The 144,179-nt window shown below is 35.8% G+C and overlaps 2 protein-coding genes across 3 annotated transcripts; one reads left to right on the top strand and one right to left on the bottom strand.

The window, feature by feature from the left end:
- The first annotated feature begins 50,715 nt into the window (after window positions 1-50,715).
- Window positions 50,716-58,376, top strand: LOC131874030 (secreted RxLR effector protein 161-like). The gene is made up of 3 exons (XM_059217239.1): window positions 50,716-50,858; window positions 57,748-58,201; window positions 58,302-58,376. The coding sequence occupies exons 1-3, from the start codon at window positions 50,716-50,718 to the stop codon at window positions 58,374-58,376; spliced, it is 672 nt and encodes a 223-aa protein (XP_059073222.1).
- A 391-nt stretch (window positions 58,377-58,767) lies between these two features.
- On the bottom strand, window positions 58,768-109,597 carry LOC131037370 (uncharacterized). 2 transcript variants are annotated; one of them, XM_057969492.1, is made up of 4 exons: window positions 109,117-109,597; window positions 105,959-106,253; window positions 101,687-101,737; window positions 58,768-59,983 (listed from the first exon to the last, which is right to left on the bottom strand). In XM_057969492.1, the coding sequence occupies exons 1-4, from the start codon at window positions 109,476-109,478 to the stop codon at window positions 59,495-59,497; spliced, it is 1,197 nt and encodes a 398-aa protein (XP_057825475.1). In that variant the 5' UTR covers window positions 109,479-109,597; the 3' UTR covers window positions 58,768-59,494. The 2 variants fall into 2 exon arrangements, with proteins under 2 accessions (XP_057825475.1, XP_057825476.1); XM_057969493.1 differs by lacking the exon at window positions 101,687-101,737 and having other exon boundaries at window positions 109,117-109,591.
- Window positions 109,598-144,179: the final 34,582 nt, after the last annotated feature.

Below are 144,179 nucleotides of genomic sequence, written 5' to 3'. Positions count from 1 at the left end.
CTATTATGTGATAATAGGACTTATTATGTCGTAATAGGACCTATTATCACATAATAGGTCCTATTATGTGATAATATGACCTATTATGTGATAATAGGTCTTTCTATGTCGTAATACGACCTATTGTGTGGCAATATGTCCTATTATGTCATAAAAGGACCTATTATCACATAATAGGTCGTATTAGGGGTCTTAAGGTAATAAGGGGTCTTACTTGGGGTCAAAGAGGTCTTAGTGGTATTAAGCCCAATCATAAGGGTCTTAACCTAGGTCATAGTGGTCTTGAGGGTTCAAAGAGGTCTTTGTAGTCTTAAGGGGTCAAACCTGGGTCTTAATATCATAATAGGTCCTATTATGACATAATGGGGCCTATTATGTGATACTAGGACCTATTAGGACATAATAGGTCATATTATGTCATAATAGGACCTATTATGTTGTAATAGGACCTATTATGTGACAATAGGTCCTATTATGTCATAATAGTACCTATTATCATATAATAGGTCCTATTAGGGGTCTTAAGGGGTCTTACTTGGGGTCAAAGAAATCTTAGTGGTCTTAAGCCCAGTAATAGGGCATGTTATGTGATAATAGGTCCTATTATGTCGTAATAGGACCTATTATGTCGTAATAGGACCTATTATGTGACAATAGGTCCCATTATGTCGTAATAGGTCCTATTATGTCATAATAGTACCTATTATCACATAATAGGTCCTATTATGTCATAATAGTACCTATTATCGCATAATAGGTCCTATTAGGGGTCTTAAGGGATCTTACTTGGGGTCAAAGAGGTCTTAGTGGTCTTAGCTCGGTCATAGGGGTCTTAAGGGGTCATAGTGGTCTTGAGGGTTCAAAGAGGTCAAAGTAGTCTTAAAGGGTCAAACATGGGTCTTAATATCATAATAGGTCCTATTACGACATAATAGGGCCTATTATGTGATACTAGGACCTATTACGACATAATAGGGCCTATTATGTGATACTAGGACCTATTACGACATAATAGGGCCTATTATGTGATACTAGGACCTATTACGACATAATAGGGCCTATTATGTGATACTAGGACCTATTACGACACAATAGGGCCTATTATGTGATAATAGGTCCTATTATGTCGTAATACGATCTATTATGTCATAATACGGCCTGTTATGTGATAATAGGTCCCATTAGGGGTCAAAGGGGTAGATTAAGGGGTCTTAATATCATAGTAGGTCCTATTAGGGGTCAAAGGGGTAGATTAAAGGGTTTAAATGCATGTTCTATCCAAGTTATGTTTTGCATAATTCGACCATGGGAAAGTTGTTGCAGAAGTTTTGAATTATTCCTAATATTCAAAAGAAAAATAAATTTTAACTTAAATGATTGTATAGAATAATTTTTTTGACAAAACATGTAAAAGACTTTATATTTTACACATATATATTAAAAACATGAAAAAAACATTAGTGAGAGAATGAGATGGAAACCCATGGATGAGGGTTCCAAGGATGTGTGCTACATGTATGGGGTAGACCCTAGGGAAATGTGATAAGAAAAAGGGGGCTAAGGAGAGATCTAAGTCGAAAGGACAATCTAAAACTCTTAATAAGTGTATACAAAAATGTTGGAACCATGGTAAATAGGGATCATAAACAAGGAATATAAAAACAAGAATAATCATTATGAAGATTATTCAAATGAAAAATATGCTTTAGTTATTTATGCTAACATTTTTAGAATTAACTCATGGCTTGTTCAATTAGGTGCCTTTTATCATATGACTCCTCACAAAGAGTGGTTCTCTTCATACATATCATATGATGGTGGTGAGATGTTATTTAGAGGCAACAATCCACATAAAATTATTGGAAAAGGGAAAGGTAAAACTTGTGTTTAGTGTTGGTAGAGCTAGATCCATAAATATGTTGCACATTCCAAGATTAGCATAGAATTTACTTTTAATTTTTAAAATGGTATTAGAGTACATGCCACATTTGACAAGAGTATTAGCAAGTTTATGAGAGGGAATTTTGTGATAGCTAAAAGATCCCAATGCAAGACTAGAGAAAAATTAAGTAAAGTTTAATTCTAGTAGCACTAGAGAAAAATGATTAATGGAAGCAACTCATAGTATTGCATTTGGTCTTGTGGATATTGCTTCTATTAGAAAATCATGTTTCTATGTTTCCTTCACTGATGAGTACTCACATTTTTTGTTTTATTTTTTGAGACACAAATATGAAGTTTTTAGCAATTTTAAGAATTTTAAAGTTCTTTTTAAAAATAAAATGAATAGAAAAATAATATTAATGTCAACTAATGAAGGGGAATACTGTTCTAGAGAATTTCATGATTTTTGTAAACATCCAAACTATAATGATATTTTTCCTTGAGTTATTTAAATATTTGTGGTGGAAAATAATATGAATAATTTAAACATTTTATAACTTTATTATACTTTAATAAAATATAATTTTATCAAATCATCATTATATCTTGATTAAGAGGCATGGATAAATAAAAATTTAAATTCATATGTATAACTTTCATACACATTTTAAAATAATAGGTTCAATACATATCTAAATTAGATCACTTAGAATGACCAATCTCACCCTAGGAAGATCTCATTGGTCTTTGCCCTCGTAGCTATGATACACTCCAAGAGGAAACAATATAGTTTAGAGCACAACATGTAAAATGTGCACAATGAAGCAACTGCTCAACACAAATAGATGGCAAGATAATCTTAAGATACAAGCAAGTTTAATGATTTTAAAGTTCTTGTTAGAAATTAAATGGATCAAAAAGTAAAAGTATTAATGTCATATATTAGAAGGAAATATTGTTGTAGAGAATTTGATGACTTTTGCTATCATGCAAGTTGTAATGCTAATTTTTTTATATTTATTTAAATATTTGTGGTGGACTTAATATGGTTGATTTGAACATTTTATAATTTTATTATAATATAATCAAGTGTAGTTTTAATAAATCATAATTGTAACTTGATACATACATACATACATACATACATACATACATACATACATACATACATATGCGCATATGTATGTATGTATACATACATATGTATATAGGCATAAAAAAATTGAACATCTTTGGATAACAACATATTCAATACTTATCTAAATTAAATCAATTAGATCAATTGTTAATCTTAGAGGATCCTGTTAAACTGAGAGTGGGGGTGAATCAATATTAACAATAATTTGGAATCAGAAACTCAAACTCATAAAACTTTCACCAAATCAAATATAGATCAACACTAGAGTCATTTACTAGTACTGATATCTATTGATAAACATCTGCTAAACTAATATATCAATTTTGCACATTAAGTGCTCATTAACCATGCATAAACTGAAAGTAAAGCAAACCATCACATCAAAAACATTCACCATATGAACACCATGATTTTCACGTGGAAACCCAAATAGGAAAAAACCACGGTGGGAATTGGTACCCACAAATATTTTGCACTCTTTCAGAATGTGCCATGTTAGGAGCCAAGCCCGGCTAGAAGCTTACAATGATGCCCTATTAGGAGCAGAACCTGTTAGGAGTCACCCGATTAAAGGCTTTACCTCAGCCTTATTAGGAGCTTTGATCTATTAGGATCTACCTCGCAAGAGGATTTAGAACTCATATATTGAGTCATCCTGTTAGGGGATTTTACAATGTGAAGCATGTTAGGACCTACCTGGTTCAGGGATTTTAGTTGTTGTAATTGTTAGAGAACAACAGTGAATGATCTGTGTATAGCAATCAATTGCTTGCTTGATCAGAGCCAATTAAGTTCTAAGTTTGCATCACTCTGACAGATCTTCTCACACACCCTGGTTCGGCTTCACACACTTCTCAAAATCATTGACACTTCAAAACATCAATCTTACTGACATAAATAACCTTTACAACTAGGTCAGCATCAAAACTCTAAGACTTACTACATAGATAATCACATATCTTTACAACTCATTACAGATCATCATATGGATCATTACAATCAATTATAAATCAATATCAATTGTTGAATGATCATAAATCGTCACAACAAGTCGATATGGTACAAAGTCAAACTCTTAGCTCATTCCGCTAAGCACTTTGCACATTCTCAAGAAATTCGATCTCCAAATGCACCAAAACATCTTTCAAACACATCACGCAGTTTGTGTCACGTTATCATCAACATGTGAACTTGATGTAGATCACCACCAAACTAAAAATCATTATTGGTCAAGAGAATTTTTTACTGGTCCTTAAACCCTTCCTAAACCTTGGCAAAAACTCAACAAAAAATATAAACATAACTTATGGTTGTCACAACATGATGTGGTTCCAGTCAAATACATGTTACAATGATATAAACTTACATTCAAAACCACAAAGCCTCAATCATTACCAATCGCCATATACAATCAAAATATTTCCCTGTTTACCAGTTAAGGTCCTAATTCTCAATTTCTTGATTCTTTATCGGTAAGCCCTCTCTGGTAGATCAAAAGATTTAGATGACACAATACAACATAAGTAAACATCAGTAGACACGAATAAACATTAGTTGCCATCAATGACAACATAAATAACTGATCAAAGTCATCCATCATGCAATCTCAATCTCTTCATCACAATGTCATCTCAAACAGCCTTGTACCGGTTCAGTCATCATTCTCCATCTGTATCAGTTATGCCAAACATGCCAACAACAACCACTCTCACCCCTAGAATATCTCAATGACCGTGTCCCTCATAGCTATGATGCACTCTAAAAATATATAGTTTTGTAGTCATATAAATCTGTCCATTTTGATTAAATGAATATTTTGTATTTATTTGATTAAAAACCCACTAGCCAACAATTAATTAAATTAATATTTAATTAATTCATCTTCAAACATTCTCCTATTAATTAAATAAATTATTCAATTTATTTTAATTAATTCATTAAACCAAATTCACAATCAATTAAATGAATAAATCATATTTATTTCATTTAATCCCCTATTCCTCTTTTAAATAAATTAAATCAAACATTTATTTAAATCATTTATCCCCCCCACTTGCATTTTCCTACAAATGCAACTTGCACACATTTATTGAAAAAAATTAATTTATTTTAAATAAAAATCCTATTTTCCCTCACCCACCAAACCCACTTGCAAATCTAATCCCCTTCTAGATTCTTCTAACCCCTTCCTAATTAGCCTAATCCATTCCCTAATTATTGTCACATTCCTAAGCAACTTGGAGTCACTTCTCAAAGACTTCAAAGTCTTTGAAAAGTATTTAATGCTTTGTGTGTTCAACAATTTAACCTTCAAAGTCTTCCAAAACCACTAATGGCTCTTACATGACCATTAATGGCTCTTACATAACCATTTATGGTTATTTCAACTTGCACTCATGTGTCTCCTCGAGCATTTATTGCTTTGACCATGGTTATCCCTTTTGCCTTTGCACAAGAGTTTATCCATTGGATAAAAGCTTTATTCTTTGAAAAAAGAATTTATCCATTCAACTAACCTTGACATTAACTTCCAAGTTAACCTTCAGGTCATGTCAAGCATTTAATGCTTATTCCATCTCCTCTCAACCTATCTCACATTGACACTTGTCATCCTGGGATTGGGTTGAAAGCCCTCACATGGATCTCAAATCATTCAATCCTGACCCTTGTTGAGATTACTCAATCTCAACCATCCATTGCTCCATTTTTTCTATAAATAGAGCCCATTTCTTCATAAGCCAGATCTTGAAAACTTGTATGCATTTAACCTATAGTGAAATCTAAAGAGCATTTAGCATAAATAACTCATATATTGTCATCTTGGACTAAAATAAATCTTAGTTCTTTTTCATAATATGTTTTATTAGTTTTATTTACACTTGCATAACATAAGCTTGAGATCATTTACAATCTTCAATCTCCATAAGCATCCATAGTGCAAAAAGCTGCTGAGAGCTACACTATTTTGGAACTTGGAGAGGAGAGGAACAAGGAAGGAGAAACTACCAGCATGGTAGAGAGCATTTGGAGGAGGTTAGTTGCTTTTTGTAGATTCCTTAAGCTTTCTTTTTGCTTAGTAGTGTCTTTCTTGATATGCTTGCTTAGGATAGTTTTTAATTTATGATTTTCTAACATCTAACAATCGACTCTTGTTGTTTCTTGTTCAAGTGTTTGTTTATCCTAACCTTGTCCTTTTTGCAGAGCATCATTTGGTGAACCCGAAGTGAATCACAAACACTTAAAAACCTTTTTAAAAAAAACCAACTAACATGTTTGAATGTTGAAATTGTCACACAGGTCGCACTTTAGCGCTTTTGCTCGCGTTGTAGCGCTATTGCAACTTGCTATTCTAGTGCTATTGCTTTTACATTAGCACTATTGTCTCAAGTTTGGCACTATTGTGTGTGTTTTAGTGCTTTTATGCTTATTTCAGCGCTTTTGAGTTTGTTATAGCGCTTTTGTATTCACTGTCAAAGTCTAGTTTTAGCGCTTTTGTTTCAGTAAAAACGTGTTTTTGGTTAACTAGCGCTTCTGTTTTCACACAGACTAGCGCTATTTTAATAGAATATTGTATGGAAGGCCTTGTAACTAAAAAATTCATTTATTTTAGGCTTGTGGAAGCCCCCCTTAGGTGTGGATTTTACTAATTGTTTGCTTTTTGTGTAGGTCTAAAACTCACTTCCTTAAAATCAAAATTTTACATTTTGGTGCTCTAAAAATTGAACAATTTTTTTTTTTTTATTGCAAGTTAGGATCATTTGCATTTGGTGTTCTAAGAATTGAACAAAACAAATTTAATTCCTTGCAAGTTAGGGTCATTTTATTTTGGTGCTTAAAACAAACAAGACAAATTTCTTTCTTGCATCAAACTAAAATTTACAATCCACACTTCAAATTTTGGTGCAAGTAAAATTCACAATCAACTTGTTTCAATTTTGCAAGCGATTTACTTCAAGCAAAACGTGCTTTTGATTAAGTTGACCAGGATTTCATTTTCCTAGTTACTTAAACATATTGCCTTTGAATTTAAAAATAACATCATGGTTGTTGGAGCACCATCTCCAATTAGATAGAAAATCATTGCAATGACAAGTTAAAAAGAACAAGTGCTTTTTGTGATTGGCACACTTGTGCAAAAGAGTTGGTTGAGTGGTCCTACTTCTAACACACACTATCCTCTCCCTTGGCTTTCATCGTCCTAGGTGCAAGAGAAAAGTGTTAGTAACACTCAAATTTTTATCTTTTTAAGAGGGGCCTGCCAAGAGACACATCACTCTTGGGAACGACCTCGCGCGGTAAATCCTTCGAGCCGCTATAGAAATCAGGTGAGAGCGAAATTTGTAGCCTTGGGTGTAGTTGTTCCTACAGTGTAACTTGCCGAAAGGATAAATGGGCCCCACCACAAGTTACAAGGCTCTTAAGTGAGTCACTGCAGAATGAACTTATGTCCAAAGACATCAAAAATTACTAAACACCTTTAAGTAGTAGCCCACCCGTTCTATTGATTGAGGATATTTGTGATATAATTTAGTGCAAGAGAATAGATGGGTTTGCTCCCAAGATACTCACCATACATATTTCCTTGAGTAACAACATAGCTTTTTGAAAAGTCACTTGTGGCTTGATGAAAGTGGTGACTCCCCCATCATAGGGATCATCTATTTGTTATGCTTGTGCAAGACTTAGTATATCACATCCTTACCTGCCACAACGGGATTCATAAGGTATGTAGTACCAAAGTCGAAGAAATATCAAGATGTGGGCTGAATTTATCGCAACTGGCCATTTGACCTTAGGGATACAAAGTGTTTGAAGTGTTTTCATTTTAGTCAAAGACCAAGTGCAAATTGAGACGACTTCAGGCTTTGGAAAGAAAAACACCTAAAATACACTTAAAGGAAAGGGCCATAAAAAGTCCAAGGATTGGGTTGATCTAGACCCATACTCATTTGTGCCTTTAAGGAAACATTCTTGTGTTTGTGTGCTTGCTTTGATTTCTTGTCAAAGAAACATCATAAAATCCAAAAATCAAAACAAGTATTCATCCAACCAAACATTTTTCAAAACAACCAAAAGATCAAAAACAAAGAAAAGTATCAAACTTTATGACCATTCTTCACATCTTGAGAAAGAAGAATCTTCATCAAAACATCAACTTGAAAAGAAGACCATTGAGCTCAAAAGCTTTGATCAAAAGGAGGAAATTCTTCTATCTAAATAGACAAATCTTTGTCTCTCATAGATTTTTTCTACGTCACATGTGTCTCTACCTTCAAGGCAAATCAAACAAATTTGATTCAGAATCATTAAACCACAGAGCTTTTATGCAATATAGAGCTTTGAGTTATCACAAAAACCAAGGAGACAAGATTAATCCCAACTTCTTCCCAAACATTTGTATCACATACAACATAGCTCGAGAAATGCCACCAACACCCGAAAGGGAAGAGGTAGAATTTGTTCCATTTGTGACAAAAAGCTTTTATTGAAGTTAAAACATTTCATCCATTATCTCATTCACACATCATCACTTCATTATCAATCCATTTCAACTCTCAAAACATTATGAGGTTCTTGTCTTAAGTTCTCTTTTGGATATTGCTTGAATCAAACACATCACAACACTTTTAGATTGTTTCTACATCTAGGATAAGCTCATCCTAAGAGACATATCTACGCAGGTTAAAACTAGTTTATGAGTGAATCCTCTCATTACTAGGTAGTTAAGTCTGTAACACATCTCAGATTTATCTGCACCTTATCACATCAAATCTTATCAAAAACAACAAGCAATTCAAAGAAAGAATTTTGGTAACATCTACCTTTAAGTGCTAGAGATCCACATGCAACACAATTCACCAAACATCAATCTTTCATTTCATCAACAACTCATCATCATTTTCACCCAACTTCAACAAAAACTCATAAACAAAATGGCTCAAACCTGATCACAGTCAAGGCAACGAGAAATAGAAATTGAAGAAGAAGAGGAGGAAAATATCAATGAATTTCAAGAAGCACTTGGAGGAAATGAGAATGACGAAAACCCAAGTACTCCTACTCCTGCAACAATAGAAAGGGCTCAACACAACCCTCTCTTTAACAAACTTTTTGATGAAATACTCAGGAGCAATGCGGATGCTCACTTTTTAAAACTTGCTCAAGAAGGAGCCAAGCTCCCCTCTGACTTTGATCTTGCACAACTAAGACAAGCATCAGAACGACAAAGTCGCCATGAAGAAGAAAGAGGTAGAGATCCCATTAGATATAATATTCCTCGAGGTAACCCACCACCTCCTCCTCCAAATTAAATAGAGATGTTGCGGCAACAAGTTGAAAATCTCGCCCAACAACTTCATAGTGGTGTGAAAACTAATAAATTTTCACTCAATGACATCTGTCCCTATCCCTTTGATAGGAATCTTTATATGCCACCTTTTCCATGAGGATTCAAAACACCCAAATTCGAAAAGTATAGAGGAAAGGGAGATCCTCGCAATCATGTCAGAGAATTCCATTCAGCTTGCCTCGAAGTGGCATACGCAGACACATACCTAATGCGACTTTTTCTCCAAAGCTTGGGAGGAACAACCACATCATGGTTTTCCCGACTACCAGGTGTCATTAGGACCTTTGAAGAGCTAGTTCAGAAGTTCTTGGCACATTACTCTCATAACATTGAACATGATATCACCATGGCTGATCTATGTAACACTAAACAAAAACCAGGTGAACTATTCTCAGTATTCCTGCAACGATGGCATCAAATGTCTAGCAAACGTTCTCTTCAATTACCTGAACAAGAACTAGTGGAAATATTTATTTCCAACTTAAATGAAGAAATGGAATTTCACCTGGATGTCAAAGACATAGACTCTTTCAATGACATGATCACCAAAGGCTTAAAATGTGAGCGAGCTCTCATCAAGAAAGAACTTATCAAAATCTATAATGAACCAAAGGATGGTCCTCACCCATGCTTCAATAGTGACAAACCAAGCTTCTGGAACAAAAACAAAAATGTTGTCAATGACGGGGTTGTGGACGCCAGAACTATCAAAAGTGCACAACCTGTACCTCGATTTGCAGGACATAATCCCCCACCTCATGCTAACACAGTTGCTCCTCTAAATCAAGGCCGCATTACATCTCATGATGAACCTAGACCTCGTCAACAAAAACAAAAGCGAACATACACTCCCTTAGGGGAACCCATTGCAACAATGTTACGACAACTGGTTTCTTAAAATCTGGTAACCCTACCTAAAACATCAAACTACGAACCACAAGTCAAACCTGCATGGTGGAGGGATACTAAACATTGTGATTTGCATCAAGGGAGAGGACACAAGACAAGCAATTGTCATAGATTAAAAGATCTTATTTAGGATCTTATTGACCGAGGTGCAATCGAAATTGAAGGACATGACCCAAAAACAACAAACAATGATCATCTAATGTTCAAAAATCCACTTCCATCACAAGATCAAAGGGGTCCTTCCACTTCCAGGAGAGGCACTGATACCACTGATTATACGCAGGCCGTGTATAATTATACTGTAAATCACCTATACGATACCAGTGAACAAATTGCAACTATAACCATAAAAAATCCCAGCTCCACTTGCAATGTTGTTACACATCGCAACAAGATTACTATAAAAGCAGCTCCACAAGGCACCCCATCTATCCCAAAGCAGTATAACCTTGTGGAACAGTTAGACAAAACACCTACACTAATATCTATCTTAGAGCTATTGCGCCTATCTCTGTCTCATAAAACCATTTTGGATCAAGCTCTTCAAGAGGCGTCAGTCCCTGCAAACCTAAATACAGATCAATTCCAAGCCATGGTTGGAAGTCTCAAGTCATCACCTTGTCTCACTTTTTCTGAAAGTGACAACTCTTCATTCCAGCAACCTCATAACGCTTCCCTACACATTGAAGGATTTATCAACCAGCATAGGATCAAGTGAGTCTTGATTGATAATGGAGCAGGCCTAAATATTTGTACACTGCAGTTGGTCACAACTTTGGGATATGCAATAGAATCAGTGGATCCTCTCAAGAAGATCACAATCAAAGCTTATGATGATGCAGAGCGTTCGTCCAAAGGAGTTGTGGTACTACCAATCCGAGTGGGCCCTGTGGTGAAACACATCATCTGCCAAGTTTTGGACCTTCCTCTGCCATACAATTTATTATTAGGAAGACCTTGGATACACGCCATGCAAGCCGTTCCATCCACTTACCATCAGTGTATCAAATTCCCACATAACGGTTTAGAGATTACAATCCTGGGTGATGCAAATCCCTTTGCATATTGTCATAATATCAGTCATCAATCAGAGATTACCGTTCCTAACAATAGAGAAGCCATTTCCTCCTTATCATATATAAGTCTAGCCTCTCTTGCCAGTTCGAACACCACTATACCCAAGCAAGAAAAGCTTAAGATGAAAATAGCAGAGGAAGGTCCTAGGGAATACAATTTGAGTCAACTCTTTTGTGTGGGACAAATGCCCACTTCTCCTAGAACACATGGTAAACTGCAACAGTTACTTCAGCAACCACTGATCACACTGGCATGTGCTTTGACGCCTTTCATCCTTGGGAAGAGTCAAGAAGAAGAAACCAAAGATGTGGACTTAGTGGAATGGATCTATAAAGATCCCATCACCACTGATATGCCACAAGCTACACTTCCCACAGATCGATATGGCAAAGGCCTCCTCATTATGCAAAGAATGGGTTATGATGGTCAGAGTGCTTTGAGACCTTGCAAACAAGGAAGACATGAACCACTGCTACCGGAATTAAAGCCCAAGGATAATACAGGCCTAGGCTTTGAAAAGGAGATCATTCCTAAACTCAGATTCAAAGGAAAACCCAACAAACCATTATATCAGCCTATTGCAAAGAGGACACCTTTTATTATCAAAGCAACATCAAACACCATCGCAACTGCCCCACCGAGGCTCAAAATCCCAACACAACCATCTACAATGCTAATCATCCCACCAATCAAACCAGTGATCCCATCAGCAGCAACAATAAAAGCACCGTTAGCAGTAACAACTATATCAAAACCCATAGCAGTATCTATGACACCAATGGTTCTAGTAGAAGCAGCAGAGTCAACACTACCGATACTCCCCGTATCAGATTCATTGATCCCCATAATCCTTCCTACAACACCGATCATTTCATCTACAAAAGTACATCAACCGATCACACCGGCAGTGTTTAACACAAAGGACATCCCAGTATGGTATAGTAATCGGATGCTAGAAAGTGATTCGGAGACTGACTCACATGAATGGGAATTTGATTCCGTCTAGCTTAATACTTCAGATGAGGAAGACACATCACTACCTCCACCTCGCAAAGACATCCCTGTTTACGGAGAAGCACAGATAATGACCTCTTGGGTTCCTGAGCTAGAAACATCTTCCACAGACCCTACGTCACATCCTACGCCTGATTCTAATAGGGAGAGTACCATCAACGACCTTCACCATAATGTCTTAACCCTCACTGGCACATCTAATGAACTTAACCTAATCGATGAAGTAATGCCCATTATCCATCCTGAACTCATCGAATGGAACCAACCTAATCCCCCATGTCTTGACCTTTTCCAAAATGATGAGGCGATCATTGACTTTTTGGAATTACGGGATAACATACCAAGCGGGGATCACAAAGCTGGATTCGCCATTGAACTTAATAGCGTAGCATACTTCGGGGCGGATGCCAAACCTTTTAGCTACAAAAATATAACAATAAAACATGGATCTTCTAGTGAAAACCACACCTTGGAGCGTATCCAACGGTGAAAACCTCTCTGAGGCGCCTGAAGATGAAAGGTTTGACATTCTTCCCTGTAGCACACAACAGGAACGATCAACAATCCTCATCGAGGAAACAAAAGAATACAATGTGGGGACTCCTGAAACTCCTCACCACATACATTTGGCATCTCTTCTAACTCTAGAGGAACAACCTAAATTTGTAGAGTTCTTTCAACAACATCAAATCAATTTTGCATGGTCATATGCAGACATGCCTGGGCTTGATCCTGATTTAGTCATGCATCACCTCACCATAGTAGAAGGAGCCAAACCTGTCAAGCAGAATCTTCATAAGATGCATCCTCAAATTGCAGTATTAGTCAAAGCAGAACTCAAGAAACTCCTAGATGTTGGTTTCATTAGACCCATTGATTATGCAGAGTGGATATCCAATATTGTGCCTGTCGGCAAACCAAATGGGGGCATCCGTATTTGTACTGACTTTAGAGATCTGAATAAAGCATGTCCTAAGGATGACTTCCCCCTACCAAACATTGACATCATAGTGGACCTAACAGCAAGACATGTCATGCTTTCGCTCATGGATGGCTTTTCAGGATACAATCAGATAAAGATCACACCAGAGGATCAACATAAGACAACCTTCATATGTCCATGGGGAACATACTGTTGGAATATAATGCCTTTCGGTCTAAAGAATGCAGGAGTGACCTATCAACGAGCAATGACCACCATCTTCCATGACATGATGCATACTATGATGGAAGATTATGTTGATGACTTACTAGCAAAATCACTCACTAGAAAAGGTCATCTCGACATATTAGATAAAATCTTTGATAGACTGGAACAATATCATGTTCGACTCAACCCAAAGAAATGTGTCTTTGGAGTAACCTCCGAGAAGCTTCTAGGATACATTGTCTCTAGCAAAGGTATTGAGGTCGACCTAGCAAAGGTCAAAGCAATCATGGACATGCCACCTCCAAAGAACATCAGTCAGCTAAGGACATTACAAGGATGGCTACAATCCATCCGAAGATTCATTACACAACTGGCAGATAAGTGTCACCCCTTTATACATCTGCTACACAAAAACATCCACTTTCAATGGGATGCTAGATGCTAGCAAGCATTCCAGATGCTTAAAAACTATCTCATGAATACACCGTTGCTGATCCCACCAAATCCAAGCAAACCATTACTACTCTATATCTCAGCAACAAGTACAACATTGGGTGTACTATTGGCACAACATAATGCAAAAGGGAAAGAGTGTGTTATTTACTACATCTCTCGCACACTAGTTGGCTATGAACTCAATTACACCCCTATTGAGCGAGCTTGCCTAGCAGTAATCTTGGTAGCCACTAAATTGAGGCACTATTTGTTAACACACAAAGTACATCTCATTGCAAAGATTGATCCACTCAAGTATTTACTCAGCAAAGCAGCATTGACAGGCCGCTTGGCCAAATGTGTGATGATTCTAAGTGAATTTGACATCAAGTATGTAGACCGTAAGGCTATCAAAGGATAATTCATTGCAGCTCAGTTGGCCAATGCACCACTCATAGGCGATCATCCTCTCATTTCCAATTTTCCAGATGAAGAGATATTCATGATCACTACAACACAACCATGGAAACTATACTTTGATGGTTCGTATACTAGGCATGGCTCGGGGGTAGGCATTTTGTTTATCACACCTCAAGGTGATAGCATCCCAAAGTCTTACAGGCTCACATTTCCATGCACCAACAACATAGCAGAGTATGAGGCCTTGATCATAGGACTCAGGCTAGCCGTACAATGGAAATTACAAGAACTACAAGTATATGGTGACTCCCAACTGGTCATTCGACAAGCAATTGATGAATATCAGACCAAGGATAAACTCATGCCATACAAGCAAATGGTGGACAAATTAAAGGCATCATTTACTACTATCACCTTTGAGCAGATACCAAGAGATAAGAATCGAGTTGCTGACGCTATGGCTACCATCACATCTCTCCTAGATCTTCCACAGAATTCAACACGCTATGAGTTCATGGTAGAACAGCTTTGGATCCCTGCTTATGATATCCCTGAATCCGAGATGATATGTTGCCTAATTAGTTCTGAATCCCCATGGTACGGTGAGTTCTACACCTATCTCTGTGATCACATCCTTCCTCCTAACCAATCGAATAACCAACGTAAAACCTTCATTCGCCAAATTGCTCAATATACCATTATTGTTGAAACCCTATACCAACACAGTCTTGATGGTACTCTCCTTCGATGTCTGGAACAAAATGAGATAACAAAGGCCTTGGAAGAGGTACACGAAGGAATTTGTGGAACGCATGCAAGCGGTCCGTCACTAGCCAAGAAACTCCTACACACTGGATACTATTGGCCATCTATGAAAAAAGACTCCTACTACTTTGTCAGAAAGTACAAGAAATGCCAAGTTCATGGAGACTTGATACATGCACCGGCACAAGAATTGCAACCAATCACAACACCATGGCCTTTTTGTCAATGGGGTCTTGACCTTGTGGGTAAAATTCATCCATCTTCATCCAACGACCACAAATTCATTATTACCGCTACCGAATATTTCACAAAGTGGATCAAAGCTATTCCACTTACCCAAGTTACTGGCAAGTAGATCACCTCATTCATCCTCAATTACATCATCTACCGGTATGGTGTACCCATGTCCATCATCACAGATAACGGTCTTCCTTTCAAGAATCAGGATGTCCGTGAACTCTCTGAGAAATTTCACATCCAACACCGCTTTTCCACTCCCTATTACCCACAAAGCAATGGTCAGGCCGAAGCATCAAACAAGAACATATTGAGGATCCTAAAGAAGACAGTCAATGATGTCGGTCGTGATTGGCAGGTTCAATTGAATCCAGCACTATGGGCATATCGAACTAGCATTCAAACCCCTACAGGCACAACTCCCTACTCATTGGTCTATGGTGTAGAAGCTATTTTACCTGTTGAGGTTGAGATACCATCACTACGTGTTTCCTTGCATAATCTCATCGATGATGAAGCATACAAAGTATCCCGTCTCCAAGACTTAGAGCTACTTGATGAAAAATGACAAGCTGCATACAATCACCTCAAGGCCTATCAGCAGTGCATGAGCATAAGTTATAATCATCGAGTTAAGCCTTATACATTCGAGGTAGGTGATCTTGTTCTTCGATAAAATCCTCATAACCAACCCAACCGAGAACATCAAGGAAAGTTTAAATCAAATTGGCTGGGTCCATATGTTGTCACTACTGTATTTAGGTTCGGGGCATATCAGTTGGCTATGTCAGAAGGAGAACCGCTAGCAGATCCGATCAACAACATGCACCTCAAACGGTTTTATACCTAAAGTTGTACAGAGCATCAGGCTCCCATATATACTGGCAAAAATACCAAAAACATCCAGATAAATGACCTGAAGAAAATACAAAAACATCAAAAGAGTAAAGAAAAATCATGCATACAAACGGTGAACAACCACTCCGGTGGCACCTTCCGTAAGTACGATGGTGAAAACCTGGCAAACAGGCGCCACTTGTAAAGGCTATGGCTCCATTGTCTTTTAGACTTGTTGCGATCACATTCACTACATCCATTCATCCATCTGTCCAAACCATGGCTTGTTATTAATCTACAATCAAGAAAGTACTTCATGCGTCTTGCATCCCACTTTGTCATAGTCATGTCTAAACTGGGGGCAATGCCCTTAACCTATTGATGGAAGTGGATTCTACATTGGTTTGTGATCCATTAAGTTCTTCATTCAAAACTATCTCACAAAATACCAAAAAACATTCAAAACAATCATCAAAATACCAAAAAACATTGGAAAAATGTCTCACAAAATCCAAAAACATAAAAAAACATCAAAAATCAAACAAAAACATGGCAACACATTGTACATACTCATCCAAGCAGATGCCAAACAAACATTGAAAAATTCTCGCGTGATGATCACTTCTCCAAATTAACCAAACAATCAACATCAACACTCAAAAACTGTCTTCAACAAGGATGCATCCTTCCTTACCAAAACAAAGACAAAATGACCTTTTCTTTGACAAGAAAATTATGTGTTAAGCTATCAAATACTTGGTTGGTTTATGAGTAATTCATTCGTTTATATGTATCAGGTTCCTACAGCATTGTTTGTGTATCTTCTGCAGATTATTCTGATGAAGTTCTGGGGCATGTACTAATGGTGTCTACGTGGGAAGTTCACTAAGCTACATGATCTTATGCAAAATGCAGTCATAGATCACTACGGCTTGTTGACTATAGCGTATACCTCAACCATATGAGAATGAACCATTACCAAGGATCCATATTCTTTATTCTTTATGTACATACTGTTTGCTTTCAAGAACAATGCTCCTTCTTTGGTTCCTCATCCAATTTGGATAAAGGTTTTTGTCTCTTATTAAGGTATGCACTTGTCTCAAGATATGATCAGCCCAAGATCAAGGAGGACGATCCAAGTCATGCATGAATGAAGATGATCCTTGTCTGTTCCACAAGCAATACTCTGGTCAACTTAACCCATTATATCAAGTTGTTTGTATTAACTTGCTATATCAAATCCATGTAAGAAATACTCTGGTCATCTTGAATCATTATGTCAAGATGCTTGTATTTTCTTACAACATTTTAAAAGCTCAATGATGAAAATAGAGCACTATGGATCGTCATTTCATCCCATCTGTATATATATTGCATTTCATTGCATATCGCCCATCCATTCACTCATTCATATGTAGGATTTGTATGCAAATGTGAACAAAGTTAAAATGAGCAGCTCTGTGCAAATTAAGTTGGCCTTGGATACAATCGCGACCAAGTACTCTAATACATCATCAATGCATCATGCAAAGTCTAAAAACACCTTGCATTCATCCATCATGATCATATCATCATCATTACATTTAGTTGCATTTACATCAAGTACATTTCATATCATTTTAGTTGTTTAAAAATGCATATAGTTCATTATCATTTATTAAAAATTTATATCATCTCATCATTGCATAATCGAGATATTTAGATTCATTCATATAAATCAATTGTACCTAATTGTATTAACCATTTATATACATTCATTTAGTGTCAGTTATCCATTATCATATTATCATCCTTTATTATCCTTTATCATGTATCGATGCATACATTCATTTAGTGTCAGTTAAAAAGTGCATTCATTCATCCATTATTAAGTGTCTTATTATGTTCATTTTAGGTTTCATTTACATTGCATTCATTATCCTTTTTAATTGCATTAAGGTGCAATTATTAAAACATAAGTTGCATTATTATCACATTATCTTTTTTACTTAATCATATTTAGGCATTTAGAATCATAAAAACCATTTGTCTCAAACATTGGTTCATACCATTTTATATATCCATTATACGTATGCATTCATTTAGACATCATCATATAAACATTTGTACTTTACATTTGTTTATCCATATTTCATTCATCTAAAAACATCTAGATACATTTACATACATATAATCATTATTCAAAATATTGCATTCATCATTGCATATCATTATCTCATAAATATATCAAACATGAAGCACAAAATCATGTTCATAAATCATCATAAGCATACATCATCATCATGGCATTACATACATAAAGCATTACATCAAACAAAACATACACACATGTATAAACCTGCATTCATATGTCAGTATCCAACATCATAAATCATCATAAAAACATGCATATAAGAATCATCTCATAAATGCATACATATACACGCATCCATCTAAGCATAAACTCATAAAATCACCATCCTGCATAACATCCATACATATCAAATGCATATCATCAAAATATGGGATCTCCTCATATATATCATCTCATATATCAGAGTACAATGAAGTCTACAAAATCGGCTACCAAGAGCCATCCAAGACATAGTCCAAAATAACAATATAGATACATATATGCAAAATGCTCTCTCAGATGCCACTCTAACCAGATGCTGCACCCCCATCGCCACCTGCTCCACCACTACTCCCCGCACCATTCGATCTATCTCTCCGTGGAGGCCCCATCAAACCCCCACTAGCTCCTGCACCCCCTGACCTATCTCTCCATAGAGGACCCATCACACCCCCACTGCTCTGCATCCTCTGGGATCGCTCTGATCTGGCCTGTCGCATTTGTGAATAGCTCAGTGCTCGTTGACTAGATGGCACCACCTGCTCATATAAACCCCACCAATAATCAACCTCTCCACCTTCTCTCCGTACGTCCCTCGCCAATGCCTCCACAGATGGCCCCTGTCCCTGTACTCCCTCCAAAACCCTCACTCTCTCCTGCAACTGGACCACCCTGTCAACAGCCTGATCTCTCTCCTGCAGCACTATAGTCAACTCCGACTCTCGTGCAAATAGTTGCACATCTCTCGCTGCAACCTCTGCCTCCAGATCCTCCACCCATGTCTCAGATGTTGTCAGTCGAGTATGCAAATGTGCTAGCATATGCTCCCGAGGATCACCACCCCTTGTCGCTCCCTCCCCTGTCTCCATAGGTGCCTCTCCAGTAGCTCCCTCCCCCTATCCATTAGGATCTCCCTCTCCATACCTCGGCCACCTAATCTGACTCTGCCTAGAACCAACGGTCCCTGTGATATCCGCAGTGGCAATCCGCCTCTCCCTCTCTGCTGGACCCGACCACCTAAGCCACCTAATCCGCCACCTCCACCACCTCCACCATCTCCTCCATCTCCTCCTCCTCCTCCTCCTCCACCCCCACCATCTCCACCACCTCCACCATCTCCTCCTCCTCCATCACCACCATCCCCCCTCCCTCGTCCACCTATCATCAGTCCTCAACCTCCTCCTCTCCTCCGTCTCTATCCCCTTGCATCCTCAAAAACAGGAATCGACTCTGCTGGATCGGATATCCACAGAAACGGATGAGCTGCCATATACTGTGTATACTCATCTGACACCCCAACATCCACCACCCTTGGCCGTATATCCCATGGCCTTGCCTGAAGCATCTGAAACTCTGCCAATGCCTGATCATATGGAAGTACTGGCCCCCATGCATATCTCTCTCGCACCACTCTGGCGTACTCTCCTGATCCCCTCGACAGTCCCTGCTGCCGTCCAAACTGCCTCAGAACCCTGCCTGGTACCTGTCTCTCTACATCTTAGGATGTCTGCCCAATGAGGAATCGGGTCATGAATACATACGGCAAGGCCTCCGCATCATCCTCCCAAGGCTCACACTCCAGATAAGGTCTCCAAATCACCGCATCAAGATCATCTAGCGCCCGCCGCTACCACTCTAACTTCCCCAGGTGGGGTTGACTCATCATGTCGCTGTACATGAACATATAAGGTTGATCAACAGCCCGAAATCTAAGACTCACTGGTCAAGTCACTGGTAAGTGCTCCCATGCCAAAATGTGCAGCAGCGTCACTCCCACTGCCAAAGAGCCTCTCCCACGGTACGCTACCTCATGCAGCTCCTGATACATGTGCGCTAACATGCACGGTCCCCAAGCAAATCGGGTCCCCTTCGTCATCATTTGCTCTATAACCTGTCCCCATCCAACGGCCAGACCATGCGAGTGCCTATCAGGACATAATAGCCCTCCCACGATCCTAGACAAAACTGCTGGCAATGGCTCGTACAATGCCACGATGTCCTCCCAGGCTATGGAGCTGTCATCAATAAACACATCCTCATCGAAGAATCATTGCACTGATAGTGTCCCCCATGATCTGTCATATGTGACTAGCTCACCCCGAATGGGAATATGAAGGATATGCCACACATCCTCCAAAGTCACTGTCATCTCCCCCTGTGCTAGGTGAAACGTGCACGTCTCACTATGCCAACGCTTTGCCAAAGCTGTAATCAAACCGTGATTCATCTGAATCACGGGCATATGCATCACATCGTACAACTCAGTTGTTGCAATGCAATCAATCTCGGCCTCTGTCAGTCGATCCCGTAACCCCTATGTCGCTGGATGTCTCTCACGTAACTGTAACACGCGTAGATCCTCCTGCACATGGGCATCAATCAATCATCATCAGTTGTTTTGTTTTCAAACTTTCTTAAGTTTAAACCTAGACTATCAACAGATACTTTGATCAAGTATCTTCGGGTCTCAACAGGTAAGCAATCATGGCACACCTAGACTTTAACAGACATTTATTCTAATGACCTATGTCTCATCAGGGCTGCTATGGTTCAAAACAACTCTCACTTTCCATCCCTTTTTCATCCATCATTGGCATCGGGAGATTTTTGTTCACACAAACTGGGGCATCTATTTTCCTAAACAAAAGCGCTAAACCCCTAACAATAGCGCTAAACCCCTCACAATAGCGCTAAACCCCTCACAAAAGCTCTTAATCAACCCTACAAAAGCACTAAAATGGCAAAAGCGCTACAAGACCTATGCAATAGCGTTGTTTAAAGACAAAAGCGCTCAATTGACCCCTCAATAGTGCTCAACAAACAATAGTGCTTAAACATGCACACACTAGCACTAATATTTTCAATAGCGCTCAAACAACAACATAATAGTGCCATTGCGGCACAAAAGCGCTAGTTAATTGGACAAAAGCGCCAAAACATAGTTTCAGCGCTATTGTCCTGACTCAATTTGGACTCAGCAAAAAACATGACAAAAATGCGTAAAATTCAAAATTTCAAATTTGCGTACCGTTGGTCCGTAGTCGTCTAGCCGATGGAATCGACAGACTCACTCGAAACGGTGCTCTGCAATAGGTACCGGCATCCTGACTGCTGCTCGTTCCTCTAAAACGTCACTATCAGAGCTCTGGTTTCACACTAGTCACAGTAACAAATGATCCTATTTTCACCCCTTTCTCCCCATTTAAACCCTTCGCCGTCACCGTAACTTCCCTCGCTCACCGTCGTGGTCCCCGTGAACTTCCCGAGCCTCCCATTTCTCCATTTTATCTCCGATTTCTTCTATTTTTCACCAACGTTGCTAACTTCTTCTCTTCTATCACCCTGCCAATTTTCATTCTATTTCGAGATATTGCCCGATTTTTCAAAATTTTTCGGCCCATCTCTCGATGGGGCATACCACTCATTAAATCAACATTTTATGGGGCATTTCTTCACATCTATTTTTCATTCTTTGAAACAACGCGATAAACCACACCGTCTCAAAGAGTGGCAAATGTAGTCACATAAATCTATCCATTTTGATTAAATGAATATTTTGTATTTATTTGATTAAAAACCCACTAGCCAACAATTAATTAAATTAATATTTAATTAATTCATCTTCAAACATTCTCCTATTAATTAAATAAATTATTCAATTTATTTTAATTAATTCATTAAACCAAATTCACAATCAATTAAATGAATAAATCATATTTATTTCATTTAATCCCCTATTCCTCTTTTAAATAAATTAAATCAAACATTTATTTAAATAATTTATCCCTCCCACTTGCATTTTCCTACAAATGCAACTTGCACACATTTATTGAAATAAAATTAATTTATTTTAAATAAAAATCCTATTTTCCCTCACCCACCAAACCCACTTGCAAATCTAATCCCCTTCTAGATTCTTCTAACCCCTTCCTAATTAGCCTAATTCATTCCCTAATTATTGTCACATTCCTAAGCAACTTGGGTCACTTCTCAAAGACTTCAAAGTCTTTGAAAAGCATTTAATGCTTTGTGTGTTCAACAATTTAACCTTCAAAGTCTTCCAAAACCACTAATGGCTCTTACATGACCATTAATGGCTCTTACATAACCATTTATGGTTATTTCAACTTGCACTCATGTGTCTCCTCGAGCATTTATTGCTTTGACCATGGTTATCCCTTTTGCCTTAGCACAAGAGTTTATCCATTGGATAAAAGCTTTATTCTTTGAAAAAAGAATTTATCCATTCAACTAACCTTGACCTTAACTTCCAAGTTAACCTTCAGGTCATGTCAAGCATTTAATGTTTATTCCATCTCCTCTCAACCTATCTCACATTGACACTGGTCATCCTGGGATTGGGTTGAAAGCCCTCACATGGATCTCAAATCATTCAATCCTGACCCTTGTTGAGATTACTCAATCTCAACCATCCATTGCTCCATTTTTTCTATAAATAGAGCCCATTTCTTCATAATCCAGATCCTAAAAACTTGTATGCATTTAACCTATAGTGAATTCTAGAGAGCATTTAGCATAAATAACTCATATATTGTCATCTTGGACTAAAATAAATCTTAGTTCTTTTTCATAATATGTTTTATTAGTTTTATTTACACTTGCATAGCATAAGCTTGAGATCATTTACAATCTTGAATCTCCATAAGCATCCATAGTGCAAAAAGCTGCTGAGAGCTACACTATTTTGGAACTTGGAGAGGAGAGGAACAAGGAAGGAGAAACTACCAGCATGGTAGAGAGCATTTGGAGCAGCTTAGTTGCTTTTTGTAGATTCCTTAAGCTTTCTTTTTGTGTAGTAGTGTCTTTCTTGATACGCTTGCTTAGGATAGTTTTTAATTTATGATTTTTTAACATCTAACAATCGACTCTTGTTGTTTCTTGTTCAGGTGTTTGTTTATCCTAACCTTGTCCTTTTTGCAGAGTATCAAGTTCAATTTAGAACAAATGTAAAACATGCACTATAGAGCAACAATTCAACATAAAATCTTATCCGCAATAATCTCAAGTGCACCTTATACCCCAAGTTGTACATACCCTATATGCCCCTTCTTCAATTCCCATAGCCCACTATTTCACCTTCTTCCATGGGTGATCTCCATGCCTTTTCCAAGTCTCTTATAAATTCTTTATATAATCTTATAAAAGTTATTTTCCAAACCATCACACCTTTTGAGAATAGTTTTCTTTAATAATTTTTTAATAATACAATTATTCCTCCTTTTGAATTATGTTTTTCCACACATCTTTTATTAATTCCCATTTTAATTTCAGAAGGGTCATAATAACCTTTATTGTTTTAATCTCTCTTTTATCTCATATAAAAACTTTCTTTTCAATTTGGGAATAAAGTCCCACAACACATGTTGTAAGCTAGAAAATGACTATGTACATAACATGAAAAAATAGCATCACATAAAGGATGAATACAACATTAATGGACAAAGATAGAAGTTTGTTAAGTAGTTCTTAGTTGGATTAGTGTTTCTCAACCAAGATTGTAAAAAATGCTTGTTATTTGATTAGTAAATCACCTTGTTTAGATTTGGTTGATAAATCATTATATGAAGTGTGGACAAGAAGGAAATCCTTTATTTCACACATTAGAGTATTTTTCTATGAGGCTTGTCTTCACATGCCTAAAGGAAAATGGTTTATGTTATATTTCAAAGCTAAAAAATATATTCTCATTAGTAATCATGGTAATGTTAATAGTTATAATCCTTAGAACCCTCTAATATTGAAAATGATATACTATAGAAATGTAATTTTAGGAACCTTAAAGTTAATTATGAATATGTAGAACCAAAAGAAAAATAAAAGAATGAGATGCACTTTGAAATCAAAATTGATAAGTAAGAAGATGCATGTGTGGAATAAAAAGTTGGATAAGAGGATGTAGGAGAAGCACATGATTTTGTTTTAAAAAATTTGGAGAAAGAATAGGAAAATAACTCTTACTAGTCTCCCTTGCATAGGTCCACAAGGTACCAAAAGATAGTTGCCAAGAATTTCCCACCATATTTTCAGTGTGTAATATTTATTTTATTTTGTATTGAAGATGAACTTGACCCATTAGAGGAATCTATTTCTCCATAGAGTGTGAGTCTTGGATAGAGGCCATACAAGATGAGATAATGGCCTTAGGTAGATAAGAGATTTCAAAAATAGTTGAGTTACCTAAGGGAAGAAAACCCATGGTTACAAGTTGGTGTTTAAGAAGAAATTTGGAGTAGATGGATGGTTGGAAGAGTATAAGTGTCTAATTTGTTGTAAAAGGATAAACCTGGGTGGAGGGAGGAGTTGGTGAATTTTTCTCTCCTTTTACAAAACTATCTTGCATTGCATTTGTACTTTCTAGTCCTACTACTTATAAGTAGAGAAAATGGATGTTAAAAATATTTTCTTGCATGGCAATTTTGAGGAAGATATTTTTATAAAATATGATAATGGTTTTGTGGTAAATGGAAGGAGAAATTTATTTGTATGTTGAAATAATCCTTGTATGGTCTCATGGATGTGGTATTGAAAATTCAATGCCTTGTATTGGACCTTGGTTCTATTAGAAGTGAATGAGAGCATTTTGTTTATTTAAATTACTTGATGATTAGTCACTAATCATTGTCATGTATGTTGATGACATGTTCATTATAAATAGTAAGGAAATGATTAAAGAGCACAAAACTTAGTTTTTTGGTGTCTTTGAAATAAATGATTTAGGGGTTGCAAAGTACTGTCATTTTATTAAGAACAATACGTATTAGGTTGGTATAGTTATTTGGATAAATCAAAGTAAGAATGTTCAAATTATTTTGTAAAGGTACATAATGCATGCTATAAGCATGTTTTTGATTAAAAAAGATGCGTTAAATAGGGCACTGACCCTATACAAAGCCAAACACTATCAAAAATAAAAAGACCTAGCAGGGGAGCAAATCCCAAAAGAACAAAGTCGGACAGGCCAAACTGACCTGTCAAACCATCAACAACCCAACCCAAATCAAGAGGGGGGAGAAAAACTTGGAACTTGACCAGGGTGGCTTGGGAAAGGGGGTTAGATTTTCCTTTCCGCCTACGAAAAAAAACCGTCTAGGAAACACTATCATTGGGAACTTTCAAAGATGAATCAAGCGGGGAAGACCCTGCAGGGTCACTGCCAGACTGCTGATGCAGAGCGGCAACAGGCTGTTGCAGCAAAGCAGCAGCAATAGAACAAACACCAGGAGCAGAGTGAAGGTGAGGAGCAGGAGCAACAGGTGCAGGAACCAAGGGGGAAGGGTCTGCCACAACAGTAACATCAACTAAGCCTTCATCAACAAGCTATAAGCATGTTAACATACCTTTACCTATTGATACTAAGGTATCACTAGATCAATGTGCTAAATAATTTGGAGAATGAGATTAATGTTTCTTATTCTATTTTATAGGAAGTGTAATATATTCTATGGTTTTTATAAAACCGAACATTTCTCAATTAGTGGGATTTCTTATTAGGTTTATGCATATACCTATTAGAGAGCATAAAAAATGTGTCAAAAGGGCTTTTTATGATATTTGTGGGGAACTTTTGATTATTATATTTTTTATCATGGGATTGAGGGTGTGGGTAAGGTTCTTGATATATAGGGACTTGTTAATTGAAATCTCTATGGTAATTTGGATAGCAAGAGGTTCACTCGTAGTTGTGTTCAATCTATTCAGAGGATTTTTTAGTTTGGATGAGTACAAGAAAGCCTACAATAATGTTGTTCACTACAAAATTAGAGTACATGGTTGTAAAACATGCCTATAAAGAGGCAGTGTGGTTAAAAAGGTTATGTTCAAGTACTAGTTTTGAGTGTAAATGAGCTAGATTAGATATGATAGTTAGAGTTCTATTTATTTATAGAAGTTCTAACTTAATGTACGATGCTCATACATAGAATTTAATGTTTAGTATCACTTTGTCTATGAGATGATTGGGGGTGGAAAATTCATGATACTTTGGTTAATGTTGTAGATTCTCTCATGAGGCCAATAACCACAAAGAGGTTCAATTGGTGCATAGAGGCTATCAACCTTGCCTCTTTCAGAGCTTGATTTTGTCTTGAATTTTCTAATGTGTATTGCAATAGAAATATCAAGTGGGACGATGTTATGAATTTGTGTGTCATTCATCTTGAAAGTCTTAAGACTTGTAATTGTAATTAATTATGTAGATGATAAATAATGTTTAGTCTTGAAACATGGAATAGGGCCAAGTTGGACACCCTTGTGAGGGAGAGGATTTATTTAATCTATGAGATATCTGGTATATTATTTTAAAAGACATTTAATACAAAGGGTACAAATAATAGGTTGAGGTTGAAAATTTTATAAAACGTTTTTTTTCTTATATTCAATGATCCCCTTGTAGAGTGTTTGATTGTTATTACCAAATTTATTACATCTATGACATGTAAGGTGTGTAGAGGTGTAAGAAGAGTTACATACTATTCTAAGATTATTGACCATGACCAAAGGGGTGTTGAAGCTTCGACATGGTTAGAGGCTTAAATACCACTTCATAATTATTATTTTTTCTATATATTGGAGGAATGAGATAATGGTTGTATGGTTCTTTGTAGATGTCTACTATCAAAGGAATATTTGGATTGTATTATTATACTTCATCTTTTGAGAATAATACTAGCTTCTGTCTCTTTGAGGTGGTTTTTTTTTCCCACAAAGGTTTTGCTATATATATCTAAAGTAATGGTTTGTATTTTATTAAAGGAATCTTGGATAATCATGTTGATTGTTGGGCTTCATCTTGGAAAGGCTATTATATTTCCATATATTGGATGTGGCTATTTATTTATGAAGAGTTCAATTGTTCCTCTTAAATTAGTTTACAGACAAGTCCATTTCTTTGGAAAGCATGGAGGAAGGCATAGAGAAAAATATTAGTTATGGAGGAGGAAGGTTCAAATTCTACTTCCCCAAACCATGTTTGAGATTAAAGGATGAGTAGGAAGTGTTGTGGAAAGAGCTAATGATCTTTTGTTCCTTTTGTAGTAATGTTATTAGAATCTTAATTAGTCTTCATGTACATAATGTTTTGGGAATAATTGAAGTGGGTAGCAACTAAACAGTTTTGCATTTCTTTGATTTATCATTGCATTGGTCTAGAATGACAAGGGAGATATGTTATAGTGTTAATTTCTTATTTTTGGCTAGAAAAAAGCAAATTAGGTTTGCAAATGTTGGTAAGCCTGGTTGAGGATATAGTGGATAGAAGGTGTTTCTCGTTGGTGTCTTGTGAGCACTAGAGGGTGGTATGATGTTTGTTGGGAGATGGATGTTGATTTTCTATATTGTTTGGTCTCTAATCTAGTTAATAGTATTTTTTATGGTCTTGTGATAGGTTTAGTATGGCATTACTAGTTAGGGTAACTTTAAGACTAGTATAATTTACTTAGTATTCAAAACTCATTGCTAAAAAGTATTGAATTTTATAGTAATATTTTATTTATGTTACTGCATTGAAATATATATTTAATTGTAGTTCAATAATTTTGTTTATAGACGAAGGTCCTTATATAAAAACCCATCTAATATATTTTAAAAGAAATTTGATTAAATCAATTACTAAGTACTAATTTTTTGAACTTGTATTATAAATTTAACTAAAACAATCAACATTTATTTAAAAAAATTAATTACTTATTACCAATTATAATTTCAAAAACTAATCACGAATCTTATTACATCTAAATATTTATAGTAAAATTATTTTATTTTTGAAAACATATTTGTTTTATATATTAAGAGAGAGAAATTGAACATTATACACCAACAAATGTGTTGTCTCAACTAAAGATGAATAATGTGATATGGTGCATTTAATATTCACAAAGAAATAAACTCAAAGTACATGTAATTTCTCTAGTGGAAAACCCACTTTCTTACAAAGTGGGAAGAAAGTGGGAACTTTACTCCCATAAAAGCTTTTAGAGGATAATTAAAAATTACATCCTTTACTCCCATAAATGCTTTAGTGTTTTACCATGATTGGGGTGTCGGTTGGAAATATATGTAAATCACCAATTGTGCTTTAATTATTTAAGGAAAAATAATCATAATCTTTATGAAAATTATGTGTGGACTTGAAATGCACCACTTTATGAGTTTAACAAATTTATAATTAGAATTAGTTTTGTGTAAATGAATGATGTATTTTTATGTAATAACAAGTGGTTTTATTTATTTTATTTTAAATTTGTTTTATAATATTATTTTATCTTATTTTTATCATTGTTTATTTTGAGAAATGGATTTCAAATTTTAGGTTAATCATTTATTTATTGGAAATAATATTTCATAGGTTTAGAATTTATTAAATATATTGTTATGATCATAAATCTAGATTTCAAAAAGTTTAATTCAAATTTAAAATTTACTAATCTTTTTAGTAGTTGTTATGAGTTAATAATATATTTGTTTTGATTTGTGTGTTATATTATATATAAGTATATTCATTATTTTAAAAAATAAAAAATAAATATAGGAGATAGATGAGAATTAAAGAACATTCACATGAGAATGTCATAGTAAAATTATAGAAAATCACTAGCTTGCATCTCCATCCAAGTCATATTAAATGTTTGTCCTTTTTCTTTGACCTTGGTTCATATCCATAAAATTGGTTTGCCTAGGAACTTTATTAAGGAGAATATGACTCTATTTTAACATGTTTCCAAATGTTTTTTGTAGACACATCCTATTATAGACACACGTATAGTGAAGAATTTTTTTTTTCTAAACACTTACTAGATTCTTTTGGCTCTCTCCAGAGTCTTCGGACTTTGATTCCAAACTGAAGGCAAAGAAGACAAATAAGAAGGAAGGTAAATTTGTATTCATTGATTACAATTCCTCTATTTATAGAGGTCTTAGAGCTATCTAGAATATATTACTATAAAAAACACATGCATAGAAAATAGATCGAAGGAGGATAGGAGAAGTTTCTACTTTAAATGTTGAGCTTAAGCAGTCGAGAGAAACTTCTATATTAAATACTCAATTTGACAAAGAAGGGAGAAATTAATGCTCTCCAACAGCCAATGTGGGTTCTAAGTTGTCTGAATTCCTAGGGTGCCACAACATAGAGTAGAAGTGGACATGGTTTTCAAATTGAAGTTTCTTTCCTAGAATTTGAAATTAATTAAACTTGCATGAGGTGACATGGAGTGATTAACAACCATTCAAGGATTCAATTAGATATTTAAGCATGTGTTTAATCTTATTGTCACGACTTGTAGTATAGGATTTAGTTCATGACTTTATTGTTATGTGCCATTTAATTCCTTATCTTTGTATATTGCTTATTTAATTTAAATATAAACTTATGATAAGAAAATAAATACATATAAAGGAATAATAAGTTTATGTAAAGTAATAATAATAACAATAGGAGGTAACGATATTCACAATTTATCGAAAATAGATTGACAATTTGACAAAGAATAAGTTTAAGGAACATATTGAGAAAAATAGAAAACAACTTACAAAAAAGTTGTGTTTGAGGAAAGAAAAACCAAAGGAATAGAGCACCTATACTTTGCAGAGGTCAGCAAGGCCACAAGTAGGTGCTTCCTCACCTACATCTACTCAATCTAGAGGAAGCAAAGAAAGACACGAGAGAAAATTGACTGCCACATATCCTTAAAAAGAGTCATAGCTGGAGGAAGCATTAGAAGAAGAATTCCAAATGAGTGTGGATGTAATAACCCACCATAAATGAATCAACAAAATTGAGTATTCTTTTTTTTTTTTTCTTTAATGTAATCATTATGTTTTATTCAATTGCATACTCTGGGCATCCATCCATTTAGGATTAGGCATTCATCCATCTGGGATGAGCATCTAACCATACGGGTTAGGTGGTTGTCCATACGGGACATAAGATTCCATCTATCCAATACGGGATAGGCATCTACCCATACGGGGTAGGTATCTATCCAAACGGGATAGGCATCTACCCATACGGGGTAGGCATCTATCCAAACGGGATAGGAGATGCTCTACCAGAGACTTAGACTCATCGGGACCATTCGGGTCCTGAGCCACTCACTAAGTACTACACTCTTCTAACAAAAGTGCATCGAGGTCGTCGTCCTTAGGAGTAATTAAAATAATAAAAGCTTGAATTCCGCCTCGAAATTTGGCTTAAAGCCTCGGGAAGTCAAGCGAATCCATACGGGATTCCTTCCGAGTATGCATTGAATTTCTTTTTCAATTTAATTATCTCGTCTTTCAATTAGGATTCTTACTCAACCAAGCCTAGACCCCACCCATGAATCCCTGAGTACGAGGGACAACTCCGTCCCAAGACTACCTACATACCCGCTTCGGCACGGGATCAAGGCGTAAAGTATGTAGTTCTATTTTCTATTCTATGGTTTGATGTAAACTGATTTGTGGGTATGCAACCCTTTCTAGGGTTAATTTCCCAGACAGTTTCTCTGCGGGTGCTACCCACGATGGTAGCGCTTAAGCGAAGGCTCAAGATGGCCTATTGCTTGTGGCCTAAAAATAACTAGATCCTAATTCTTATCATGAGCATCACCCAATTGCAAATCACCAATATCCCTTCAAGATAAAAAGAAATCAATTTCATGAGAGCATTTAACTTGACCATCCCTAAAAGGGGTTTACTATGGTTTATCTCAACGGATGTGAAAATCATTTAAAAGTTATCTTATTAAATTATCGATCCAAGGGGGATTACCCGCCCCTTGGATTTTAACTTCCAAGTGTCCCTTATTACTCCCCGATGATTTATAGGGACGATGCCACAGACGTCATTAATGTAGCTTTATTAGGCGTTAAGTGCAGTAGTTCAACACGACGGCATTACCCGTAAGCGTGACCCAAAGGCACCGTATATACCGAACGCTGGTAGTTTTGGCTTTCCAACTTCCTTTGTTTAGTTTTCTAACTACGAAAACATCATGCTTGAAAATAATCACGAAATGGAAGCGTAAAAATTTTAATTAATTGAAATAACTACTTGGAGTATAATTTGCATAATAAAGACCATCACGAAACTGGCATAATAGTAATTACATGTGTACTTGCATGAAAAATGTAATTAATCCATAAATAATTCGCATGCTATGAACCGTCAATGAAAGTAATTAATCTATGAGAAATTTGCATGCCATAAGAAGATTTAGCGAATCCAAAATATCGATTAAATTTAAGCATTTGGTTCAAATCATATTAATGTAAATTAATCTCTAAAGGTCAATTAAGTGTCCCAATGATTCTTAATGGATTGAATAACTCGATTTAAGAGAATATAATCTACAATTATAAAGTTTACTAAGGATAATTTAATTACGAACTTGCTACACATTAATCCCAATTTTTTCTTTTCTAAGCCGAAATTCAATATCTTAAAATTTACACTAAGGAAATAAAAAATTAAAAAAAAACATTATTTCCTAAATGTCATCATTAACAACTTAAAATTTAAACTAAGAATTTAATACTAATTATCTTAGGTTATTATCTTTTTTTTTTTTTTTAAAACCAAATTAAAACTTCAAATTGCTTAATAAATAAAGCCATCTATAAATGGGTGAACCCCTTTTGAAAAGTTAAAAGGGCGCGGGGTGGGGACCACGGGTCCCATCACCCCTACGGTCCTGCATGCGCAGGCCCGCAGGGTTGAGGGGACACCGCGGGCCCCTCCATCCCCCCTACGATTACCATAACGGCTGCCTACATACCATTGCCAGCCGTCCAAAATAATTTTCGGGTGTCGTGCATTATAATGATTAGAAAATTTTAAAGTTTGAAATAAATATATATATATATATATATATATATATATATCTGTGTGTGTGTGTGTGTGTGTGTGTGTGTGTGTGTGTGTGTGTGTGTGTGTGTGTGTGTGTGTGTGTGTGTGTGTGTGTGTGTGTGTGTGTGTGTGTGTGTGTGTGTGTGCATTTTTTATATGCAAGAGAATTGCATTTCCAGATTATTGAAATCACACAGAGAAGAGTAGATAACAGGTATGTAAAAAAAAAAATATTAATATTAGAGAGAATACAGATTAAGTTCCAGGGACAAAATACAATAGAGAAGTAACCAGAGAGGGATTATTTATTCCTTTGTTCTTTACACAGGGAGATTTATTCACAAAGCAGAGAGATAAATTTATTTGTACACATAGAGAAATTATTTCACAGAGAAGAAATGTTAATTATATTTTTACAGAGGATTTAGATAACCAGAAAATGAGAAATCACAGAGAGAATGATCACAGCGAGATCTCTTCAAATATGCGTTTCAGATTTTAAATCAATAACCAGAGAAATGATTCTTAGAGAAATGAGATAAAGATGGTTCTGATTTAGTTCTTCAGCAAGAATCAATCTAAAACTTAATAAGAAATTTTAAACGATTTAATCTAATTCCTATCAAGAATTTGAAATATGTAGATCTAACTTCTTAAACAATGGATCTAATTCTTATCAAAATTTGAAACTAATGGATCTAATTCTTATCAAGAATCTGAAAATAAATGAATCTAATTCTCATCAAAAAATGATTCTAATTTCTTAAACAATTTAATCTACTTCTAATTCTTATCAAGAATCTGAAAATAAATGAATCTATTTCTCATCAAAATTTGAAAACAAATGATTATAATTTCTTAAACAATTTAATCTACTTCTAATTCTTATCAAGAATCTAAAAATAAATGAATCTATTTCTCATCAAAATTTGAAAACAAATGATTCTAATTTCTTAAACAATTTAATCTACTTCTAATTCTTATCAAGAATCTGAAAATAAATGAATCTATTTCTCATCAAAATTTGAAACAAACAATTTAATCTACTCTAATTTGCAGCAAGAATAAGACGCATGAAAAGAAACTAAATTTGAAAGAACCCGGGTGCTTGAAAATGGTGTAGAATCCTCTATGGATCTCCCTTGATCCTTCAAACTTGAAGAGAAGTCCTCCAAAGAAAAAATCTTAGCTGAAGAATGAAAATATGACTACAAGAGAAATTTTTTTGAAGAATTTCTTTATGGAATTACCAACTCCTTTTTTTTGAAAACTTGTACATCTTTTATAAGAAAAAACTCCAAATTCCACTACCTAATTTTTTAATTAAAAAAATAGAGATTCCCTCCCAATTTGGCCTTCATGCAAATTGATTAGACTTAGTGGGAGGAGTTACATACAAGGTGGTGGAGAAGCCTCTAGAAGCTTCTTATTCTTCCTACAACATGTGCCATAATTTGGGTGAGGAAATTTAAATAAACAATTAAGAAAAAAGGTATATTTTCCATGTGTGTGTGTGATTTATTATTTTTATTCCTTTATAATATTCATTCAATAGTTTAGCCAAAAGAAATATAATAGAGTTTGTATTTTAATCCAAAGGTGATAAAGGAGGGTTGTGACATCCTCCCCACCTTAATTTGTGCATCGTCCCGATGCACTTATTAAATGCATTCAAAAGAGTTTATAGTTCATGTTTAAAACAAAAAAGGAAACAACTACTGCATCTCCTTAGTATCTTCCCACGTGGCATTCTTTTCATCATACTGGTCCCATTGCACTTTGCACTGATCAACCTCTCTATTGCGCAACTGGCACTGACGCCTCTCCAAGATTCTGAATGGCTCTATCATTATTCCTCCCATTTCTTGGACCTGTAAAGCATCCCAATTCAAAATGTGTTTCTCATCAGGTACATACTTTTTAAGAAGAAATACATGGAAGACATCATGGATTCGGCTCAATTGGGGAGGTAAGGCCAACTGGTATGCAACTGGATTAATCCTTCCCAATATTTCAAAAGGTCCGACATAACGAGGTGCAAGCTAAGTCTTTTTCCCAAATGTTATGGAACTCTTGTGTGGCCTAACCCTTAGGAAGACTTTCTCTCCTACCTCAAACTCCCTTGGTGTCCTGTTTTTGTCTGCATAACTTTTCTGCCTATCTGAGGCTTCCTTCAATCTTTGCCTAATTTCCTTAGTTTTCCTTTCCATTTCTTTCAACATATCTGGCCCAATAATCACTCTATCTTCAAGACTATCCCAACTCAAAGGTGTTCGACATGGTCTACCATACAAAGCTTCAAAAGGTGTCATTCCCAAAGATGTTTGATATGTATTATTGTAAGCGAACTCTACCAAAGGTAGGTACTCTTCCCATTTCCTCTGTTGGTCCATGCAGTACATGTGAAGAAGGTCTTCCATAATTTGATTTGTCCTTTCTGTCTGACCGTCGGTTTCAGGATGGTATGCAGTGCTAAAATTTAGTTGAGTTCCTAGAGCTGATTGAAGAGTGGTCCAATTCCTTGAAGTGAATCTAGCATCTCTATCTGATATGATTTTCTCTAGTATTCCATGCAACCTAAATATTTCCTTAACAAAGCATCTAGCCAAGGTAGGTGCATCATCCGTCAGATTTCCTGGTATAAAGTGTGCCACCTTAGTGAGTTTGTCAATTACCACCATTATTGCATCATGCCTAGAAGGTGACATGGGTAACCCTTGCACAAAATCCATGCTAATAACTTGCCACTTGTGTTGAGGTACATCGTGCAATTGCAACAATCCGACTGGGTGTCTATGTTCTGCCTTTACTCTTTGACACTCCAAACATTTGGCTACATACTTGACAATATCATTCTTCAACCCTTGCCAAAAGTATAACTTCTTTAGATCTGCATAAAGTTTGTTAACTCCTGGGTGCCCTGAGTAAGGGGCATTGTGAGCTTCCGACAAGACTACTTCCCTTAAGTTCCCTGAATTAGGAATATAGATTCTATTATTGTATCTGAGCAACCCATCTTCGTCTAATGTATACCCTTCGACCTTAGGATCGGTTGGGTTGTGTTCTAAAGTCAATTTGACTTGCTCATACCATGGGTCACGTCCTTGTTCATCCATTACTTGCCTTTTGAAAGAGGTTTTGAATGTTGCTATAGTCATCAAGTGTCTCCTCCTACTTAAGGCATCTGCCACCCTATTTTCTTTCCCCTTAATATATTCAATTTCAAAATCATATTCACTTAGAAACTCTAAGCACCTTCTTTGTTTGGCATTTAAGTGAGGTTGGGTAAAGATGTATTTTAGTCCTTGGTTATCTGACTTAAGCTCAAAGGGCTTCCCTAGTAAGAAGTGTCTCCATTTTTGTAGGGCATGCACAATTGCTGCCAACTCTAAGTCGTGGGGTGCATAATTGACTTCATAAGTCTTTAGCTTTCTGGATTTGTAAGCTACTACCCCTTCATCTTGGACAAGTACTCCTCCTAACCCTTCAATAGAAACATCAGTTACGATTGTGAAGTGTCCATTCGGATCCGGTACCTTTAGAATGGGTGCTAAAGTTAGTTTTCCCTTCAAGATCTGAAATGCCTTATCACTTTGCTCGGTCCACACAAACCTTTTGCCCTTCCTTTGTAACGAGATGATGGGATTTGCTATCTTAGAGAATCCTTCCACAAACCTCCTATAGTAACCTGCTAGCCCCATAAAGCTTCTTACCTCTGAAACATTCTTAGGGATTGGCTATTCTACTATTGCCTTTATTTTATCTGGGTCGATTGATATTCCTTCCTTTGATATTATATGCCCAAGGTAGTGAATCTTTTCCTCAAAGAAGACACATTTGGACAATTTCCCATATAACTTATGTTCTCTCAACCTTTGCAAAACAATTTGTAGGTGCACTAAATGTTCCTCTTCATTTCTAGAGTAAATCAATATGTCATCCAGAAATACCAAAACAAATTTATCCAAGTAGTCATGGAGTACACTGTTCATTAGGTTCATAAATGCAGTTGGGGCGTTAGTGACACCAAAAGGATCTACTGTGAATTCATAATGTCCATATCTAGTCCTGAAGGTTGTTTTCGGAATGTCTTCCTCCTTAATTCTGAGTTGATGGTACCCTGACCGAAGATCTATCTTTGAGAAAATTGTCGCTCCTTTCATTTGGTCAAAAAGATCCTCTATGTGAGGTAAGGGATACCTATTCTTTATTGTGACTTTGTTCAACATCCTATAGTCGATGCATAGGCTTAAGGTTCCATCCTTCTTCTTAACAAATAAAACTGGCGCTCCCCATGGTGATACACTTGGCCTTATTAATCCTTTAGCTAAGAGTTCCTCTAACTGCATTTTGAGCTCTTGTAATTCGGTTGTGTTCATCCGGTAAGGTGCCCTTGATACTGGTTCAGCTCCTAGGAGTACTTCGATAGAAAAGTCAAACTTCCTCTTCAGGGGTAAACCGAGTAATTCTTCTGGAAGAACATCCTTAAATTCCTTTAAGGAAGGGGTATTTTCAAATGTTGGTGTATTTTCCTCCTTTCCTTCATCAATTTCAACCATATAGATTTGACCTCCTCTTCTCCTTTCCTTCTTTAATTGCATTGCTGAGATGGTTTCTATATTAATGGATTTAAACTTTCCTTGGATTTTGACCCTTTTCCCCCCATCATCCAAACATTCAACAACTTTGTTATAGCAATCTGCATTAGCTTGATGGTTTGTTAACCAACTCATTCCAATAATTATATCATATAATCCTAAGGGTGCCACATAGAGATCTACCCTTGTTTCAAATTTAGGAAATTGTACCCTTGCCCTCGGTAAACACTTAGTTACTTCCCTAGTTGCCTTATCCCCATATTGAACCGTCCATGATGACTCCATTTGATTAACCTTTAATGCATATTTGTTTACTAATTCAGGTGAGATGAAACATTCAGATGATCCAGTGTCAATTAGAATTGATATTGGTTGTTCAAATAGTGTACCTGTAGTTTCCACAGGAACATTCTGGTATCTTCCTCTTCGGTTCCTAACCGCTGCATGAATCCTTTGTTGGGGCCCTTGTTGGGGTTGATTGTCCCTAATTTGTCCTTGCATCCTGGGGCACTCTCTAGCAAAATGGTTTCCCCCACACATGAAGCATCCACCTGGAGGACCCCTCCTACCTTGATTTCTAGGGGGTTCATTCCTTGTTTCATTGGCCCTGGGTGGATAAGTTATCCTGTTCTGCTGGTCATTCCTGTTATAGTTGCCTCTGTTATTATTGCCCCTGTTATTATCATTATTTCCATTTCTCTAATATTGATTAGGAGGTGGTCTTCTTTCGGAAGAATTATTCCTCTGACCCTTGTTGAAATTAGTGTTTCCATTGAATTCTTGCTTCCTTTTAAATGAGTGGTTCCCATTATAGTTCCGCCCTGCTAGTGTTTGAATCTTCCTCTCTTGCCTTAGGGACTTTTTGAATACTTCATTCATGTTTCTGGGTCCATGCATGTCAACCTCTGCCCCTATGTTGGTATTTAACCCCAAAATGAACTTCCTTGCTTGGCCTTCTTCATCCTTTTGGTACATAGGCACATATTTAAGCAACTTGGCGAACTTATCCCAATATTGTTGAGCGGATAGGGATCCTTGACGTAGATTATGGAATTCTGTCACTTTCTCATCAAAGAACAATTGAGGGAGCCACCTATCTCGGAAGTGGTGAACAAATTGATCCCATGTGACCATATCCCTGCTATACCCATTTTGTTCCTTGGTGTTGGTCCACCAACTGGCTGCCTCCCCTGTGAGTTGATAGGAACCCCATAAAGCCTTGGTTGTTTCACTAAAATCTCTTAGCTCAAAATATTTTTCCATTTCATTTAGCCAATTCTCAGCCCCTTCACCAATCTGCCTCCCATCGAACTTAGGAGGGGTGATTTTCTTTAAGTCCTTGGAGAGTTCCAACATGTTATTTTCCTTTCTATTACCCACCATATTCCCTTGATTGCTACCAGGGTTTTCGTTTTCAATACCACTTCTATTTTCAAAGTCGTTCTGCCTTTCCCTAAGGTCCTGCAGTGATTGTTCCAAGAAGTTGATTTTATCTCTTTGTTCGGTTAGAAGGTCGATTATAGCTTGGACCCCATCTCTGTTATTTCTTGGATTGTGTCGATCCTCTTCATGGTCTTCCTCATGGTTTTCTTTATGGTTTTCCTCATGGTTTTCCTCATGGTTTTCTTCCCTTTGACTCCTAGTACATCTTCCATTACCCCTTCCTCTTCCTCTTCCTCTTGCCATTCTAGGTTTTACCTGAAAGTTAAATTATGTAGTTAGTTTTTTTTTTTTTGATTTAGGATTTTTTTTTTTAAATTAATTTCTACTATTGTAAAACATTCCCTTAGTTGAATAAATTGAAGTGATCACAAGGCCTAGATTTGAACCTTTGCTCTGATACCACATGTAATAACCCACCATAAATGAATCAACAAAATTGAGTATTCTTTTTTTTTTGTTTTGTTTAATGTAATCATTATGTTTTATTCAATTGCATACTCTGGGCATCCATCCATTTAGGATTAGGCATTCATCCATCCGGGATGAGCATCTAACCATACAGGTTAGGTGGTTGTCCATACGGGACATAAGATTCCATCTATCCAATACGAGATAGGCATCTACCCATATGGGGTAGGCATCTATCCAAATGAGATAGGAGATGCTCTGGCCAGAGACTTAGACTCATCGGGACCATTCAGGTCCTGAGCCACTCACTAAGTACTACACTCTTCTAACAAAAGTGCACCGAGGTCGCCGTCCTTAGGAGTAATTAAAATAATACAAGCTTGAATTCTGCCTCGGAATTTGGCTTAAAGCCTCGGGAAGTCAAGCGAATCCATACGGGATTCCTTCCGAGTATGCATTGAATTTCTTTTTCAATTTAATTATCTCATCTTTCAATTAGGATTTTTACTCAACCAAGCCTAGACCCCACCCACGAACGCCTGAGTACGAGGGACAACTCATCCCAAGACTGCCTACATACCCGCTTCAGCACGGGATCAAGGCGTAAAGTATGTAGTTCTATTTTCTATTCTATGGTTTGATGTAAACTGATTTGTGGGTATGCAACCCTTTCTAGGGTCAGTGTCCCTGACAGTTTCTCTGCGGTTGCTACCCACAATGGTAGCGCTTAAGCGAAGGCTCAAGATGGCCTATTGCTTGTGGCCTAAAAATAACTAGATCCTAATTCTTATCATGAGCATCACCCAATTGCAAATCACCAATATCCCTTCAAGATAAAAAGAAATCAATTTCATGAGAGCATTTAACTTGACCATCCCTAAAAGGGGTTTACTATGGTTTATCTCAACGGATGTGAAAATCATTTAAAAGTTATCTTATTAAATTATCGATCCAAGGGGGATTACCCGCCCCTTGGATTTTAACTTCCAAGTGTCCCTTATTACTCCCCGACGATTTATAGGGACGATGTCACAGACGTCGTTAATGCAACTTTATTAGGCGTTAAGTGCAGTAGTTCAACACGACGGCATTACCCGTAAGCGTGACCCAGAGGCACCGTATATACCGAACGCTAGTAGTTTTGGTTTCCAACTTCCTTTGTTTAGTTTTCTAACTACAAAAACATCATGCTTGAAAATAATCACAAAATGGAAGGGTAAAAATTTTAATTAATTGAAATAACTACTTGGAGTATAATTTGCATAATAAAGACCATCACGAAACTTGCATAATAGTAATTACATGTGTACTTGCATGAAAAATGTAATTAATCCATAAATAATTTGCATGATATGAACCGTCAATGAAAGTAATTAATCTATGAGAAATTTGCATGCCATAAGAAGATTTAGCGAATCCAAAATATCGATTAAATTTAAGCATTTGGTTCAAATCATATTAATGTAAATTAATCTCTAAAGGTCAATTAAGTATCCCAATGATTCTTAATGGATTGAATAACTCGATTTAAGAGAATATAATCTACAATTATAAAGTTTACTAAGGATAATTTAATTACGAACTTGCTACACATTAATCCCATTTTTTTCTTTTCTAAGCCGAAATTCAATATCTTAAAATTTACACTAAGGAAAATAAAAATAAAAAAAAATCATTATTTCCTAAATGTCATCATTAACAACTTAAAATTTAAACTAAGAATTTAATAGTAATTATCTTAGGTTATTATCTTTTTTTTTAAAAAAAAAACCAAATTAAAACTTCAAATTGCTTAATAAATAAAGCCATCTATAAATGGGCAAACCCCTTTTGAAAAGTTAAAAGGGCGCGGGGTGGGGACCATGGGTCCCATCACCCCTACGGTCCTGCATGCACAGGCCCGCAGAGTTGAGGGGACACCGCAAGCCCCTCCATCCCCCCTGCAGTTACCATAACGGCTGCCTGCGTACCATTGCCAACCATCCGAAATAATTTTCGGGTGTCGTGCATTATAATGATTAGAAAATTTTTAAGTTTATATATATATATATATATATATATATATATATATATATCTGTGTGTGTGTGTGTGTGCATTTTTTATATGCAAGAGAATTGCATTTCCAGATTATTGAAATCACACAGAGAAGAGTAGATAACAGGTATGTAAAAAAAATATTAATATTAGAGAGAATACAGATTAAGTACCAGGGACAAAATACAATAGAGAAGTAACCAGAGAGGGATTATTTATTCCTTTGTTCTTTACACAGGGAGATTTATTCACAGAGTAGAGAGATAAATTTATTTGTACACACAGAGAAATTCTTTCACAGAGAAGAAATGTTAATTATATTTTTACAGAGGATTTAGATAACCAGAAAATGAGAAATCACAGAGAGAATGATCACAGCGAGATCTCTTCAAATATACATTTCAGATTTTAAATCAATAACCAGAGAAATGATTCTTAGAGAAAGGAGATAAAGATGGTTCTGATTTAGTTCTTCAGCAAGAATCAATCTAAAACTTAATAAGAAATTTTAAACTATTTAATCTAATTCCTATCAAGAATTTGAAATATGTAGATCTAACTTCTTAAATAATGGATCTAATTCTTATTAAAATTTGAAACTAATGGATCTAATTCTTATCAAGAATCTGAAAATAAATGAATCTAATTCTCATCAAAAAATGATTCTAAATTCTTAAACAATTTAATCTACTTCTAATTCTTATCAAGAATCTGAAAATAAATGAATCTATTTCTCATCAAAATTTGAAAACAAATGATTCTAATTTCTTAAACAATTTAATCTACTTCTAATTCTTATCAAGAATCTGAAAATAAATGAATCTATTTCTCATCAAAATTTGAAAACAAATTATTCTAATTTCTTAAACAATTTAATCTACTTCTAATTCTTATCAAGAATCTGAAAATAAATGAATCTATTTCTCATCAAAATTTGAAACAAACAATTTAATCTACTCTAATTTGCAGCAAGAATAAGACGCATGAAAAGAAACTAAATTTGAAAGAACCTGGGTGCTTGAAAATGGTGTAGAATCCTCTATGGATCTCCCTTGATCCTTCAAACTTGAAGAGAAGTCCTCCAAAGCAAAAATCTTAGCTGAAGAATGAAAGTGTGACTACAAGAGAAAAAAATTTGAAGAATTTCTTTATGGAATTACCAACTCCTTTTTTTTGAAAACTTGTACATCTTTTATAAGAAAAAACTCCAAATTCCACTACCTAATTTTTTAATTAAAAAAATAGAGATTCCCTCCCAATTTGGCCTTCATGCAAATTGATTAGACTTAGTGGGAGGAGTTACATGCAAGGTGGTGGAGAAGCCTCTAGAAGCTTCTTATTCTTCCTACAACATGTGCCATAATTTGGGTGAGGAAATTTAAATAAACAATTAAGAAAAAAGGTATATTTTCCATGTGTGTGTGTGATTTATTATTTTTATTCCTTTATAATATTCATTCAATAGTTTAGCCAAAAGAAATATAATAGAGTTTGTATTTTAATCCAAAGGTGATAAAGGAGGGTTGTGACAGTGGAGAGGAAGAAAAAGAGAGAGAGAAGAAAAATCCACATGAAGAGACTTCCCCCTTTATGGAAAAGCAAAAAGAAGATGAAAAACATGAAAGAATAATTGAAGATCTTGATAAATAGATACTTCATATAGCATCATGTTCACATGAGTCCTAGATCAAGCATTGATAGTATATGAAGAAATGGGAGCACCAAATAGAGCTTTTATCGAGTCATTTATCATGTAGTACATGGTTTCCTCTTGGAAAATACTGGAGAGATTGATTTATAACTTCTTATGAACATTATCTATTTCCTTGTAGCAGAAAAAAGAGAAAGTAGCACAAAAAGAGGAACGACTAAAAGTTGTAGAGGTTGAGGATGAGAAAGAGGAGAGTGCAACAATAGATGAGAGCCCTTTGGAGGACATAAGGTATTTGAAAATATAGCAAAGAGTTAAAAAAATTGATGGAGGTAGCCTGACTTGGGTGGGTTAAAACCCACAAAGAGAAGAGGAATTTTGAGTGGTGAGATGGGGAGGGATGTTGAGTGGTGAAATATTTGGCGAAGGAGGTCAGGTTATGGTGGAGCTAATTCCACATCGAGGAAGACAAGGGTCCAGAAGAGTTGTTAGAGGAGGATGCTTGTTCTAGTTGTCATAACCCTCTTTTCCTAACTTGTTGTTATTATTATTATTATTATTATTATTATTATTACAACTACTATTATTTTTGATACTATTGATTCTATGAGTAATATTAGATTGACCAAATAAATTGAATATGATTGAAATTTTAAATAAAAAAGAATTAAGAAGTGAAGACACATATGAGGTCATAAGATTTATTTATAAATTATTTATTCTAGCACATGTCAAAGGAGAATTTGGGAAGTTTGTAGAAGAGTCTTTTCAAATTTATGTTCTTGCATGTAACTCCCACTATGTCAACAATCAATGTTGCATGAAAAACAATTTTAGAAAAGAATCTCCATTTCAATTAATTCTTTCAAAAGTGGAATATGATGCACTCTTTCTATATATTGTATGTCAAACTTTTGATAGTAATAGGGTTTTGTTTGTAGTCACATTTCATTGTAGAATTATTAAGTTTGATCTTGAAGAATTTTCACTAAGCTACAAGGAAGGATCTAAGAGGGCTAGAGAGGATTCAACATCAAAAAAAGCTTCATCAATCTAGGTTCCCTTCTTTGCATTATTATTTGCATGTGTAAAATTTGTATTTTCAAAAGGAAATATATTTTACCTCTCTTAGATTTTTTTTATTTTTTATTTTTTATTGTATGAAAATTTTGCTTCAAAAAAAAATCATCTCTTAATTATTTAGAAAGATTAATCAAAAGGAAAAATCTATTTTTTTTGCATTGATAAAATTCTTTCCAAATATGCATATGTAGATTCCTTTTTATTTATTTAATTTGTTTCATAGAAAAGAAAGAAAATCGGATTTCTTTTTTACTTTTTTGCTTTTCTCAATTTTTTAAAAAAAATCTAGGAAAAGACCTATGAGAAATATTTGTATTTGATTTTCTCTGTGAGTAATTTTCTTCTCCTTTTCCTCAAAATGTGCATAGAAAATAAAATTGAACAACTTTTATTTATTTATTTGTGTGTGTGTTGTGAAATCCCTTCTCTCTGTTAATTCAAACCTTGTTGTTGTTATTTTCAATATGATGTAGAACCATTCATCTCTCTTGAAATCTGTGGAAATCCAAGTTCATCTCTCTGTGAAATCTGTGAATGTTCATCTCTCTTGAAATCTACCTCTGGGAAATTGTTTGTGTATTTTTCTTACTTAATTCAAAACACTACCACAAAATATTTATTTATTCCAAATTACCTCTCTCTGAAACCCTTTCTCTTCTCTGTGGTTGATTTCCTTTGAGACTATTATCTCCCCAAAACATGCATGAAAATATAGGTTAATTTTTCTCTAGAATTCTTCTATGTGAAGCAATTTATTTTGGAAACTTAATCCAAGAATGCATTGAGAAATTTTAATAATCTCTGAGATTCATATCTACCTCAAATGTATTGTAAATTTATTCCCTATGGAAAAAAAGAGAGAGAGAGAGAGAGAGAGAAAAAGAAAAGAAAACCATTTCTAGAAAACAAATAATCTCTCTCTGCCAATAATTTTATCTTCCAGCAAACAAGTTTTATGTCTCTATGAATATATATATTTGTTTATCTGTGTTATTTATTTATTTTCATTCTAAGTCTATTTAGTCTCTCTGTAAAATTTAATAAAACTCAGATAAAAATATACAAAATACATATGCAATAATAATAAATTTATAAGAGCATTTTAATTGTGTTCAGAGGCTGCAGGGGTGGTAGGGCCTGTGGGCCCCCACTCCCCCACTTTTCCTTTATTCAAAAGCAGAAATAATTAAAGACTGCATTATATATATAAATTCAATTTTAGTTATTTATTTATTATTGTTTTAAAGAGTAATAAATACATTAATCCTACTTCATATTTATTAGTGAAAATAAGAATTATTAATATAAAATTTTGTTTTGTAATACAAAAACTTGAATTGTATGGGGTGATTTATAAATAAAATCTAATTGCAAATTGAGTTGGCTAGTTCATGAAAATAATTTTATTAATATAAAAATATGTAATTTTTTTTTACCATTAAAGGGGATAAATTTGAAGGGTTATTTTTGTTGAAGGATTGGGGCTCTTCAATCTTGCTAAGGGAATTAAATTCATAGATGGACTTGTAACTATATGTATAGTTTAGACTCATCTAAGAAGTTTTAGATTTAATTAGGTTATTTGGTTGGCATTTTTATCCTATTTTAAATTATTAAATTATATTGATTAAGATTGTATAAAGGGACCTCCTCTCTAAGAAATCATAACCACCTTAGTCAATTGTTTATTTCAAGGAAATTATTCAAATTTAATTTAACTAATCCTCATTTAAGACAATGAACATTTTTAATCTTCCTATGAGTTACATTATTATTGTTATCATGCAAGTTACATCATGTAAGTTAATTATTGTTTCCATGCAAGTTACACATTATTGTCATCATACCAGGTACATATCTATGATTATCATGCAAGTTGCAAGAAGCTAGAAATAATAGTCCTTCTCATTTTGAATATAAATCTCTTAGTAGTAGTACTAGGTTGGATATTGGATTGTTCTTTATTAGATTCCAAGATGCAGAATAAACAAGGGATTTAGTATAGCCAAACCTAATAATAGTCAAATTTATCTTCTAACTTTGAGGAAGCATAAGAATAGCAAAAGGGAGAAGTTATATTTAAATGTAGGGGTGAATCTCATAGTAAAGCTTCATATAATCTAGAACATTGAAATTAATTGGGAAGTGGATAAACTTTATATGAAAACAAAGAGAGTTATCAAATCTGAAATCATTTTACCATGAGACTTGACTTAGCTCATGAACCTCAAATCAAGTATTTGTCTTTTGTTGTAAATGCCTAATGAAACTTAGCTTCGAAGATTGAATGAGTTAAAAATTGTTATTGTTGGATTCTTACCTTAATGTGGGTTTTGAGAAACCTATTCCATGATCACTTAGAAGATTAAACAACAATTTTAATTGAGGAAGATCTAGGAGAAAACCTTAGCCCCCATCTAATAATTTGAGATTGATAAAGTTATTATTTGTAAAAAAAATTGCAAGGGTTAAATTTCTTCAAGTGGAAGAGTTAGTTAGTTATCTCCTTATAATCTGTGAAAGATTTGACATTGGTTCAAGAAGAACAACAAAAAAAAAAAGATTACATTTATTTAGGAACTTTTGTTGGTTAATTAGAATTATTTAGGAACTTTTTGTTAATTGGTTAAATGGAATTATTTAGGAACTTTTTTGTATATTGATTAATTGGAATTATTTAGGAACTTTTGGTATATTGTTTAATTGGAGTTATTTAGGAATTTTTTGTATATTGGTTAATTGGAATTATTTAGGAACCAAATTCATATTGGTTAATTAAAAGTGGATTGATTGGGATTATTTGAGAGACATATTCATATTGGTTAATTAGAGTGAAATATGTCTCTCTCCTAACCCTTTTTTTCAAACATGAGTAATGTGGTTATCAAGATCATTCCCCCTTCGAGTAAGTAAGCACTAAATTGGTTGTTAGCCTTCTTGTAAGAAATTCAATATCTTTGATGTATTGAGTTCTTATTTAATGTGTAATAGTTAGTAATTCAAGTCATTTTGTAAGTTATTTCCCACGAGAATCCTAGCTTTCAAGAAATTTGAACTTTCGTGTATTTAGTTCAAGAATAGAATTTTTTTTTTTTCCTTTTATCATAGTTTTTTTTTTTTCATGAGAACGTTACCCCAAAGTAGTTGATTTGTTTATTTTTTAGTTCTTGTCAAATGTTCCTTTTAATTATATCTTAGTTTCAATTTCAAGCAATAATTTGTTTTTTTCATGTAATAGTTTTGTAATTGATAAGTGTAATGTGTATTCAAGCTTTCGTGAACTTATGGTTCATTCCTAGTTAGATAACTAAATAAGTGGAGTTGAAACCAAAAACTAGAAGCGTTCGGTATATATGGTGCCTCTGGGTCACACTTATGGGTAATGTCGTCGTGTTGAACTACTGCACTTAACGCCTAATAAAGTTGCAACAACGACGTCTATGGCATCGTCCCTATAAATCGTCGGGGAGTAATAAGGGTCATATGGAAGTTAAAATCCAAGGGGCGGGTAATCCCCCTTGGATCGATTATTTAAAAAGATTAATTTTTAAATGAATTTGCATCCGATCAGTTAAACTTTAGATAAACCCATTGGGGTTTGGATGTGTGTGAAGATCTTGAAAATTCATTTTATCTTGATGATTTCAACGAATGATAACGAACTAAGGGTGACGTATTTTATAGGAAATAGGACTTGTGTTTTAGGCCACAAGAAAAAGACAATCTTGAGTCTTTTTGCTATAGAGCTACCATCGTGGGTAGCAACCGCAGAGAAACTGTCTGGGACATTGACCCTAGAAAGGGTTGCGTACCCACCATACAGTTTATATTAAACCATAATTTAGAAAACCAAAACTACATACTATACGCCTTGATCCCGTGTCGAAACGGGTATGTAGGCAGTCTAGGGATGGAGTTGTCCCTTGTACGCAGGTGTTCGGGGATGGGGATTAGGATTTGGTTATGGGTGAGTAGTTGGTTCTCGAAGCTCCTTGGTCTTTTAATCAAATGGTGCAAATATTAATTGAAAGGTTAAAATTAATTCAATGCATACTCAGAAGGAATCTCGTATGGATTCACTTGACTTCCCGAGGCTTTGGGCCAAATTCTGAGGCGGAACTCAAGCTTGTTTATGTAATTACTTTTATACTCCTAAGGACGGCGACATCGGTGTGCTCCTAGTAGGGGAGTGTAGTCTTTAGAGAGTGGCTTAGGACCCAGATGGTCCCGATGAGTCTAAAGTCTCTGGCCAGAGCATATCCTATTCTTATGAGTAGATGCCTACCCCATTTGGGTAGATGCCTATCCCGGATTGGATAGATGAAACCTCTTGTCTTGTATGGACAAATGCCTAACCCGTATGGTTAGATGCCTAGTCCCGTATGGATAGATGCCTAATCCATATGGTTAGATGCCCATCCCGATTGGATGGATGCCTATCTCGTTTGGATAGATGTACCTGAGTATGTAATTGAATAAATAAATAAATAAGAATAAGTAAGAATAAGAAATCAATATTTTTATATATTGAAAAAAAAAAAATCAGTTGAGTTTTTGGATTAAGTTAAGTGGGTTATTACACTAGTAGAGAAAGAAGAACGAATTGGAGGTATGTATTGTAGTGATGGAGTTCATTGAAGATTGTTGGCAATCTAAAAGGGTGCCTCTACTATCCAACTCCATTTTGTGAGACCAAGCTCACAAATTTTCTTACCCCAAGTCTCTGATGCAAGAGCATTTAGGGGTGTAGGTCAATCATGCATCATCAAAAAAATATTGATATTTTAAATTTTAGTTAAAGTTAGGTGAACAAAAATAAATGCAAGCATCTATGGGTCTCTAGCTACCTAGGAAAGTGTCCAAGGGGGAAAAGGGGGTTGAAAATATTCAATATTTGTGGCCTATGTGTAAAAGAAATTATAATTTTCAAGAAGGGACACCTTTTTCTATCATTTATAATGCTAACATTATAAAAATACCCTTTTAGACATGGAAACAAGGAAGGGGAAGAGTCATGAACTCATATTTATTAAATGGTTACATAAGATTTGGAAAGACACTTTTTTAGGAACCCACTTGGAAAAATTGAAAAGACACCTCTTTAAGTGGCCTCTTGGGGAAGTTGAAAGGTCATCTATTAGCTATGTGTTGCATTTCTTGATTGTCATGTGTTGCTCTCTTAGAGGGGCGTGTGAATTGTAGAGGCATAAGAGAACAATAAATAGGGGCTTGGGATAGAGGTTTAAGCATCCAAATTTGAGTGGATCATCTAGACTTGAGTGGATCATTGAGCATAGATCCAAAGTGGAGTGGATCATCTACAAGTGTGCATCATTCAAAACGGAGTGATAATTTGAAGTTGAGAAGATCCATTTGAGAGTTGAGTTGTAGTTTTTCTTGCAATATTGGCAAAGCCCATGAGGCTAAGAAAGTGAATTGTTGAATATTTGTGTTTCTTATATTGAAGGAATAGAAAATCATTATTTTTATTCTTGCAATTTCTATGCAATTGTAGTTGTTATGCTATGCATAAACCTTGGGTGGATTAGCCCTCATATAGTGTAAAAGAGCATGAGAGCATGTGTTTTGAGTCTCCTGCCATATTTAACTTGTGCATTATGTTTTTAGATTTATACCTTTCCCATGATTTTAATGGTTTGTGTGGCTTAAGGAAAGACAAGGTAACATTATCCATCATTTTATTCAAGACATGGTACACATTGAAACAAACACCCACTTATACATACAACATAATTTTAGCAAGACTTATTTCCTCAAACCTTAAAATGGGTACAACATCAAGGGTCCTTAGCTACCCTCATATTCACATATAATTCACATCCAAATAAACTTTGGCTCCTCTATATGATCTACCTTTGCTTTTTATTAAAAAAGCAACATTAACTAGGGCATTGGCCCTTAACAAAAAGCAACATCAAGAGAGATGATGTTGGAAGAGAATCACAGCCCAAAGGCGGAAAGGAACAAACACAGGAACCTAACCAACCAGGGAACAAACCCCACTCAAGGTGGGGACGGGCCACCCGAACCTCCACAAGGGAGGGTATGGTGCAGGGGAGAAGATTTCCCCTTACGCCCACGAGCAACCACAGACCAAGCAATGCTAAGATCTGTCGGAAGGGCCCTCGCAGGGTCAACAACACTGGAGACAGCAGAAGGCTGGAAGAGGGTCGTAGGGGGCTGCAGAACATTAACAACAGCAGGTTGTGACAGAACAACAGTAGCAGGAGTAGATCCAGCAGTAGGGGAGGGTTGCAAGATAGGAGAAGCGGAAGTGGGGGCCTCCAGAGATGAGGCCACAAAAACATCAGTATGAGCAACAATAGCCGTGAGAGGCGCGACATCATCCCCATGGGAGGAGCCAGTAGATGCAGAATTCGTAGCAATTATTGTTAAGTGGTCAGCAGTAGCATTCTTCCACTAGGTAGAAACCCCTTTGTGTTGTGGAGAAGAGCAACCCGAAACAATATGGCCAGTAGAGAAGCATCTTTTGCAGCGAAAGGGGAGGCCTTCAAAATCCTGCAGTTGTGAGCAAGGTCTATCCCCCACCATAAGAACTACATCACCTAGGAGAGGAGCAGAGATGTCGATATCAACAAGAATGCAGGCAAAGGTAGTGTGTTCCATTGAGGACGTAGCATCATCAACCTTTAGGAAAGGACCAATAGAGTTACCAATCGCCTCATGGCAAGAGTGCTCCTAGAAATGAAGAGGGAGATTGATGAGCCGATCGCAAACTGGATGCACATTAAGTGGTTCAGTGAGAGGGTTTAAAGAGGTTGTCCAAGGATTGATGGAGAGGGAGTGCACTCCCCAAGCCCAAAGCTTGCTCAAAATCAAATCCCTATCAATGGAAGAAGTGGAGGAAGCAACAAAAAAACGTTTAGCACAGGGAAAAAGCTCGATATTAAGAGCAACCAAAGGCCGCCAGGAGTCACTTACCTAGTGGTGGAGATCCGGTAGGGAAGGCCAGAGCCCAAAGAATCTGCACACCAAATCACAGCGTCGGTAAAACCTAATGTTGTCCACAACATCATGTCCGCAAACCACCACAGGGGAGGATTTCACACAAGGGAGAGGATGGAAGATCTGGCCACACGAGAAAAGGTACGCTTACCAACAGGTTTGGGAAAAGGACCAGCATCAGCAGCAGGTGGCAAGGTCGTTTCCCCAGAAGCCAGAGAGCCAGCAACAGCAAAATCCACTATCGGGGAACTAGGGGGGTGAATGCAACACCAAGCACATCAACAATCGCCAAAGGGGTCGTCGGCCAAACAACAGTAGCATGGATCGTAGGAGTCGAGGACCGTGCGCAAGGAAGGGGGGGAAAGCAGAGCCCCAGACATCCGCAACATAACCAATGGCGTTCAAAAAGAGGGAGGCGGGAGAGTCGTTGGAGGGAGACGAGAGAGCCATTTTTTAAAAAATGTTCACACATGATCTACCTTTGTTAAATTGTCATTTTGTGTGGCCCATATGTTGTTGATTCCTTTCTTAAAATCATGCAAGCACGATCTACTAAAGATACATTGTAAAAAAGAACTAAGGAGGCTTATGTTTGATGAATCAAAAGTTATTGATAATTCAAAACATTTATATTCAAATGTGGAAACTAGTGAGTATCAACAATACCAAATAAGAGCTCTAAAAAATCATCCCCCATCACTCATATTAGATACTATTTTTTCTCAATTGACTACAAGGCCCCATAGACAAGTTAACTATGTTTCCATGACTCATGTTACATAAAATAATGAGCCACGAGACTTTGCATAAGCCAATGTAAAGGAAGAGTGGGTTGCAATGAAGAGTGAAATGGAGTCCATTGAGTGCAATGCACTTCAAAGTTTACTTGGTGTTCTTCCCCATGTCCATTATGGGGGAGAAAAGGGATAATTAACATTTTTTATTTTTTTTTAACAATGTTCATTATGGGGAAGAATGTAAGATAATGAACATTAGTTTTGTTAGTTGTTGGAAATCAATTACCGTCGATTAGGTAGTAGTTATTTAATCAATTTTTAAAACAACATGTATAAATTATGTTTCTTCATTCATGATTAATACAAGTAGTTTTGGTGTGTCTTTGCATTTCGAATTATATTATTTACCTGCAAATCATCATAAGCTTTGGTTTGTTTTTGTAAATATTGATACCTTCAAGAACCAACTAAGCATCATGTGAGTAAAACAAATGTTGCAATAATATCATCTAAACTCAGCTTACATGGTCCTTTCCTCAAGTTACAATAGCCATTACAACAATCCAAGTGAGCTAGTGATGTAATTTTTAAGGCATTTTGCTCCTACCTAAAGAGCTAAGGAACATCCCATAATATATTTATTCTCATGCTATCTTAATGATGAATAGGGGTAGGTATATTTAGGAACCTTAAATAAATGGTCCGAATACCTAATTTCTTTGGTGTTTACATCTTCATTTCCAATCACAATATGATGGGGACTTTTTTATCAATTTCCACTTTAATACAACTATCAGTTTGTTATAACAATCTTATCACTTTAAAAGATAAATGAATGAGGAATAAAGGTTGCCTATTGTTTCTTATCACCTTGATGGCATTAAATAATCTTCCAAAGGTTGCCCATTGTTTCTTTGGTTTAAGAGGAGAAAACTTTGGAAAGTTATCAAATATCATCAAGGTGATCATAGGACCTATTGTAGAGACCCAAGGTTGCATTAGTGAAGAAAAAGAGAATGACAATGCATGTGGTTGTATCAGTTACATAGCTTAAACGATGAATATATAAGGTCATCTTGGAGAAAATATTACCGTTATAGAAGAGAGTCAGGAGATGTTTTTATAGAGAAGCATACAATTTGACTTGATCAAATGATGCATGGAAAAGGAAGAAGGTATCAGCCACACTATCCAATGACTCATGCTTTTATGATCCAAATATAATCATGATACATTACTTTTAGAAGACGTAATTGGTAATGGGAATCCATTCAAGGATAAGAAAAGGTAGATAAAGGTCTAGGAGAGAGCGAAGTACAAGATAGAATCAATTGCACATTGGATAGAAATTGGACACGAAGAAATTTTGAAACTTCATATTGACAATATGAAATAAGAAAAGGAGGATGCACTATCTCACTTATCTAGATGTGGAGAAGGGCACTAGATGAGATAGAGGTTGGTACTCATGTTGTATGGGAGGATACTGTGGAGGCTTAGGGAACATAGTTACTAAAATAGGGTGAATGATATTGGTGGCATCACTTAAAGAGGGGAGGAATGAAACTTCTGTGGATGAAAATGCCAATGTTTAGCCACCAATGGTGCAAGTAAGATTTAGTTTTAGTTGATCATGAAACATATCTAAAGGATTAACTGTATGACAAACCCAGCATTCCTCGATTGTTGAAAATTCTAGTAAACTTGTGGAGATAAAACACCACGTAACCCAAATTGAGAAAAAATTGTAAATTTGGGATTGATAGAGGCCAAGTGTAAGCGATTCCTTCCTATGATACAGAAATAATAGTTGATAGTATAAGATCATGCCTTCGTTGAAGAATGAGTAGTCGGGCATATGATGATGCAGTTAATTTTTTAGTTGAATTTATCATTGGTAGATGTGGGAATGCCATGAATTTTTATTTGAGTAATGTAACACCACCTAGTGTTTATAAATGCTAAGTCCTGAGTTACAAGGTTCTTTATCATCTTCTTATCTCAAGGATGGGCTAATGTTCTAGAGTTTGTGGTGTATCTTGTTAGGATTATTCATCTGAATGTTATGATCTTGGTCATATAACATTAAGTCAACAAACATGCTACAACACAAAGGATTGATTCAAATAAAAGATTACTAAGTGTTTGGGATTATATGACCCTTCACCACATAATCTAATTGCTTAGATGAAGGGAGGATCCTCAAAAATCTGAAGTGAATCGCTCCAAGATAAAAGTATTGTTAGAACTAGCGTTGAATCACACAAATTGATTACCAAATACTCTAGAATGAGGATGATATCAAAAATGTTATGACTAACTACGAATCACTCTATGTTTGCTAAATTCCCAATTGTTAATATCTCTTCACGGGTTTATTTCTCTTCATGGGTTTAGTTTTATTTAGATTAATTTTTCATTAGTTTATTTATTAGGTTTTTCTGTTTCGGCAGTTTTGTATAACAGTTTACAACTGTTTTTGCCTCCTCTTTATATCTGCTTGTTTATTTTATTTTGGATGTACAGTTTTTTTATTGGAATACAAATAATATTCAGATTGCCATTCTTTCCATTCTTTTTTCTATCTGCTGCTAACAGAGATTCCAGATTGTTATTTTCTCCTAGGCTAACAGTGGTATCAGAGCTTTGGAGTTTGGAGTATATTTTTATGTGAAGCATTTGAAGATTGCAGCTTTCTACAGAATCAAAATACAGAAACTAAAAAAAAAAAAATCGATTCAGGTGAAATCAATTTATTTATTTGTACAAGAATTTTATATCTTGTTATATTTGGTAAAGTTTGGCAAGAGATTTTGAGCAATCCTATAAAATTTGCAAACTCTACAAATTCTATATACATTTATTTTCAATTTACAATGCAGTCCATTGTTTCATTGATTGGGGAAATATTAACTGGAAAAGATACTTGGTTGGAATGGCATAGAAAAGTGGAAAATACATTAATTTTTAATGATTTATGTTATAAAATATGTGATGGAGATACCCAACCTACAGAACCAACAGATGTTAAAGAAAAAGAAATTTGGAATTATAAAAATTCAAAAGCCTTGGCTTTGATAAGAGCTTCAGTTAATGGAGATGTATATCGTCATATACAGGGATGCAAATTTGCTTGGGAAGCCCTTGACAAATTAAAAAATTTATTTGATTCTCATTCAGAATTAGAATTTATTCAGTTACAATTAAAATTGTTCAATCTTGAATTAAAAAATGGTGATGTTATGAGTTTGGCTTCTGAAATTAGAGCCATAAAACAAGATGTTAATGCTGCTGGTGGGAAAGTTGATATTTATCTCACTGCTTTTATTAAGGCACTCCTTCCAACACATTCTACTTATCTAGAGTCCCTTCAAGCAAGTAACCAATTGAAAACTATTACTTTTGATTTATTGGTTGAAAAGTTGGCTGAACGTGAAAAAGCTTTTGGAAGGAAAATAGATAATACTAATGAAAATGTTTGTTTTGCTCACCAAGAAAAACCTCTAAATAGGAGCTCTTCAAGAGGAGGTTATAATGATAGAGGCAAAGGTAGAGGTCAATGGAGGAAAAATGATAATCAAAATGATAGGCAACATTTATATTGTAAAAGATGTGGTAGAAAAGGAAGTCATGAAGCACATGAATGCAAGTTGTCATGGGATAAGATGGAAAGTTTTAAAGAAAATACTTTTAAGCAAAAAGATAAAATAAAAGTTTATAATGATGATAAACATTCAGATGATAAAATTCTAGGAGTAGCCCAATTTGCTTGTGATAGTGATGGTGATCAATATGTGCTTTCTGTTTTTGACTTTGCATCTAATTCCTCATGGTATGATTCTTGGATCTTAGATACTGGAGCCACACAACATATGACATTTCGGCGTGATTACTTTGAGGAATTTCATGAAAGTGCATGTGGTCCAATTTATTTAGCTGATAAATCAAGTCTCAAACCTATTGGAAAAGGAACTGTTCGATTTAAGTTGCCTAATCGTCCAGACTTTGTGCTTCATGATGTATTGTTTATTCCTCAATTGCAACGTAATTTGTTATCACTAGTATTGATTCGACAACAAGGCTACTCTATTCTGTTAAAAAATGGGCAATTTGTTGTTAAAAAACAATCAAATAATCAAATTGTATTCACTGGATGTGAGGATGGGAGATTATTAAAACTAAATGGCACTTCTTTTTCTAAAAATTTTGCATATCTTACTGAAGAAGGTAGTCTATCTCCTGTTCTTTTATGGCATGCAAGACTTGGGCATATTGGTTATGATAACATTCATATCTTGCAAAAGCATGGTGTTGATGGCTTACCTGTTTTGCCTAAAACAATTGAAAAATGTGAAGCATGTATTCTTGCCAAGCAACATAGAAATTCTTTTCCTCGCTCCACTTGGAGAGCACAAAGAAAATTGCAGCTTATTCATTCTGATTTATGTGGGCCTTTACCAATAAATTATGTGGGAGGATCTAAGTATTTCATGTTGTTTATTGATGATTACAATCGCATGACTTGGATTTATTTCTTGCAGCAAAAATCAGAAGCTTTTGAAATTTTTAAAAGGTTTCGTGTTATGATTGAAAAACAAGCTCAATCTCAAATTGGTACTCTTCAAACAGATAATGGTGGATAATTTACTTCTCTAGTTTTTGAGGACTATCTACGTCAAAATGGGATCCAACATCATCTTACTGTTCCAGGTACTCCTCAACAAAACGGTGTTGTTGAACGAATGAATAGAACTATCATGAATATGGTTCGTGCAATGTTATATTTTAAAGGAATAAAATTACATTTTTGGGCTGAAGCAGCAAGAACTGCAGTTTATCTTCGTAATAGATCTCCATCATCTGCATTACATCAATCTATTCCATATGAAGTGTGGTTTGGATATCCTCCTTCTGTTCGACATCTTCGCATTTTTGGTTCCACTTGCTATGCTTTAATTCCCAAGGACAAAAGAAGTAAGTTACAACATCACAGTATTAAGTGTATTTTTCTTGGTTATTCAGAATCTTCCAAAGCATATCGGTTGTATGATGAAGTCAACAAAACTTTCTTTATTACATGTGATGTTGTATTTGTTGAAACCTCCAACAATGCTGAAAATGATGAATGTAAATTCAAACAGCTTGATACAATTACAAATTTGTCTCCTTTGATAGAAAACTCTTGTGAGATTCCACATATAGAATCTATATCTCCAAGTGATCTAATTCACGTTGCTCCATCAATAAATGACCAAGAAGAAGCCCATCACGATGAGCTTGAACTCTCTGAACTATTAACCACTGATACAACATCTAGTAATGAAATGGTCACATCTTTTGTGCAACCAAAGTCTTCTCATAAATGGGCAAAACAAGTCCAACAAACATTGAAAGATTTAAGACCTGATGAAATAGGTAAAACAGGTACAAGAAGCTCTTACAAAGCAAGGCTCCAAGCTCAAACCAATAGTGCAGATAACTTGGAGGCCATTGGTGAACTCAATCTCATAATTGACTCTGAACCATCATCCTATAATGAAGCCAAAAATATTACAGTATGGAGGAAAGCTATGCAAGATGAGTATGATGCTCTTTTGAAAAATGGCACATGGCAGTTGGTTGATCCTCCACTTGGTTGTAAACCTATTGGCTGCAAGTGGATTTTCAGGAATAAATATAAAGCAGATGGTACACTTGACAAACACAAAGCCCGACTTGTTGCCAAAGGTTATGCTCAAAAGGAGGGGATAGATTATGATGAAACCTTTGCACCTACTGCAAAATGGACCACCATTCGTGCTTTGTTGGCCCTTGCAGCTCAATATGGGTGGAAAATTCACCAAATGGATGTTAAAACGGCATTCTTAAATGGTGATCTCAAAGAATCAGTTTATATGACTCAACCAGATGGGTATGCAGTCAATGGAAAAGAACATCAGGTATGCAAGCTTGTCAAATCATTATATGGTTTGAAACAAGCTCCTCGAGCCTGGTATGAAAAACTTACCGAGTATCTTTTAAAGTTGAATTTCCAGCATTTTGAATTTGATGATGCCACACTTTTTGTTAAAAAACTTGATAAGATTATTGTCTATCTTATTGTTTATGTGGATGATTTATTTATCACTGGTCCCGATGAGAATAATATTCAAAATGTGAAAGAACAACTGAAGCAAGGTTTTGATATGACTGATTTGGGCCATCTTCATTACTATTTGGGTATTGAGGTAACTCAAACACCTCATTTTATATTTATCACCCAACAAAAATATATTGGTGAACTTTTGCATAAGTTTGGCATGGCTGATTGTAAACCCCTTAGTACTCCTATGGAGCAAAATCTTAAGCTCTCTTCAGATGACCCTTCAGCATTGGTTGATGCAACTATCTATAGGAAACTTGTTGGTAGTTTGATTTATGCTACAACTACCCGTCCGGATATTTCTTTTGCTGTTGGAGTTCTTTCAAGGTTTATGCAACAACCTAAAGAAACTCATTGGTTAGCTGCCAAGCGCATTCTTCGCTATTTGCAAGGTTCTCAGAACTATGGGCTCAAATACTCCAAGACAAACCAATTTTCTTTGGTTGGCTATTCCGATTCCGATTATGCAGGTGATTCTACAGATGGAAAATCTACATCCGGGTATTTAATGTATCTTGGATCTGCTCTCATCTCTTGGAGATCTAAAAAGCAATCTGTTCCAGCTACCTCTTCTTCCGAAGCTAAATATATGGCCGCCTTTGAAGCAACTTGGGAAATCTTATGGTTTCGAAGAATTCTTGAAGACTTTCAAACACCACAGATTTCATCAACTCCACTCTTCATTGACAATCAATCTGCTATCAAAATGGCTAAAAATCCAGTATTTCATGATTGCACCAAGCACATCAATACAAAGTTTCATTTGATTCGGCATTATGTGAAAGATGGCACCATATACCTTAAATATTGCCCCACTGCAGATCAACCAGCAGATATTCTTACCAAGGCTTTGGGCAGAGAAAAGTTTGAGATGTTCAGAGAAATGCTTGGCTTAACCCCTTCAGTTTAAGGGGGGGATGTTAATATCTCTTCACGGGTTTATTTCTCTTCACGGGTTTAGTTTTATTTAGATTAATTTTTCATTAGTTTATTTATTAGGTTTTTCTGTTCCGGCAGTTTTGTATAACAGTTTACAACTGTTTTTGCCTCCTCTTTATATCTGCTTGTTTATTTTATTTTGGATGTACAGTTTTTTTATTGGAATACAAATAATATTCAGATTGCCATTCTTTCCATTCTTTTTTCTATCTGCTGCTAACAGAGATTCCAGATTGTTATTTTCTCCTAGGCTAACACCAATATCATCTTCCATCCATTCTATTGTCATCACAAAGTGTAGGAAAAGGTGGCAAGCTCCAAACCATCACAACTACCATAGAACACTAATATGGAAGTACAATCCATTTTACAAATTTGTCTAAAAAAATGTACAATATCAGGAACTATCATTGACCCACTTGGGCTTGTCTTAACCCGTGTTCTTGAAATACATTTTGACAACAAACTGACATGAACAAGAATGAATAAATCCAAAAAGAGGTAAAAAATGATATAGAGGTTTGTGGAACCCAAATCTGCAAGATTAAACAGATGTCATGCTGTGTATTCTCCTTGAATTAGCATAGTTAAAAACAGATACTCCAGTTTCTTATTTTTCACCTTCACCAGAGAAGAGTCTTTTATATAAATATTTTTGTATTTTCATTGTGTCGGCCAACTTCAAATTGCCGATTTTAGCTCCCACAAAAAAATTAAACATGGGGAAACGAATTGCAGCTTTATCCCACTCTTCAGAAATATGACGAAGATATAGATGCATTAAAGGAAACCTACACAGCTTTCATAACAAACTCCATAACCCTTTTACAGAGTCAGAAACCCTTGTAGACACCAATTTGAAAACTCATAACTCAGAATGGCTGAACTGAATTCCATAAGAAAAGCTTTCAGTGGACTGGCATTTGACTGCATGCCATTTCTTACATATTTAGAGATCTGTGGATGTCAACCAAATTTCTTTTCTATGTTTTTTAAATATAATCAGCAAGTAGAAAACTCTTTAAATTGAGTAGTCTCTACTTCCAAGTTTCAACAAGGCAAATCTGCATTATGTTCATCTTCGGAGCAGAAACAAGAAAATGCCCCCAGCAACTGACACATTGAGGGATTCAGACCCACCTGGCATGGGTATTGCAACAAGGTTGCATAACTTTTTTGTATGTTCAGACAGTCCTTTCCCCTCACTGCCTAGTACTAGACACACTGGCTTATCTGCTAAAGCAGATACAAGTTCATGCGACAGTAGAGTTGGATTATTACCATTGCAATCTTTACTTTCAGTGAACATCAAATCATTTTGAGAATAAATGATTGGAGTCTTTTCATTCTCAAAAGGTACATTTTTTCTTGAAATTATCTCTTCACTTGTTTTATGGCTAAGCTGTTGGGCTGCATACAAATTCATTTGATATTGATCTCTAAGAATCTCCAGATGATTCCAAAGGCCTGTAGCAATTGGAACCTGAAAGCATGCCCCCTGTGATGCCCGCAGGGCTTTCTCATTAAATGGATCACAGCAACCAGGCAATAGGAAAACTCCATCCTGCATTCATCATGACAATTCAATATTTAAGGTTACACAAGAGAAGCATTATTTCGTAAGTATTAAGAGTGAACACAAATAGAAAATCAAAAACTTGAGCAATTTTTTAAAACAATACTCTGGGGAATGGACACATGGTTTTAGAAGCAGGTAAGCTTTTCTGGAAGGATAAAGAAAGAGTATTTTCAGGTGAAGATAATAAAAGCAAAATATTTACATAAAACACAAAACTCAAATGCAGATGGAAGGTTGACAGAAGTAGCGTTTATCATAGCAGAAAATATTAATTGCTGGCAAACATGCGATGTAAAACTGTCCAGACTAATTCAAATCTCACTTAGACGAGCCAAAAATCTTTACAATAATGCATTTAATGCTATAAGAATATATCTTATCTTCTCAAACTATCATTCTATCAGGCATTTAAAAAAAGCTATTAACAAATGCACCAACCACCAAATTTTCATTTACTGAGGAATCAAACAAAAAATTAAGATAACGTATCTACCAGATACTGTTTCAATTTAATTTTTTTAGCATCTAGTGAAATACATTCACTTCTAGATTACAATAATATTCTTAATTGTTGACAACGATGTAAAATAAGTAAACCACCACTTTGTTTTTTCATTTGATAAAAAGATGATTGTATTGATAAATATAACCAGGCAGCTCTTACAAAACAGCCAACACCGAGAGAGGAATGGTGAGAGGCAAAAAAACATACCCAACCAAACCCCCGGAAACAAACTAGGAATCCAAACAAGGCTACCAGCTAAGCAAAATCATAGCAATAGTCGTCCATAACATTATGACAGCAGCTCTTATACAATACATATCTGAAAACACTATAGTTCAGGTTACAAAGACTAAAGAAAGCAATGCATAGTTTGAAAAGCAAAAAACCCCCTCAAGATAGCTACCCATAGCCTCATCAAGACATGCACCAGCAGCATTTTTGTTCAAACTTGACCACATAAATTGAACATGTCCATGAGATTTACTGCTGTTGACAATAAACTTTTCGTGATGCTGATTCATGATACTTCTAGTATTATGTGCATAACTGTTAACAGCTGAGCTGAGCATAACTGACCTCATATGAAGATAACTAAAAGAACAAGTAATGCAAAGCATGCCAAGGAAAAGACAGGTGATATTAGTTGAGAATTCATAATGCCTACGATGGTAAACTAAATTTGACTGCCAACAAAGAATAACAATCGTCGTAAGAAGATTGTGGGAAAAGATGTTGAAATCTCTGTCAATGTACCAAAAGGTCTAAATGCATTTACAGATAATGCCAGTTAATGTGCTCTAGAAGTTTACAAGGTTTGGAAACTTAAAAGGCTCAAAATTATTCAAAGAAATTTCAGATGAATGCAACTTATGAACAATGTCGGTTGCAAGTTTAGATTGCTCATAAGCCCCAAATGATATTGAATAATGTTGCTTGCACTACATGATATATGCTCACATATATCAAAATGACAAGAAAAAATCAAAACAGCCTCCAAAAAGGTAATAAGGACAACACAAATACTAATGGTCATGTGAACTGAGAAAATACTGCAAAACTAAGCCCTGAAATCTCTAAGGGAAATCTTACAGGCATGTGCCTTGGCAGAAAAAGATATTTAAATCATTGTGCAATAAAGTTTGTCACTTCAGGTTAAGAAAAAAATCGAGTCAATTAGACCTTTTGAGATGAAATGAACATAAAACTTAACAACTATTGTTTAGCTCAGACCAAAGATTTCAAGTTATATAGAATTTGTTAAGACTCAATATGACATTGCAAAAAAATTGCTCGAGTTCCAGCCCCTTTGTGCATTAGACCTCACTTTTCCCATCATCTATAACCAATCTAAGAAATCTTTAAACAGGTCCCCCTTGGTCAAAACTGCCTAATTGTTCTTCCTCATCATCCCCCATGTTCTTATCAATTGCTAAAAGTTGCAAAAGTACATGAAAGTTCTAAGTTTGCAAAGGTTTTGGTCATTTTCCTCAGTTTCTACAAATTTGCGGAGTTCCAGTGGACCACAAGACTTCTTCCAATCATCTAGCATCTTGTCTTGACCACCAGTCCCACATGGAAATCCAGCTAAGTCTATCAGATTCATTCTCCCTTTACTCTTCCTTACTTTCCTCCATTTGCAGGTTTCGATGAACATCTGGGATTCTGGACTCACATCTCCTTGTCCCAATCTCTCATCCTCTTCTGCATCCACACGTTCTCCCGTTCTCAACTTTCGATCAAGTTTCATGTGCTTTGTGAACTTGCAAGATTCGTACAAACTTCTTGCTGTTCCCAACATCCCATCCTCTTACACATCTCTGCATTCTCCCATTCACTCGCTCCTTTCCCATTCTCCCTTTTTTGTGGAGTTGCAGAGTTCATCCAAACTTCTTCCCATTCCCTTCTTCCTCCCAACCTCTAATCCTTCTCCATTCCTCATTCCTACCACCCTTCCTTCCAATTCCCTTTCTGTGGAGTCTTGTTGCACTTCCAGACTTCCTCTAGTTCTACTTCCAATTTTGATCCTTCCAGTTTGGCATTGAATTCCCACAAAGTATTTTGATGCTTTTGTTGTTTGTTTCTTCCTAAGTAGAATTCAAGCTGACTTTTGAACTTTCATTCTTCCATCCAAGCATCCTATCCTAACCTATGGTTCTGCACCTTTTTTCCCACATTTCTTCCAAATCACTTCATTTGCTCATTTTCATCCACTTGCAAAGTTTCAATGAACTTCTAGACTTTCATCCCCATGTCCAATTCTCACCTCCAATCCCACAATGAAACCCTGCACCTCTAGTCCTTCCATCTTTTCCCCCATTCCCTCCAATCCTTTTCTTACAAACTGCAATGTCCCCTATGGGGCTCTCTTCCTTGGATGATGGATAACAGTTAATTAGCAGCAAGTAGTTTCAGAATAAGTGATTTTGAAGACAGATTTGAATGAATTATATAGAGTCTGCAAATAATTTATCTCTGTTGTGTGAGTACAAAATGTATCTGCTGTTGCAACTAACAGAGATGGTTCTGTGATAATCCTTGATTGAATCCTCCTCCCCTGGTTAGGGTAATGATGGTATATCTAAAGTAGACAGTTCCAGAATGAATGGGCTATAAGATTATTATGATTCAATTATATCAAGTCTGCAAGAGAATACTTCCTTTCATACAAAAATGTATTTACATATACATATGATGATCCTTCAACATATCCTTGTTCTGAACCTTATTTTGGTTTTAGATACATTAACCACACAATTTGGGCTATGCTCACAGTGTAATCTGGCTCACTGCTGATGTTGCCACTGCCTCTGTGTGTGCATCGACCCTCTATCCCTTTGATACGATGACCCTTTTCTTATCTCCAGTGAAATCCGATTGGTTTCTTCCGCAATTTCCCCGATATCCTGCTTTTTCCCATTGTGGACCGATGTCACTTCTCCTAAATAGCTTGGGCATTCGAATGGGTGCATCTCTTAAACGCATCTTTTAGTTAAAGTTTAGTTACTTGTTAAGTTCGCATTCTTTCATGAACCCGTGCTTAGTTCATATCTTTGCATCTTTAGACAATTCATTGCCGTGTGATCATAATCGTATTTGTTCATTATTAAATTTAACCTGCCTCTAATGCATTCTTGTAAACACAGTCTCTGCCCTCCATAATCGATATTTGTCACGTCTTGGTTCATATCGGATTTCTTCCAATGGCAGTGTGTTATATCTACTGTTCATTGGCACGAAGAGCAAGGCTTGCGGCAACTGTAACTTAACAACATCCCTAATCCGGCCTAATCACGGTGATCATGTTACAGTGATCTGGGTCTTGTCGGGGTAGTGCACATGTGATGCTGTTACTGTCACAACTTCGTCTCTTCCTAGAGACTTCACGAAGTTGCTTCAGTGCTTCTCGGGTGGGGACATCACAGTTTCCCCCTCTTAAGATTGCTTGTCCTCAAGCAATTTATGGCCTTCCCTTTTCCTGCACCCAGATTAGTAACACTATATATATAATTAAGTAAATCAAAGTTATTCTAGATATGCTTAGAGAAGGAGTTGGCTGCCTTGAGCCCTTGCCTATTTTGGCTTCCTTGAGCCTTTTGTAGAGACTGACCTTCTTTGGGTCATTCAGTCTCATGGACTTCCTTGAGCCCTTATACATAGAGAGAGGATTGACCTTCTTTGTGTCATCCTACTCACCTAGGGTGTTGGCTTCCTTGAGCCAGGCTGCCCATATTGGCTTCCTTGAGCCCTTACACTTAGAGAGGATTGACCTTCTTTGTTTCATCCTACTCATCTAGGGTGGTGGCTTCCTTGAGCCAAGCTGCCCATATTGATATAATTCTGATTTCTACACCAAGATGGACTGTAATGGCAATCATTACAAAAGCTACAACAACTACAAATCTGTAACACAAAATGCACATGCTGAACAACTGAACTTTTCTGCAAATCCATGAAGCTCAAATGCAATCCTTATGTGAGAATGCCCTCAACAACCAAAGGGTTTTCATCCTCCAATTCCAGTAACCAATGGGTTTTTGTCCACTAATCAAATTCTCCTAGGGTTTTCATCCCCAAAAGAAATCTCGAACACAAAGTGCTCCAAGAAATAAGAATGTCGTAATAACTGGTGATCTCAAAATGAAATGTTTTCCAAATTTTATATGTTGCACACCCAAAAGATAAAACAAGTTGACCTAACCATACATTGGTGCCAAGGCCCAAATGTGAATTTTACAGCGTACACAATACATTAGGTTGGCCATAAAGGCCTTGCAAAATTCCAATTTAAAGTTTCAAAGTTTCTCTTATCCTGATACTAGGTGGAGTCCTTTACTAGCCCCGATAGAAACCTTGCCTATGTCTCGTTGTCAAATTTTTGGAGGTTCCCATATCTTTCTACCACTTTGGCACATGCTATGTAGTATCTTCGATCCCCAATCCTCAACACTGTCATGGCATGTGTCAAGTGGTAGCTCCGATCCTCGATCCCTAACATCTCAATGGCATGTGTCAAGCAATAGGTCCGATCCCCAATCCCCAATATCTCCCTGGCATGTGCAAGTATAGCTCTGATTCTTGACCTCCAACATCTCCATAGCATGTGTAAAGCGGTAGCTCCAATACTTGATCTCCGACATTTCATTGAGTCGCCTCTAGTCTTTCATCAGATTTTTGGAAAAGGGACATGCCATTGTAGGTTTTGACACGAAGATTCCTAAGCATGGGACCCCAAACACTCCATAAAAGTTGTTGTCGGCATAAATTGCATGTTGTTATGTTTGATAATATTTGTTATCTGACAATGTATTAATTAATTGTATTAGGTGGGTTGTCAGTCTCGGGTAGTTATGTGTCGGTTGGTTGACGGTCTTTAAATATGTTGTGTACCGCCAAGGAAGTAGTACGGTACAATCGGGTCTATTATAATCCTTGGCCGGCCATCTCTGGTCTCTTCTCTGTAATAATTGCATGTGCGAATAAAGATATATTTTACTGTTGTGTCTGGTATGCATTGTCAAGTACATTATTGTTTCTTGCATTTAATTTATCAGCTGTAGCGATTAACATTTTGGCGCCGTTGCCTTAAAAGAAATCGGGTCAAACTTGAGTGATTCATGTCCATAGATCCCATTAAAGGTGAGAAGAGGCCACAGGGTGGTCAAGACCAAGCAATTAGGTGATCCGCCAACCCTCGGCCAGAGGAAGCACAGAGACGAGTCGGAGCCTGGAAGTACTCGAAGTGTTGGGACGCTAGAGGTGGACGTGTAGAGGATGCACATGTGTCTGGGAGTGCAAGGAAAGCACTAGAACGTAGCAGTCGGAAAAGTCTACCAAAGTGTTGGGGACGTTGAAGGTGGACGTGTAGAGCATGCTTGCGTGGCCGAGAGTGCAGGGAAAGCACCGGAACGTAGCAGTCAAAACAGTCCACCCAAGTCAGGCACACAAGGCGAATACACACGGTACCTTCCAAGTGAAAACAATGGTGAACACCCAGGAGAAGCAGAAACTACTGAAGTTCACGAGGGATGGATCAAAGGACCCTGTACGACATTGCAAAACATGTATAGCCATTTGGGAGGCAAATGGCCAAGACGACCAAGATTACTGGTTGAAGGCGTTTCCGGCCATCCTTCGGAGGATGGCAATCAATTGGTATACCGACCTCAACGCCCAGTACAAAACAAGATGGAATAATTTGAAGAAGGCCTTCGAGGGGGAATTCAAACTCCTGAGGGATGATACTGAGATCGTGGTCGAAATCAATAATACCAAGCAAGGGAAAAATGAGTGTACGTGCTTACAACCGTAGGCTCAAAGAACTATTGAACAAGATGGAGAACCAGCCAGCTGACGGGTTGAAGAAGAGGTGGTTCACGGAGGGATTGATACCCTCACTGCGCAAGAAGATGAAAGTAGTGCCTCCACCCTCGTATGTTGATGCTTACAATCAGGCGATGGACATCGAGAGTGGAAACAAAACCTCCTCCCGAGAGAAGAGGAAGACCGACGATGATGAAAGCCCCGAAGGTAGCAGTGACAAAGAATCCAAAACCGTACGAGCCCTTCGACGGGATATGTTGAGAATAATAAAAGAATTGAAGGCTAAGAAAGGAACCAACATAGAAGGTAATGAACTATGGTGTACTGAGTGCAAAAGTGAGGGGCACACAAAAGGTAATTGTCCAAGAAATATGTTTTGTGAGATTTGCCAAGTGCTGGGGCATTCAATCAAGGAGTGCCCATACAATTTGAAGACGAGAAGTATGCAAGTACTCTTCACACAGGGAGAGTCTAGCCCATCACAACCTCAAAATGTATCACCTACGGCAATGGAAATCAACAAGGGCGAAACCAAATACAGTATGACTCCAAAGGACGTCCTATCATACAGTGTCGACAATGTAGCGAATGGGGGCACTTTGCGAGAGATTGCCATAACAAGAAAGACAATGTACAATTACTGTGCAAATGGTGTGGACCAGGGAACCATGAGGACACTAACTGCCCAAAGCAGAAAGGGGTAAATATGTTGGACGTCAAGGAGCCATACGAGGAGGTACTGGCAATTACAAGATTGTTGAGCAAAAAGGAAGTGTACCTCGATCCCCATACAAAGAAGGAAAGACTCTGGGAAGCAAAGGCTGATGTTGAACGGGCGATGGCGGAAGAACGAAGGGCCTCACATCATGCTGCCAGTACCCCACTTTATCAGAGTCCGAAAAAGCTATAATCAAACAGATGTTGCAGGCTACTGTACCAATACTGATATCTGACCTTTTGCAGACAATGCCACAATTAAAAATGGCTCTCACAAATGTAGTCGGTGACAACACCATCAGCCAGGAACACCGCCATCCGACAACAAAACCACCTGGCATGTCTGCCATGGAACCCATGCCAACAACAGAATCACCTGGCACGTCTGCCACGGATCCCATGCTACTCGCTGTGAGTATTGGCCGAAAGCCAACCGTAGTAGAAATGGAGATCATGGGACGAAAACTGACAAACACCATCGTCGACGGCGGCTCCGAAGTGAACGTATTATCGGAGGAGACATGGAGGGGTCTAGGCAAACCAACTCTCTGACCACCAACATTCTACCTAGTAGGTGCCAACCAGCATGGTATCAAACCCTTGGGAACACTCATGGCACAAAAGGCTATTGTCGGCACCCAAGATTTCTTCCTCGACTTCGTCGTCATCCCATTGGAGAAGAAGGCCTACGACGCTCTCCTCGGGAGGGGTTGGTTGATCATGGCGAAGGCAAATCATAACTAGAAGAAAAATACACTCTCCATTGAGAGTGAAGACCGTAAGTATGTGATTGACCTGAGGAACGAGGCAATGAGCGAGGAACTGGCATCATCCAATTCTGACTCAAATGACTCTCATGACGCTAAGGGAAAGATGGAACCCAATGACGAAGGAGTACTAGAGTTGGAAGGATGCTCGGAGGATGAGATGAGCTCCCTCAACAGACTCTTTCACTGGTAGATGGAAGACTATGAGGTCTTCCACCTGGGCTGTAACATGTTGGAAATTGGGGAGATCAAAGAGGTTGGCGAAGGTACGAAAGAAGTCCCTACGACCGAGGGAGTGGTACGTGGGGAAACACCTACGGCTGAAGGTGTGGTACGTGAGGAAACACCTACGGCTGAAGGTATGGTACGGAAGGAAACACCTATGACCGAAGGTGTGGTACGTGAGGAAACACCCACTGCCGAAGGTATGGTAAGGAAGGAAACACCTACGACCGAAGGTGTGGTACGTGGAAAGACCCCTATGGATGGCAGGGTAGTACAGGAGGAAACACCTACAGCCGAAGGCATGATGACACCTACGGCTGAAGGCATGGTCACACCTACGGTTGAAGGTATGGTAAGTGGAGCGACACCTACGGATGGCAGGAGGAAACCCCTACGGCCGAAGGGGTGGTACAGGGGCCAGCTAGGTTCGGCAAAACTACAGAGTGAATTAGTGGAGTCAAATCCATACGGACAGGGGAGCTAAGAACGTACGGGCCTGTACAAGCTCGCGGAAGGGACAACAGCAAGAGGTCATGCATATCCGTACGAGGCCAAGGAAGCCACGGAGAAGAGAAGGAAGAGAAGTCGTACACCTCTGTATGGAAACATTTTGGCCTCGAAAACAAAGCCATCGAGGACATCTGTACACATCAATATTGGAAGCAAGGTCGAACCGAAGAAGACAGCCGTACGAACCTATATGGACAACAGACATTAGCCATTGCAGGTTATCGTACGGGAAATAGACAGAATCACCATACAAATCCATACGAAATCCTTAGGTGACTGTGGTATAAATCCGTACTGAACAACAATATGGATCCGTACAAGGGAAGCTGAGCACGTGTTGGAAAGAAGCACCGTATGAATCCGTTGTTAAGTTCTTTCGAAATTCTATGATCAAGAAGATAGGAGAGATGGAGATATGATCTGAAAGTTGTATTTTATCTGCTATAGTGTGATTTGAAGGATGCACCACACTTATCGATTTCGGTGTGTCCATCCTTCTCAATGTATGCATGTTATATAAGTGGATGAGGGGTTACGTACTGAAGAGATATGTCTTCCCACGTGAGAAGACACATCTCTTCCCTATGTACCTCTCACCACAACACGTTAACTAGCATTATTTACTTACCCGATCAGAAGGAGTGCAATTTGTTAAGAATCGCTTACAACCCGATAACATGTAACGGTGTAACCGTTGGTTAAATGCAATTATTTAATCTTGTTTTATTCATCATTTGTTAACGTATATACTAATAGTTAATCTATTAGTATATATGTTAACATGTAATCAGATTAATACATTGGAATCATGAAATAGCACGACCAATGTTACAAAAATTAACACTCCCTCTTAAATAGGGAGGACACATTTCATGTTAGAGAAAACATCACAATTCATCCATTGATTGTGAAGAGGAGATATCACACCATAGTGATATTCAGAGATATGGTTCAACAATGAATATCAAATCTCACGATACTCACCATAACTCATAGTTATCAAGTAAGGTATGTGCACTGGCATCAAGTCACATGATGCCTACCATACTAATAATGATTTCATGGCATGTCCACGAATATTATGTTCATAATATTCACCATAAAGATCTCTATCACAATTATGGTTTATTTAATGATATCAACCAACAGATATCTACCATAATGTCTCAGAGATATATATACTATCATGACATGTCCATAGATATCAAGTCACATGATATCCATCAAGATAGATAAATTGATAATTGTAAAATCGTAACCTTACAATATCAATTTGAAACAAGTGTTCATTATTGAAAAGTCATCACCCTTCAATAATGTTCACAGAAGGCCCATGAAGTCATGGAGTCACACACATGACAAGAAAAAGTTTACACATTAAACATCTTTAAATATATTAGTATATTAGAATAAATGAGACTCTAACTCAAAATTAAATAACATTTTCAACCATACCAGGTTTATCTCTAAAGTGTTCATTCTTGATCCTGGAGAGTGGAGAGAGGCTTGGTAAGAATGTCTGCAATCTGATCACCTGTACTAATATAATTCAATCGGATCACATTCCTTTCCACCATATCTCGAACATAGTGATAAGGAATCTCAATGTGTTTAGACCTGTCATGAAATACTGAATTCATTGAAAGCTTGATGCAACTCTGATTGTCACAATAGATGATAGTATGATTTAAGGGCTGACCAAACAGTCCTGCAAGCAATTTCCAGAGCCATACAGCTTCTCTTGCTCCCATGGAGACTGCAATGTATTCAGCTTCCGTAGAACTCTGAGCAACTGAAGACTGTTTTCTACATATCCATGAGATCATTCCTGATCCTAAACTGAAGCAACATCCTGATGTGCTTTTCTTGTCAACTATGCTTCCAGCCCAAACAGAATCAGTGAATCCATGTAGGTCAAGGTCTACATGTTTATATTTCAGACCAAAACCAATAGTTCCTCGAAGATATCTCAGAATATGCTTTGCAGCAACAAGATGTATTTCCCTAGGTTCACACATGAACTGACTTAGTGCATTAACAGCATAAAATATATCAGGTCTTGTGTTTACCAAATACATCAGAGATCCAATAATCTGTCTGTAGAGTGTAGGATCTACAAACTCTGATTCTACAGCTGTTTCCTTTAGCTTGTACAGATTTGTCTCCATAGGTGTGGTCATGGATCTACAATCAATCATTCTAAATCTTGAGTATATCAATGATGTATTTTCCTTGATTAAGGATTATACCATCTGCCTGTTGCCAAACTTCCAATCCAAGGAAGTAGTGAAGAATTCCTAAATCTTTCATATCAAACTCAAAGGCTAATTCTTTCTTACATCGAGAAAGACAATTATCCTCCCATGTGATTAGTAGATCATCACATTAAAGAATAAGAATTAATAATTCACCATTGATTACCTTGTAGTAGAGATTTGGATCTGCTTCATTCTTGGAAAACCCTAATTCCAAGAGATAGTGATCAATTCTTTCATACCATGCTCTGGGGCCTGTTTCAGTCCATATAGAGCTTTCTTTAATCTACAGACATGTGATTCAGCCTTATGAATCACAAAACCTTCAGGTTGCTCCAAATAAACTTCTTCAATCTTACCATTCAGAAAAGCAGTCTTGACATCCATTTGATGGACTTTCCATCCTTTAGATGCTGCAATAGCCAAAACTACTCGGACAGAAGTGTATCTGGCAACAGGAGCAAATGTCTCTTCATAGTCAATACCTTCTTTCTGTGAGAAACCTCTGGCAACAAACCTTGCTTTGTGCTTTTCAATGCTGCCATCTGCTGCATGTTTGATTTTGAAGAGCCATTTAGAAGATACCACAGATTTGCCTTTAGGCCTAGGCACAATATCCCAGACATCATTTTTCAGAATTGACTGATACTCTTCTAACATAGCATGCTTGAGCACATCTCCAACACAGGAAGGTTCCGCATCAATGATCTCACTCATCAAGGCAGTATAACTGGAAAATAGGTTAGGTCTCTTACTTTCTCTGAAGATCCCCTTTGGAGCAGCATAATTTTCAGCTTCTTGAAGCATCTTTTTAGCCCAAAGTGGTCTCTTCCTAGTTTCGGGATAATGTTCTTCTAAAGGTAAGCTTTGAACTTCATGCTCAACGTTTTCAGGGGTCTCCCTCTAAATCTCAGGGGTGGAATCCTCATCCAAGCTTGTAGGAGGATCTTGGTGTTCTAATTCATTAGAGCTTTTGGACCTCCTGAATGCTATGTCTTCCTCAAAGATGACATCTCTGCTTAGTTCAATTTGCCTTTGACCAGGTATGTATACTCTGTAAGCTTTAGAGGTTTCACTGTACCCAACAAATACTCCTTTCTTTCCAGAAGGTTCTAACTTTGACCTGACCTCTTTTCTTTGGGGACATGAATATAGACTGGACACCCAAAGATCCGGAAATGACTTATGTCAAGTTTGTTACCAGTAAAGGCTTCTTCAGGGGTTTTATTATCAAGAAGAGAATGAGGACATCTATTTTGAATGTACACAGCTGATGCTTCAGCCCAAAATGAGGTTTCTATATTTTGGTCAAACAACATAGCCCTAGCAACTTCTACTATAGTCTTATTCTTTCTTTCAGCTACCCCATTTTGTTGTGGGTTATAAGGTACAGTTAACTCCCTCTTAATCCCAGCATTTATACAAAAATCTTTAAACAAATCAGAAGTGTATTCCCCCTCATTGTCTATTCTTAAGGTTATGATTTTCTTACCTGTCATATTTTTTGCAAGAGCTTTGAATTCCTTAAATTTAGAAAGGATTTCTTCAAACTCTTTGTACCTCAAAAAATATATCCAGGTCTTCCTAGAATAATCATCTACAAATATTACATAATATAAAAATCCCCCTAAGGAGGGTACAAACATGGGTCCACATAAATCAGAATGAACTAATTCTAATACATTTTTGGATTTACTGTTGCTAGAATTAAAAGAACCTTTACTATTCTTTCCCAAGGCACACCCTTTGTAGGCTCCTTCAGAATTTTGACTTAGCTTGGGTAAGCCAATCACCATCTTCTCTATCTTAGGTAGGGCATGGAAATGAAGGTGCCCTAATCTTTTGTGCCAAAGTTCATTCGAATCTGGAGTCTCATGAATCAAGGCTAGAGGTGGAGTGGTGCAAAGTCTGTAGAGGCTCCCTTGTCTTACTCCAATGGTGTGGGCTTTCTTGATGGTGGAGTTCTTTGGCCAAGCAAGTACCTTTCCTTCCATAAAGGTTAATCTGTAACCCTTATCTTCAAGTGCAGAAACTGAGACAAGGTTTCTCTTTATACCAAGTACAAATAGAACTCCAGTCAGCTGTAGGGATATGCCTGACTTTAGGTTAATATTGCAGGTTCCTAATCCCATAACTGGATAATTTGAGTCATCACCAATTGTCACTTCTTCATTTGAATTTTCCACAAGTGTATCTAGGTGTTCACGAAATCCAGTGATGTGTCGAGATGCTCCGCTGTCAATCACCCATGTGTTGGAACTGGAGGTGACTTGACTAGAGAGGGTTGAGTAGAAGACTAGCTTCTTGGAATCACTCCCTTTCTTAATTTTTGCCATTGAAGCTTGTTGCTTGATCCTGTCTGGGCACTTCATTGCATAGTACCCATATTGGTCACATCTGAAACATTGTACTTCAGAAATGTCTCTCTTTTTCTTTGAAGAACTCTTTCCATTTGAGTTGTTGTCCCTCCTTCTCTTAAAGTTCTTCTTCTTTCCTTTCTTGTGGGAATTAGAGTTTAGAACTTGAATGTCTTCATTACCATTGCTTTGTTTTATTCCTCTTGTGACAAGTCGAGATTCCTCTTGAATGCAATCGGTTTTCAATCTATCAAACTTAGGAAATTTAGAACGAGCACTGATTCCTTGAATGAACGATTCCCATGAGGTAGGAAGTCCATTTAGGGCCATCATAGCAAGTTCTTTGTTGTCTACTAGATGTCCAATAGTGGATAGTTGATCCCTAAGCTCAGTGATCCTCAAGAAATAGGATGTAACTATTTCTCTTTTATTCATCTTTATATGGTGTAGTTGATTCTTTAGGGTGAGAGCCCTGCTAGTGTTGTTGATTTCATAAATGTCAGCTAGTGCTTTGAACATCTGAAAGGCCATCTCATATTTAGAAATAACTGGCACAATGTGGTCTCTCACTGAATCCACAATTATCTTAAGAGCCTTCTCACTGTCCCTGCTCCACTGGATTTTCTTTGTATCATCAGACGGTTCAGGAATTTCACTTTTGACATGGGAGTCTATTTTATTTTCTTTCAAAACAAGCATGATCCTGAATTTCCAAGATACAAATTTGATGCTCCATCTAATCGGTCTTCAAACCTAACTCCGGTTGCCATTAGGATTATAGGAATGTGATCTAGTAAGAGCTGGGTGAAAGTCTATGAGATCGTTACAGAATTTTGATATGATCTTCCTTAACTTCGCTCTGATACCATGTTAAGTTCTTTGGAAATTCTGTGATCAAGAAGATAGGAGAGATGGAGATATGATGTGAAAGTTGTATTTTATCTGCTATAGTGTGATTTGAAGGATGCACCACACTTATCGATTTCGGTGTGTCCATCCTTCTCAATGTATGCATGTTATATAAGTGGATGAGGGGTTACGTAGTGAAGAGATATGTCTTCCCACGTGGGAAGACACATCTCTTCCTACGTACCTCTCACCACAGCATGTTAACTAGCATTATTTACTTACCCGATCGGATGGAGTGCGATCTGTTAAGAATTGCTTACAACCCGATAACATGTAACGGTGTAACCGTTGGTTAAATGCAATAATTTAATCTTGTTTTATTCATCATTTGTTAACGTATATACTAATAGTTAATCTATTAGTATATATGTTAACATGTAATCAGATTAATACATCGGAATCATGAAATAGCACGACCGATGTTACAAAAATTAACATCCGTACAAAAACATACAGACATCCGTACGGACAAGTTGCGTTCAAGGGGTTTAGACGGAATCCGTACGAAATTGCATAAAATCCATACAGACTAGGAAGGTGAGTTTGAAGGAATCCGTACAAAATTGGCTGCGGAAGGAAATCTAACATGGGAAGGGTTGAATGGAACTATAAAGGGACATAGGTGTGCAGGCCATACGTGTGATGTTTCAGACCACAATGTGTATCAAGCCATACATGGTCAGGTTGTACGGGAAGGACAGAAAAAGCAAGTGGTGGGAATGAAATCTGGATTTTTTGGCTTCATAGACAATGTTTTTGGTGTCTCAAAAAATCAAAAAAAATCATGTGTGCCATGGAGTTTTGTGTGGTTCTGAAGGTTATAATTTGGTGTTGGCAGCGAGGGCACTGCCCCTCGACCCCGCCCTGTACCGCGACAGGGAGCACGCCCTGAGCGCTGCCCCGAGATTGCGGGGCGCTGTCCCCAAACCCCCATTTGATTTGGCAAATACACTACTTGTGAGGTTGTCTAGTCGAAGTCACTGTCTGTCGTTAGTCTTCCCAAATCTTACTTGATGTTTGCTTGTCGTCTAGAAGAGGACTTTTTCTTTTGGGGGGGATGATGTTGTCGGCATAAATTGCCTGTTGTTATGTTTGATAATATTTGTTATCCGACAATGTATTAATTAATTGTATTAGGTGGGTTGTCAATCTCGGGTAGTTATGTGTCGGTTGGTTGACAGTTGTGTACTTCTCGGCAACCGCCGAGTTCTTTAAATATGTTGTGTATTGCCAAGGAAGCAGTACGGTATAGTCAGGTCTATTGTAATCCTTGGCGGACCATCTCCAGTCTCTTCTTTGTAATAATTGTATGTGCGAATAAAGACATATTTTACTACCGTGTCTGGTATGCATTGTCAAGTACATTATTATTTCCTGCATTTAATTTATCAGTTGTAGCGGTAAACAAAAGTCATTAGGTGTATATGTAATGGTCACTGCAAAGTCCATATATTACACGATAAGTTTTTTTAATTTTTTTGTTATAGTTAACTAACATGCTTATTAGGTAAAGCTCATATTTTGAAAAATTAAAATTAAGGAACTTGTATCACTTTGTCTACCTAAGCAGCCATTAGTGCAACTTTGAGATGGTGATCTTCAAAACTATTTGCCCACCATGACCAACACTTTGTGGTTGTCAAACTATCCCAAGTGAGAGATTCTACAATGTTTGTTCCCTTCACTTGTGGTTCTCTCTATTTCCCTTTACCTTTAATTTTTTTGTTGATGATTTCTTGGGTGTGTCAGTATTCTCTATTTCAATGGCTTTGTTTATAGCTGGTTTTAGGATTTTTGGTCTAAGCATAGAAAAGCTACCTATTACTATTTGCAACTATCTTTTTCCCTTTCCTACCATACTTTCTCTGAACTTCTTGAATTGTAAAGTCTCAAGGTAATTGTTTTGTTGACTCCTTATGACCACAATTAAATTTGAATTCTCATGACTCGAATAAGTAATTACTCCAACCAACTATTGATATTGATAGCAAAAATTATATACCTAAGACTTGTATGGCGATTGGCAGCAACAGTTGTCCTATGACCCAAGAATTCTAAACATCAAACAATTCATACAAGATCAAATAGACAGGTTGTACAATGCTAAGGTTTGATTGCATGAAGCAACTTCCAAAGAAACCAAATCATATGGCAATGAAGGTATAAACTAACTGTATGATGTAGCTATGCATAGGTCATACAACAAATAGTCTAAGTTTTGCCAAGCATACAAAAGAGTAAGGAGATCGCATTCTTGGAAGTGTGAACCATAGGGAGAAGAGTATGGCATACAGTAGCAAAAAATATAGCATATGGTAGCAATATTATGGTGTATGGTTGCAAAAACAATTTATACAACACTTGGAGCACTAACTAGAGCTATCAACCCAATGAAAATCCTTAAGATGCACGTTGTATGATTAGGAGGCCTATAGCACTAGGGATGGAGCATACAATAGAAAGAGGAGAGATAAAATGTATGGCTACAAGATGAAATGATAATTCGATGCTATATATCAATTATGGAGAGGAAAACTCCTTATATAGAACATTACAAGACGATCTTTCCATAACGGAAACAATCAAGAATAGAAACACAAAAGACAGAAAGGAAACTTCCTAAAACTAACTAAAGACGAAAGACATAAGAGAAAGTTTCTAAATACCAACTAAGATGATCATTATATCAATATTACAATATTATTTTAATACCCTCCTGGTGCAGGAGCACCTTGCAGGATTTGAAGACCATTTGAGCAATAAGGCTCTTAGGAGTGTTTGTAGCTTCCTTGAATGTTTTTGAGTTGTAATAAGGTCTTTCCAAACCATTTGAGTTGTTTTGATTAGCCATGTAAAGCTTTGATGCCATTTTGTAGTATGAGCTTCTTAGGACCTATTTGGTCAACCATGGTCAAATGACATCCAACATGCCTAAATGAGGCAAGCAATGTATTTTGGCTTCTATGTGGCCTATTTGTAAGGTTTATGATGTGTCCTAATAAATTACATAGGCAAAAGTCATAGGTTGTGAAGTTTGTGCAAAGTTGTCAAATTTGATGACAACTTTTGTTGTCAATTTGTTGTCACTTTGTAACTAATCTCCCTCCAACGGCTACCTAATTCAAATTTCAGTTGGAGTCGGTTGAGGAGGTTAAATAAGCCTTGTTTAAAGCCTTGGAGGTCAAGAAGAATGATGATGATGAAGTTTGGATGTAAAAAAGTGATCAGATTTCAATAAACACTCAGAAATTTCTATAAATTTGTTGTAACAGTGCTTTGTACGGCCATAGTACGGACCCCATGTCCAATCTAAACCACTGATGTGAGCAGACCTCTGAGTTGATGATCATTTGGCTTTGATTCGGCAAGAAAAGACTGAGTAATAAGCAAGATATCTGCATTTTGGTGACAGGCGATCTGAAAACCCTCCAAAACCAGGGTTTCTAAGAAAATGCACTCTTAGCCCCACATTCCTCCAACCAAATTGGCTCAAAATCTGAGAAATGGTAGGGGAGACAATGAATTTTAGGATTTTCAAAGTTTCTGAGTGGGCCATTGAACTGGTGGAGTTTGGGACCAAGCCCTAGGCTAGGCATCTTCATGTGACTAGTCGATTTTCACTGCTAAAAATTGTGTAGAGGTAAAACTAAGTGTCGGACCCTATATGACTGTGGATTTGATGTTTGGGGATGTGTGCAGACCTATTCCATCCATTGGTGTCATTGGATCAAGCCATTGGTGTGTGGTTGCTTTGTAAAAGTGGCCTAAAAGCCCTATTAGGTCTCCTGTAGCAGCAGCGTTTGACCTAGTAAATGCAAGAGTTGGGTTCCGAGTTTTGGAAGTGTTTTGTGTCATCGAAGGAGGCATCAAAAAGTGTCAAGAGTTTGTGGTACCATTAGAAGGATTTCCAAGTTTTGCCCTTAAAGGCTCAAAACAGGGCTACTAGGAATAGGCGTCTTGTAGAGGGAAGTCACTTTGATTGAACTTGTACAAACAAAAGGGTGTTGTTTTGGTTGTAGTCAATGTCTCTAGGGTCAGGCAAGAGGTTCTATAGAGTCCATACCTGCTCTGCAATGGTGGGAGTGTTATTAACCAAGTTAGCCATAGGGTCTGGGAGAGTGAGTTTGAGGGAGAAATCTTTGTTCCTTGGGGCTCTGCATCACCTCCCTTAATGGTCATCCTACTCAATACCCTACAAAAGATTTAACATAATCTGCAGGTCATTTGGCCATGAATGCATAGAAGGCTGCCCCCTTCTCCTCAAAACGCTATGCGACATGAGCCTACAGCTGAAACCCTCCCTAGTTCCACAAAACTTCTAGATATGACCAAGTTTACCACAATCCTTTGAACATGATGTTGGGTAACAAAGCCATCCCCCCCTTCATCCAAAGACACTAAGATCAGCTTCTCAAAACTCGTGCAAAAAACCCATCATGATTTTTGTTGGAAAAAAATTAGAAATGAAAAGAACAACACCCTTCATGATGTTTTGTGGAAAAAATTAGAAAACCCTCCAACAGAGAGAACCCACGATTTTTGTGTGAAATAATCGTGCAAAAAAATGAACAACGAAACCATGATTTTTTAAGAGAAAATCGTGCAAAACCCTCCATGATTTTTTGTGGAGAAAAATTAGAACCCGTCCATGATTTTTTAGGAGAAAAATGTACAAAACCCCTAGTCTGTTCAAAAACTTTAATCGCAACCATCACGAATAGTAAACAAAAATAAAAGTCCTAATTTTTGTGGAAAAAAATCAAGCAAAACCCTTCAATGATTTTTTGTGGAAAAATCAGAAAACCCACACCAAAAAAGAACCTAAGCTCTAATACCATGAAATGAAAATTCAATGTTGTATATTAATTAAGGAGAGAAATACTCCTTATATAGAACATTACAAGACGATTTTTCCATAACAAAAACGATCGAGAATAGAAACATGAAAGATAGAAAGGAAACTTCCTAAGACTAACTAAAGACGAAAGACATAAGCGGAAGTTTCTAAATACTGTAATGTCCCTTTTTGTAAAATGCCCTAGTTAGCTCTACATTACAACTCTTAGCCAATAAGGGAATGTTAGAGGGGGAAGTACCTTTATCCCCTTAAAAGGGAAAACCAATTGCTTACAAGGTTACTTAATTAACTAAAGGAACCCCAATCATAGCAAGCTAGGATGGGTAACTTGATAGGGTGTCTTTACAACTGTTCCCCCTCCATCAAGCCACCCCCTACTCACATGATTCCATCCATCACCATGGCAGAGAGGATAAGGATTTACTCCAATAGGGTGCCCTAAGTCTAACCCTCCTAAGCCTAAAGGCAGAGCACCTTCACCCCTCTTTGGCCTCATGTGGACCCTGCCATACATATGAGGTGGCATGCTTAGGGGTGACCCCAACATTGTTCCCCCTATTTGAGATCTCTCTCTTCTCTTACCATGACTGAGAACATTCAAAACATGTTAAGGTTCCAATATTATTCAAACATTCTACATATAACAAATAAACTGCAGAAAAATCATTAGTCAGATACAATATATAATCAATTATAACAGCAGTGCATTGCAATCGTTAGTATGCAGAGATATATGTATATTGATACAGCATTTACCATGTTATGCACAGGAAACTCGTACCAAACTGCAATATTCAGTCGAACTGCTGAGTGTTTATGAAATACCAAGTCTGATGCGATGCCTCCTTGGAGTGATAAGATTATTGTATAAGTATCTTCTCCTTCACTGGTGAAGAGTCATGTCTACTTGTTCATAAAGCTATAACCCTCCTCTCAAAAGACATCTCTATATCTTGTGTATCCCATCCTTTCATAACCACTGGGCCCCTTAGTGAAATCGTACTTAATTGGTGATTGGTTAGTATATCGATTTGGGCACACTAATCGATGGATAAACCAGTTAGACATTAGTTAACATATTAATAGGATATTAATATCTTTTATGCAAGATCGCTGCCCTTGTTGTCATCTCACGGGGGTCGCATGGAGAACGTCCCTTAGTAAATCTGTTCCTCATAATTGGCATCAATCAGTTCATTCATTTCTTCCTGATGTTGGTCCAAATGGGGGTTTCTTAGAGAAAATTGTGATGTATTGTGTCCAAGATAATTTCTCCTAAGGGTGCGAGTATAGATATCTTGCAGTCTATATTAATAATAATACTAAATTCTGCATAAGAACATTATCAGGCTTCATATGTTAAGCACATCCCCATGCATACCACCAAGAACAAGGATGTTACTGCCTATAACTTAATAATAGTTCTGATCTGATCTGATCGATGGTGATGTCACTAATTGCTTTTGATTCCTTTCCTTTATATATCTCAATTTGAGGGAGAGGTCACACCTCTTCATCATATATGCCCTTTGGCAAGCGACACACCCTTTCACCGTTAGCACCCTTTGAAAGAGTGCAACTCTTCATTATTTCTGCCCTTTGAAAGGGGCACAACCTTTCACAATCAGCTCTGCACTTCTTATTTAAATCAGATCTGCACTTCTGATTCCCAAATTATCCCCCCCCTTCAAATGAGTTCTCTTCTCCCTTTTATACCTCATCTTTGGGATGAGTCACAACTTATCATTTCATGCCTTTTGACCATTTATTAACTTAATTAAATTTTAATTATAATCTTTTATATTTGTTGGTTGAAAATTTTGTACACTTGGGGAAATATACAAAATTGTGATTTCAACCATAGCACACGAGTAAAAACTCTCCTAATTAAGGGAAGGCTCCCCCTATCTAACTACAACTTGGAAAATAAAATGGGATGGAACAGCAATCTTTCTTCTTTTTTCAAGAAAGACAATATCCTTTTCTCTTCACAGAAAAGGATAGCGATTGAATAACAGCAGTAACCACTTTCAAGTGAAATAAGAGAAAGGAAATGAAGTTTCCTGAAAGCGCAAAGACTTCCGTCACTTCCTTCAGGACGGGACAGCAATATCAAGCTCAAAGACTTGACTATTGGAAGTCCTATCTACCCTTTGCTATACTAAATTTTATAACGAATAAAAGATAACAGCTCAAAGACTGAAATAATCTATTCTTTTAAGTTTTTAACACAAAGACAAGAACTAATGCAAGCTCAAAGACTTGCTGCTATTTCTTATCAAACAGTAATTTTTCCTCAAGAATAGACGCAAGCTCAAAGACTTGCTGCTCCTTCAAGAGAGCTTCCTATTTTAATTAATCTTCTCTACTTGCAGCTCAAAGACTTCAAATCAGATTGGACTAAGCTCCTTTAGAAACACTTTGCATAGAAGAAATAAAAAGATTCAAACTCAAACATGTAGCTCAAAGACTCAAAACTTGAGTAATCCTTCTTTCTTATTCTTCAAAACCTTCAATTCACATACATAAGCTCAAAGACTTCTTGCTGTAAATTTGGCAGAGTTTTTGCTTGCTTTCCCAAAAGATATATTTACAATGGACCTCTCAAGTATTTATAGAAGAGGAGCCTTGAGAAAAAGGTGGGAGGATCCTAACTAACTTGAGAGATTCTCTCAACCACCAAGACTCATTCAATAAATAACTGAGACTTCATTAACTAACTAAGAGTTACTCTAACTAACTAAGACTTATTCCAACTACAGTCCTAATCGGACACAACTTGTAGTTGCCTTACATGTAATTACAAAAGTGCAAGTAATGTGTAACTTGCATTTTACAAAAATTACTTTTACATTTAACTTGTCAAAACAAAATTACAACTAAGGATTACAAAAGAGGGAAAATTCAACTAAGTGTTGAAAAACACTTAAGTTGCATTTTGTGAAGACACGAATCCTTGAAATTTCCGGATGCTCGCTTGTAGTTCCTCGGGATTTGGTTCATGGGTGTTCTTAGCAACAACCATAGTCTTCACAATAGTGTCGTGACAGCGGAGGAGCATGGAATTGTCTTTATCCAGGATAGACTGGATCTCATGCAAAAAGGCTTGGTGTTTCATCAATGTTTGAATTGAAGTTGCCGAGAATTGTTCGCTCCTCCATTCATTATGAATCCTCATCTGTAAATCAGCAAGAACCTCTTCTTCTGGAATCAGCTCTCCATCCTGACTTACTATATTGCAAGAGGCCCTTTCACAATGTGAGACAATACCTCGATAGACTTCATCCCGGAATCTCCATGCATCACTGATCTCCTCAATGAGGGATTTAAGAACAAGGGTCTTGTTTTCCATGAGTTCTTCAAATTCCAAGTACATGACCCTGGAAGAGATGATAGCGTGCTCCTGCAAAATACTCAGCTGTTGTTGGGGCATGGTACGCCAGATTGCCAGACTTTTCTCAACACTTTCTAGATTCTTTTTGAAAGTGTCAGAAGTCTGATCCAGTTTCTCCTCAATGGTTTCCAACTTAGACATTATTTGAAAAATGTCTTTTACCACTTGTACACATTGATCATGAAGCTGATCAACCCAGGAATCCAGTGCTTGTACTTTCTAAGCAGCCCTTTCCACTCCACGAATTGATTCTTGGGAACCAGAAGAACCTATGGAGTTACTCCCTTCAGCAGCAGGTTTTGTGATTTTATGAATGGCTGCCATGAGCTGTCGGTTTTCTTCTTCTAGCTTGTCTTTCTTTGCAAGAAGATCATCACACCTTTGCACTAGTGAAGCAACAGAAAACTGAGCATCATGTTTAATGACCTCATGTGTTTGCTTGCCCAATTCTACCCTTGTAACCCTATAATCAGCAGCTGACATTTCATCAAGTGGTTTATTTGCAATAGGTTCCACAATTTCAGCTACTTTCATCTTGTTGCTATCAACAGTTACCCTAGAGATAGTTTTTGCCTTCTTAGCAACTTTGGATCTGGACTGTTTGAGTTGCTGGTAGTCAAAGGCATCAGGTGAGATCTCTTGCTTCTTCCTTTTCGGGGTGAAAGAACTAAGCCATGGAGGCAAAGTCATCAACTCACTTCCAGTAGCAGCCGTAGGCAAAGGAGAAGCAGTTTCTGTTTGAATTACCGTGGTCACCCTGGGAGGAATATCTGTTTGAATGGCGACCACGGTTTGCTCAGTTACCAATGGACATGAAGATTGCTTCATGAATTCTTCAAAACCAGAAGTGGAAGTATCAATTTCTGATAACTAAATGCAAGTGGGATTATCTTCAGGAACTTTCAACACACTTTCTCATTGTCGATCAGGAGAAGGCTCGTATGCTGAAAGTGGAACTGCATTCTGAGGAGACTCATCTACGAGCAAATCAAGAGGAGAAAGAGGCATCTCAATGGAAACTGGAGGAATGACCTCGTGAGGCGAGTCTGAAACTGGAGACTTAGGCGCATCGTCAGATTGTTGCCCCTCTTCTGGATTATCCAGATCAATCACCCGAACATGGAACCGTGATTTCTCCTTCCCACGAGTAGTCATCTCCTCAGGAGGAAGCACTACTGCACGACTAACTCGTAACTTGATCCTTGTGCCTGAAGATGAAGCACCCTCCTTGTTATCAATCTGAATCTCAGACTTCCGTCCAAGAGGCCTTGTAGAATCATCTTCTTTACCAACCTTGATTTTGATAAGTCTAACAGCATTACTTTTCAACCATGCGTTAGTGTTGGCCAAGATAGGCTGAAATCTGTCAAGGATGGAGACGCACTCCTTGTGTGACCATTGGATCAAAGGAAGTGGAGCTTCCTCAACCCTTCGTGAAGTGTATTCAGGATCAAGTATATGCCCGTCATCGATCATCCCTTGTGGGATATCCGCCAAGTTCAAGTCAACAATTTGCCCAACAGTGAGCCTGCAGTAATCCATCTTCAGAACTTCGGCTTCCGTGTGGAGATCTACCCAGATGTCTTCAATGCGATGAACATGCACAAAGGATTTCTTGATCTTCTCCTTCATACCTCTATAATCAAAATCAGCTCTAGGTTTGAACCTCTTAAGCTTGATTTCCTGCAATTCAGCCTCCATGACCTTAGCCTTCACAGATGTGACAAGGGAGTATCGACCAATTTTCAATGGGTTTGTGCTAGAGATCCCCATTCCAACCTTGTGTCTAGCAGACTGAAAAGTATGAACAGCCATGATCTGTCTTCCCAACTTCATAAGAATTATCTTATCGGTTGGGTATCTTGGAAGCATGTATGGCTGACCATCATAGCATCCAATCCTCATATAGGTGAAGGTGGGAAATTGCAGGAACAAACACCCATACTCAGACACCTTGACCCATGCCTCATCTGATACTCTTTTGCTTCTAAGATCCACATCAAACTGACACATGAAATATCCGAAGAATGCATCTTGGACTCTTCTGAAATGCAGTCTGCTAGGTTTCAATGGCAACTGGTCATAATATTCCCAAACTGGTATAAGCGAGTGATCACCCTTGGTAGAAAGACCTGGAAAGTGTCTAAGTGACGCTGCTAAATATACCAAATAAGAATTCATGAAGAAGGTCATAGTGGTAGGAACTGCTGCAAGTTGTTCGCACAAAGCATCACTGATGATTTCACCCCATGAAATGTGATGCGACTGCCATATGAACATAATGAATTGATACATCCATGGCTCAAAGACATTGGAGTGCTCAAAGCCCAACATCCTGCTGAGAAGAGTGATGGTGTCTCCTATCTCCCACTTGAAATCACAACGGTACAACTTTGCCCATCTTGAGAAGGAAGGACGTGGCTCTTGGATCCACCTATTGATGTGTCGCTTGCAATCTTTTTCCCTTTTCACATAATACTCTGCTGCACTTTCTTTGGTGATTTCCATATAAACAGGTGCAGGAGGTATTTTGAAGACCTTCTTGATTGTATCCGCATCAAGACGAATTATAGCTTCACCATCATCATTTTTAATGACTCTTGACTCTTTGTCAAAATGATGGGCGCATGCAAGAACAAACTTAGGTTCTAGGGCAGCCACTGGGAAGGAAGATGCATGATGGATATGGCTGTCCAACAGCCGCTGCAAGTTGTTATCTTGTGGATCTTCTACCCTGTTGATGAATTATGCCATATCAACATGCCCTATTTCCGTGTCCCTGATGCGATCCAAAGGAGAAGAAACCTGGGAAGGTGCAACCTCATTCTGGTATTTGTCATATTTGTATTTCATTTTCTTTGGAGTTGGAGATGCCGGCAAATCTGACATTGATTGTGAACCTAGAATGCTGTGATGAAGACTTAAAAGAGTTAAGGCAACATCATAGTCAACTGCAAATATCATTCTTCCTTCTTCAAATGGGTAAAACTTTGATTTCTGAATTTCACGGTTTTGTGAGAGGAAGAGGGGAGATATGTAGAAATGGGAAAATCTTGACTTTGACCAATTTCGGATCTTGGGAGAATTTTCGCAAGTATACAAGTTGGAAAGGACATACATGCAATCGGGGTTTTAAAACCCAAATACAAGTACACTTGTAAATTCGAAAATGGAGAAATGGACGAAAAATGAGATTTTGACTTGCGGGAAATGATGGAAATGGAAAGTACGGATATGGGGAACGTGAATGGATAGAAACGGGAATATCCGGGAAAGTCATTTTTATGAAAATGGGAAGAACTCTTCAACATGCAATCCGGTTTTTAAAACCCGAATTTGCAAAGGAGGGGTATTTCACAATTTCCAACTTGGAATTTTAACCAAAAATGATTAAGTTCCTTAACCGTAGGGGAAGAACAAGAATTTCCAGCGAACTTGTAATCGAGATTAAAAATCCCGAATACAAGTTAGGAGGGAATTTTGGGAAGAACAATGCAATTCAACAATTGCATATTAAGGGGAAGATTTCTTTCACAAAAACCAATTTATAAGGGAAGAACATCACATGCCAAAAATGTAACTAATAACGAAAAATAAAGAAAATAAGAAAATAATAAAATGAAGGGAAGAAAGGAAAGAGAACATACCTTTCTTAAAAATGCAAAAAGCTTCTCCAATGATGCAACAATTCTTGAAATGAAGAAGCAAAACCGGTGAAAAGGAGCAATCCGGAATGTCAAACCCTTATCACATTTTTCATAAAAATGCCCCAAATATAGCAGCAATCTTAAACTTGGAGGACCAAAATGCCAATGAGAGTGTGCATCCAAGTTTATTAGAGCAAAACGCCTAAGGTAGAAGAAGAAGCAATGATGCCAAATGTTTGAAAACGTTGCCAAAGGTTGAAAACGTGGCCAAAGGGAATCACGTGGCCACCATTATAAACTCCAACGGCATCATTAAATGGTGCGAAAATACTCTCACCCTCCACGCCTAAGTAGGAAAGGGCAAAACGATTTAGGAGTGTGCAAATTTATGGAGTAAAAAACGCCCAAAATGTGGGTTAAAAGAACCACGTTTTGCTGATTTGGCACCAAAAACCAGCAACAATAAACTCTAAATGGCGAAAAATGTGTTTGTGAAAGCATGAGAATAGGATAGAATCCTAAACGCCTTGCATCTCCAGCAAATCTCCCCCAAAAATCGCTTTGACATCTTCAACAAATCCATTTTCCATGCAAATCGGGTTTTAGAAGACACATGACAAGTTCGAATTGCCCAAAATGAAGCAAATCGGGTTTTAGAGAGAAAATAACAAGTTTTATTTTCACTTTTTCCACTTACATGCCAAAATCGGGTTTTTTAAGACAAATGGCAAGTTTAAAAATTCACTTTTTCACTTACCAAGCCAAAATCGGGTTTTTTAAGACAAACTGCAAGTTTAAAAATACTTGTAAAAGGGAAATAAAATCCCTACAACAAGTTAGAAACACTTGCACATATGTAATGGGGATTTAAAATCCCTATTACATGTAAAAACCATTAAAGTAGGGGTTTTTTGACCAAACTGCAAGTTTACTTGCAGTTGAGCCAAAAAATCCCTATTTTAACTAAAAATGACCAAAAAACAATAAAAAGATAAAAACATCAAAGGGGAAACTTAAAATAATTTACAAGTGACATATTTATAATAAAAGTGCACATGTAATTGGTCAAAAATTCCCCTACAAAGACCAAAACAATGAATATCATTAAAACTTGCAGTTTGAAGAAAATTCTCCACCTGCAGTTTGGGTTTTAAAACCCGAAATTGAAGGAAAGGCATAGCAAACGAACCCAGAATTGGACGAAATTCGAAACGTAGTTCGAGAATGAACTGAGGATTAAGCCAGTCCAAGGATTAGTCGAAATTCTGCCTCGGGAAGCGTGTCATAGAGTAAAAATTTTCATTTTTTAATAAAAATTTCACCGTAGTGGTCCTTCATTTTTGGAAACAAAAATGAGGACAACAATATTTTCATTTTAATTTTATTTTTATTCTTTTGAATTTTAATTTTATTATTAATATTTACCATTAGATTCTATTTCAAATTGGGGACATTACAAATACCAACTAAGATGACCATTATATCAATATTACAATATTATTTTAATACAAGAGGGGTGAAGCATACAATCAAGGAGGAATTACTCGACACTTCAATATGTAATGGAGTTGTAGACCATACAGTGTTAATGAGGGCAAGCTATATGACTGACTTTTAATTTGTAGGATAGCTTAGAACTGCCAAAGGTAGGCTATATGATGAGCGCAAGAGAGTAGATTTCTACAGGATTGAAATGCCAATTAGCATATCGTACAATTAAGTTATGAGAAATAGATTTCCTCTTTTTATTATTTTATTTTTCTATCCCTTCTAATGATTATCTTTTTGCTTTGTTACTTTTCCCCCCACACAATTTTCTGCTTTTAATTTTTAATTTGTCCTTCATATTTGATATTTCTCTTTTCCTCTTATTTTCCTTTTTGCTTGAATTTAACTTATTTTCTACTTTTACCTACATTTCATGTCACTCGTACAAAATGCATACAGTCCTTTGCAACACTCATTAGTGCAACATGTACTTGCGTATTCCAATTTAATGATTTCTCCAAAGGTATGAAGTTGAGTAATAACTTGATTGTTTCTGTTGGCTTCCCTTGTTCACCAAGCATCCATTAAACTTGGCCCTTCTTGTTGTTGATACCAAGTTATTTTTTTGTCTAGTACAGATGGATTTTCCAAGGGATTATGTATAGTTCACCAAACCCTAGATGATTTTGGTGCAGATGGTTGTGGTATACAAGAACTTGTTAAGGATATCTTTCTCTAACCTCTTGGACAGCTTGGTCATGTCTAGATTGTTCCACCACAAGTAAGCATTCTACCATAACCATTAAATGGAGACCCAAAACTACTTCTTTCAAAAGTAGAAATGGGCATTTATCAAAAAATTTATGGTATTCTTCTGTAGGTTTGTCTCAATATCTCTAGATGATTGATCGAGGTTAACATCTCCCGAATGAAGGTCAAGATTGACTACCTAGAACATACACTAGAGTAAAGTGAATGGTGTACACAAACTTGTTAAATGACATCTTTCTCTAAACTCTTGGAAAGCTTGGTTCACAGTTGTTCCACAACAAGTAAGCTTTCTACCATAACCATTGAATTAAGACCCAAAACAACTTCTTTCAAAAGTAGGAATGGGCGTTTATCAAATAATTTCCAGTATTCTTCTATAGGTTCATTTCAAATCTTCAATGCTCATATCTCTAGACAATAGATCAAGATTAACATCTCTCAAAGGGAGGTCAAATTTGACATACCCAAATCATACACCAAAGTAAAGTGAATTTTGCCATTTGCCATATATCTTAATCCATCTTGCAAATGGACCAAACAAATCTTTAGTTAAGTGTGGGTGTGTTCTTGGTATTGTACTTCCACTAATTTCTTCATCCTTGTCCATAATTTTCTCATTCAATTCTCTATCTCTTGTCTCCTCCCAATCTATCATATTGATTGGTATATGGGCTTCTTGTCTCACCCTATATGTTTTCAACTTGGAACCGTTTACAGCATCTTTTAGCAAGGTTCCATCTAAATTTTCTAGCCTTATGTACTTGTTTGCTAATATTTCTCTGATTTTGAATGGTCCTAGCCAAATGACTTTAAAATTATTTTCATTATGACTGTTATATTGCAGTACTAATTGTTTGGGCTTGAAGGAGATGTTTGTCATGCAAATATTTTCTCCTCTTTTGCATTGCTTCAGTTGCCCACAATGTCATAAATTTTTGTTTATCTAGCTTGTTTAAGTGAAGGAGTCATTCTTTGAGGCTATCATTGTCGCCCAATCTATTTTCTATAGCAATCCTTAAACTGGGAACCATATATTCCGTAGGTACCATTGCCTCATGAATATACTTTAGTTGGAAAGGGGTATGTCTAGTAGTTACCTTAAATGTTATTCAATATGGGGCAACTTTTCTTCCCAATCCATACCTTTGATCCTACAAGATTTGTGGATAATTAAAATATGTACTTAGTTTATTGACTCTACTTAGTTGCTTGCTCTCAAGTAGTATAGTCTAGAGAAGGTATGGAAGATCTAGAATTCACTCATTATTAATCGAATTACATGATATATGTATTGGGATCCCAAACCTTGTAACTACCTACTCATAGATAAACCTTGACATACTTATTGTTGTATCGTCTAGTAAGGCTCTCACTTCTCTCACTTATGCCCACTTTGTTAGGTACTCTACTACCACTATGATGTATTTGTATCTATGTAATTGACTAACCTTGAGAGAACCTATGAAGTCTAGTCCCCACCATTCAAATAGTTCTGGTGTCTAAGAGGGTGAGAGGTGGCATGAAATCCCTTTTTAATGGCTTTCCTACTCTAGCATGTACCACCTCCAACTACTCACTCCCTTGCATTTGTATGGAGTGTTGGCCATCACATACCTGCTAGAAGAACTTTCCTTGCAATGACATCCAATCCCATGGAGCCACCTACCAATCCCTTGTGTACCCCTTCCAACACACCTCTTTTTCTCGCATCATGCATCTTCTCAAGATGTAATCAAGGCCCATTTTATATAGGAGTGACATCCAATCCCATGTGGCCACCAACCAATCCTTTGTGTGCCCCTTCCAACACCCCTCTTCTTCCCACATCATGCATCTTCTCAAGATGTAATCAAGGCCCATTTATATAGGAGTCCAATGATTAGTTGAAATGTTTTTCTTTTGATAGTCGATTTCCTTCTTTCTCCTAGTGGCATATCCTTCGAGAATGATGTTATTGAAAGGTATTCCCCAATGCTCTCGTACCATGGAAGTAGTGAAACTATTTGGAATAAACGAGCGTCAGGAAAGTCTTCATTTATGCCTCCAAGGGTTCTAACTTGATTCTTGAAAGCTGATCTGCAATGACATGACTTTTCTGTAGCCAAACAATGATGAAAGTAAATTCCTAAAGCAATAGTAGCCATCTATTTACTCAACCTTGGATAATCAATTTGTTCACCAACTACATCAACGCCTAATATCCACACAAAATGTGAATGGAGCTGCCAATAGATAGTGCCAAAACTTCTACAAAGAGTACACCATGGCCAATGCTTCTCTTTGTTGTGCTATAATTGTGTTTTGCACTTGATAATAACTAACTTGCAAAGAATATTGAACAATTGAGCCCTAAAGGCCCGACTTGTGCTAATGTGGCTCCAATAGCAAAGTTAGAGGCATCCACATGAACATAAAACTCTTAATTTGAATCTAAGAATGCTAAAATGAGGGAACTAATAAGTTGTACCTTTAGTTCATTGGAAGTTTGTGAATGCCACCCCTTTCCTTGTGAGCAAATCTAATGGATATGAAACTTGAGCAAATGTTTTGGTAAATTGACAATAATAGCTAACATAGCCTAGAAATGATCTTACTCCGATGAAGACTTTTGGGGCTTCCATCTCGACAATATTTTGTCAAGATTTGTTTTCAATCTAACCTTACAAACAATATGTATGAGGAGTTTGCCTTGTGATAACATGAAATAGCACTTCTTTGGATTTAAGGCCAGTTGTGTTGATTTGCATCATTCCATGCACTCAACTAGGGCCTTTAAATGTGTTTCTTGGTCGCAATAAATTGACTAGTCATCTAAGAAGGCCTTATAATTTCCAAAGAACATTTTATCAAAGATATGCAAGCTTATTTTTTGGAAAGTTGCAAGAGACATCCAAACAGCATGCTATTTTAGGCATATACTCCATCTACTACAAAATTAGTCTTTAGTTTGTCTTCTTTAGTAATACCTATCTAGCTGTATGTCATGTCCCCTCCTTGATCGTTATAGAGAGCATAAATGAAACAATTATTATTATTAATTAATATAATATTTATCAATGAATAATTATTTGAAAATTATTAAATATTTATTTATTTATTTATTAAATATTATTATTTAATTAATATTTATTACTAATAATATTCTTGAAATATTCAAATAAAAAATAAATTTATATTATAAACATAATTTATATATTATAAATTATAAACCTAATCTACATATTCTTAATTGTAAACACAATTTATATATTTAATAAAGATGATAATACAACAATCAAGGAAGTGCAAAGGCAGTAATAATACATTAACTATACATTAATCAGCAATAATACGTGAGATTATAAAGACTCCTAAGGCAGCGATCAAGTAAAGAAATTAATATGTAATGATTAACTATTACAAAGCCGGCTATTAATGAGGCAGTGATTAAGCATTACAAGGGGGGGCAGCGATCCAGATTTAAGAAGGGTTGTGTCTTTTGGAAAAGCGGTTGTCTTCATAGGGGATGTCTCCCTTCAAGTAAAAGCATAAAGATATAAATGTACTAAGGAACGAAAAGAAGAGTAGAAGGAAAGATGGGGAAGAAATAGAAGGAGATCGAACAAGACCAGTTCAGAACTGTTATTAAGTTTACAGTCAGCAACATCCTTATCCTTGGTGGAATGCACTGAGATGCGTTCAATATGTATGCTTAATATATGAAGCCCGATAAAATTCTTATGCAAAATTTTAATGATTATATATATAATAATTTCTGGAAACTACCCTGCAATAATATAGAAAAATTTAGTCATTAATAAATATATAAATGATTTATAATGAATCAGAATAAGGATGACAGATGTAATATCAATGAGATTGTATATATATATACATTACATAAACATAAACATAAACATAAACATATACATATATGTATATATCAGACAAATAACAATTTTAGTCTGTAAATCAGGATGAGCTTATAAGGTAATAAATAGTAAGAAGAATATGTTTATAATTCCTGTTGCTACTGTCAGTATTTAAGAAGTTAGGAATTGAGATGTTCCAAAGAAGGGCAGTCTAAATCCAATCAATAGGATCGGTCCCAAGATAGGATAGTGATCAGCAACCCATAAACCTTGAGGGCATGGACCCAAGATAGGTAAGGGCTTGGATCTGTAAACTTTGAGGGAACCTATTGTATTTTGGTCTCTAAGCGCTTTGCTAACATTCACATCCTCTTCTTCCTTAAAATTGAAGTAGTACTAGTAACAAAGGTCGTCATTTGCATTAAGTATTATGAATGATAAAATTAATTATCTAGTATGATAGAGTTAAGTATCTATTGTGGTAGATGAACTATTTACTTAGTAGCAAATTGATTGATTGAACTATGGAATATCACTGATTCGATTCATGTTAAGATAGATTTGTCTCCTAATCAACTTAGTTTAAGTCATAAGTATATTGAAATAGATTAATTATGGATAAAACATGCCTAAACCTAGTAGGGGAACATTACATTGTAATTAGAGAATCCATCCATGAAGGAGTGTATTTGGAGTGTATCTTGTATTTGTTGTGACGTTTTCACACATTGCCCCATTGCAAATGGGGACCCCCACTTTCTGCTTTGCTTTAGTGTTTTGCTTGGCGGTGGTTTCTTAGTTGTTAACCTTCACTTATGAGTGGGGTTTCGTTTTGTTAGTCTAGGATGGGTAGTTCAGGTCAAGTTGCTAGGAGATGTCAAATTCACAAAGTTGCTAATGTTGTCAAGAGGCAAGAAAGTTGTCAAGTTGCAAGGAAAGATGCTAAGTTGCTAGGGTTGAATTTGTCTAAGCGTTGAGACTCATTCCTGAGGAGATAGCAACGTTGATGCCCCTAGACTTACCTTCCCTTCCTCTTACCCAAGCAATCCTTAATTCATCTCTAAGGCAACAAAATGTAACAAGGGAAATGACAAAGTGTGAACGCAATGAATTCATCAATTTGGAGGTGAAAATTCAACTGAGGCAAAATTTTGCTAAAGGCATGGTCTTGGTACTAGCTTGCTCATCAAGTGGTATTTGTGCAAATGAACCCTTGAAATGTGCCTAAGCAAGGGATGATTTGAAGGAAAGAAATATTAAAATGATCATCTTAATTGATGATTTGTCTAAGGCAAAGGTAAAAAGTAAGTCTAAACTTGTGCAAATCAACCTCAATTCAGCACGTGCCAAGGTTGTGCAAATAGACCTTGAAAAGCCGCCCTACCAAGACGGGGTTGTGCAAATGACCCATGAAAATGTGCCTTACCAAGCAAGAGAAAATTTGTACAAATATACCCTAGAAGTGGATCTCAACAACAAAAGTTGTACAAATGCAAGATCAAAATGCACTCAACCAAGCAACAAATTGAACAAACAACCATAAAGAATGCCCCCTCCTTAGGATTTTTGTACAATTGAATGTGAAAATGTCGCCTTAGTAACAAGGCTGTGCAATTGGAAGGGCAAAGTGTGCCCTAGTTTGTGCAAACAAAGGTAGAGATTGCACCTTTGTTTGTGCAAATGACCCTCAAAATGTGCCCTACGTTTTGTGCAAATGACTATGCAATCTGCACCCTCCTCGAAGTTGTGTAAATGAGCATGGAATTTCCACCATCCTTTATGCAATCAAGTGTATAAAATAGGTTTGAAATGATTTAATGATCAAATCGGCCATGTGTAGAGAAGGTCAAGAGGTGTGACCCTTGAAGGGAGAGAGATATACAAACAAAAACAAGCATCAGACCTTAAGGGTTGGAAATCAGACCTGATTCATAGTTGCATATCAAATCTAGGCATCAAGAAAATCAGGCCTAGAAATTCAGAGATCAGGCTTAAGGGTTGAAGAATTGACCTAAAACTCATCAAGATCAGACCTGCAAGTAATCAATTCAGACCTCCAAACATGGGAAATCACGAATAAGAACTTGAAACTTGGACTACAACTCAGTGATTAGACTTAAAAACTAAAATCAGGCTTAGAAAGGTGGAATCAGACCTACAGAATCCCATTTGCAGACCCTCAATATCATGTTCTCAGTGAAATTATCAGTTTCAAATTGGGAAGAGTTTGTGAAACAGGATTGGTGAAGTGATTAATGTTATTTATATAAGTTTGAGTTTTATTTCATTATTCTTGATTCCAAGTATGTTCTTGTCTGAGTTTAATACGCAAAAAGATGCATGAAGTGATGGTGAACTAGGGAGAAGAACCCAATCACATAGATGGTGAACAATATAAGGATCCACAAGACGGAGTCTACAATTCAAGGCGTTCAAGTTCAAGAGTTTCAAAAGTCAAGAGGGAGGCAAACAACATCAGGATGAAGGACTTAAGCAAGGATGCAGCCACCACATGAAGATAAGTTCTACAACAATATGACATTCAATGCTAGCATTACAACATTAGGTGCAAAATGCATTCCAAGCTTTATTGCATCATGGCGACATGAGGAACTCGGGATGGTCAAGGCAAGATAGGCAAGCAAGGATAAAAAGGTTGACTTGACTATGATGATGCTTCCCATCATCATCACACCAAGCTTGGAGATGTTGAGTCTCAAGAGATATTGCTCAACTATTTACACATGTCATGAGGTATCAAGCCCATCAAGCAAATTGAGGTGGCATCCTAACCATCAATCACCCAATTGGAGGGTTCCAAGTCAAGATATCCAAATACAATGCACCTAACTCATCTTATGGGGGCACAAACTTCAAGATACCTAGCCTATTTTATTATTGGTACTCATTTAAAGTTGGACATGTGTTCCAAAACTTGTAATTATTTCATTGGCCATAATAGAATTTGTTGTAAAAAACCCTAATTTGGGTTTTTCCTTGTAAATCTCATCCATTGATTGGAAGATCAATTTGAGCCATTGAATTGTAGTGAGAACATTATAAAAGGCTTGAATCTCTCATTGTAAAGGTTACTGATAGATAATAGATAATAATTAACAGCCAGACAATAATAGACATTAGATAGCAAGTAGTAAGAGTAGAAGTTAGAGTAGGAGAAGGCATAGATTGTTGCCAAGATCTTGTTGTAGAGACATTGTTTTCATTGAAGTCATCGTGAATTCTCTATGTTAATTCGATATGTTGCATGGTCTCTACTTCTCGTTTGCTTTAAAGTTGGTTAGATGAATGGAAGATAACATTGTTGATGAATGGTGTACCTAATGTTCATACTACTTTTAATTTGTTGATTGCAAATTGCAATGCATAGTCAACTAAACTTGTGTGAAAGCTTAACTTCTCTTACTTCATGCTCATTGTTCTTGTGGTTGATGTGCATTGGTAATATGAAAATCATTCGATTATCCTTAGCAGATTGCACCAATTTTGTGTAGTTGTTCCTTGATGACGAAACAAAGCTTGGTTTGGTCACACCTAATCAACAACCAGTTCCTACATTCTTAGGATTAGATTAACTTTCTTAAACCTTAATTCCTTTAGCTATTTGTTTTCCAAGTGAAGTAAGTCTTCATGTTCTAGCAACATTCATGTTCAACGTAAGTCCCCTTGGATTACCAACAATCACATCAACCATTGAACTATCTACAAGTCAAGACCTGACAACAGAAACCTTGGAGTCATCTCACTTGATCACATAATTTAGCATCCGAGGAGATTTTGATCAAGAGAGGATAGAGTGCCTTTGGTATTTTATTCTGTGTTGCATAGTGCATAAAAACACATCAGCAGTGTTCTATTATTCTTTGAGAATAGAGTCTATGAAATAGATTGCAAACAGATCCTTCATAAGAGTTCACACATTTTGATTCGCTCTTATTGCTTCTTCAATGATATGACTATGGCCAATACCTAATCACTAATTTCCACTTTGAATACAATTCCTACTTCTAACATTTTCTTTATTTCTTCTTGAATCTTTGTTGCATAGTTTCGATTCATCCTATAAGGTCTTTTTCTTATCGGTTGTGCTCTAGGTATTAAAGGATTCGACCATAGAAACGAGACTCGGACTTGGCACAGACTCAGCAAGGCTGACCCGACTCGGGGCTCGGCAAAAAATCGACAGGACTCGGCAAAAACTCGGCAGAACTCGGCATAAACTCGGCAGAACTCAGCCAAAAAAACAATTTCTAGTGATTTTTGCCTAGAGCGAGTCCTGGAGAGTCACGAGTCCCTGAGACTCGGCTAGGGTCACTCGGCGAATCCTGGAACCTAAGTCACAAGGTTCGAATTCGACAGTCATGAAATTCGGATGAAATTCGACAAGGGAAAAAATTGAAAAAAAAAATCAGATTAAATTCGCCTTATATAATTTTGTTTATTTTTAAATATATGTAATACTTCTAATAAATTATTACTAATGTAACTAGTTAATAAATAAATAAAAAATATACATAATAATTTATTGTATATTTTTGAATGCAATCGATATACCTTTTACCTAATTACTAATTTATTACAATAAAAAAATAAAACTACATCAGACAATATCAAATACCTAATTACTATTGCTCGTAATTAACTAACAACTAATAAAATTTACAAAATCGAATACATATTACTATTGCTCGATATTTTGTTTACAAAATACGGGCGATGTCAAAATAACTAATTAAATTTGAGAGCTCGGGCTCTACCTAAACACGGGAGTGATGGCAACGGCAGCGACGGCGACTACGGCAGGCGGCAGCAATGGCAACGGTAGCGACGGCGACTATGGCAAGCGGCAGAGATTGCAGCCATGGGAGTTGTGTGTTTACAGAGGCCGTCTGCCCACTTTTTAGCACAATTTTTTTATGGCCAAATTTGAAAGATTTTGTTTTTTAAGTTTGAAATTCGATTAAATTCGAACCTCATCCATGAAAATCGCCGTATTCTGTGACTTAGCCTGGAACTATGGATTTGACACATGCATAATTCTAGTGGCACTTCTTTAAGGTCCTTGTAAGTCTATGCAAAAGATGTCCTTGTATTCTAAGAAAATTTTGAATGCTGCTCTAATCATTGTTGACCATTATGACTTATGAACTTCCTTGTTCTCCCAAATTTACTTTCCTAGTTGTAGATTCTTCATATTTTATAATTTTTTTAGGTTCAAATTTATATGCAAGTGTGTCATCTAGTCTTACATTCCCTACCTTGTATTCCCCATACGCTGCTAGAAATGTATTACTTGTTAGTGTCAAATAGTTCTCTTGCACATTTTCCTTACCTTTCTCATCCTCCCCAATTTCCATGATTTGTATCATGTTACATTTTAGATTAAACAACTCAGAATCTTCTAATTGCCAATTGAGGGAACTTGTTTCATCTTTAAAGCAATATTGCAAATCTAAGACTCCCTCATCACTTGACTCTATAGGACCCTTCTCTTCTTCCACCCAAGCTTCTCTTGAGTCTAAGTCTGAAATTGAGGAAGCTACTTACTTGCTAACGGGGCCTGGTTTCTCAAATCTATTAAATACTTCCCTTGTGTTCAACAGATATTATGTTCTTCCAGTTGTGGTCAGATATTGTGTTCTTCCAATTGTGATCAGCTTTAGCTACTATCAACCATTCTTGACACAACAATGCATCATACATCTTTTTATGTGAAAAAAAGATTGCAAAATTCAAGGTTAATGATTAAGTTCCTATTATTAATTTTTGGGTCATTAGGACCCCTAGCACTTTAATTCCTTGTTGATCAACTCCCACCAAATGGAAGGTTGGTGGCCAAATGGTAGGCTTATCAAGGCTCTTCCTTGTATCTTTGAGAAGTGCATTCACTCTCTATACTCCATCAATGATCGTGTTCATTAGATTCTTTTCAAGAATCTCTTTTTGTACTATGTCAAGTTTCTTTACCACATTAGTCATCAACAGCGTGGGGTTTATTACTTGATCATCCTGCAATGGGGGTTCCACTATTAAAGCTTGCCCTCTTCTTGTCTCATTCTTCCTTCTCTTTGGTTATTATCTATTTTGGTAGCAATTGTAGTCTAAATTGTAGCATGATTTGCAAAAGATCTACCATTTTAATGGGTATGGTATTTTGCAACACAATATTTTTATCTAACTCGAGTCTTGTGGAAGTACATTCATTTCCATTCGAGTTCTATCACCATAGCTTGTTCTACTTTTGCTTTTGCTTCACAAAGTCTTTCTTTCTCTATACATGGGTTCAAATATATTGCCTTTTTGGTTTGTGGTCATATAAATGCTATAGCTTCATTATTTTTCTCCTATATATCAAGCATGTTAGTGGTACCTTTTTGTTTTGCATAGTCAGTATCCTCATGGTTTCCTAGTCTACACCATTTGCACAAGAGTTCCGCTTTGTTTTGTTTGCTTTGGCAATCTTTGGCAAAGTGTCCCCACTCATTGCTCTAAATTGTATAATAGGGTGTCCTTTTGAGTCCTATTGTATCCAACTCCTGCTTCCACTATTAATTGTTATTAAATTTATTATTATTAGATCTTCTATTTTGATATTCGTTGGGGATGCATTGTTATTATTTTATTGCTTCGGCAAAGTACTTAGTGGAGTGGACTACTCACTTTGCATGAAGAATATTTGTGTACTCGTAGTTTTCAAACTATATGGGCATTCTTTAATTGAGTAGTCCAAAATTTGATAGCTATCACAAAATAATTTCTTCAAACAAGTTTTAGTATGTCCTTTGCATTTACATTTTTTGCACCAAAGTTCTTTGCTTTCTTTACGGATGTCTTTTTCTGCTTTTAGTTCCTTTATCATCCGCATCATATCTCTTCTCTAAGACTCCTAAGATTCTTGATTCATTCTCATTACTATCATCTAAACTTTCATTATCCTTTGTTTTTATTTTTCCACATGAAGACATTTTGTCTTTGCTCTCCATAGCCATGGACCGATTGTAGGCTTCTATATAAGAAAAGGGTGGAACTACCTTCATCTTCTTCTATAGTGAGGAAAAGATCCCTTCAATGAATCATCTCTCCTTGACACCATCTCTTCTTCTATACCGGAAATTTATAATATTTTATCAAATATATGCAAGCTTATTCTCTGGAATGTTGCAAGAGACATTCTCGTGTTTTACCTTGCTTTATGTTATAAGTTTCCACTATAGTTTCACTATTGTCCCACCATAACTTGAACTCCTCTTCAAAAAAAAGAAACAAATCAATCTTTCCCAAGAAATTTTGGAAGCTAGGTCGATCTCTGGGTACAAATCTATAGTTATGGCCCTTAGGGTTGTTGGGAAGGATCGTATCCAGTAGGATCTTTCGTTATAACCATTTGTTGTCCAAATTGTCTCACAAGTTTTCAATGACTCGTAGGATCTTGTAACCCATTGCCTATGAATTTCACCAGCTTTTGTCTTTCAATACTAGGACTTGATGGGGGAGATTTTGATCTTGATGCAACCTCAATGCCTAGAACTTACTTACCAAGGAGTTTTAATTCAATCACTTCGATGCTTCTCTATCACTCTCAATCGTGTGAGAATCCTCTTCCTGCTTCCTTGTTCGACACACTTGAGTTGCCTTTAGGTTCTTTCTTATACACCTTTGGTCCAAGAGTTTTCAGCTCACATCCTTCAATCACCAATTCATTCTCTTCTTCAATCAACAAACTTTTGACACCTTGATGTTACTTTTATAAGTTTCGAATAATGAGTCTTTAGATTCTCCCGTTCTTCTTCATCTATTGGTTTTTGTTGTATTGGTTTTTCTACTTGCTCAAAAAGATCGATCCACATTTCATCACATAGTAGTGAGTGCCTTGCTATCTCTTCCCATTCTACACTTGTACAGTTTATTGTAGTGTAAGTGTTTTTGTTTTCCCGATTGAGGCTCTGACTTTGACTTGCACTCCGACTTCAACTATGTTCTCAAGATGGGCTCTGGCTTGGGACTTGTATGGTTATATCTTCTTTGGCTACTTCTCTTAGCCTTCTTCATTCCCTTTGTTCTATGATCCTCAAGGATCGCCCCACCTCTTGTTTTGTTCTTTGACCACTTTTTGGTGTCTTTTAATTCTTTTTTGGGTATACAGGGATTAATTTTGTGAGATCCAACACGGATCTTTATCTATTTCTTCTTCCTCTTTCCTGTGTCTATCCTCATACCACTACCTTATTTGTTGTCTCTGTACTCCACGATACCATTTAGCATGCAAGTCTTGGAGTACTAAGAGATATCTTGCAAGGAGTCACGGCATACAATCAAGGAGTATGTCAACTTCTTTGCTTACTCTCAAGTTATCACAAACGACCTCTTTGGAGGATTTCCCTCCATTTGACTTCCTTCCATGCATGTTCTTTCACTAATATATCCCACAAGTTTACCAAATCTTGTGTGAGTTTGTCTTCAATTTCTTCATTAGACTCTACAAGTTCTTCAACTAGCTATCCCATTATATGGCCGTTTTAACCAAACTTCTTTGAATGCAACAAGACCAAATGTTTAATTGCTCTACAAACATACAAATACTAAAGCAAAATAAAGTTATTTATACATACATGATTGATTTACATGCAAATTACATGCTAATTTAGAAGATATAACAGTTGTTTTTTTTATTCATCAATGCTCTCTTACAAAATTGGGATAATGAACAATTTCCAACACAGTCTCTCTTCTCAATAAAGGACAACTATATAAACTTGCCAACAGTTGCAAAATAATTCCAACCATTGATTACTATCCAAAATTAATTCAATCAACCAATGAGGCATAGCCACACTCGCCAACTAACTAAACATACATTATAACTAATGTAACTATAACTAATATATGTTTAGCTATCTACACAGGGTACTTTTGTTGTAATTAAATTTTCCAAAGCAAAATCTCAACTTGTATGTATTTTGTACAATGCACACTTGTTGAATGAGACTCTTAAGTGTATAAGTGCATTGTTTAACTTAAATAAAGTAAATAACGCTTGAGTTATAGTATATTTGATGTTTTTGCAGTTAACTGATCAGAACCCGAGAAATATAGGTGGTTATAGGGCTTCGCAAAAGGTTGGGCACATGTGGCTTGGGTTTCACTTACATACTTGCAACCATGATGTACCTGTCGTGCATACTCTTTTGTTAATCAATGCAAAGTCCTATCTTTCTCTGCTTTCCTAATCTATGCGTTATGTGTACTTCACTCTTTCTACAATATGCATAGTGAATAAGTACTTTCCTTCTCTACAACATCTTTTGCTATGGATTGGTTTGTTTATGCAATGAATTAGATTGCAAGTTACAATTGTAGTGTTATTCTTTTTGTAAACGGATTGGTCAATAGAGCAACATTTACTCTCCACACTCTCTAATTTTAATTTTTCAAAATTGCTGGTCAAATCTTTCTAAAATTTCACATAAATAAAGTGGCCACGTATCCTAAACATCCATAATATAACTAGGATGACTGGCTGCTTGCATTTATCATTTATGTGAAATAATAAAGTAGATTTTGACCATAAACATGTAAAAAGAAAATAAAAATTATACCCATTGGAAGGCAACAGCAGTGCGAAGTAATGTGCCCAAGTTACCAGGATCCTGCAATCATATATAAATTTAAATTATTGTCAAGGCGTGATCAGTTTTTTGTAGTGCAATCAACACTAGTTGGATTAAAAGAGATGAATGTACAACGAAAGAGCAATGGACATTTGTATCTAGAGATTTGTTCTTTTAAGTAAAGATGAATAAAATATTTATAAAAGAAAAAAAGATTATGTATTCAAATAATCCCTTGGCCATGGACAAGCACAATGGTGATGAAAACCAACAGATATGAGATTACATTTTAAACCTTTTAGGACAGTTGATCTATTCAAGACAACATGCAGTTAGGAAGGCATGGTAGTCGATATTCATTACATCTTTTCTCTCAGCCTGCTCAAAACTTAAGTCCTCAACAATATGAATGAAAGCTTCTGCTATGCTGAAAGATCCCCACCCAAATCTGATCCAATTTTTCTGATTTTATGATGACTGCTGAATGAGGTTTTGGGATGGTTTTCAAGTGTTTTTATTTGAGTTTTTGATGCCAATGATTGAACAAGGTTTTATCATGAAACATATGCCAATAACAGTACCTTTGAACCTAATTCGTAAAAAATATAATTGACTGATATAAATTTTTGAGTTCTAATTTTTAAGAACAGCAAATACAATTATTCAGAGTTATAGGAATTGAATCACCAAGAACAAAGATTTGCATACCAGAAGTCCAACACTCAACCAAAGAAGGATTTTTATTGATGAATTCAATGGAGATCACAATATAAGAGCATCCAACTGGCAAAAGTGGCTCCAACTGACTTTATTTGCAGCTACAATAATTACTAAAAAACGAATGTTGAGATAAACAATAGAAATGTTAAGTCCCACGCCTGACCTCTAGGCAAAATTATTGAATTTGACTTAATTTCCTCAATGAACAAACAATCTGAATCACAATTGACCCCTAATGTCTGGTAGAATCACAAAGTCACTGCTGGTAAATGCTGATCAAGAGGTCTGCACAAATTCCCAAACCCTTCCTGAGTGGTATGGCCTGATAGAGCAATAAATTGGCTGCAAGATGGTATGGCCAGCTTGTGTAAGGGTACGGCTAGCCCTAGTAAAGGTACAGCTGAGGTAAGAGGCCTCCAACCCCTCCAAATCTGTGCCTAAAATCCCTGATAGCTGCTGTAAACAATTTCCCTTGAAGCACTTGCAAAGAATTCTGCCAAACAGCAACCAATCGAACTCCTGGAGGTTTAATTTATTGTTGAATTTGCCTGATCTAATGCACCAAAGCTTTGATGCTTATTGCTCAAAGGAAAACCTGTAAAAACCTGCTAGGAATTCATCCAATTGAAGCACAAATGGAAACCCTATGAAGATTCCCCTCAATGGTGAACTAGGTTTTTGTCCAATTCACAATTCTCCATGGGTTTTCATCCTCTGGAAACTACCTAGCATACCTGCTCTGAGAAAGAATTCTGAAAATTAATCATCATAATGAGCAAATAAGAGAGTGAATTCTCTTTTATTATACCCCTTTCTTACTTTGGATTCCAACACCCTAATTAGCCACTTTTAATTTGGCTTTCAAGTCCTATTATGGCGCCCATCCGTAGGTGGCGTCCAATTTGAGGTAATAAAGTAACTTTATTTAACTTTATAATTTAACATTATAAAGTTACTTTATAATTAAACTTATTATCTTCTTTTAACTTTCAAACTTAAAATTATAAAGTTACTTTATGATTTTCAGAACTTGCCATAAATAGTCACTTTAATGATATTTTGCTATTTTTAGCAAAAGAGATTTTCTATTTTTAGCAAAGAGTGACTTAGCCATAAAATAGCATTATTTGCTCATTAAATAAGCATCCAAAAGCCAATCTCTAGCGTGTAAAGTCCTCCCATGCCAGGAATAACATCTCATTTCCACTAGATTGCCTACGGAGATGGATAATAGGCAAATCTCACCATTTGAGTGATCGTCTAGGAAAGAGGGGACATTACATATGCTTTGAGGGCAGAATAAATGAGAAAATACATATAAGACAACATAAGATACTATGAGTTATATGATCCTGTGAGCCACTGCTAGATTGAGTGACAAGTTCCTTCCCTGACCTACAAGTCCATTCAGAAACTGGTTGATTGGGTGGATGACAATCTGCGGGATGGATGTTAGTTGTTACCATGTCCATGTGGCTCCATTTGTTCAATAAAGGCCAGTCTCGTGTCATTTTGGAGGGGGCATTATGTAGCCCCTTTCTTGTATTGATTCAGCATACATTCTTTTATCAACCCTAATAGAAAACATCTTCAATGAATGCAATACAGTGCTCCTAATATTGATTTAAGCCACCAAGAGTTCCTTGCTCACCACTTGATGAAGAATATGCTTATGAAAATCAAAGGCATTATGCCCATTTTCCTTGATTTCTTTGGCCATACCTTGAATAAGAACTTCCATACTTTTGACGGAATTAAGAATAGTTTGGACACTGGTTATAGGATAAGGTTGCAGTTGAGGATGGTGATGACCCCAAGTTAAGGGAAGTTGATTATGATTTTATTGTTGCTATGAATGGTGACCAAGTACGCATTGTACAAGGGGACCTCCGTGACCATAACTCCAATCCTTTAGATTCGAAAATTCTTTAGTGAATTGTGGTAGTAGTATAGAAGTTGAGGTGTAGCTTGAAGACTAAGGAGTATAATAATTTTGAAAAGAGAAAGTGAGGAAAGCAGGAAGTGCTTTCATGGTTAAAAAAATTAAGACTTGTGTCAGCTCACCGAGGGTGCTGACATGCTGGTGTGGAGCTCATGGGGACGAAGGTGGACAAGAGAGTTTAGATTGGATCTAATCTTTACGAAGAAAGGCCCCATTTTGGAACTGATTATTTTATCTTCTTCCCTTTTTCCTCCCCCTTCTCCTTAGAGTATCGATCTGCATTATATACTTCTCAATCAGCCTTGGAAGATCATGTCAATTCATTGCTAAGTTCCTCCCAAGAGTGGTGTATCCTTGTATTCTAACCATCGCTTTTAACTTAGTAAATTGCTATCCTTGATTATTTGTATGTTGGTCGGCCAGGCATATAAAGAAGTATTTAAACTTGGACTTATCTTGTTTGTCAATATAGACAGGTCGGACAGCATATTAATGATATTAATTTAATTTAATTTTTCCCTTATACCTAGTCAGCCCTAAGCAAATTTAATTTAGATACTAAACAGGTCTAATTAGACTCAGTTGGTCCTCCTTATGGTGCTGAAAAATGGGGTACAAAGCTGTCATCTCGGGCGGGGCATGACACCCTATTAGTAATCAAACCCACACCTATTTCAACCATGTTGAGGACCATGACAATTGAATCAAAATGAAGTAAATCTAGATACAAACCCCAAGGGAAAACTAGTCCACCCAAAATATTTCCACAACCCTTGTCCTCAACCAAACTATTTCCATGCCCAACAATCAAAACACTAGATGAAGAATTACCATTAGCAAATCATGTATACAACTAGAGTTATATATATATGGAATTCTAATCTGCAATTATAAAGTCTCTTTTTCATCCCATTAATGGATTATGTGGTGTGATCCAAAATGTTGATGCACAAATCTCCTTCTCAATTGTTACCCAGAAAAGTGTTTCCATTTCATACACTCATTGTTGTACAATTGAAGTGTATAACACACTTGTCCCTTGGCTGGCCGAATTTGTAAATAAGGTTCTAGAGTTTCCATACAACCTGAAACCAACAATTTTTGAGGAATCCACAATTTCTTCTAATAGCATATGGTTTTCAGGGAGGATCTTTAACTACCGTTCACATATAAGGGTTCATATATTGGTATATTTTGTCCTTGGGTTCTATGTCATTCATATTATCTTGTTCTGGATTTGTTTAATTATAATATACTGAAATTCTGCTGAAGTTGGTTCCGGATATCATTGAGATATACACAGAGTTCATCCACATCCCTAAACATGTATATTAAAAAATAAAAGATTAATTCTATTGATGCGAAGGCTGATTAACACATTTCTGTCCTAACTGTTGATAGGTTTGCTACATTTAGGAATATTGTATACTTGACCAGTATGAAGAATTTAAGAAACGAAGCAATCAAATTTATAGAAGCAAAAAACTCAAGAGGCATTTTCAAAATTAAAAGAATATACATTTGTACAGACAGATATGTTAAAACAACAAAAAGAATAAAAGCTTAGGCCAGAAAGATGTAAGAAAACATGACGAGACCTGAATACCATCAAGTACAAGTAGACGATGTGGCAGGGAGCACCATCTTTGGAAACTTGACTGAATTGCAATAGAATCCATGTGCCAGAAGCTTTTAGGAAGCTTAATTACTCCAATGGCTTCAGTGGCTTCAATTGTTTCTACCCCAGCCAGTTTCTGCATCACCAAAGGACTTACACGCACAATGCGTCTAGAAGACTCTACTAAGCCTGCTGGTACGTCAGCACCATCTTGTATAAATAGATAGTCCACTACTTGTTTGGCTTCCTTTGCTTGCAAAAATTCAGATATTTCCCTTAACAAAACAGACATCCACTTAGAAAACAATGAAAAATAGTTCTAGCTTAATCTTCAGAGGTTGGCCTCCAAATATATGCAACTCTAACAGAAAAAAACTGTACTAAATTAAAAAGAAGTTACAGAGCAATGTGATAAGGTCACACCAAATTAGCTAAGACATATTTCGCCGTAAAGAGAAGATGAAACATGGAACATTTAACATTTCAAAAGCATAAGCACAAAAAAGAATTCATTAAAGTTATAAACTTATATGCACTAAAGGCCACTCTTTTAAAAAAGCACTCTATTAGTAGATTGGGATCAAAACAGGATGGTAATAATTAATTAAGAAATAGAAATAATACAGATATGACTGAAATGAAATCACAGAATGCAGAGATATCAACGCATTACACAAGAATTTACATGGGGAAAACCTTAGGTCAAAAACCCCACAAAAACATCATTCTTAACATGAGAAAACTTACAATTTCTGTCAACCAGAGTCAAGAACACAGCTTTCCACAATGTCTCCTCCTCTTCTTCCAATGCCTCAATACCTTTTGCAATATTGTCAATTCTCTCAAATGTATATCATCCAATGATAATTTTCCATACACAGAAATCCCTTAAATATAGGTTAGGAATTCAGTGTTCCACGGGGATGCATCCCCCCCAAAAAAACCCGCATACCTTGTAGGGGGAAGTTTCCGAGACTTGGGGACTTGGGGAAACGTCCCCCCATAGCACCACCACTTCTGCCACCTCCACCGCCTCTGCTGGGGATGCCACCGGGTCACTTGCTATATGGCACATGCCAATACATACTAATTGCAACCTTTAACTTCGTGAAACCTAATTGGCCTTACATGGCGCACCCACAAAGATGTTATATTGCAGATTTTGCCTTGAAGAAATCAATTCACTTCTATTTTTATATCAGCACCACCATCCCCCCGCCATCCTCTAATTTAGGCCCTTGGTCCCCCAGTCCCCAAACCCGTCCCCCTGTTAGGAAACTCTGTGGAACTATGGGTAGGATGCAATCATCCATTACAATTGGATGGCTATACCTTTATGTTAAGATATATGATGATTAGTTAATCAAATAATATTTAATATTAAACTATTAATTAATAATTAACCCAAATTTATATGGCTATATATGCAATGTTTATATATAAAGCTAAACCTTACATTGTAATAGAGCCTTATCGATATTATTAAAACCCCTTATAAATAAGTGTGATTCCCTAAAAAGCATTATGCTCTAACACACTACAAGGTTCAAAAGTAATCAAAACCCACAAACTGAATGTCAGCTTTTAACTATGCAGAGATAAGCACTAAAGTTGATTTTTCAAAGATTATTTCTCTATACAGAAAACATTTTTCCATTTTACTATATTTTACTCATTGCAAATTTCCTCCTTGTCATGAGCTACCACAAGAGAGTAGAAAGTGCAAGAAATGAAGGCAAAGCATTCAATATAACAACACAGTATTTTTAGCATACAACAAACTAATCCATATAAATGAACAAGAGACAAATAGTCTGACAAAACTTGTGGAAGGATAGGGTAGCTCTATCAGATTTTCTTTCTGTAGATGGGAGGGAGCTCTAAAAAGCTCTAAATATTTGCTTTCCTCTGCATGCATCTGTATTCCCTATCATGGTTTTTTTGGGTTTTTTTTGTCAATATATGCTTGCCATCCTTGAGAACAGATTGTATAAACGGTCCATTCCCTTCCAAATGTAGCTGTCAATGCTAGAGGTTTGGGGGTTAACATACCAAAAAGTTTGTACCGAAGGTATTCAATAGCGTAATGAACCCATCCCTATATATCCTTATGTTTTTAATCAATTAGAAAGGTATTCTCAAGCTTGTATGTGAATCAATTCTCTCTTGTCTGTTGGAGATCTTTGAAGACCATGACTAGAACTTGCCTTCAAGATAGACAAGAAGGTCTGTGGCTGAGAGTCTATAGTATCAGAAGCCTATCCAAAGTTTCTTATGGATTTTTTGAACATGAGCAAATACTCTTCAGATAGTTTCTTAGGTTTGTCATAACATCCTTGTCTTTTATCATTAACATGTAAATCTTTCAGCCATGAATTTGGTTGAGCTCCACTCATACATCCAGGTCGAATTCCTTGGCCAGCCTATCTATGTCATGGATATGGGACACAGCAAAGAAATCAAGAAAACCGAAGCATTACAAAAATCAAGTGGATGCATATGCTGAAATCATATAATGTGTGTGGAGTTAAGTATCCTCTTCGATGACCAATGGAGCTTTTCCCATCAAAGAAAAAAAAAGCAGAAAGTGTGCCGTCCTTAATATTATGTCCATGAAACAAATTCATGCTCTCAAATTTCATGGCCCACGAGCCTACAGAGAGACAGTCTATATGTCCTTCCATGTCATTATTTATTGGCACATCTGGAGTGAAAGATCCAGAGCCACTACTCTAGACATTCTAATGACTAAGGCTGCCTCAGAATGTCTTCTGCAATCACCCGCAAATACCTCCGAAGACAACTGATCATGTACGTTTGCATCATAATCCCACATCCTAGTGCATCCCATGTAGCATTCCACCAGTTGTTGGAATAAAAGGTGAAGATTGCAGTGAACATAAACCATATCTTAGCCTTTTGAAAGCCTAGGAAATTCTGTTTGACATATTTTATGAGTGACTAGTAGCTCCAATTTCACCCGCATGAAGCTGAACTAGCCTACTGTGATGTATAATAAATATGTTATAAATAATGATGAGTTTCTTTTATTTGCATGTATATGATGTTAAAATTTCCATTTAAAAATTCTCTTGATTTCAAGCAACTGGAGATTAAAATAGTGTAGTCGTACAATACCTTAAAGGGGTAGTGCCAAGTACAACAACAGAACCCACAGAACGGCGATAAGTTGAGCTCCGGCGGAGCTTCACTAGATGCTTGACAAAAGGATTCGCTACACTAGATATGTAATCGACGTGTGCAGGCACCTCCATTCCTCTAATTTTACCATCATTTTCGACTGGGTGATCATATTGCTCTGCCTTTCTTCTCCCACTAGTAAGTCTGTCGGAAACCGCAATGCCTTTGAAGCTCTCTGGCATACAAACTAGTATTCTTCTTCTTGTGGGTAAGCGAGTGTTGTGGATTAATGGGGTGGGGCAACGTAGTTGTGATAAGGAGGTGGACGACACCAGTGATACGCAGAGAATGGCCGGCATGTCAGATATAATTTGCTATTGAGGGTGAATTTGCCTACTGAACTGCCCTGCCCTCTGTTCAAAACACTCATAGGATACAAAAATTAATACCAGCTAGCTTCGAATTCTTACCATTTCACTCATTTTGAATCATTTGTTTTAATGTAATAAATCAGTTTCTATCTTGTATTTTCTCAATATTTTTTTTATTTTTAATTTGAAGTTTCGTTTTATTTTATTTTTTAATGATATTTTTATATCAGTTTAAAATCATAGTTGTGGTTTTAACTTGGTTTAGGATTTGTATAGAATTGGAATTGAAATTGATGATATTAGATCTCTACACTCTATTATAATAGGTAGATTAGTTTCTTTCATTTAACTATGTTGGATTTGTTTAATATCAATATTGTTAAATCTAGAAACTACTCTATCTAAAATTGAAATGTTTAGAATTAAATTAATTTGTGTTTAAAATGATTAATTTTTAATTAGTCAATTTAAATATGAAATATGCAAATTTTGACATTGAGGTATATAAAAGTCTTAATTTATCTTAGATGTGTCACTAGAGCATTAGCTAATGATCATTGCATTAACATTTAAGATCATAAGAATAATATAGGCATTTGCATTTTTGTTTGGAGTCTCTTTCAAATTGTACAAAATTGTTAAATCAATTTAAGAGTTTAAGGAAGACAAAAGGTGGGACATTAATCATCTTCATCTCTTGGCACAACAAGTTCTACCTATGTTATGAGAACTCTTTATTTTTTTAATAGAAAGGATGAACATATTTTTGAAGACCAAATGTGCAAAAAGTGAAGTACAACAAAAGTTTGAAACTACAAATCAAGAGTCAAGGGAACAATTGCAAAGATTAAATTTGTTGGTAAGTGTTGAACCAAAAGAGAGTGCACAACATTTATTAGTCCTTCTATGCTTCATAATCTCAAATTTGAGAGCAAGAACCACAATTGGATTATTAAGTGTGAGTAACCAAACCATGTCTTGTTACATCTAAAGTTAGGTACCTTAATCCTCGTTCTCAATTTTATAAGAAAGATTATGTAGTGTTTCGAAACCTGACTCGATTAATTATCAATCTATTTTTTTCTTAATTGTTTGCATCTCTTTACCCTTGATAATTTAAAACCCTAGAATTATTTTATATCTTTTTTTTATTTTGGTGAATCCCTTAGATATTACACAATCAAGAGTTTTGGATTTAAAATTGTAATTTTGATTTTAGTTTTCATATTTGGTCATTTCTATTTTTTATTTCAAAAATATTTAAATTTCATAATTGGTTCACATATGGTCTTTAGTGATGATTGTGTTTCTTTGTCTAGCAATGATCAATGTACTAGGCAATGATAGTATTTCCATGTGGTTTCCATATATGATATCTTGCCAAAATTTCCTTATTAGGTGTGTGCTTTTATAATCTTTGGTTATCAATGTTAATTTAATAAATTCATAAAATTGCAAGGTCAATATATAATGATTTGATAATGTGGGGTAAGAATCACTAGGTATTATTAGTTTAGCTCTTACACTTGGACTTCTTACAATTGATGCATCATTCCATGTAATGCTTGGCCATTTATTATTAGAAAAATATCAAGTTGATCAAACCATTTCTTACATGATCCTATGAGAGAAAAGTATGCATACAATCTTATAAAATAACCATAATGTAAAGATCAAAGAGATATCACAAAATTGCATAAGACATACCCTATGAAAAACCCTCCATGAGGGAAACTAGCCTCCAAAAGCACCACCACACTCAATGTATTATTACAATACACTTACAAATTCTTTATGAATGCTTATAAAACATCAAGCTCCTCTAATGCATCATCCATATGTACAATCATAATGGGTAACCACAACACCATACATCTCATGGTATGCTTCACATATGTACTCTACAAGATAGATTAATATTAATGTTAGCCAAGCTCAACCACTAAACATGTGCTTGTTTTTGTAGATTCGAGATAATACAAATACAATTATGGTATTGACAAAATCATGAGAACACAAAACCATTAAATTTCAACACTTTCTTTTTGGTAGTACAACCCACTCATAAAATATCTAGCCAATATTAGAATGTAATTTTATAAGTAGATCCAAATAAATATTTAATGTGATTAAGCACATCTCTCAACATGTACCACAAATAATTATTTATTTTACATAATTAAAATAAGTATTTTCTTATACAAGATGCACATAATCCTTTTTCTTAACATTTATCGTATAATATTATTTTAGGATTCACATTACAAGAGCAATGCCTTCTACACTTCATTAATTTTATTAAGTTCATTCATAAGAGTAAGATGTATGTTGATAATAACTCTCATAATAATTGTTCGTCATCTAAGGTGTAGAATATGCTTGTTCCACCTTATAAATTGATTATCACCAAAGAAAGAGTACCTTCCATCTAATCTTAATTTTAATTTTAGGGATGATTGGGTTCCTCTCGATTTTACAAATTATTGCATTGGGGAATATAAAGTGAATACTTATTTTAAGATTCTCTCAATGTAGATTCTTATGCATATGGTCAATTAACATTCACCCTCACATGCCACTATTAGAGATTATGTTTATAAGGATATGTGTGCTTGTAATAATGGGGCTAAGATTGATCTTGTTAATGATTATTGTAGACATATAAATCTATCCACTTTAGAAATTAAATAAATCTTTAATATTTGTTTAATGCACTAATGTTATTCTATTAATTAAATTTACATTTAATTAATTCATTTCAACCCCATTCTACTAATTTAATTAAATAAGTTTCATAAATTTACTTAAATTAAAATCACTAAGTATTGTCCAACTATTAAATAAAATGATAAATTTATTTAAACACCCCCTTTCCTCTCATTTAAATAAATTAAACATTTATTTAAAAATCCTCAATCAAAATCCTTATTTAAATAAATGAATATTTATTTAAAATACTCATCCATTTGCATTCTCGTACAATGCCCACTTGCTCACTAATTTTCTTCTAAACCCTTCTATTTTAGCCTAAACCCACTTCTAATCATTTGCACGATCCTATCCCAAGTTAACCCTCAACCCATCGTCTCACCCATTTAAGACTCTTACAAAGTCTTTAATGCTTCTCTTCTTCAACACACTCACCCGCATGGGTCTCGTCCCTTTGACCAAGGCCTAACCATGGGTAAACCTTGCACAAGAATTTACCCATTGGATAATGACTTTGGCATTGGATAAAACCTTTATCCAATAACCTAACCACATGATGTTATCCTCATGTCCTCTCAAGCATTTAATGCTTCTTCCCTCTCCTCTCAAGCCCTCTCATGATGCCACTTGTCACCATTGCATTGGTGGAAGTTGCAAACATGGATTGAGGATCATGCCTCTCTCATGCAATCCTAGCCCTCCATAAGCCAAATCAATCTTGACCCTTCAATTGCCCATTTTGCCTATAAAAGGAACCATCATCCTCAAGCAAAGAAGGAAGCATTTTTTAGGCATTGTTATTATATTGGCATAGACACTCACATTAAGCTTTCTCATAGCAATTCTATTTGTGCATTTGCATAGCAATAGAAGTTCATTTTCAACCATTCAATCCTTCATTTGGCATCCATGGCTACATGCTACTAAATTGAGAGCTACACTCAAGCATTTCATTTTGGATCCTGGAGAGGAGAAGATCAAGGGAGAGACATCAAAGAGCACAATGGGAGCATCTTAGGGAGTTTCTAACTCTTAATTTTCATATCATGCTTCTATTGTGTGTTCTTTCTCTCTTTTGGTATGCATTTGGAAGTTTTTAGTTCATTTAGTTCATTTAGTTCATTTAGTTATGGTCGAGACTAACATAATAACCTTTGAGCTTTTGTTTTGTGTGTCCCTCTTTCATGTGCATCAGTTATATTTTATAACATGGCAAATACTTTCATATTTTACCCAAATATGGTTACAAAATAAGATATTTGAACTTAAATGATCAAGGTTTTGATGAACCTAGTAAATTAAAGCATCAATGCACAATAAAAAGTATAGGCTATCTTCCTCTTAATGTGCTTAGACACTCAAAAAAATTGAAGCTTCAAATATGTACAAATCTTCACGAGATAGAGTTGGTAGATCTTTCTTTACTCAATTCTCCTCTGCATCTTAATATTTTTTTAGATGATGAATCTTTTGCTCAATTTTTAGGTGTTTATGGGATCTTCCTATGTCTCACTATGATAAATATTTTTTCTATGATTTTTATGCTCGCTATTGTTTTGGGTAAACCTTACTTTCCATAGATGGTCCCCATGACAACTAAGAACTCCTTGTCTCTTTACCAAGTTATTTGTTGATATCATTTGAAGTCTACCTGTAGATGGTAGTACCATACATGTGAGATGGATAAATTGACTAAAGATTAGAAAAATTAGTGAATTTTAATCAATTTATGAGTGTCATAATTATTTTATAATACTCAAGATTACTATGAGCTATTTACATGGTCATATTAGAGTATGTTGAGTATTTATAATGATGACATTTTGCATAATATTATTAGGGATAGTAATGCAAAGTTGATAAAACAATTTTTTAGATAAATTTGTCCTAAAAGTGCTATGTCAATGATATATAAAATCAAAAATTTATTGAAAGTTAGATTTATTATATCCATTAATTATTCACCATGAATTACAACATTGTGCTGGCATCAAAACCTAGTGGAAATATAAACGTACACTAATTTTAGAGATCTCAATAAGGCATCATCTAAGAATAACTTCCCTCTAACTAGCATTGATATGATTGTCAATTCTACTATGGATCATAAGATGCTTTCATACGTGGATGGTTTGTAGAATATAATTGAATACTCATCAATCCCCAAGATCAATGTCACACCATTTTTTCATTTACTTGTAGCAAATAATTTTTTATGTTTTAAATGAATTGACTAAATATGTGCAATAATATATTGAATGTGATGATATTATAACTATATATTATTATGACAATCAATATTTCATTATTTTCACATAATATTCATGCCTTGGGTTGGTATTTGATTGTTCATAATGTTTTGCATATGTTTTTTACTTTTTTGAGTAAATGATGAATAATATCACGAGATGGTTATTTTGCATATCTTGAATAGCTAATATTTTAATTTATTATTGATAGTTATAATTACGACCATTTGATGTTTACTCAAGCTAACTATTGTCTACTATCATGAGGTGGATGCGAGTTATACTTTCCCCTCTCACTCACAAAGGGAGAGGATCATCTTTGTCACAACCCTCCTTTATCACCTTTTTGATTTAAATACAAAACTCTATTATATTTCCTTGGATAAACTATTGAATGAATATTGTAAGGGAATAAAAATAATAAACCACACACACATGGAAAATACATATATATTTTTAATTTGTTATTTAATTTCCCTCACCCAAATTAAGGCACATGTTGTAGGAGGAATAAGAAGCTTCTAGAGGCTTCTCCACCTCCTTGCATGTAACTCCTCCCACTAAGCCTAATCAATTTGCATGGAGGCCAAATTGGGAGAGAATCTCTTTTTTTCAATTAAAAATTAGGTAGTGGGAATTTGAAATTTCTTTTATAAAAGAGGTACAAGTTTCAAAATAAGTGTTGGCTATTTCCATAAGAAATTCTGCAAGTTAAATTCTCCTTTGTAGTCCATTTTCATTGGCAGCTAAGATTTTGTTGGGAGGATCTCTCTTCAATTTGGAGGATCAAGGAAGACTCTACACCATCTTCAAGCATCCAGGTTCCTTCAACTTAGTTTATGCATCTTATTTTTGTGGTAGATTAGATTTGATTAAATTAATTATGAGAATGAAATTCATTTGTGTTCTGTTAAAGAATTAGTTTTAGATTTTGTAGAAAATGAGAGTCATTGTTTAAATGAGATTCATTGTTTAATTAGTTTTAGATTTTGTAGAAAATGAGAGTCATTGTTTAAATGAGATTCATTGTTTAATTAGTTTTAGATTTTGTAGAGAATGAGATTCATTGTTTAAATGAGATTCATTGTTTAAATTCTTGATATGAAATTTGTTTCAGATTTTGTAGAAAATGGGATTCATTGTTTAAATTTTTGATAAGAAATTTGTTTCAGATTTTGTAATTCTTAGTTTCAGATTTTGTAGAGAATGAGATTCATTGTTTTAATTCTGATAAGAAATTAGTTTCAGATTGAAAGAAGTAGAGTAAATGGAAATTAGATTCATTATCTTCAGTTTATTCTGATAAAAAAATTGGATCTCCCTGTGTGTACAAACAATTTTCTCTTTTCTTTGTGAACAAATCTCCCTGTGTGTATAAATAAATCATCTCCCTTCTCTGTGAACGGATCTCCCTGCGTGTAGAAACAAATTTACTTCTTTATCTGTGAATGAATTTCCCTGTGTAGGAAACAAAAGAAATGAAAGAAAAAGATATAAACTATTCCTTTCTCTGTGAAAGAACTTCCCTGTGTGAAAAACAAAAGAAATAAACTATTCTTTTCTCTGTGAATGAATTTCCTGTGTGGAAAACAAAGGAAATGGAAAAATCCCTCTGGTTACTGCTTCATTTTGTCCCTGAAATTAATCTACAAACATTGTTAATTACCTATTATTACCCTGCTCTGAGTAATCTTCAATAATTTTAAAAGAAAAAAATTATAATACTCCTGTATAAGAAAAATGATAATGATAATATTATAACATATATATATATATATATATATATATATATATATATATATATATATATATATATATATATATATAAATGAATAACCAAAAAGCGAGAAATCTTATCGAACGTTAGAAAAACCTCCCAAAAAAAAACTCCCGTAACGCATGGCATTTTCATTGGACGTCGGCAAATGTGCATGGACGGTTACGTTGAACCGTCGCAGAGTACGGAGGGGCCTGCGGGTCCCCTCACCTCTGCGGACCTGCGCATGCAGGGCCGCAGGGGTGATGGGACCCGTGGTCCCCACCCCGCAACCCTACATACCATCAAATATATAAACAAAGCCTTTGCCATTTAGTTTAAAATTTGTTTTTTTTTTTTTACTATTTCGAAATTTGAAGTTTTAATTTGTTTTTTTTTTTAAATAATAATCTAAGTTAATTACTATTTAGTTAAATTTTTAAGTTTGATAATAATGACATTTAGGAAATGATGATTTTTTTTCCTTAGTGTAAATTTAAGGATATTGACTTTCAATAAAAAAAATGGGATTAATGTGTAGCAAGATCGTAATTAAACTATCCTTAATAAACTTTAAAATTGTAGACTATATTCTTCTAAAATTAAGAATCGTTGGGACACTTGATTGGTCCTTAGAGATTAACTTACCTTATTACAAATACTTAGATTTAATCGTTATTTTGGACTCGTTAAGTCTTCTTACATCATAGATTAATTGCTTTCGTTAATGGTTCATAGCATGCGAATTATTTATAGGATAATTATATCTTTCATGCAATTACTATTATGCAAGTTCATTTGTTATGCAAATTACACTTCAAGTAGTTACTTCAATTTATTACGCTTTCATTTTGTTATTCGTAGATTAGAAAACTAAACAAAGGAAGTTGGAAACCCAAAACTAGCAGCGTTCGGTATATATGGTGCCTCTGGGTCACGCTTACGGGTAATGCTGTCGTGTTGAACTACTGCACTTAACGCCTAATAAAGCTGCATTAACGACGTCTGTGGCATCGCCCCTATAAATCATCGGGGAGTAATAAGGGACATTTGGAAGTTAAAAATCCAAGGGGCGGGTAATCCCTCTTGGATCGATAATTTAATAAGATAACTCTTAAATGAATTTCACATCCGTTGAGATAAACCATAGTAAACCCCTCTTAGGGATGGTCAAGTTAAAAGCTCTCATGAAATTTACTTTCTTTATTTATTTAATTCATCTCGAAGGGATATTGATGTTTTGCAATTGGGTGACGCTCATGATAAGTATTAGGATCTAGTTATTTTGTTTAGGCCACAAGCAATAGGCCATCTTGAGCCTTCGCTTAAGTGCTACCATCGTGGGTAGCAACAGCAGAGAAACTGTCTGGGACACTGACCCTAGAAAGGGTTGCGTACCCACAAATCAGTTTACATCAAACCATAGATTAGAAAATAGAACTACATACTTTACGCCTTGATCCCGTGCCGAAGCGGGTATGTAGGCAGTCTTGGGACGGAGTTGTCCCTCGTACTCAGGCGTTCGTGGGTGGGGTCTAGGCTTGGTTGAGTAAGAATCCTAATTGAAAGATAAGATAATCAAACTTAATTCAATGCATACTCGGAAGGAATCCCGTATGGATTCGCTTGACTTCCCGAGGCTTTAAGCCAAATTCCGAGGCGGAATTCAAGCTTGTATTATTTTTTTTATTACTCCTAAGGACGGCGACCTCGGTGCATTCTTGTTAGAAGAATGTAGTACTTAGTGAGTGGCTCAGGACCCGAAGGGTCCCGATGAGTCTAAGTCTCTAGCCAGAGCATCTCCTATCCCGTTTGGATAGATGCCTACCCCGTATGGGTAGATGCCTATCCCGTATTGGATAGATGGAAATTTACGTCCCGTATGGACAATTGCCTAACCCGTATGGTTAGAAGCTCATCCCGAATGGATGAATGCCTAATCCTATTTGGATGGATGCCCAGAGTATGCAATTGAATAAAACATAATGAAAATATATATATATATATATATATATATATATATATATATATATATATATATATATATATATATATATATATATATATATATATATATATATATATATATACTCAATTTTTGGTGGGTTATTACAATCTTGAAGAGGGAATCAAATATTGATAATGGGAAGTGTATGTCAGAAATGTGGTATCAACCTGCAAGAGGGGAAAACATCTCAAACATACACATGAAACATTATGTTAGAGGTTAGAAATCAAAATTCAAAACCAAGAAGTTAGCTTAAAAAACTAAATTCTAAGCACGTCCCATATTCCTCTATCTCTAAATATCCTTAAGATTCAAGGTGGCCCTCACTTGGAAGAGCACTTGATCTCTTGGATGACAACCTAGAGAACGAGATTTATGAGAATGATTCTAGGATCAAAATGGATGCAACTAAGATCCTAGTGAAATGCTAAGATGAGATGATGAAGATGAAATGCAAAACTAGATGATTAAGATGTTAGATGAGTTCCAAATTGAAAGTTAAGATGATGCTAGATGAGTTAATTAAGCTATGTGAGTATGCAATGATAGAAAAGATGTGGACTTAAGCTAAAATATGAGCTAATAATGAATCTAAATGCTATGAGATGGATGCTTGATGCTAATGCTTGGATGCTTGAAGATGACTTATGAGCTCCTTTGATAACCTGCAAAAGACTATAATTTTGATGCACAAGATTGAGATTTTTGAATTGAAGAAATGAGTTCTATTTATAGGAAAAATAGAGAAATGGATGGTTGAGATTGAGTAATCTCAAAAAGGGCTAGGATTGAAAGTTATCAATCCATGGGAGAGATTCAATCTAATCCCAAGTTGACAAATGTCACCTTGAGAGGGCTTGAGAGGATGTTAAACAAGCATTAGATACCAAGCAAGCAATTAGGGATAACCTTTGTAGCATCATAAAATTGCGACCCTTGTTATTTTCAACCACATTAGGGTCCTCACACATGCGAATCGAATCCCTAAGCCTGATTGGAGACCCAAGGCTTGCTCAACTCCCAGAAATTGCATCTTTCTTGCCCTCTACACTGCCTGAATTGCATCCCGTCCTGGAAAAAAGGGTAGGACAGGGGCATGGCCCTGCCCCATTTTGGGGCAAGATCCTTTTCAATTGTTCTTTGGTGCTTGTGCATTGAGCGGGAAAAACTCCCCCAATGTCGGTCTGTGACGGAAAATCAGTTAATTATCCCTAATTGACAAGTATATAAGTTGCATTTACCCTCTCATTTTCATAAGTTCAACAAGCGGATAAGCGATAACACAAATACATGAGATCACACATTCAAGCACTCAAGAGCATTCAAGCATTCTTTTCCAACATTGAGCATTCTCAAGTCTCCTTTCAAGGCTAGGTGTTGCATTCAAGTCAAGGATTCAACCATTGAAGAGGAGATTCATTCCAACATTCAAATTCATACAAACAATTCTATCAACATTTCTATCACAACCTCCCTTGACGTGATTTACATTTAAGTCTTTCATTTACATTTACTTGCAAGTACTTTCTTTCATCATTTGGTTAATTCCAAAACTTGGGTTTGACTTGAAGGCAAACCCACAATCCCAACCCCTTTTCCTCTCTCTTTTGTGTGTAGGTTGTAGGTGCGTAGCTGTACTTTCGAATTTGGACTCCATTTGCAGAGGCGAAAAAACCCTTTTCGTTTCACGGATTTTTTGGAGGACCATGTACACTCCCGCCACGGTCCAGGCAACTTTTTCTCATATTCGCAAAGCGGCTTCGTCTCGACAGGTTATTGCCATATCCAGGTGCACAACTTCATCCTACGCTTCTATCTTGAGTTATAATCATATCTTTGTCGCTTTTCACTTGGTCATAAGTACACAATTCATTCAATTAAAATCTCATTCTAGAAGAGGGGATTAACTTACCATTCTTATATCACTCAGAATTCAATCTCCTTTTCTAGAGGTTGAATCTAGTGTATTTTCCCCCTCTTCTATTGTAATGCATGAAAAGTGTTTGAAGGGAAATCTAAAGTGAAACTTTTATCTCTCCTCGAGGGAAGAAAAGTTTTCCTCTAGATCTCTCCATCATTCACCTTTTTCAACATTACAACCTCAAGGAGTGACATCATTGGATAATGTCATTAACCAGGAAGGCATGCTATTACCCAAGAGGTAAACTCTTGTGCAACATGGGAAAATGGTTAAAGGGATAACCATTATGGCTAAGGGGTGTGGGCTTGTAAGAGGCATTAAATATCTTTTGAAGACTTTGGAGGCTAACTTGCCCAAAGAGGAAAACCACTAGTGGTTTATGTAAGAGCCTTACATGTTTGGAAGACTCAATAAGTTATCTTGTTGAAATAGATAAAGTCTTAAATGCATTTTGAAGACTTTCTTCCAAATTTGGAGAAGTGACTCCCCAAAATTTAGGGAAAGGACATGATTAGGAGATTAGACCTAATTAGGATGGGATTAGGAGGTTTCTTGAAGGATGATTATAGAGGCAAGTGGGAGATGTAGGAGAATGCAAGTGGGTGAGGGAAAATAGGTATTTTAGCAAATTAAATGATTTAATTTAGCCAAAAGGGATGCAACTTGCATTTGTAGGGTTTTGCGAGTGGGGGGATTTACAAATAAATTTTGATTTCTTTAAATGCAAAAGGGGATTTTAATTAAATGTAGATTTAATTAAAATGGGAAAGGGGATAAATGGAGATTTTTAATTAAACGTGAATTTAATTAAATGGCTTAGATAGAAGAAGGGGATTTCATCAAACATTTAATCTGATTAAAAGGTCAATTAGAAGAATAGGGATATTAATTAAATCTTAATTTAATTAATTGGAATAATTAGGGATAATTAAATGAATAAAATTCACTTAATTCATTGTGCAACTTTTAGGTGTCTACAGGAAGTTATTGTAAGAGTTTCATTGATGTTTTAAGGTTCATCTTTGGATAAGTTATTAATGAGAATTAATGTTTAATTAATTTGAAATTGGGATATATAGTTCACCACCCCCTTCTCCTCGCCTTCTCTGTGTATTGTGTGCCCTTTACACCATATGTGTGATCTAATAAGGAGGTGGAAATGGTTGGATTTGTTCACATTGTTACAGTCCAAATATTTGTTTTGGAGAATTTTGCACCATGGCTTTTCAAGTTGTCTATACAGTTTCTATATCAGCTTTGCACCCAAAGCCATTTTTTGAAGTTTTATGTTCTTAATACCTACACCACTAGCATTTTTTATTTTTCTTAGTTGTATGCTAGTTTATTAATGTGATTCGCTTGATTTCATTTGAGCCCTCCCACATGAATTTCTCCATTGTCTCATGTGTTGCCCATTTCTTTTTTGGTGAGTGGTCGCATGAAATGGTGTAAACGGGAATAGCAACAAGGATAACTTTGATCATTATTATTCAACTATCCAATGTGAGCTATCTCTCTTTCCATGTAGTTTCCTTATTCCTACAATTTTTCATAGTGTTGCTCCAAAGATTCATTCAAACAACACCATCGAAAACTAGTACTCCTAGATATTTGCATGGAATTGTGTCAATTAAAATCTCAATATTTCGACAATCCTTTTTAGAAGAGTCTTTTTAGTCTGAAAAAAAAAGTAGATTTTGGATTTTTATTTGTTTATGATCTACCCTTACAATTTGATATGTTTTTCTAGTGTTTCATTGATAACTTTTTCCTCCTGTAAAGATGATTCTCCAAAGAGAACAACGTAATTTGCAAATTGTTGATGTGTTATTGGATCCATGTTTTGCACCACCATTACACCTTTCCACTTTTCATATATTTTATTCATTTCTATTGATATTCCAAATGCTCCTACCATTATGATGAACTATAATGGGGAGAGGGAGTCCCCTTGTTGTGGTCCATTTGTGATCTCAAAAAATTTGCACAGGTTTCTATTAACAAGAATGGAAAATCTCACAGTGGAGATGCAATAGATGATCAATTTATGCCAAAGGTTATTGAATTCAAATTTCTTCATTATGTGTATCCAAAATCTGTATTTAACCTAGTCATAGGCTTTTCTTATGTCCAATTTTATCATCATACTTTTTAATTTAAATTGGTTATCGTTGTATTGCTTCATTCACCACTGTTATGTTGTTTGCTATATCTTGACCAAGGGTGAAGCAATTCAATTTGTCAGATAGTATGCAACCCATTATCAATTTTGGTCTATTTACCAACATCTTGGTAATTATTTTGTATAGTGTATTACATACTGAAATCAATATATAATCAAAGAATGATGTGCATTCAATCTTATTGGGGATTATGGTGATCAGAGTGTTATTCATTTCTTTGAGAAACCTTTTTTTTAAGTCTTCATCAATTTCCCATATTTATTAGTTGATGAATTTATAGCATTTGTGATAAAAAAAAAGTGCAAGAAATCCATTAGGGAAAGCAACTTTATCACGATGCATTTATAAAGATGCCCTTTTAATTTATTCTGATATGAACAGAGCAACTAGCATTCATTTATCATCATTAGTTACTAGCATTGGGATAAAGTCTACAAGTTGCATGAACTTTATATTGTCAATTGCACCGTTAAGGGCTAGCAAAACACTGAAAAAGTTGATTGCTCCAAATTGAATTTCCTTTGTTATGTTCAAGGTCTACCTGTTTGAGGATTTTTTGCCTCAATTTTGTTTTGATATCTTTTGATCTTTATGGAATTGTGAGAAAAATTGGTGTTTGTATCGCCATCCAACAACCATAACACTCAAGATTTTGCACTCCAATATTTTTCCTCTTTGACTAATATTTTTGCATGCTCAAATAGAAATTCTTTCTCTCTCACAAAATATTCATTATACATACTATTTGGGATGACTTTGTCATACAACTTTACTTATTCTTGCTCAATTTTGATATTTTCTTTGAATATGTTTTTAAATGAAATCTTGTTCCATAATTTTTTGTACCATTTCCCTCCAATATTTAACGAGGTCAATAAACTCCTCTCTGCAAAACCATATTTTTTAAAATTTGAAGCAACAATTTGTAGGTGGTGTTGGTCTCCTTTAATGGTTTAATAACTAATCCCTTAATGCTATAACTCGGACATTACACATCTATACTAAGTAGCTGTCAGACTCATTATGAAGGTTCATTTAACTTATCAACCTAGGGACGTGAACTTGAAATGGGTCAACACTATGTGTGCACTAAGACTTTGTTATGGGCATCATGACTTAAGCAAAGAACAATGCTGGAATTGAAATGTTGTAAATAACTAATGAAAGAAACTGAACTTAGATTAACAACTAATCTAAACATGCAAATCTTAAACTAACATAAACTACATGAACAAAATTCAAACTACTTTGCCTGCTTTGGCTGCAAGAACATACACATAACAAAGTTCTATGGCTGCAAGAACAGTCAATTGCTGGAATGGTGCTAAAAACTGAATGAAGAATAACTACTAAGCTAACTAAACAAAAGTTCTCACCAAGTGGGGCCCCTTGAGTGAGACTTCCAAGATTAACACAAGTGTTGAAAACTCAAAATATCATTTTATTCATCAAAACAGAAGTACATAAGATATGACAACATGCTCTTAAACTGTATTTCAAAGTTGAAAGTAAACTTACAACATCAAAATATTCAATCTCTCATGAGAGATCATCTGAACATTATTTATAGAAAGAAAAACTACAAACCATCCTAACTAATTGGGCGACCAACTCCACAACATAAGAGGGTGCCATTTATTGAAAGCATGAAAAGAGGAAAGGAAAGCTCATGCATGCGCTTAGCCAAGTTAGATAGGACTTCCTCAATGGAAATATGGTGCAACATGCCCCTAAATAGACTCTGCTAATTGTACGTGGTTAGTTAAGAAGGTAGTTGCAACATTAAGTAGAGAAAGCTCCTCTGTGTTGGTTACTCCTTGACTTCTTCAACAACTGGCCAGCTAGTAAGAGTCCTGCTCCTTGTTGCAAGCTTAATCATAACACCATTTTCTCATTTCAGACCTGCAAACCACGCTGGCATATACAAACAACCACATTTCCCAAATCATCTTGAAACACCATTCTTTTCAACACATGCATGTTTAATAGATAATTGCATAACATATGCATTAGTATCATAAGTTGTTTCAAGGTTAAACTTAAGCCCAAAAGATAATAGTTTCTAAGGAAATAGCATAGTAAATAGCAACATCACAATATCAAAGTCTAGAGTATCATCATGAACAACATAATAAATCCTTAGAAAATAGGACTATAAACTTGTCTCATCATTCCCCCCAACCTAAGGTTTTGTTGATCCTCCAACAACATTATTCCTTAGTTAGGTCAGGTTTCTCATATCACCAACTGCTAATTGTCCTACAACATGGTCTGCATCCTTTGAATTAGGATCCCAAATAAAATCCATGCCTGTGTTCCAACCTATTTCACCTTGGCCTTTCTTCTGATATATCATACCGCTAGTATCTGTAATCTAGCACTAGCCACAACATGATGGATGGTTGGAATATTAATGGAAACCATTAATGTTTCTGTGTTCTGCCAAGTTGTATATACGTGGTACATCTTTTCTTTGTTGTAGCATAACTCTATAGTGAATGTGGCTCGACTTGCCTTAGCTGATTAGTCAAGCTATCCCATCTATGTGAAAGGTACCCTGCTACTGTTTTTCCTGCAGTATCCTCCACTTGTTGATATTTTGCACAAGCTTCTTCTTGCAAAGGCAACACTTTGTCCTCAATATCCTACCTGCATATAACTTGGTGCCATTCATAAAACATTGATACAGGATCACGAGATTCAGCCCTAAGAGGCAAGGGTTCTCGTAATTCCTTCTCTCTATAAGCTCTGAACTGCACACTCCAACTGTTTTCATTCTGAATCCAGGACATAAATGTTGTCAAATGGATATCTCCAATATACATTAGTGGGTTCCATTGATGGTCATTTGGGATAATATAATTATGTAGGTACAATTCACAAAGTAAATTCTTAATCTTTGTTGGAGATTCTCGGTAGGCTTGGAAGAATTCCTCGAGGGTTTTGATGGAAAGGTTTAATCCTAAAATTACCTTAGAAAAATGGAAATAATTATACCTCTCCTTTAAATGTAATGTGTAAACCCTTGGAGGGATCTTGCATTCCATTAATTGTGGCACTAATTCTACCACATCATCCACTTGTTTCTTTAATTTAACAATCTCCTCATCTTTCTCCCTAATTTCATTATCATTTTTCTCAATTTGTTTCAGCAATCTAAGGTATTCTTCATCCCTCCTTTATATTTCATCCAACAATTTCAACACTACACTATTCCATGAAAATGTAGGGGGTCTATGAATACCTACCAAAATTTTCCTGGAAGCATGCTTCAATGGCAATATTGGTGGTTGCTTGAATTCCTATTGAAAGGGTTCATCTTGCTCTTAATGTGGTACTTCCTCTTCTTCTGCTTGCTCTGCAATGGCAGCAAGCCGATATAACCCCATTTTTGCATGTTCCTCAAATACATGCTCTTCAAATGTGCTCTCCTCTTCATCATGTATCTCTTCCTCAGAGGTTGTTGGCACTTTTCCAGCTACTTTCTTAAGCTTAGGGCTTTTTGTTGCCATCCTACCAACATATGGTGCAGCTGGCTTTGTCTTCTTTGTAGGGGTTTTCTTATTTTTTGCTGCTGCAGGAGGAATAGTGTCTCCAATTTTCCGTTTACCAGGGCTAGGGATAGGTTTTTTTTTGTTTCAGGAGTCTCAACCCTAACCTTTTCTTTCCCTTTTTCTACTTTCTTTTGTTGTTCCTCTGCTTTTCTAGTAGCTGCTCTAGTTCGACATGGGATTTGGAGAGGAGTATCACCATCATGGCTTGAAGGAGTTCCTTCTTCCTTTGATTCAGAGGAATCAACTGCTATAGTTGCATTGGTTGTAGGAGGGCTTTCTCTAGGTCTTACACCAAAGGTAGACGCCTCAAGAGTGGCTACAATAACCTTCCTCCTTTTGTTAGACCTATGAGATTGACTCCTTTGTTCCACATTTTCTGGTCTAAATCGATCCACGTTCTCAAATTCTTCCCATGTCATCCCAAAAACTTCTCGTAAAGATTTTCAACTAGCAATTTTATCAAACAGTGGTGAGATAAAGAGTTGGACTTACCTTTTTGAGTTTTAGTTGTCATGATCTCCAGCAATCTATAGAGAATATTAGGCACATTCATTCTCCTCACATGCCTTAGGTGCTTTAAAGCTTGAAATGAATGGAGTGCAGACAAGACTGGCGATCCTCATAGGTAATATATTTGCAAATATGCACAGTTGCATGCATCCACTTGTTTGGCAGTGATGTTCTCCTTGCTCCATGTTTATGCACAACAAGTTGTGGATCACCTGGTTCAGTGAATTTTGCCCTTGTTGTTCTTGCGTCTCAAGATGCAAGGTATGGTTCCCCAGTAGGCAACCCTATGACTTCTGCAATTCTCTCCTCTATGACTACTAATTCCAATCCCTTTACCATTGCTTTACCATTTGAAAAAGTGTGTGAATTTTGTAGCAATGTCTTCATTGAAACTCTACAACTTCAAGAAGTAGTCTAGCCAGCCATAATTTTGAAATTCTGCTAGACGAACAACATCCTGTAGGATAACATCATGAATAGTGGGTTCATTCCTAATTAACTACCCGCCAATCTTTCTTGCAGTCACTCTCTAAAACATTCACTCTTGTTTTGTCTTCACTGAAAGAGTCATTTTTGCTTATTCTCTACAAATTTGGTCTTTTTCTGACCCTACAACTTACTCCCTTTTTTTTTGAATTTTGTCGATTAAGATAGGGGAAAATTATTAATGAAGGTTTTGGAAAGGCTTTCAAGAAAAATGATGACGCTTATTACTTCTTAAATATCACATCATTGGTTAAAATCAACTAAAAGACAACTAATGGGCATATGCTTCCTCCCCCCAACCTAAATTAAGGCATATGTCCTCACAGATTGGAGTGTATTTGAAAAATATGCTATGCAAATATCAAAATTAATGAACATGATCAAAAGTAATGCTATTTAAGATAATTATGGGAGAAGTAATCGTTCGTGTGTACCAGATGAAGTGGATTTGCATGTCCAAGATATATGGTGTGTGTAGTGCCTATCAATCAATTAGTTAAGAAATGAATGAAGTATGAGATGGAGCATAATGATGGAGAGAATGATGGAAGAGAGAGACTTATGGAGTGAAGATGGATGTACGAAATGATCAAATAATTGGATTTCCATTCAATTGGAAATCTTTATTATGATTTGACACACATGTGTATTAGGCAAAAGGATGAACACTTGGACCATGTCCTTCAGCTGTAGGAAAGGATGAATTTCTACATGAATTCCGCTTTTGAAGCTGGTTTGTGATATTAACACAAGCGATGACCGTTGACTAGCAATTTGAATCTAACAAGGTCAATTATGGTAAGTTGAACAACTCCATTTGAAAATACTTGTGCTACCTCATATGGCCCTAGCCATCTAGTTTGCAGCTTGCTGACACCTTCCTGATACCGAGAGTCATAAAAAAGAGCCTAGTCACCTAGTTGGAATTGCTTCTTTTTAATGTATTTATCATGCCACTTGATCCACCGAGCTTGCACAACTTCTGTGCGGTGAAGTACTGTCTTCTTCATTTCATCTAAGTTATTGAGCTGCATGATCCTTTTTTTTTGTGCTTCTAATATATTTATCTCCAGATCAAATGTAGTTCTTACAGTTTTATATTCAAACTCAATTGGCATCATGGTTGTCTTTTCATACAACAATTCAAATGGTGTGAAACTAATTGTTGTTTTTCATGTGTTTCTGTATGCCCAGACAACTTCTGGCAATCTGTTGGCCCAATCTTTCCTATGAATGACTTCTATTTTTTTCAGAATTGCTTCAATCTCTTGATTGGTTACCTCATCTTTCCCATTTTCTTGAGGATGATAAGGGGTAGACTTTCGATGCCTAACATTGTATTTATTAACTAGTGTTGTAACAAGGGTTGATGTAAATTGAGCTCCTTGATCTGTTGCTATCTCCCTTGGAGCTCCATATCTTGTGAAGATATCCTCATAAAGAAATTTTGTAACCTTATTATCCCTTGCATGTGTCATTACCTTAGCTTCAACCCATTTAGTGACATAGTCAATACATACTAGGATATAGGACTTACCATTGGATGGTGGATCAATTGGACCCACAAAATCCAGGCCCCATTTGTCAAATGGTGTGATAACAACTCGAGGGTAGAGGGGCATCTCATCTAATATGGTTGGTTGTCCCATCCTCTAACATCTATCACACTTCCTTGTGTACTTGCTTGCATATTTATGAAGTGTGGGTCTCGTGTTGAGAATTTTCATTATTGTCCTTTTGGCAGCAAAATGTCCTCCACAGGGTTCATCATGACATGTATGCAAATTGTCATAGGTTTATTCTTCTCTGACACATCTCCTCATCACATTATCTGCTCCAGTGTAGAACAAACATCCTTCAATCCATGAGAAAGGGAAAGTTTTCTCAATGATAATTCTCCTCTCTTTTGGAGAGAAGTGAGGAGGCACCTTCCCTGCAACCAAATAGTTTTCTATGTGTTGCATACCAAGGTGTATGCACGTTGATTGAAAACAAGTGCTCATCAAGGAAAGCATCATCAATTACCAGAGTATCTTCTAATGTAGTCAATCTAGATAAGAAATCTGCTACAACATTTGCTTTGCCAGGCTTGTCAATTATGATGATATCAAATTCCTGCATCAACAATATCCATCTTGCCAATCTTCCTGTGATCAATGACTTATTCATAAGATATTTGATTGTTGCATGACCAATATGGATAAAGATCTAATATACTATGACGTAATGCCTAAATTTGTTGAGGGCATATATGGCTGCCAACATTTCTTTCTCTGTGACTGTGTAGTTAAACTCAGCCACTTGCAGGTTCTTGTTGACAAAATAGATTTCATGTTCAACCAATGCCTCTTTCTGGCCTAAAACAACTCCTATTGCATAATCAGATGCATTTGTATGAATGGGGAATGAAATTTCCCAATTAGGACCCTTGAGCACAAGTGCTTGCGTTAATGCTCCTTTTAGATTAGAGAATGCTTTGTCACAATCCTTTGCCCAATGAAATTTTGCATCTTTAGTCAAAAGGCTATAAAGTGGTGCTGCAATTTTGCTGAAGTCTTTTATGAATTGCCTATAATACCTTGCATGTCCTAGAAAACTCCTGACATCCTTTTGCTTTATAGGTGTAGGAAGACTAGAAATGACTGTAATCTTGGTTGGATATACCTGTATTCCTTTTCGAGAGATGTAGTGGTCAAGGACCACTCCTTGTTGCATCATCATGAAATACGTTTCACTATTCAGAGACAGATTCTGATCTTCATATCTTTGCAACATTTTTTCTAGTCTTTGTAATGCTTTAGCAAAATAAGTGTCTTAAGTAGTAACATCATCCATATAAATTTCCATACAGGCTTGTGAAATGTCTAAAAATATACTTATCACTGCTCTTTGAAAGGTTGCAGGTGCATTGCAAAGACCAAATGGAAGCACTGAATAGGCATAGGTTCCCTAGGGGAAGGTGAAATTTGTCTTCTCTTGATCTTATAGTGTAATTTGTATTTGATTGTATCCACTGAAATCATCTAGGAAGTAGAAGTATTGTTTTTCTGCTAGTGAATCCAATACTTGATCTATGAAAGGAAGTGGAAAATGATCTTTCTTAGTTGCAGCGTTGAGTTCCCTATAATCAATACAAACTCTCCATTTACCTCCCTTTTTAGGCACAAGTACCAAAGGAGATACCCATTGGCTGTCTGAGATTGGGTAGATAAATCCTGCATCCAAGAGCTTCTGCAACTCTTCCTTCACAATCTCCCTCGATGCAGGGTTAATTCTTCTTTGTGGCTACCTCACTGGTGCACAAACATCTCTGATATAGATCCAATGAGTGCATAATTAGGATCAAGACCCTTCATGTCATGGTCACTCCAGGCAAATGTCTATTTATGCTTCTTTAACAGGTTTGTCAAAGATAATTGTTGCTCTTGGCTAAGATGATTATTGATGTTCAGATATTTTCCTTTTGCAACTTGTACTTGTGTAGTCAATTCTACCATGGATGTCTCACTAACACTTGGAATTTTCAATTCTCTAGGTAACAATGTGGGCATAATATCTGTTGCTGTAGCAGGAACAACTGGGAGAAGCATTGGCAAAGGGATTTCTGAACTAGATGCATGGTTGGATGATTCTACATGAACCTCATAATGATTTTGGATTATCTGGGACAAAATGTCATCTTCATCATACTATTGCAAGAAATGACTTCTATCTATCATCATGAGCTTAGCCACTGAATTAATGTCTTCAGCTTCCTCTCCAACATTTAGCCAAATATGATTGTCCATGTCTTGGGTTGGTTGAGATGGTGGATAGAGAAGCAACTTTTTAGTATTCCCACCATCACAGATGGTCATATCTCCTTAACAACATCCTATATAAGTATCTGTTGTGGCCAACCATGGCCTTCCCAAGATAATAGGATATCCTCCTAGTGTGGCTTTAGGGAAAAGAATCATGAAATCCACTGGATGCTCCCATGAATCAAGAGTAACCATTACATCTTCCACTATAACATTCGGTTTGACAGTAGAACTATCAATAAGCTGCAGGATGGTAGCAGTGGGGTCTTGGATTGACAATATTTAGTTGTTGCAGGATCTCCTTGGTCATCACATTAATTGTTGCACTTAAGTCTATTAAAGTGTTATTTATTTACATACCATTGACGATGACTGCAACTATAGGGATACCTGGATCAACATACTTGGAGATAGTTACTTTCTCAAGCATGATGGCTACCAATTGGCCTACCACATGAACAGTAGTGGGATCTTTTGCCTTCCTTCTTGGCTTTTTGAGACATGCCTCTTTTACTGCTTTTCCATAGATTAGGACATCCTTAATGGTCTGAAATAAAGGTATCTTGACACATACACATTTCAATTGATCCAAATGTTAATGGTGGTCTATTCCTTTTGCTTGACAATTTACAACCTTTGAGGAAATAGTGGTTTTAGATTAGATAGGTGGGCTAGTTTAGGATCCTTGAATTATTCTAGCTGAGCAGGTGCCTTAGCCAGATTTGGATGCTCTTCTTTCTCCTTAGGGAGCTTAGTTATGAGAGGAGTGGAAGGAGTAGGAAGGGTAGTTCCTAAACTTAGGTAAATATCACCTAAACTCACCGCATATGCAGGGTACAAATTTGGATTAGCAGAATAAACCTATTGTTGTTATGGTTTATTATTTGGATTAGGTGTGGGTTGAGCTGACAACTAAGTAGGTATGGGTGTACTAGCATTAGGATTAGGAGGGGGCATGATAGCTTGTTGCTGAGGTTGTGAAGGTAGATGCATGTAACCAGTTACCTAGTTTGGCCTCCACTAGGATGTTTGCTGCCAATTCCCCTGAGAAGGTGGCCATTGAGATGGAGCATTTTTGTAATTTGGCCAAGTATTTGAGGGTTATTCCAATACTGTGGTGGATACCCCCCAAAATTGGACAGATATTGGTGTTGCCACGGGTTATTGGATTCATAAGAATTCATGTAAGGTCCACTAAAAGAGAATGGATCAGGTGGCATACCTTGTCTTGGAGCCCATGGTCTTCTTTGTGCAACATAGAAGACTTGTTCTTCATCTCCCTCAATTTGCTTGAAATCAAGTGGAGTTTGCTTGCTATCAACATTGGCTACCATTTTACATTTGTAGTCCTTCTTCTTCTACCTGCAATGAGGGCAGTATTCAGCCAACATTTCTTCTACCTCCTCTTGTTTCTTCTTTGCTTTCAAGGTATCCAACTAAGTGGCCATATCATTTATGATATCCTACTTAAAATTTGAAAAAAATTTAGTGATCTCCGCCCTTGAGACCCCATTAGCAGATGATTTTCCCATTTGGTAACCTCTTCCTTTCTTGATAGTTGCTCAGAAGTAGTTATGGCATATCTTCTTAATGTCATCCCGAGGAACTTGAGTAATGTCTCCTCCTCCTTTAGATCCAGGACGTTAATACAATATAACTGATTCCCCAGAGGAAAAACAACTTTTGAGATTCCTGGTTAAGAGTATGGTTTGAGGATTTCTTCAGGCAGAACAAGAACCTTGAAATGTAGTCCTCCAATTTTTCATCTTTCCTCTACTACATCCTAAAGATGTTATCTCCCCTCATATTACCACTTCTACAGTAGTCTTTGTACTTCTCAAGAAATTTCATTTGCATGACATCCCAACTGTTGACAACATCTCTCCCCAAGCTCATAACCCATCTTAAGGACCCTTCCTTCAAAGTAGTAGGGAACAACTTAAACCTATGAGCATTAGTGGTATAGTCATAGCTTTTATAGAGGATGTCAAATTCAAATAGAAAGTATCTGGGTCCTCTGTTACAAGCCCATAAAACTTAGGGAGGGTTGAAGCAGGGATATTCTTGAGATTATTATTATCATGCTGATCAGTGATGGGGAATTCAAAAGTGGGTTGGTTAGGCTGATTTTGTGCAGCAACGGACATTCTTGCTCGATAAAGTATTAAGGAAAATGGGTTATCAACAGGTTCTTGGTTAGCTGGATCTTTTGGATTATCGAAGTTGGTAAATATTTCAGCCAAAGGATTTATCTCTTGGCCTTCTTCTTCGGGCTGATTGTAGGCTTCCCCAAAATGGTTGTCAGGATAAGGGTCATTAGGAAGAAATCTCCCTAAAGCATCTCTTCTTCTATGCATACAGTATCAACTCAATATCAGCCAATTCCACACAAAGAATTAGTGAAAGAATTATGGGCATAACTTATTTAAATGAGAGAATATTCTAAGAGCAACTTGCAGAATTATTTGAACAAAAATAAACTAAAAATGATCCTAAATAACTTCTTAGTTTGACACCATCCCCGACAATGACGCCAAAAATGTTGGCCTCCTTTAATGGTTTAATAATTAAGCCCTTAAAGATATAACTCAGAGATTACACATCTATACTAAGTAGCTACCAGATTCATTACGAAGGTTCATTTAACTTATCAACCTAGGGACGTGAACTTGAAATGGGTCAACACTGTATGCACACTAAGACTCTGTTATGGCCATCATGACTTAAACAAAGAACAATGTTGGAATTGAAATGTTGTAAATAACTAATGAAGGAAACTGAACTTAGATTAATAACTAATCTAAACATGCAAATATTAAACTAACACAAGCTACATGAATGAAATTCCAAACAAACAAGCAAGAAACTACTCTGCTCGCTTTGGCTGCAGGAACAGGCACAAAACAAAGTTTTGTGGGTGCAGAAACAGTCAATTGTCAGAACGGTGCTAACTATTGAATGAAGAATAACTACTAAGCTAAGTAAACAGAGTTCTCACCAAGTGGGGCCCCTTGAGTGAGACTTCCAAGATTAACACAAGTAATGAAAACTCAGAATATCATTTTATTCATCAGAACAAAAGTACATAAGATATGACAACATGCTCTTAAATTGTATTTCAAAGCTGAAAGTAAACTTACAACATCAAAATATTCAACCTCTCACAAGAGATCATCTGAACATTATTTATAGAAAGAAAAACTACCAACTATCCTAACTAACTGGACGACCAGCTCCACAATATAAGGAGGGCACCATTTATTGAAAGCATGAAAATAGGAAAGGAAAACTCGTGCATGCACTTAGCCAAGTCAGATAAGACTTCCACAACATAAATATAGCACAACATGACCCTAAATAGACTCAACTAATTGTACATGATTAGTTAAGAAGGTAGTTGCAGCATTAAGTAGAGAAAGCTCCTCTACGTTGGTTACTCCTTGACTTCTTCAACAATCGCCCAGCTGGTAAGAGTCTTGCTCCTTGTTGCAAGCTTCATCTTAACACCACTTTCTTAGTTTAGATCTATAAAACACATTAGCACATACAAACAACCACATTTCCCAAATCATCTTGAAACAACATTCTTTTCAACACATGCACATTTAATAGATAATTACATAGCATATGCATTAATATCACGAATTGTTTCAAGGTTAAACTTAAGCCCAAAAGGTAATAGTTTCTAAGGAAATAACACAGTAAATAGTGACATCACAGTATCAAAGTGTAAAGTATCATCATGAACAACATAATAAATCCTTAGAAAATAATAATATAAACTTGTCTCATCAAGTGGTAGGTCTTCTTTGATCGTCAACTCCACAAAGAGATGATAAAAAATGGAGAGGGGTAACCCTTCTTATTCAATCATAATGATAGAGTTATACCATTAAGCATTATAAAAGAAGAAGTCTTGCCTCTCAGATATATTGGTGAATCCTTTTTAGTGGTTAGTCCATGTATATTATTCATTCTTAGGAATCACATCTCCCTATTCATTATTCTCTGTAAACATCCTAATTTATTTCATAGATTGGAGTTTTGAAATAAATCCCCCATTATTTTAATCAATGATTAATAATGCATTAAAATTCCTTCCTAGTATTATCATTTTTAGGGTTGTGATTAACTAGTTTGACACTTAGGGAGTCCATAATTTGACTTTATCTTGGTTTTTTACTGGCCCATATATACTAAATAAAAGAAATAATAAATCAAAGGACCAACTTCGTACCTTACAAAGAATCTAGTTTGTTTCCACATTGATGATATTGATTTCGATTTTGTTTGATCTTTATAGTATGCTCATTCCAAAATCATGTTGATGTACTCTATAAAATAGCCATCCCATTCATTTTTTAGAAAATTGGAATGATGTTCATCATCTATTCTAAGTTTAGTTTCTTGTAGTGTAGGATTTTGACTAACATAATTTTATTTGGTATTCGGTCAAACACCACTTGTTATGGGCATTTAGACCCATGATATTCCACGTGGAAATCTTTATTGCTCTTTAAGGGAGGGGCCTCTTCCCTTATATTGCAACAAATACTCTTTGATTCTTGTTAAACATTTTTCCTATGTGAATTCATCTCTCTCATGTTTATTTGTTTTCTTTCCCTTCTTCTTATCCCATTTGATGTTGTAATTCAAAGATATGGATGCTAATTGAGAGATACATATTGGGTCAATGATTTTATGTTCATGATACTCTAGTTCATCATCCTCCATCCATTATTCACCATCTGAATTTATTTCCATGTTGGGGTTTACCTTTTGAATTTGTAGTTCTCCCTTGTCTTAACTAACATTTCTCTCAAGGAAGTAGACATCCTTGACTAGCTTTTTTTAAGTTACCTTTTTATTCAATTTTTGAAAAAATCATGTTAGGGATGCATGAGATACGATTTGACAAATAATACCCAATTTGGAAGGTCGCAAGTGTTCATGTTATGATTGTTATGGTGTTCTTTCCTTATAATGGTATCGTGTTGTGGATCTTGTGTTACTTGATTTTCCTCCAACAACTCCTCCATCTTATGTTTTGTCTCACTTGGGATTTTGTACAATTATTTTGGCCCCTAAATATCCTTGTTCCTAATTGTTTTTAGGCATCAATTTTTCATATGATTTCTTCTATATCAACTTAGACGAAAATATTTTAGTTCTTCAATCTCTAATAATTGAGTCCACAAGTAGTGAGACAATCATAGAGACACTTCTTATGGTATCTGTTTGATTGTAGTGACTTGAATCCTCGCATATAGATACAAATATTCCTCCAATAATTATATGTTGATATTTGTCAGGGTTCTCAAAGGTATTTCAATTCTTTCCAAGCATTATTCCAACCAAAATTCCAATAGGTTATCATGAAGATTATCATATGGATTATTCAAAGGGATTTTGTCGGTCAGGATTAGAAGAAGACAAGATATTGAAGGGAGTTTTAATCCATATGATAATCTATTATGGGTTATCATATGGAATAAATTTGGTGGGTTTAAACTTTGGTGCTCATTATTGTGTGTATAGTGGAACTTCTCTCATTATCCACACACCTCCCTTCAATATCTTGTCTTCTTCTCTTTTGTCGTGAAGACTATGGTAAAACATCATTTTGATTAGAATTTGACTACACACTATGCCTTCCATTTTTTTTGTAATCCATGCCCTAATATTATATCTTCATTTTTGGGCTAATGAAATGACAAATAATCACTAATTTTAACAACATATATTTATCCTCCACCCTTTCCTTTAATTTATATCAATTATTTTAATGGCCAGATTCTACACTACCACATTACCTTATATTCGATTTCTTTTATCAAATTCCTCTTGTGCTCAATTTTTTCACATTTTTTGCTATTTTTGTAGAGACCAAACATAATACTCTAAATATTTTGGGAGATTTTTAAGTTATTTTTTAAGGAACTAATGAATAAGGATATTTCAATCTTCTTACATAGTAGACATTCTAATTTGAATCCTAGAATCTTAAAGATCCCTTTTTGAATATTTTGGGAGATTGTTAATGAAGAACAATTTAGATTTGGTTGCATTTATAGTTTTCATATAGGTCAAATCATAGGTTGAAATTAAATTATTGATAATCTTTGTTATAAGAACACAAATTACTGAAAATAATGATGTCATTAGAGAAGAGTTTATGATTGGATGGAATAATAGAGATGTTTTCCCCTTGCTAATTATTTAATTTTCATTGTCAAAATTGATCTACTGAGGGTCTCTACCATTAAAATGAAAAGAAAAGGAGAAAGATGACCTCGCTCTATAATACCTTTGAGAGGGTGGTCTTCCATTAATGATTAATAAATTACTAGTCTGGGCAATATGTAAGAATATATAATTCATTTGCACTAGTTCTTAGAAAAACCAAACCTATTGAGGACTTGTACTTAAAAATATAAGTACATCCTATCATAGGCCCTTAAAATACCCGATTAACAACCATCATAGTAGTCATACTATTTTTGCATGGAGTGTAATACTTTATGGGAAACTAGAATCCTTTTAACTTGTTCTCATCTAGACACAAAGTCACCTTGTTCTTTTGATATCAAATGTGATGTGAAGGATCCAAAGTTGGAAGAAATAGATTTGGAAATAAAAAATGTAGATTGTGTTGCAAAGGATCTTGTTACATAGATGGTCATCTTCTCTTAGGCCTCAAGGTATAGGTTTGGCTCTTAGATCTTGTCCTTCTTAAACTTACTTTTAAAATTATTTGATTATTTATTTGATGGGAGGATTAATAGTGTAAACTAGATTTGCAAATACCTTACATGTATAGGTTATTAGAATCCCATGGATCATGGATCATTGAGCTGACACAGCAGGATAATGTGAAGAAAACTGGCAAGAAAATATCATTAAAACATGCATCTTATTTTTTAAGTTAGTTGGATTGAATAGTGGTTTCCTATAATTAAGTTAAAAAAGTGAGCATATGTTGATTTTAGCATTGGATTACTTAGTGAATAAAATAACAATATATTATGATATATTAATCTAAATGACTTTGTAAGCCCTTGTTTTAAATATCATATTTATCATTCTTAGTCATCAAGTTAATCTTGTTTTTGATTTTTTTTTTAAAAGGTGAAGGTAAATTTAGTTGTGCTAATCTAATGATAAAATTCCTATGTTATGTTTATGCTACCATTCATAATTTAGCTATGATGTTTTCAACATGTCCATGTTTTTAAACCCGACCAATTTCAAAATTTTCTCTTTCTTCATTAATATTATATGAGATTAGGACCTAAACCCCTTATGTTAGTCAGATGTTTGAATTGAAGGATCATTTGCCTATTTTTTTTTATCATGGTCCCAAATGCCGCTACATAGTTTAAACTGTCAAATCACAATTTGTTTTTTTTTGAAAATATATGAGTTGGAAGTAAATGCTTTTTTACAAGGGTGTTCATGACTTCATTTTGCTCCATGTGGAAATTTTTTGAAGGCAAAATTCCCTTATGTGGAGATTTAAATTTTTCAAGTTTTTAGTGGGCAGTTAACAAAAATAGTCAAACTTTGAGTTTCAGCACTTGAAGGAAAAATAAATGATGGGTAATGCTTTGGGTTAACATGCACCATTCAACTAAATTTTCATATAAAATAATAAGTTTCTAATTGAAAGCTGTAAAATTCTCAATTTTCTCGGTTAAACAAGCTTTGGATGTTCGAAGAAGTTCCCCAAAATAAGTCTTTGGTTTTTTAAAAAAAAGTGTTTGAAAGATATAAAGAAATTAGAAAACTATTGTTGGGGCTGAACAAGGTTGTGACTACTGCCAAAATTTATTATAGCCACTTCAAGAACAAAAAAATAAAAATAACTAGTTAATTCATCGAATTTCTAAAGAAGTTTCACAATAGAAATGGTTATCAAACCCTAGAATGCACCAAAATATCAATGCCTCTCATACATTAAGGCCGACTAACTATTTCCTTTCTTAACCCCTTGTTGTAACAACCACTACATAATAGGTCGACATATTGTTTTGAACCCATGCATAGAGGGTGTAAGTGAACATTTTGAAAAAATATGACACACTTCATTAGTTTCAAAACTAGCTTTGGAGCCTCAAAGGAGTCTTGAAACCCTTCCAAACTGTTAATGGTATGAAAGAAGTGCTAATTGTTTGACAAAACCCATTGAAGATAAGTGGTTTCATGGAATGTTATGGTTACAGGGAACACAAACCGTTTAAAAAGATATTTCCAAAGAGATGTTGTATTATGGAATGAAATAATTGAAGGATATGCACAAAATAGATTTGTTGAAAATGCTTTCAAAACTTTCAAGCAGATGCAATTGGTAGGAATTGAGCTAAGATCCATAATATATTTGTTTGCACAAATTTTAGAGGCTCTAGAATGGGGTATAAACATCCATTAAAGTGTAAAGAATTTGGGGTTTTTGTCAAATATTATGGTTGGAAATATTGTAATCGCTAACACCCTAGCAAAAACATATGCAAATGGGAAACAAAAGCAGTGATAACTACCATGCGTGTGGTGTTTGTGAGGGAAATGGCTATTCAACCATCACAATGCATCATGTATCCATGGTTGAATGCTAAACCTTGATCATTGTACCATCACCTCAAATGAATAACAATAGTCGACATCAATGAAAAGTCAAAACTTCAATTATGTAGCATCCAACCATGGATGTCATGGTGCATCCTGATGACTAAATAGTCATTACCATGATTCTCAGAGCTTAAGCTTGATAGAGGAATTGATGAATATGAAAAAGTGGAAGGATGTGATTTGTTACACTATCTCAAGGGGAAATTATTGTAGATGTAATATCTAGTGGAGTTGGTGACAATCTAGATAATGTTCTCCTTCTAATGTATATAGATCACTAATTTAAACCACCATTACTGCCAACTAGGGATGTTTTCTTTCCTAAATTTTGTAAGCAATATGAAGAAGAGTGCAACAATATCCTTTCATTGATGACAAACCTACAGATTGGGAATAGTATTTTTATGAGATAGCTTTAGAATAAATAGAGCAACACAAGGCTTTGATGGTCAAGGGAAATATACACGATCTCGATGTTTGAACTAACAAAGGAGTTGGACTTTGAATTAAACCATAAAGTTTACCACATGTTGCCCTGAGGTTTTGATAAGGGATTTCAATTGCCTAGTTCATAAAAATTTGCTTCTTTAGAGTCATAATAGAATGAAGATGCCCTTGTTAAAAAAAAAAAAATTTACACAAAACCTTCACTTGGAGAAATAAAGGTCAAGTTGTGGTCATCGAAGAGATACATTCAAAGTAATGTTAAGAAATTAAAAGACATGAGCCCCATATGCTTCTTTAGAGTCATAGTAGAATGAAGACACCTTTACCAAAAGTTTCAAAATTACACAAAACCTTCACTTGGATAAACAAAGGTCAAGTGTTGGTCATCAAAGAGATACATTCAAAGTAATGTTAAGAAATTAAAAGACGTGAGCCCCATTACCTTATGTGAACTTGAGCTCTATTGCGGTATTCTCATGCATTCTATAAAAGCTTTTAGTTCTTATTTAGGAAAATAAGTGGTCTTTGTTAGACATTACTTATTTTTAATCAAATGATCCTAATAACCATCGGTTCTATGAGGATGTTAATGATATCGGATTTACACAATCTATAATTAGATTTATTTCTTGATTTCTAGATTAGATTGTATATTTGTTTTTGAATCAATGTTTTAGATCACACATTGTGATCCATCATCAAGATACTAGAGAAGTAAGAGACATAAGATAATGGATCATCGAGTGTGATCCGTAATGTTGATTCAAAAAGTAATACACAATCTAATCTAGGAAATAACAAACAAATCTATGAAGATGTGATTGAGGAAATCATACACATGAGTATTTTCAAAGTATGAACCTGTGAATGACTGTGGAAAGAACTGAAATCTTGCATTCGCTACTGTTCTAAAAGAAATACAACAAACAATATGATTTATTGAATTCCATAACAAGTATTATCCATAGGGCACCTTTTTAAATGAATGTAATGATAGCATGTTGATATTAAGAGACCAAAAGTAGTATGTTGAAATATGGGTGGGTTTTGGAAGGATTATGTGCATGCTCAAAAGATACATAATGTGCTCCTGATCAAAGCTATTCTTACAAAACAAATATTTTTTATTTTGATTCTTGTGTGTGTAGAGGCCAAATCAAAGTCATTGTGTTATAAATGAAATGTTTGAGAAATGTAATGCTTGTAAAAGATCCAAATTTTGCAAATTATCACAAGAAAAGTAACATAGTAGAATCATTTTGGAAGATTATAGTAGCTTGGGCATTCATTTCATCTTCTAAATACTTAACATCACATGCATCTAGAGATACTTTGATTCTTGAACATGGAGTTTTAATGAAGAACATATGAGAAATGGTCCCAATTTTGAAAAGGAAAAATACTTGCTAGAAGGGGTATTTAATTTCTCAACATGCCATATGTAGTATATTGTGCTAAAGTATGAAGTGAATAGGCTAGTCAGACAATTTGTTTAACATGATACTCAATAGTTATATGTTTGTCAAGCTTTTCACCCATGACCTAGTAATTCATTATATTTTGACCTTCATTAAGGACGTATGGCTGCTCTCGGGAAGTTTTTTTTTTAATTCCCAAGCTAAAAGAATCAGTTAAGGAAATTGAAAGGCCTCCCTTTTTTTATTGTTAAGAATTCTAGAGGGAAGGGGGGGACTTTTGGTTGGGTGTGAGAGAATTGTTGGAGGAAAGAGACCGAGTTTTTCCTTTATACAAAGGGGAAGTCTAGATTTTGGAGAAAGTCATAAAGAATAGTATTTTTTATCTATGAGTTTGAGTATACTTCTTTGTGTTGTCAATTGTTTAGATGTTCAATTTATAGTCATTTCTTTGAATATTTGGTATGTGTTCAACTAAAATTGTTTTCCTTCATTTTAACAAATGTATACATTTGGGAGATTGTTTGTGTTCTTTCTCTCTAAATTACTAATTATATTTATTATTTTCATTTTAATTTGCTTACCTTTGAGGCATTAGATTTCCACAATCCATAATGATAATCATTGTGCGTCTGGTTTCAACCATGAGAGCTTTTATTTGCATCAACTTTTCTGATCACACTCCTTGATCCATCATCAAGGTGTTTCAATGTGAGTTGAAATCAGAAGCATAACAACTATTGCTTGCCTTTTATGTTTTTTGTTAAAAGCATACCCATAAAAAAACTAAATTTCATCATGCGAGGGAGTTGTACCTCTAAAATTTTGAGGAAGACCACTTACCCAATAATGATCTCTCCGATTGTTGGATAGTTTGTTGTTGCTCATCGGGTGATTTAAGATAATTTCTCGAAGAAAAAATATAATGAAAAATTTGTTTACCAACACAACCTAATTGTGCTAACTACGATAGTTATATGACATGAACTTGATGAAAGTATGTTTATTTCTTGTTAGAATATGAAGATGCTCGTGAAATGTAAACATTTTTTTTTTCTATAGATTAGACAAGTTTTTTTGTGTGGATGGTATTGTGTTATGTTTTGTGTCCTTGATTGTATGTTTAGGGCACTACATGAGGTATATATTGGTCTTATCTAAAAATGGTTCTCACTAGCTATGACTCCCTCCACATAGTGCAATTGATATAACCTTTCAACTTAGTTTGCACTACTTATACTCTTTGAGGATCAAATATATCCTTGCATTTGAAGTACTAATTCATTTATGTGAGATAATCTATCAACTCACACGGGTTCAAGTGTTCAAGAAGTTGAGCAGTTCACCTCATTTTTTTTCCAATCTAAGGGATAGCTTTCAAGAGTCTATCTTGTCATGCATCCATTAGTGCCTAGTTGCTTTTCATTTTTTCTCCATTACCACTCTGTGTTTCATCTTCTATGTTGATGTTCTCCTCTCTTTAGACAAAATCTCTTCTATGGGTTTTTTCCATGACATCTAGTCTAACTTGTAGGACTCATCATGTCTACGAGTTTGTCTAATTTCCCTACCACATTGACATTGTCATTAATTCTAACAACAACTCTCTTAGGAAATATTTCAATAATAAGTCAGGGAAATCATATAAGTGTAAATATAATTTACAAATAGTTGCATGTTGAGCTATCATTAGAGATTGCATTATAGAAGACACTCTTTTAGGAGTTATGCCTACTTTGATACCAACTAATGTAGTTGAATCAAATATCAAGACTTAACGTACACAAAAATATTTAAAGTTAATAGAAAATTGGAATTCATTCAATGTTTGAATATTACAATTTGATTTCAAGGGGTTTGATTCCCCATATTAATTTTTTAGCTTTTAAAAATGTGTTAAAAAATCTCATAAGCAATATTAAAGAACTACTCAACTCTACTACTTGCCTAGACACTATTAGGCATGCTATAACAGAAAGACAAACAAATTATATACATGATTTACAAATGAGCATAATTAGATTTCCATATAAAGAAATATGATTTATAATAATATTGAGACTAAACATGTCTAGACATGCCATATTTTTATTATCCACACGTCTCCATAAAATATTTTTATCCAACTTAACCATTCATAATAAATGATTTACTAAGGGGAAAATTGAACATAAGTTTTCAATATGTTGAAATGTCAATTGTGCATAAGATCAAATCCCTAGTGATTCCAAAGTTTGTTGTTGATCAAACCATCCCATATGACTTCAACTAGTTACTTAAGTTTTTAAAAATGATGGCTAGTCATGTCCAAGTAATAAATTATGACGACTTGTCATCATCCAAACAATCTTATTAGGTCAATTATGCTTGAGTGGAGATAGATATCATTGATAGTCAACTTGCATATATTGTTGACTAAATCTTGTTTGACAACTTGTATGCATGTTTCCATCATGTGTATTCATATAATTTTAAACTACTAGAAAATATAAAAGAGTGAGCACAATAATAAGTCACACTCATCAATATTGTTCTTTTTTGAGGATCCATAATGTGCTAGCTAGATGGTAAGGTGATCCCCTAACTACCTTGATTTTCATCCAAAGACCTGTGGCAACATCACTATCATTTAGGGATAGCAAATGAGTCAGCTAAGTCTAAACACAATAACTTGATTAAAATGACCATTTAGGATACTTGGTAGTCAAGTGAGTGTTTTGGTATCTAAGACATTAGATATCATAATAGATTTTGATTGTTGATTTCTAGGATGCATTTTAATTGAGTAGCTATCTAAGAATCTAAAAGGTGCAAGAAAGTTAAAAAAGAAGAAGATCAAAACTAGTCATTGATCGAGTTTCAAAACTAAATGACAATTCCACGTGAATTTAACAATCCAAAAAATAAATTTGTTGTCAAAAAAAATGTTTAATTAAAAATGTAATATAATACATTCCTCACATGATCACCTATATTAAATAAATACAAATATTTTAAATTTTATTTAATTAATAAATACAATT

Source organism: Cryptomeria japonica, chromosome 3 (assembly GCF_030272615.1).
Source record: "Cryptomeria japonica chromosome 3, Sugi_1.0, whole genome shotgun sequence".
NCBI lineage: Eukaryota > Viridiplantae > Streptophyta > Pinopsida > Cupressales > Cupressaceae > Cryptomeria > Cryptomeria japonica.
Note: the sequence above shows the minus strand (reverse complement) of the source record. Positions and strands in the feature narration are given on the sequence as shown.

Coding starts and splice junctions, on each gene's coding strand:
- LOC131874030 (XM_059217239.1), top strand. CDS start 50,716: ATGGAAGATCTGGCCACACGAGAAAAGGTACGCTTACCAACAGGTTTG. Junction 50,859..57,747: donor ACTATCGGGGAACTAGGGGG/GTGAATGCAACA, acceptor ACTTGTTGGTAG/TTTGATTTATGCTACAACTA. Junction 58,202..58,301: donor TCAAAATGGCTAAAAATCCA/GTATTTCATGAT, acceptor GCCCCACTGCAG/ATCAACCAGCAGATATTCTT.
- LOC131037370 (XM_057969492.1), bottom strand. CDS start 109,478: ATGCCGGCCATTCTCTGCGTATCACTGGTGTCGTCCACCTCCTTATCA. Junction 101,738..105,958: donor TTGTACTTGATGGTATTCAG/GTCTCGTCATGT, acceptor ATATGATTGCAG/GATCCTGGTAACTTGGGCAC. Junction 59,984..101,686: donor CTGCTGTTGCCTTCCAATGG/GTATAATTTTTA, acceptor TGATGAATGCAG/GATGGAGTTTTCCTATTGCC.